Source organism: Panthera pardus, unplaced genomic scaffold (genome assembly GCF_024362965.1).
Source record: "Panthera pardus isolate Hobbes unplaced genomic scaffold, ASM2436296v1 HiC_scaffold_13, whole genome shotgun sequence".
NCBI lineage: Eukaryota > Metazoa > Chordata > Mammalia > Carnivora > Felidae > Panthera > Panthera pardus.
In genome coordinates this window covers 60,353,390-60,497,568 of record NW_026526688.1, presented here as the reverse complement: position 1 = coordinate 60,497,568, position 144,179 = coordinate 60,353,390, and the positions used below count along the sequence as shown (strand labels likewise).

The following is a 144,179-nucleotide window of genomic DNA, read 5'->3' as shown; positions in this document are numbered from 1 at the left end:
TCAACTCTCAATTTTTCCCATATCAATTATTAGAAATTAAATCCATTCAGTTACTCAAGCCAAAAACTGACTCATCTTTTTTCTCATATCCTAAATTTATTAGATTCACAGAATCTGAAGCAGGAAATCAAGTTGGCTCTACCTTTGCATTCTGAGTATCTCTTACCACATTCATGCTATTTACCTGGCTTATATCATGACATGTTTTTACATTTGAGCCTCCTAAGTACTCTACTTGTTTGTTTCCTTATCCCCGTTGATCTATCATCAACCCAATAATCAGAGTTATTCATTTAAAACCTAAGTCAGATCACGTCATCTCTCAGGCCAACCTCCACTGTCTCCTGATCCCTCCTAAAATGATAGCCAAACATGCTATTCTTGCCTGCACGTCCCTGAATGAGTTCACCAATTGTTTCCCCTCACTTGCCTTATTACCTGCTACATTTCCCTGTCTCCCTTGACTGCATAAACACTAGCCTCTTGCTTTTTTCTTAAACATGCCAGAGACTTTTTAAGTTTGGAGACTTTGACCTTATTCTTTCCTAAGCCTGAAACACATTTCACACGATATGGTCCCTCACCTCCTCTAAGTCTTTTCCAAAAGCCATTTTCTCAGTGAGTTCACCTTCCACACTTAATAAGTCTACCCTATTTAGAATGGAAACTTCCACCAAGCATGGCACCCCTTATTTCCTTGCTCTGCTGTTTTTCTCAATGGCAAGTTCAGCCTCTAACATTCTTTATATTTTAAAATGTATTTTGTTGTTGCTCTTCCTCTTTCAGTGTTTAACCTTGCGATAGTAGTGAGGTAGTGATTGTTGTCTGTTTTGTTCATATCTGTAACCTTATCACTCAAAGCAGAGCCTGGCACAGAAGAAGTAGTCAATAGGGGCACCTGGGTGGCTCAGTCGGTTGAGCGGCCGACTTCGGCTCAGGTCATGATCTTGCAGTCTGTGAGTTCGAGCCCCACATCAGGCTCTGTGCTGATAGCTCGGAGCCTGGAGCCTGTTTCAGATTCTGTGTCTCCTTCTCTCTGACCCTCCCCCATTCACGCTCTGTCTCTCTCTGTCTCAAAAATAAATAAACGTTAAAAAAAATTTTTAAAAAGAAGTAGTCAATAAACACTTTTGAATTAATTATTGAATAAATTATCAAGATATTTTTGTAAAAGAATACTCTTCAGGCAGCTTGCCTTAGAAAGAACAAAGAAGGGAAAGTCCTTCTGCAGCTAGACTCAAAGATTTAGAGTAAGGTCACATGTCTGTGGTTTTCTTCTCATGCTACCACTCCATGTTACTTACTGTTTCAGCAACATAAGTATTTTGAAAACCACTATCAATGATTTCTTATCCTATGCAAAATTCATTTAAAATCCTTTCCATGTAGTTAGTTAATCACACCTGCAATATCATTTTAGTTTGTTTCCAATAATAACTAGTCAATGACTTTATGTCCACTGCTTGCTTGATACATGCTATATACAATATACACTCACTACTTTTAAAAAAAATTTTTTTGTAATGTTTTATTTACTTTTGAGAGAGAGAGAGAGAGAGAGAGAGAGCAAGCAGGGGAGGGGCAGAGAGAGAGGGAGACATGGAATCTAAGCAGGTTCCAGGCTCTGAGCTGTCAGCACAGACTGCGGGGCTGGAACCCAGGAACCATGAGATCATGAACCTGAGCTGAAGTGGGTCGCCTAACCAAGTGAGCCAACCAGGTGCCTCTATACTCACTACTTTTTATTCCTCCCTCTCTCTCTCTTTCTCACCTCCTCCATCCCTTCCTCTTTTTCTCTCTCTCATATTATTACATTTTTCCCACTCATGGCTCGGGCAACTTTGCAACAAGGTTAGACACACATATGTATTAATATATCTTTTCAATGATCCTTCTATTATGCAACAGTGTCTCACTTATCCCTAACTGCATTTAATCAAGATTACATTGTGATGATTTTTGCTATGAGGACTCCTGCTGTATTTTAACTTAAAGCAGCTGATATCTGTGACAGAATTATATCCCCATGTATAATTACTCTCAGCAGTCTCAAATAGCATCAGGCTTTCAGACGTCTGTGAGTGGGAATTCCTGAAGTCTCACTCCCATTTACTACTATTGCTTTGATTTGTAAGTGTAAACAATTCAAGATGAGCCATTTCTAGCAGGTGTCAGGATTTAGAGCTTTGAGTTGTATTTAAATCTCAACTGATTCTTCATGGGCTGGTCTTGGAAATAAAATGCACTGCTTTTTGTGGAGTTTGCAGAAGGATCCTTGTATTAGTCTGCTAGGGCTGTTATAACAAAATTCCTCAGACTGGGTGACTTAAACAACAGAAATTGATTTTTGCACTGATCTGGAAAGTAAAAGTCCAAGATCAAGGTATCAGCAGGTTTCCTTTCTTTTGAGGTCTTTCTCTTTGGCTTGCAGATGGCCTCGCACTGGGTCCTCACATGATCTTTCTTCTCTGTATGCGTCCATGGGGTCTCTCTGTGCATCCCAATCTCATCTTATGAAGACACCAGGCATATTGAAATAGCGTCCATCTAATGGTCTCATTTTAATTTAATCATCACTTTAAAGGCCCTATCTCCAAATGCAGTCACATTCTGAGGTAATGGGGTTAGGACTTCAACGCATGAATTTTGTAGAGACAGAATTCAGTCCATAACAATCCTTCAGAACTCAGTGTCCTTGGTTTGAACTAATCTTTTAGCTCCACTCCCTCTACTCTGTCTCATACTTTCTGTCATATGCAAAGTAAGAAACGTTTTTTCTTCAAATTAGAATCATGCTAATCATTAACATAAACATAGAGTTCACTACTTAGATGTTGATGTATCAATCTTTCTCTTTCACCCTAAAAGTAGTAGTATATACTCAGGAAACAGGAATCACATACTGAAAACTAAATTAACACATATCACATTCACATATTCATTTGAAAATATTTATTCATTAATATGAGAATATCTACAGAATGGCTATTATTTTTGTAAAGATTATAAAACATATAAGCTAAAGATGATAAAATGTATGAAGCTCTAGTGAGAAAAATTAAACTTACCTGGAGAGACATCTGGATTTGCCTCAACTACCTGGAGCTGGTCTTTATGCCTTTGGAATGTTCTGCCTGATGACAGTACCTGGAGGCCTTGGCCACTGAACAACCTAACAGTGTCACTTGTGACAGGAGCTTTGTTCCACACAGTCTATCCTCTACCCCTGTAAGGGCCAGCAGGCTACTATCAGCTACACAATATCTGTTCTACCTCTGGAGGGGCTGGAGATTGAAGGTCAGCTTTGCAGATAGTCCACGACAGAGCTCCATGAAAGTTTCTAGACAGCAAGGCTCAGGTGAGCTTTTCTGGTTGGCGGTACTCCATGTGTACTGTTACCCACTGATACCAGAAAAATAAGGCTGTCCGTGACTCCACAGGGAGAGGACAACCCTAATCTCCACATTCAGATATTTCCTGTACTCTGTCCTGTGCACCTTTTCCTTTGGCTGGTTTCAATATGTATCCTTTAGCTCTAATAAACTATTCTTGAGAATATAACAGTTTCAATGAATTCTGCGAGTCCTCCCAGAAAATTATCAGATCTGAAACTAATCTTGTGGACTATGTTCTAATTTCACAATGGTGTGTATAAGTAATTGAAGGAATATAAAGGGTATTTACAAAAGATATACAAAAGATAAACACAGGGTGAGGATGTGCTATTTACCTAAGGGAATTAAAGTAGTGTTTCCCAGAAGAGATGAAAGCCAATTAGAAATTTGGTGAGGAGTGGCTAGGTGGCTCAGTCAGTTGAGCCTCTGACTTTGGCCAAGGTCATGATCTCACGGTTCATAGGTTCAAACCCTGTGTCAGGCTCTGCGCTGGCTGCTTGGAGCCTGGAGCCTGTTTCAGATTCTGTGTTTCCCTCTCTTTCTCTGCCCCGCTCATTGTCTCTCTCTCTCCCTCTCTCTTCCTCTCTCTCTCTTCCTCTCTCTCTCTCTCTCTCTTCCTCTCTCTCTTTAAAAAAAGAAATTTGGTGAACAATGGAAAGGTCATTTCAAGCACATGGAATCTATGCTAATAGGCAATGGAAAGAATGTAAGAATCTGCATTCTAAAGAATGGACAGTAGAGTGTTGCATGTGCTAAAAATCTGCCCATTTTTAGATGGCTATAACTGTCTTAAGTCTAGTGATACTAATTTTAGACTTCTAGCCTGCAGAACTATGAGAGAATAAATTTCTGTCATTTTAAGCCATTATGTCTGCAATAATCGTTACAGTCATAGGAAACTAAACAGAGTCTAAGACATGTATACAAGATTCTTCTTAAGTCCTTGTCTGAAAATTAAACTGCACCATATAGAATGAAAATCCAAAAAGTCAAGCAAACAAAAATTCCAGCGAATTATAAGCTGGAAAATTCCCAGAGGTCAAATAGGGATAGGACATGATCAATTTCCAACCTGCCAAAGCAGAGAGATCTGGGTGAATATCTCGGTCATTTAGTAGACTAATAGCCTACTCCTAGGATTGCCAAATTTGGCAAATAAAAATACAGGATACCTCGGCAATTTGAATTTCAGATAAACAACATTGCTTTATATAAGTATGTCTCAAATACTGCAACTGAAGTTTCAACGTCCCAATTTTTACTTATAGTATTGCATAGGACATACTTATCCTAAAAAAATGATTTGTTGATTATCTGGATTTCATAATGACAGGGTTTCCTATATTTTAATCTGGCAGCTCTTCAGACCCATCCTAATAGGCTTCAGAAAAAGTCAGAAATAGTCAAAAATGTCTGCCAACTCAAGGCCAAAAATTCCACAGAGAAAGACAAGAAAATATAAATATTTGACAATGTAATAAATACAATGCCAGTGTCTAATAAAAATAGTCATATAATCTTTCTTTCCCCTTGCAAATATACAGACAATGTGATCTGTAAACTGGGTAAAAATCAGTTAATAAAAACAGACCAAAAATTACAGAAATATTAGAATTTACAGTCAAGTTCCTTAAAACAGTTATTGCAAAAATATCCAGGAAATTGAAACTAATAATAAAAATAAAAAGGAAAAAGACAGGGACAAAATACAAGACACATATACACAAACATACAAACAAACTTGAAAATTATGAAACAAAAAACTCACTGGTTGAGATGAAAAGCAAATTAAACACTGTAGAAAGAAAGATTACTGAACTTGAGGATATACTAATATCAACTATGCAAATTGAAGCACACGAAGAAAAAATGGCAGTTAACACACAGAGTCTGAAGAGTTTACAGGATATCAACCTGTCTAACAGACATGTAATTGAAGATCCAAAAAACAGGAGTAAAAAGCCAAGAACTAAAACAGGTATTTGAAGAAAAGTGGCCAAATTTTTACAAATAATGTAAAAACTATAACCCTACAGGTCACCTAGGTGGCTCAGTCAGTTAAGCGTCCAACTTCTTCTCAGGTCATAATCTTGTGGGTTTGAGCCACGTGTCAGGCTCTGTGTTGACAGCTCAGTGCCTGGAGCCTACTTCAGATTCTGTGTCTCCCTCTCTCTCTGCCCCTCCCCCACTCACACACTGTCTCTCTCTGTCTCTCTCTCTCTCTGTCTCTCTCTCTCTCTGTCAAAAATAAATAAACATTAAACATTTTCTTTTAAAGTCTAAGCGTACAGATTCAAAATGTTCAACAAACCCCAAACAAAACAAATACAAAGAAAACATCAAGACATCAACAAATTGTGTCAATAATAGCATATTTTATAAAAATATATTGCAAATACAATATCTACTATATATTTAAATATTTTAGATCTATGGCAGTTTAAAAAATGAAAGAAATCCAAAAATCTATCTACAAGAAAAAATTAAATAAAAATTATGTATGAAGAAATCTTCTCCCTTTTGATGAAAGCATATCATGACTCAAGTGCTATTCTTCATTATTTGTTCTTTCCTATTTGTTCTAGAATAGGTACTGATCAATAAACAACAAGAATGTCTTTTCCCATTGGCAAAGTCAGTCTACTGCAATTGCAAATCATCAATTTCTAATATCACATATTTTATCACAACTAAAATATGTATGAGTCATAACCACAAATGTCCTTTTGGGAAATATTCAGCATTCAGAGTAATTCAAGAGCAACATAAGAGACTTTCATGAAGAGTCTGTGTAGAGAAATATACTGCATTTTATCAAAATTGTGTTCTTGTTTTATTGATGTGTCTACTTAATTTCAACTAAATTAGTAAACAGTGAATGCTTGATATGTTTTGTGCATTTTCTCTGAAGTTCTGAATTTAACGTGATTAAAAGGACCATTTTCACATTTTAAATCTATATTTTAATAAATGAAGATGATTTAATAGGTGATGGGGGAAATGATTAAATGGATACTTAAATAATGGAAATTCATGTTCCTAAAGATTTGCCAGAAGAAAGGGCAAATCAAGATGCAAATTAATAAGCAAAATGTCAATTTAGGTTAATTAGAGTTCAAAGTGGCAGCCACATTATTTTCATGGGCAGAAAGATTGCTGTTTATTTCTTCCCTCAAGTCAAAAAAAATAGAATCCAAACTACACAAAATTGCTTCTTTCACTTTCTTAAAAATGGCTGCCCTTTATTTAATAGTGATAATGATTTTATTTTTTTTTATTTTTTTATGTTCATTTATTTTTGAGACAAAGGGAGACAGAGTGTGAGTGGGGGAGGGGCAGAGAGCGAGGGAGACACAGAATCCAAAACAGGCTCCAGGCTCTGAGTTGTCAGCACAGAGCCCTATGTGGGGCTCAAACTCACATGCTGTGAGATGATGACCTGAGCTGAAGTCGGACGTCTAACCGACTGAGCCACCCAGGTGCCCCAAACAGTGATAATGATTTTAAAACCCATGAGATTATCTTCAACACAACCACACAGATTAACTATGTGAAGAGAGCTGCCAGCATGCAGTTGGCTCTGTGTTTACATCACTGCAGTTTTCATATGGATACCCTTCAGTTTAACACACTCTTGTTCCGTGGCCCCGTGAAGAAAGACACATGGGCAAATGTGTTGCATGTGATAAGGTGCCATGTGAAAATACACGTGGTAATAAAACATAATATATTAAAATCTAGCAGCTTTATCTTTTAAATTGGCTCCACAATTTATGACACATTAAATAAAGGTATATGATTATTTAAATAAAGCTAAAGAGCCCACAATAAATAAGCTAGATTGATGTTCAGTAATACATCATAAAAAGTTAGATCATATAAATTGAGAGACGTTATATTACTTGGACAAAAATATGCCACCAGTAAGTGACTGGAATCACACAGGGCTCAGCGACAGGATTTTGATGAATGATAGTCCTGCTATTTATCACATCAAAGCCCTTCATGAAATGGCTGGGATGGCTGGGTGAAACTGCAAATTATATGAATAATGTAAACTTACACCTCCTGTGATTTATTTGCCCTCTTTTTACAGGTCTTGGCTTGAGAGCCAAAGCAACTTTGTGAAAGCATAGCCAATTTCAAGCCTTCACTCTATGTCGTCCTTTTCAGTTTTATGGTACAATTGACATATCAAATTATAAGATGCTTAAAGTGAATAGTGTGGTGATTTGACATATGTATATATTGTAGACAGATTTCCCCCCCACCGTTTAGTTAACATATCCATCACTTCACATATTTATCTTTGTGTGTGTGTGTGTGTGTGTGTGTGTGTGTGTGTGTGATTTAAATTCTACCCTTTTGGCAAATTTCAGTAATACAATACAGTGTTATCAACTAAAGTCACCATGTTACATTAGATCCACAGACCTTACTCATCTCATAGCTAAAAGTTTGTATCTTTTGCTGGCCTCTCCCTATTTTGCCTTACTCTCAGACCCTGGCAACCACTTTTCTCTGTTTCTGTGAGTTTGACTTATTATTTATTTAACCTTTTTCATTTGTTTCCTTATATAAATGATATCATGTAGTATTTGTCTTTCTCCGTCTGGCTTATTTCACTTAGCATAATGCCCTCCAGTCCCATTCATGTTGTCTCAAATGGAAGGATTTTCTTCTTTCTCATGGTTGAATACATCACTGTTTATATATAACACATCTTCATTTGTTTATCTATTGAAAGACATTTAGATTGTTTCCATATCCTGGCTATTTTCAATAATGTTGCAATGAACATATGAGTGGAGACACCTCTTCAAGATCTTGCTTTCATAATTTTCTTTGGGTATATACACAGAAGGGCAATTGCTGAATCCTATGGTATTTCTATTTTTAATATTGGGGGAAACCTGTACACTGTTTTCCATAATGGGTACACCTGTTTACATTCCCCAAGCAGTGCACAAGGATTCTCTTTTCTCCACATTCTCACTATACCTGTTCTTCACTCTTAGTTTATAACACTACACCCACCCCTCTTCATTCATCCCCAGACGAATTTGCCCTTGGCCCAACCTCTAGTTCTGAGAGCCATAACACAACTTTGGTACCATCCTGTCATGGCCAAGTTCAAGATGAGAAGAAGGCTATGAGGAAAGATTAATATTTGGAGAAGAGTAGAAATTGGAAACAAAGAGCAGATTTCCTTGAATTATAAATCCTACTTCTTGACAATTTGTGGGAAGAACAATTACCCTTGAAAGCTGCGGTTTTCATGCTAGTGTTCAGCAGAATCATTTGATTAAAACAAAAACTGCAGATTTCTTCCCCCAGAACTTCTGATTCAGTAGGTCTGAGGTAGGACCAAAAAATTTGCATTTCCTACAATTTTCCAAGTGAAATATCACTATTGATCTAACAGCCACATTTAGGGAACCATTCCTTCACAGTGATATTTACCTGTTAGTAATTTGTGTGCCTATGATGTATTTTTTTAACAGAACTGAGGTGTACAGTGGGCTAGAAATAAATGAACTATTGTTACTTTTACGTGGCTCCTATACATTTCCCATATTTTCATAAGAAGTTAGCTTCCAATAGAGCTAGAAATTATTGAGGAAATAGACTTGACCATACATTCATATTAATAAAACTATTAATATTGTCCCTGTTGATGTACTTTAATATAGCTTAATATCTTGACATCATTGGCATTGTTTTAAAAAGATAAAAGAAAATTGCATTAAGATAAACTTGCATCATAATGGATATAGCCTCAAGAAATTAATCAAATTATACTCATTAATATCATACATTTATATCTCATCATTTTAAAATAAATACATGAGAAAGTAATAATTTTATTGAGAAATAAAAGAAAAAACTCTATTTGTTTTCACAATTTACATAAACTAGGAGTTAGTTACAGGACTAAGCCTATACACATGTGAAGGTAGAAAATTAAGTAGTTAACAGCAAAGCTTTACATAAAATAAAAATATGACTAAAACTGAAACATAATTGAGGTCTGGCTTATTGGGAGACTTGAATTGCCTGAGCCACTTTCCTTATGAGTCCCTGTGAAGCACAGACATCCACTTGCTGCTTCTGATGTATTCACACCCTGCAAGCAGCTGCAGGTGATAGTTCTAAGTGATCTACTTCAAGGACCAGGTTAGCTTCACTGTGTCCTGTGCTGGGATTAACCCATAAATCTGGTGCCAAGTTAAATAGCAGTGAGGATCAATGGAGCTTTGCAAGACCCCACATCTTCCTGACTCTCCTGTCCTATGAGTTCATTGAAAGTTGAAATCTCCATTTGGTGTTTTAGAGTCTGTATCCAGTATTAAACCTCATTAATACACTTGTAATAATTCAATAATCATAGAGAGTGATTCAATTGTGTACTAGCAGTGCCAGTTTTTGTCTTCTGAGACTCTAAATGACTCTATAATAATTACAAAAATACTACAGAAATGCTTCCAAGGACTTAGGGCTTAGTGTAGGCCCACAGAGCCAGAATGTTGAGTTCAAAATCTTGTTCTACTGCCGGGTCACCTGGGTGGCTCAGTTGGTTAAGCGTCCGACTTCAGCTCAGGTCATGATCTCCCAGTTCATGAGCTCAAGCCACGCATCAGGCTCTGTGCTGACAGCTAGAAGTCTGCTTTGGATTCTGTGTCTCCCCTTCTCTCTGCCCCTCTCCTGCTCACACTCAGTCTGTCTCTCTCTCTCTCTCTCTCTCTCTCAAAAATAAACATTAAAAAAATTCTTTAAAAAATCTTGTTCTACTACCTATTAACTGTGCAAACTTTGGCCAGGCTTCCTGTGCCTTAGTATGTCTGGGTAAAAGAGTTATTTTACAGCAGAAGCAAGCCACCTCTATGCTTATCTCTGGAGTCAACTGGAAGTCTGGAATGGACTTTTTTTTTCTTTAAGTTTACTTATTTTTGAGAGAGAGAGAGAGAGAGAGAGAGAGCACAGGAGGGGCAAAAAGAGAGGGAGAGAGAATCCCAAACAGGCTCCATGTTGGTAGCACAGAGACCTGCTATCCCATGAACCATGAGATCATGACCCAAGCTTAAATGAAAAGTTGAATGCTTAACCAACTGAGCCACCCAAGCTCATGAACAGACTCTAGGTCAAAATAAGGGAAGCAAGTGTTATAACTAACAACTTACAACGTACTATTTAAAGTTCAAACTGGTAAAGTTATTCATGGCTTACACCTGGTATTTCCAGTTAGACACCTTTGATTGATTAGAGGCATTAAAAATCCCACTGGAAACTTTTAGGGATGTCTCCCAAAACTAAGATTTATCAGACACATCATGATCGTTCAATCTGGAGATGAAATGTGTTCTGTGCAAATGAGAAAGACTTTGAGAAGCTGCACCTGGAAATCTCTCCTGGATCTTGGTGCTTCCCCATCGTCTTTCTACTGCTCTCCCACCTTTATTTAAAAGTGGAATCTTTGGAGTACTTTCAATATATAATTGACCTGTTGCAATTTATGCAGATAGCATAGTTTATCATTTAAGTAATGGTGAAGGGCTCGGTTTAGAAGAATAAAAAATGGGGGCGCCTGGGTGGCGCAGTCGGTTAAGCGTCCAACTTCAGCCAGGTCACGATCTCGCGGTCCGTGAGTTCTGGGCTGATGGCTCCGAGCCTGGAGCCTGTTTCCGACTCTGTGTCTCCCTCTCTCTCTGCCCCTCCCCCGTTCATGCTCTGTCTCTCTCTGTCCCAAAAATAAATAAAAAACGTTGGAAAAAAAAAAAAAAGAAGAATAAAAAATGAAGAGAGGGGAGGTCAGGAACCATCGCCACCAGATGACTTTCCCCCACTCCCATTCCTGGCATGAAGGTGCACAAATGCAACCATCTTTGTGCGGAATGCCTAGCAGTGGATGTTGGAGACACAGATCCTTGGCTACGGCAAAGCGCTAAATAAGTTTACAGAAAAAATTCAAAAAGACGGCAAGTCAACCAAGCATAATGCACTTTGGCTGCTTTTGTCTTTTCTGGAGAAAAATATAGTAACAGAAACAGCTGGTGGCTTCTATGGCCACAGACTTACTGCATGTGATTCAGCCTGTAATGCCAGTGAGAGTTTGGAAGTAATTGTTCTGGTTAACATATGGTCCTTATAAGAACAAAAACCACTAAAAGTTTACAAATTGGGGAGAACATCAAGAGACTACAAAAACACAAACATATTCAGTTCAGTCATTAAGCTACCTTGTAGATGATTCCAAAGTCATTCCTGAACCTCTACGGAAATCAACTGTTATGCTTAGGAAATCAAAGAGCTATTTCCCTTACATCAGATACTGTTGGAGAAGCATGTGCGTTTTACTCAGGACCTTCACTTACTGAAGCTTTTGCAGAAATGTAGAGAGGGGCAAACTCCAAATTTGTTAAGCTCTGTGGAAAGGAAGGTAAATAACACAAACCTACACAGGGCAATTGTTCAAATCTATCCTTAAATATTAAAGCATACTTCTGAGGCCACTGAGATGCAGAGAATATAAGTAACTTTGATTAGTTCTGGTAACTCTCAAATTTCTCCTAATTCTATAGCTACAGTTCTCTAACTCTATATGGTTGGTGCTTTGATAGAAGAGGCTCCATCTGCTTGAACTCCTGATAGAACTCAATTGTTCTAGGGACAAGATGAAGTGAGGGGAACTATGGGAGAACTCCTTGCCCAGTTACTGCAAATGGAAACTAATGATGGACAAATAATTATGATTATTCAAAAGAAAGAAAATGAGAATAAAAGGAGTTAAAAAAAAAACTCAAACTGAATGTTAAGTATTTGGAAGAGTCATTTAAAATAGCACTGGGGTGCCTGTGTGCCTCAGTTGGCTAAGTGTCTGCTTTTGACTTCAGCTCAGGTCATGATCCTAGGGTTGTGGGATGAAACCCCACGTCAGTCTCTGTGCTGAGTGTGGAGCCTGATTGAGATATTCTCTCCCTCTTTCTCTCTCTCTCTCTCTCTCACTCCCTCTGTCCCTCTTCCCCACTCATATGGTGCTCTCTCCTTAAAATAAAAAAATAATAAAACAGCACTAAAAAAGGAGACTGTAAATAGTATAAATAAAATTTTAATGAATCACTGTATAAAGATTAGGTGATCTGACTGCCCCACCAACTATGCAAAGACTGTGACAGATTTGCTCAATGTTTCCTAGCCTTAATAATTTTTTAAAACTCTGATTACCATTTAAAAAAGGAATTTATAATTCCTGAGTCAATGGGAATTAAAATTGGGTGGGAGAAAAGTAAAGAATATGACTCCCAATTGATAGTGGGGCCAAAGTCACGTAGCTCAAACCCCTAGCAAGGGATGCAAGGCTGCTAATATTAATAAGGGTAAAATGATCTGAGGGTGGTGAAGAAACTTTAGATTGCTGGACAGTGGTGCCCAATATAATGTCATATTAAATGGAATAATGAAAAGTTAACAGGCAATGTAATTCATCTGAAGAGATGTAATGAGCATTTGTACAGGATACAGGTAAAAGTATGGCTTACAATATAGGAATTTATTAACAAAGTTTCGTGTGATTGTCTTATCCTGCCAGAACGTATTATGGGAACAGATGTAATTTTCAAATGGAGACTCTTACCTTACCCAAATTATTGGGGAAATGTTGTCTTGAAAATCTGTTTTGCATTCTTTTTTTAATGGAGCATGGTAGATGGGAACTTTTAAAATGATCTAAGCCCAATCAAGTGGATAATTTAAAACCATTAGGAAAGACTAGGGTTGGATACCTGGGGTGCATAAAGAAATTCTGATTTTAATTAAAGTTCTTTTAGATGCAGGTATATCAATACCCACAAATTCCTTATTTAATGATCTGTGAGAAAAGCTGATAAATCCTGGAGAGATTCACTGTAGATTACAGAAATCTTAATAAATAACAGCCCACACCACAAGGAATACACAATATGATATTACATATTCAAACTGTGCAACAAGCTAAGGGAGACTGTAATTTTGTGATCAATTTGGCTAATGTTTTCTACTCATAAAGAAATTCAAGGCCAATTTACATTCATGTGAGATGGATGGAAAATTATGCTTTTATTGTGTTTTCACAAAGATATTTAAATTCTTCTGCTATTGCTATGCCTAATGAGGTAAAGGTATTTTTTCTTTACATTAAACCCTCAAAATTTATTCATCATGCTGCAAATGTATACCCTTTGAGCAATATCTTCCCATTTCCCCTACCTTACCCTAGCCCAGGTAATCACCATTCTACTCTCTGTTTCTGTGACTTCAGTTTTTGAATATTCCACATATAAGTGAGATCATAAAGGATAGAGTGTTTGCTTTTCTCCCACTTATTTCACTTAGCATGATGCCCTCAAGGACCATCCATGTTGCCACAATGGCATAATTTCCTTCCTTCTCACGGCCAAAAAAAATACCCCATTGTGTATATAAACCACATCTCCTATACCCATTCATACACTGACAGACACTTAGGTTGTTTCCATACTTTGGCTATTGTGAATAATGGTACAGTGAACATGTACCAATACATGTTCTTCAATATCTTGTTTCTATTTCCTTTGGATATATACCCAGAATCGGAATTGCTAGATCATATGACAGTTCCATTTTTAATTTTTTGAGAAACCTCCACACCATTTTCCATACTGGCTATACCAATTTACATTCCCACCAATAGTGAACAAGAATTCCCTTCCTCCACACCATCACCAAAATTTTTTTGGTGATAGCCAAAAAATCTCCTCTTTTTAATGATAGCCATTGGCAATGAGTGAGGTGATATCTCATGGTTTTGATTTGCATTTCCCTGATTAATAACAACATTGAGCACTTTTTCATGTGCCTCTTTGACATTCGTATACTAGGTTTTCTAATTTTAAAATTTTTTTTAAGTTAATTTATTTCTTTTGAGAGAGACAAAGACAGCCTAAGAGGAGGAGGGGCTGAAAGAGAGGGAGAGAGAGAGAGTCCCAAGCAGGTTCTGTACTGTCAGCACAGAGCCTGACACAGGGCTCGAACTCATAAAACCATGAGATCATGACCTGAGCCGAAACTGAATCTGACACTCAACTGACTGAGCCTCCCAAGCACCCCTGTATAATAAGTTTTCTTTGGAGAAATGTCTATTAAGTTCCAATCCCCATTTTTTGTTGTATATATTCTTTATATATTGTGAGTATTAGAGACAGACTTGATTCAACTGGAAAGTATGGTTACGTATTATATTAATGATATAATATTTATATATCAATCTGAACCTTATGCTAAAATTATAACTTCTTGTTAGTCGTATGACCCCAGAGGATGGCTGATTAACTCAACTAAAGAACAAGGCCTAACAAAAATGGTAAAGTGCCTAGACATCTTTTGGACAAGGGTGACTAGGACATTCCTCAGACAAACATAATTTATTATTCTTGTCAACTCCAAAATCAGAACAAAAGGCACTAAAATAAGTTTTTCAGTTTCTATACAAATCACACAAAACATTTGAGAAATCTCTTAGCCCCTATTCATAAAATTACCAAAAAAAAAAAAAGGAAAAAAAATAAAACCCTAAATTTGAGTAGAGCTTTGAGAGACAGTAAGTTTTTTTCTTTTTTGGAGGGTCTAAAAAACATAGCACGATCAAGCCCTTTATAACCTTACTTTCCCACGTTCATCTCAAGACAAGCCCCTCTCTCCCCATGCTCAAACGATTTGGGAAGTGTTCATTAAAAGTCCATTATTGCCACCCAGAGGCAGCTGCTAATACTCTGGACTAGAAAGTAACAAACTTGAAAGTGCATCATTTGAAAATAACACAGCTTATTATTGTTATTGGGGCTTTGATTGAAACTGTATTATAGAGAACTTAAATTTATTTTGAGACTTGAGATATCCATTTTTGTGGATTATGTCATATGGAAGAAAATGGAGAGAAAAATTTCCTCTTTAAATGAAAACAGTGTATTCAAGAACACATAATAGGAGCGCCTGGGTGGCTCAGTAGGTTAACTGTCAGATTCTTGAGTTCAGCTCAGCTCATGATCTCCTGGTTTGTGAATTCAGGCTCTGTGCTGACAGTGTAGAGCCTCCTTAGGATTCTGTCTCTCCCTCTCTCTCTGCCCCTCCCCTGCTCTTTCTCACTCTGTCTCTCAAAATAAACGGACTTTTTTAAAAAAGATTAAAAAAAGAACATACAATAATAATGACTACTAGGGTACTTATCACATATGTGAACAGGAAGCTACCATCCCTTTGGGTCCTACATCTCACTGTGGAGTTATATAAGGATTTAACAGAATGGTCCCCTCTCTATGACACATTATCAAAGGGCACCTAGAAAGCAGTATGGTTTGTAGATGGTCATCAAAGGTAGAAGGCCAGCCCAACCCGCATTCAATCTAGAAAGCAGCTACACTGTTGAGTGTTGATGGCAATACAGTAATTAAAGAGATAAAAGATAAATCTGGTCAAGGGGCAAAATTGAGTGTTCCTTGCAACATCAGAGGAACTAGATATCAGCAAAAGTGCCTTTTGCCAATTCCTGAGTAATAACCAACGGAGCTGCAAAATGGTCCAGAAAATGAGCCCAAGATAACTGAAAGACAGAGGAACACCAGTGTGGGGTGCTGTATGACATTTGTCATGGAATTAGAGGTGGGTGTCAAAATGCAGCATTTCTTTTTTTTTTTTTTTTTTTTTTTTTTATCATTCTTAGCATTTTTATTTTTTTATTTGCTGAAATTACTTTATTTTATTTTATTTTTTATTTTTTAAAATTTACATCAAAATTAGTTATCATATAGTGCAGCAATGATTTCAGGAGTAGATTCCTTAGTGCCCCTTACCCATTTAGCCCATCCCCCGTCCCACAACCCCTCCTGTAACCCTCAGTTTGTTCTCCATATTTGAGTCTCTTCTGTTTTGTTCCCCTCCCTGTTTTTATATTATTTTTGTTTCCCTTCCCTTATGTTCATCTGTTTTGTCTCTTAAAGTCCTCATATGAGTGAAGTCATATGATTTTTGTCTTTCTCTGACTGACTAATTTCACTTCGCATAATACCCTCCAGTTCCATCTATGTAGTTGCAAATGGCAAGATTTCATTCTTTTTGATTGCCAAGTAATACTCCATGGTATGTATATACCACATGTTCTTTATCCATTCATCCATCGATGGACATTTGGGCTCTTTCCATACTTTGGCTATTGTCGATAGTGCAAAATGCAGCATTTCTAAAATAACCCCCATTTAACTCCCACAATAACCCATAACTGCTATTACTAGCTATTAGCCTGGCTTAGCTACATAGCAGAGAGACATAAAAGATCTTAGCAGAAACTTTTAGCAAGGTCTCCCAAAGCGAGTTAGATTGCACAAATAATGGTTCAATGGTCCATTGAACCAATGGTTCAATGGAACCAATGGTTCAATGGTTCAAACTGCACAATAATGGTTCTTGCAAACAAGAATGACCCTGATAAGCAGGCCCCTACTGCTTCCCCGAAGTCTCTTTCTCCTTCCATATTGTGTCCTTACCTTTGTTAAAAACCTATACAAAGGTTATCTGAATCTAATTTTCAATCTATTCAATCTCCATCTATATTATGGACCAATAAGGCCTACTTCATAGGACTGTTTTGAGGAATAAATTAAATCATTTACAGTGTTCACAACAAAGCTGTAACATTAGGTACTTAACAATATTCTTTTATCACTGGAACAATGGCATCAGTGGTATAATCAGTGTATAATCTCCCAAGGTGAAGAGCCATACATACTTGGACATATGAATTCTACTGTTTATTTTTTAATTACTTCATACTCACACATCAAAACAGAATCTGTTATTTTACCAAAACTATATTTCTTATTTCAACGAAAAAGATTAGCATATGTATTTGTTGAAAACAGAATATTTTCATACTACGATATGAGCTTTATTTTCTGTTTTCAAGAAAACTTAAATCAAGTTTAAGGCTCTACTTTGGCCACATTTGCTCTATAAGAACACATGTTTCTATTACCAGGTTAACCATGTCCCAGATGAATGAGATGCATCATATGTTTTATTTCAAAACAAAAGGTATTTATAAACCAAAAGCTAAATATGATGCAGAAATATTTGATACTGGTTTTTAGTATATGTTGTTTTTGATATTAATTTCAAATGAGACCAATTTAACAGCATTATTTCTTCTCCATTAATGACAATGATTCTCTGACTTCTCTGTGAAATACATAAAAATTATTATTCTAGGAATATGAACTTTGTTTCAATTTAATATACATGACTAATGTGCTAGAATCTAATTTTCAAAGTGATGAAAATAATTTTATAGTATGTTACTTTTTTCCTTGGCTTTTAATTAAATTTCTTCTATAAGGATTTGGAGATCTGATTTGAAAAATAATTAAAAATGGGTTATTTTTATTCATGAATTCTATTGCTACAAAATGGAAAGGGTCAGTGCAAACTTCCAATTAGATTGAAACTTAAATGGGCTTTATAATATCAGAATATGTCCAAAGTGCAGAGATAAAGATAATTTTAAAATCACATTTTGTTCATTTATCCATGACATGGATATATGTTGTGACTTATATGTGAATCTGCTTGAAAAAGTACTTACATTTCAACATCAGTTATCATTGCCAATTTATAAAAATTGAAGTGTTCTTTTGAATAGGACACGTGGTACACTGAGTAAAAATCTATCATTATAAGCAATAAATAAGCAATATAATTTAGGAAAGATAATTTTTGCTATTTTGCTCAGAAAGAATCTTGAAGTATACAAAAAGTGAGACTATAGAGATTGCTAGCTAGGATCACCAATAATCATATTCTTAAAATTGCAGGACAATAAATGTTTTAAAAATATGGTACATGGATTTGGGTGACACATAATTTTGGTCTTTAAGCTAACTAATAATTTGTATGTACCTAAGAGTTTTCCTTGGTCACTAGGGAAAGTCTAATGGCCCCACCAACATGATAAATGATCTTGTCCTCAGTTCTAAGTTCTGAGAAAATCAAAAATAATTTATTCAAAAAATACTTTTGGGGTGCTTTTTACATCTTATACACTATTTTATGTTGAGTCTGATTGTAAGACTAAGAAATCATCTGTCTTCATAGGGCTTAATCAGTGGTAGAGACACATTTTTTTAATAAAAGAAAAATATCATTTTCATTACATAGAAGATGAAGAAAGAAAACAAAATAAAGGGAGAAATAGGGCTATAAGTGAAAGGGTCTATTAAAAACACAGTGGTCAGATAAGATATTTCTAAGGAGGCAATATTTAAGCAAAGGTCTAGATGAGAAGAAAGAGTCACCCTTGCCAAAACATGGAGATCAAGGGTCTACATAAATGAAAAGCAAGTAAAATGTTAACTGCTAAGGTTTTTAGTAAGAGGCAAGCTTGATGTCTCTAAGACATCAAGAAGATGACATTCAGTCTGTAGTAGAATGAGCCATGGGAGAAGAGGTTAGAGAAGAGGAAAGAAAGATAGGGCTAGATCATGGAGGGCCTTATACTGGGAAGAAGTTTGAGTTTTATTTGAAGGGTTTTCAGAAGTCACTGAAGGATTATGAAAAGATGAGTAACATATCTAATTTACTCTGGTTCCTGGGTAGAGAATGGACCCTATATAGTAAAACAAGTTGTCAAAGAAGCTCTCTGAGGAAGATTTTGTGGTACTCTCCACTTGGATTAAGACAGTAGTGGTGGAAGGGAGGAAAGTGATCATATTCAGGATATACGATAAAGATAGTATCGATAGGACTCGCTGATGCTTCAGGGTAGACCAAAGTAGTAAGACGAGACCTAGATGACAACTATTCCAGATAAGATGAAAACAGAGAATAAGCCACTAGATTTGCAAAGATGACCATCATTCATGAAAAAAAGCAGTTTCAGAGTAGTGGGCGAAAACTTGACTGAAATGACACAAAGCATGTATAAAGTAGAGAGTGACAGTATAGATATCAGTTTGAAGGAGGTTTTCCTATATAGAGGAAAAGAAAAATGGAGTTATAGCTGGCAAAGAATGGGGAATGAAGGGGGTGCCTGGGTGGCTCAGTCGGTTAAGCGTCCGACCTCGGCTCAGGTCATGATCTCACGGACCTCGGCTCAGGTCATGATCTCACGGTCCGTGGGTTCGAGCCCCGCGTCAGGCTCTGTGCTGACAGCTCAGAGCCTGGAGCCTGTTTCAGATTCTGTGTCTCCTTCTCTCTGTGGCCCTCCCCCGTTCATGCTCTGTCTCTGTCTCAAAAATAAATAAACGTTAAGGAAAAAAAATAAAAAAAAAAGAATGGGGAATCAAGGGAATTTGTTTTCTGCTTGGTTGGTTGCTTCCTTTATTTTTTTTTTAAGTTTATTTTGAGAGAGGAAGAGAGAAAATGCAGGTGGGGAAGGGGCAGAGAGACAGGGAGAGAGAGAGAGAATCCCAATCTGTCATTGCAGAGCCTGAAGCAGGACTTAAACTTACCAACCTAAAGCATGAGATCTTGACCTGAGCTGAAGTCAGTCGCTTAACCAACTGAGCCACCCAGGTGCCCCTTGTTGCTTGCTTTTTTAAATGACAGTTGCTATGACACATTTTGGAGCTAATGGAAATATTAAAAGAATAAAATGATGATGATGAGTAGAAATGGAATGATTTCAAGATTAAAGGCCTTGTATAAGTTAAGAGAGAATGCATAAATAAAGTACTTGGATACAGATAGGAAAAGGGCCTAAGTTAGGAAAAACAACCATCATTACAGGTGGTGAGGAAGAATATAAATGTACAGATGCACATGATGTACATAAACTCCATGAATTATACTAATGGATATTTCCTCAATGAAACAATAAGAGAGGCATCTGCTAAAAATTAAAATAATAAAAATTAGAAATGTGGAAGAGTGTAGGGGGTTGAGGTTTGATGAAGCTTGAAGTGACAGTCTTCAAGAGAGTGGAAAAGCTGAGCAGGATTTTCAGAATTGGTTATCACACACTTGATATTTTCAGTCACATGTTTAAATTGTACCCAATCTAGTGTTTTTATTGTGTATATGTTTTCCTTATTCTTTGTGATGTGATCATATATATTTCTCTCTGCACATAAACATTTTGCCACATATCTATTAGATTTAGATTGATCAAAATAACACAAGCATGCTAATTTTACAGTAAGCAACTGACTTAGCAAGAATTATTAGTGCGATTTGTAAGCTTTGTACTTTTTAATGGCTCAATAGTTACCCACTTCATTATTGTTAATATCTGTGAAGTACATAAATCTGCATTCTAAAAAGGACATCAACTTAACTATGGATATAGGACAAAATATCCTTCACTCCAGTCTGGGACATAGGACTTTGGAAAACAATCATCATTTAAAATAAGAGTAATTACTTTTTCTCAGATATTTATTGCTGTTCTAACTCTGTCAAAGTCAAAATTACAACCTTAATTATTACCTTTTTAAGATTTTTTTAATGTTTATTTATTTTTGAGCGAGAGAGAGAGAGAGACAGAGCGTGAGCAGAGGGCAGAGAGAGAGGGAGACACAGAATCCAAAGCAGGCTCCAGGCTCTGAGCTGTCAGCACAGAGCCCAACATGGGCCTCGAACTCACGAACTGCGAGATCATGACCTGAACCAAAGCTGGACGCTTAACTGACTGAGCCACCCAGGTGCCAGAAACTTAATTATGTTCAAACATGATATGAAATTATTAATATATCTATATAATATTTCTAAAATGTCTGTCTTCTGTCCATTTGCCAAGACTCTTCAAGGGACTAAAAGATAATGTAATTAACCATAAGAAATAAAATTAAACATTAGCATAAATATATAGGTCTTTGTTACCTAGTAACAGAAAGTTTGACCAAAAATCTTCCTGTTTATAGAGTTGCTTTTTTCCAGTTATGTTTAATTTTAACTCTGACAACAAGATGCATCTAAGAAAAGAATACGAGCAAATTTAAGAAAAGAATACGAGCAAATTCAATAGTCATTTAAGAGGTTTTGCTTTTTGGTAAATTTACTAGAAATTGAGATGAATGATTATTATGACTGGATAGCAAATCCTTCTGAACCAAATATATTTGTAAACTAATAAACTGATATTTTGATAATAAATTACAATGTTCATATCACTCAGAGCTTTATGGAATTGAGTTACATTCTTGTAACAAAAGTACCATTCTTACCAAAGTACTTATCTGAACACCTTCTCAGAGTTTACACCTATTAAAAGAGTAAAACTAAAATGTATGTTATACTGTCTCATCATGGCTGTTAGCCACATTCATCCCTGGATACATGTACTTATTGAGAAAGTAATTTATCTATTTCATTATATTACAATATATTTTAAAGATAATTTTTTTGGCAAAATGTGCACTGTTACTCCAAGGAAATCTCTCAAGAAGAAACAATTTTAACACTAAGAGTCTTATGTTGACAGGATTTGAAAAACAAATTAAAAAATTTTTTTCAAGTTTTAATTTAAATTCTAGTTAATTAACATACAATGTAATATTGGTTTCAATGGTAGAATTTAGTGACTCATCACTTACCTATAACACCCAGTGATCATCATAAGTGTCCTCTTTAATGCCCATCACCCATTTTAGCCCATCCCTCACCCAACTCCCCTCATCAACCCTCAGTTTGTTCTGTATAGTTAAGAGTCTCTTATAGTTTTCTTTGCTTCCCTCTTTTTTTCCCCTTCCCCTATGTTCATCTGTTTGGTTTCTTAAATTCCACATATGAGGAAAATCATGGTATTTGTCTTTCTCTGACTGACTTGTTTTGCATAACATAACACATCCTAGATCCATCTACATCATTGCAAATGGCAAGACTCATTACTTTTAATGGCTGAGTAATGTTCCTCTGTGTGTGTGTGTGTGTGTGTGTGTGTGTGTGCGCCGCATCTCCTTTATCCATTCATCAGTTGATGGACATTTGAGTTCTTTCCTTAATTTGACTATTGTTGATAATGCTGCTATAAACATCAGGTGCATATGTCCCTTCAAGTCAGTATTTTTGTATCATTTGGGTAAATACCTAGTAATGCAATTGCTGGGTTGTAGGGTAGTTTTATTTTTAACTTCTGAGGAAACTTCATACTGTTTTCCAGAGTGGCAGCACCAGTTTGCATTCTCACCACCAGTGTAAGAGGGTTCCCTTTTCTCTGCATCCTTGCCATCATCTGTCATTTCCTGTGTTGTTATTTTAGCCATTCTGACAAGTGGGAGGTGATACCTCATTGTAGTTCTGTTTGTATTTCCCTGATGATAAATGATGTTTAGCATCTTTTCATGTGTCTATTAGCCATCTGGATATCTTCTTTTGAAAAATGTCTATTCATGTCTTCTGCCCATTTCTTCACTGGACTATTTGTTTTTGGGCTGTTGAGTTGGATAAGTTCTTTATAGATTTTGGATACCAACGTTCTATCTAATATGCCATCTGCAAATATCTTCTCCCATTCCATATGCTGCTTTTTGGTTTTGTTGATTGTCTCTGTGTGCAGAAACCTTTTATCTTGATGAAGTCCCAATAGTTCATTTTTGCTTTTGTTTCCTTTGCCTCTGGCAATGTGTCCAGTAAGAAGTTTCTCCACCCTACGTCAAAGAGGTTACTGCCTGTGTTGTCCTCTATGATTTTAATGGTTTCCTGTCATACATTTAGTTCTTTCATAAATTTTGAGTTCATTTTTGTGTTGGTGTAAGAAAGTAGTGCAGTTTCATTCTTCTGCAGGTTTCTGTCCAGTTTTCTCAGCACCATTTGTTGAACAGATTTTTCTCCATTGGATACTCTTCCCTGCTTTGTGAAAGATTAACTGACCATATAGTTGTGGATCTATTTCTGGGTTTTCTGATCTGTTCCATTGATCTGTTTTTGTACAAGTACCATACTGTCTTGATGACTAGAGCCTCGTGACTGATATAGCTTGAAGTCTGGAATCATGGTGCCTTCAGATTTCTTTTTTTTTTTTTCAGGATTGCTTTGGGTATTTGGGGTCTTCTGTGGTTCCATACAAATTTTAGGATTGTTTGTTCTAGCTCTGTGAAAAATTTTGGTGGTATCTTGATAGGGATTACATTCAAAGTGTAGATTGCTTTGGGTAATATAAATATTTTAAGAGTGTTTTGTCTTCTAATCCATGAGTATAGAAGGTTTTTCCATTTCTTTTTGTCCTCTTCAATTTCTTTCATGAGTGTTCTATAGTTTTCAGAGTATAGATCTTTTACCTCTTTGGTTAGGTTTATTCCTAGGTATCTTATGGTTTTTGGTACACTTGTAAATGGGATTGATTCCTTGAATTCTCTTTTTGCTGCTTCATTATTACTGTATAGAAATGCAACAGATTTCTGTACATAGATTTTGTATCCTGTGACTTTGGTGAATTTGTGTATCAGTTCTAGCAAGTTTTTGGTGGGGGTACCTGCCTGGCTCAGTCAGTAGAGCATGCAACTCTGGATCTCAGAGTCATGAGTTCGAGCCCCATATTGGGTGTAGAGATTACTTAAAATAAGCAAATAAAATTTTTAAAGGATTTAAAAAAATTAAATTCCGATGTATAAAGGGAGAATTTCCAGTACTGATGTCCAAGTAATGTGGTTGTATAGACTCAATCATTATAGATAGATAATAATTATAATGGATGACAGTTATAATAACTGGATAAAACAAAAAGTCACCTATGTAAAGATACTAGAAATTGTCTAAAATCAGACAGAGCCATAGGAAATTTTACTTTCAAAAATCAGTTCTTAAACAATAAGAAATGTGAATTTGAGAGCCTAATTTAGGGTTTAGGGCCTAAGTTTGTGGCTTTTGGGTTATTAGCTCTCTCAAACCCCACAGCTACAATGATGCAAACAGACAGGAAAAAAAAAAAAAACCAAAAAACATGTTACATAGTCAAAATACCAGAAATGAGTTTAGGATTGGAAGAGCAGCTGGAAATTTAAAACAAAAATTACTAGACATTCAAAGAAGCAGCAAAATGTGACACATATTCAGTAGATAGTCAGTAGAAACTAATTCTAAGTGAGCCCACACATGAATTTAAGAGAAGACCTCAAAGCCTCTATTATAAATATTTGGATATAAGAAGAAATAGAAATATGAATAGCTGTTGACATTAAGTCCATAATAGAAATAAAATTTTCCAAGAAGAACTCCAGACAAGTTTGGTTTCACTAGTGAAATCAACCAAATACTAAAGAAAGACACAAAAATATTAATATTACATAAATTCTTTTAAAACTGGATGAAAAAGAAACACCTCACAACTGATTTTTATGAGGTTACTATTCTTCTGATAACAAAGCTAGACAAATCAATTATGAAAAAGAAAATACCAATATCATATTTTTATAAATATTAGTTGTAATTTTTATAGAAAATATTAGCAAATCAAATTCAATAATATATTAGAAATATAATGCATTATGGCCTAGCAGAGTTATTTTCTAGGAATACAGGTTAATTTAACATTCAAAATAAATTAGTATAACTCACCATATTGATAGAATAAAGGAAACAGTTTATTTGATTATTTTAATACCTTCAGAAAAAGAAAATTTAAAAATCCACAAATCATTCATAATGAAAAAAAGTTCCTCTTAGTCAACTATGGATAGAAGGAGACACCCTCAAACTGAAAAAGTATCTTTTAAGGACCATAGCTAATAATACACTTAAGATAAAAAATTAAATACTTCCCTCTAGGATCCATAAAGGCTAGAATGCCTGCTCTCCCATTTATTCAAAATTACACTAAGTTCCTAACCAAAAAAATAAAGAAAAATAAATTTTAAAAAATACAGTTCTGGGGCGCCTGGGTGGCTCAGTCGGTTAAGCGTCCGACTTTGGCTCAGGTCATGATCTCGCGGTTCGCGAGTTCAAGCCCCGCGTTGGGCTCTGTGCTGACAGCTCAGAGCCTGGAGCCTGTTTCAGATTCTGTGTCTCCCTCTCTCTCTCTCTGACCCTCCCTCGTTCATGCTCTGTCTCTCTCTGTCTCAAAAATAAATAAACGTTAAAAAAAAATAAAAAAAATACAGTTCAGAAAAGAAAGGGTAAAACTATCTTTTTTCTTCAAACTGGCCAGTTCAAACTGGCCTGTTCAAACTGGCCCTAAAAATTTACAAAAGAGCTGCAAAAACTAACAAATTAACTTAGCAAGTTCCACAGAATGCAATGTAAATATATAAATCAATGGCAGTCTCATTTGTTAATACTAAATAACTGTAAAATAAAATACCAAATACAATATGATTTTCAATGGAATCAGAAAATGCAAGGTATTTCAGATAAAATTAATGTACTGAAAACAAAAAATATTCATGAAAAAAGTAGACTTTAATAAATTGAGAAATACACTATATTCATGAATCAGGAAATTAAATCTTGTATAGAGATCATTTCCCCTCAAAATGAACCTATAAGTTCAGTAAAATCCCAATCAAAAGAAATTGATGAGCTGTTTTAAGATTCATAAAATAATGGAAATAATTCACAGGAGCCAAACCAATTAAAAAAGGAAGAGGAAGAGAAGAACATCAATAAAGTTAGAAAATTCACATTACTTCATTTTCACACTTACTATAAAGCTTAGTTATTAATTAAGAAAGTGTAATATTGGTGAAAGGAAAGACAATCAGGTCAATGGAGCATAATGTAAAGTCCACTAATAGACCCATACATATATGGTAAAACAATTTTTGACTCAAATGCCAGGACAAATTCATGGAGAAAAAAAATCATTTAAACAAATGGTGCTGTAAAACTGAGTTTTTGTGGGAAAAAAATAAAGCATGACTCTTACTTTATACCACACAAAATAGATCATATATCTTGTAAAAAATAACTATCAACTTCTAAAAGAAACATTGTGACATTGGAATAAGCAAAAATCTTTTAAAACACAAAGAGCATAAACTTAAAAACTATTAATTGGACTTTGTCCACTTATTAATTTAAAAATAAATAAAGAAATCTTCCGTATTCATAAGGCACCATTTCTTTTCTTTTAATGTTTATTTATTTTTGAGAGAGAGAGAGAGAAACAAAACACGAGGGGGAGAGGGCAGAGAGAGACAGGGAGACACAGACCCAAAGCAGGCTCCAGGCTCTGAGCTGTCAGCACAGAGCCCAATGCAGGGCTCAAACTCATGAACTGTGAGATCATGACCTGAACCGAAGTTGGATGCTTAGCTGACTGAGCCACGCATGTGCCCCCATAAGACACCATTTCAAAAATAAAAAGACAAGGCACACACTGAAAGCATGCATTTGTGAATCAAAGATGATAAGCAATATGTGTCTAGAATGTACAACGATCTCTTACTACTCAGTACTAACACCATCAACTCAGTTGGAAAATAGATAAAAGATTTGAACAATTTATGTAAGAAGATGTAAAAGTGGACATTTAGTATATGAAAAGATACTCTATATTCTTAGTTATAAGGGAATTGCGAATTAGAAGCACAATGTGATATAACTACACAATTATATAATTAAAATTTTTAAAGGTGATAATATGAAGTGTTGGCATAAAAGCATCCTTATTTATATAATAGCTAGGTGATCAACAGGTAAATGGGTAAACAATATGTAGTATATCCATACAACAGAATATTACTCAGCAATAAATAGGAATGAACTGCTTACATTATGAATATACATTATGGTATATACATTATGAATCAATCTCAAAAATAGTCTATTAAACACATCCAGACAAAAAAGAGTACATATAATATGAATCCATTTATAAGAAATCCTAGATAAAGCAAACTAATCTATAGTTGCATAAAACAGATCAGTGGTTTCCTAGAGCAAGAGATGGATGGAGGGAGAAACTACAAAGAGATTTGGGAACACCTTTGTGGGTGATGGTAATGTTTTGAATCTTGATAATGGTTTCAGTTTTACACCTTCAAAACTTAGCAAGTAATACACTTCTAACTGAATGCAGTTAATTGTAGACAATTTAAACTTGTGTATGAAAATAACAAAGAGGGGCGCCTGGGTGGCGCAGTCGGTTAAGCGTCCGACTTCAGCCAGGTCACGATCTCACGGTCCGTGAGTTCGAGCCCCGCGTCAGGCTCTGGGCTGATGGCTCAGAGCCTGGAGCCTGTTTCCGATTCTGTGTCTCCCTCTCTCTCTGTCCCGCCCCCGTTCATGCTCTGTCTCTCTCTGTCCCAAAAATAAATAAACGTTGAAAAAAAAAATTAAAAAAAAAAAATAACAAAGATTACTGGAAAAGAGCTATTGGCTTAAAGGAAAATGGAAAGCTTTACAAGCTAGCTCAGAAAAAAAAAAAAAGAATGTATACACGTATTTATTTATTTATTTGTTTGTTTGTTTATTTAAAATTTACTTATTTATTTTGAGAGAGACAGAGAGAGAATGCAAACAGGGGAGGGGCAGAGAGAGTGGGAAATAGAGGATCCGAAACAGGCTCCAGGCTCTGTGCTTACAGCAGAGAGCCCGGTGCAGGGCTCAAACTCACCAACCAGGAGATCATGACCTCAGCCCAAACTGGATGCTTAACTGACCGAGCCACCCAGGCACCCCAGTATACACATAATCTAATAAAATGACCTCTCCAAGAGACATTCAAACATAAATGACCTCGTGATAAACATCTAAAAGGGAAGTAGAATGGAAATCAGAGTTCAGAGTGGCAGAGGAAGGATGCTAAGTATTCAACTCTTGAATAAGAGCTGATTGTATGTTTTTTATATGATAATGGAAATGGAATTGCTATGGTATTTGGATTTCATTGGATGCTTTTAGATGAGTAAAAAGGTAAATTGCAACTAAAAGGAGATACAGTTTTTCAAAATTCATTAGGGAATATTGATATGAAACAGTTTGAAGGCCACTGTCTTACTGGAAAGAAATTTGTTCTATATAAAGCCACCTTGCCTCAACTGTTTTAGGCATTTTGCGGTGTTCAAGGAGGCAGTGTTATTATCATAAGTATATAAAAATGAATATTAAACAATTCACATTAATAGCACTTTTTTGGAATCATGTATAAAATAAGAATTCCAAATTATTAATTAATAAATATAAGCACCACAAGGCAAGAATCTTTGTCTCGTTCGGTGAAGTATCCCAAGCACCTAGTACTTCTAGGCATGTATTAGTTGCCTAATAAATATTTGCTAATAAATTGAATGAATGATGTAAATTTTGACCCAAGAAGGATTAAATGACTGTTTGGCATGGCATACTACACAGAAATTTAAATTTTATCTAGAAGATTCCCTGGTGAATAGTTTTCAAAAATAAAAAAAAATCATAGGGTTCATGTTGAAAGGCTTCCAGCCAGAATAACATGATAAATATTGCCAACATTGGGATTGCATTAGTTAGTTCATCCAAATCTAAGAGGTTGTGGATTACCTATGGTGCAAGAGAGCAGAAGCAACAGAAAAGAGCAGCAGAAAATCTCCATGTATCTAAAAGTCTGGCTCAGATATACCATACTACCACCTGCTCATTTTCCATTGGTTAAAGCAAGCCACATGGCTAAACCCCAAATCAAAGGTAGATAAAAGTATGCGCATATAACAGAAATGAAGAAAGTGAATGAGTGTGAACAATAATATAATCTACAACATACCTGGTATTCAGGCCGATGCACCTCTAACATAAGCAATTAGTGGGTACTACCAATACTTACCCAATTTTTCTATGCTTTTCTAACTAATCCACCTGCCTTTGGATTTATCCAAATATTTTTTTAATCATTAACTTTTAGAGGTTACAACCATGTCTTCTTGGCCTAGGAGTCATTCTGTCTTTTTAGACTGATTTAGCATATCTTCTTTCTGATCCAATATATACTGATTTATGACCAGGGGACAATATTAATTCCAAGATATTGAATGCTGTTAGTATTTCTCCTTTGTACCTATTAGGTTGAATTTTAGCTCAAATGTAGTGGAAAAAATGTTGATAAAGGCCATATATAACTACCTATTCAAAGTAAAATTTAGAATTAAGACAATTATAGTACACACTTGAGACCTCCTACCTCCCTTCTCTATCCCTGAGTGTTTGTTCCTTGGTTTCTCCAACGGAAGGCTTTTGCCTTCAATTTCTAAGCCACACTTGAAATGCTATGTCTTAATGTACTTGCTTATTGGGAAATTGCCCATACTATATTAGGTAACTTGCTTATGGCACTTAGCATTCTCATCTTGTATTCTATGAATTTTACCCATCTACCAAAATATAAATACCTTTGAATCAAGAAATATGCTTTTTAATTTTGTCCTATGTAATAGTTGTCTTGTTTTATTCCTTAACAGAATATGGGTATTAGCACAGAGACTGAGGTTATAGGTTCTGATGTTGAACTGCCTAGGCTCAAATTTCCACTGGACCACTTCTTAGGAGGTGTTCTGACTACACAGTACTTCAGTATCCTCCTCATGAAAATATACATAGTCCATAGATTTGTTGTAAGAATTAAATTCACGTGTAGAGGTAAATTTGCTTGAAACAGTTATTGTTAGCATTTATTACTTTGTATTTTTATATTTTTATTTTTTATATTTATATTTATATTTATATTTATATTTTATATTTATATTTATTTATATAAATTTAAGTTTAAATTTAAAATATAAATTATATATTATATTATATTATATATATATTATAATATAATATATAATTATATATAATATATAAATATATTTATATTTATTTATATTTATATATATTTATTTATATATTTATATATAAATATTTATTTATTATTTATTATAAATTTATAATTAAATTATATGATTAAATTATATAATTTATATAAATATAAATATAAACAAAATATAAAAAATAAAAATATAAAAATACAAAGTAATAAATGCTAACAATAACTGTTTCAAGCAAATATATATATAAATATATATATATTATATTTATATTTTAAATGTTTTTATATTAGGTACTCAAATTACATATAAATGAGTGAATAGGTCAAACTCAAACTATTATGAAAATTTTCAAAAATAATAAAGTAGAAGTACCTAATTATCTAATGGACTGCCATCTCCCCAACAACTTTCAAGATTTTGCCATACAGAATTAATATCTCCCACACCTTTTTTGCATGAACTGTTATAAAGCAAATCCCAGACATCATTGTTTTAATTGAAAACATTATTTATTTTTTTGAAAATTTTTTACATGTTCATTTATTTATTTATTTATTTAGAGAGAGAGAGAGAGAGAGAGAGAGAGAGAGAATCCCAAGCAGACTCCACGCTATCGGTGCAGAGCCCAATGTGGGGTTCAATTTCATGAACTATAAGATCATGACCTGAGCCAAAATCAAGAGTCAGATGCTTAATTGACTAAACCACCCAGGCACGCCTAATTGAATACATTTTTAAAAAGTTAAGTCATAAAGTAATGATGAGTACAAGTAAAATAATCATTATCTGAAAGGAAATTAAGAAATATTATCAAATCTGTTTTCTCTCAGTTATGTGATAATATTAGAGAAAATGTTTGCCTCAAGTATTTTCACAATTCACATTTCACACTGGCACACTTAATTAGTGTGTCACAAATCACACAGCTTTTAAAAATAATCAAAAGAAAACACTTTTAGTTGAAAAACTCATTTTCTTTTGTTTTAAATTTTGAATCCTATATGTACAAGTATAAACTTATTTAGTAATTACTATATGCTTTTTAAATACACACACAGAAAACACAACATGTACATAGAATTATTTACCAGATTACAACATCTTCAAAAGCAGGCATCATGCTTCTTTACATCTTAAATGGTACCAAGTATATTACTAAATTAATCAGACTTATGAATTGAATACTGCGGTATCAGATATTTCTCTGCTCATGGTATACATTACATTAAGAAATCCTGCTTAATGATCTTTAACCACATATAACATCAGATTGAAAGTAGTTATGGATGCTGCTTAGTTGATACTTATTGTAATTTTCTGTTCTTTCAACCAAAAATTATTTATCTGTAATTCATTTTTAAATTTTTTAAAAATCTTATAGCCTAAAGGAACACTATATTGTTCACTAAATGGCAGTAAAATGATATAATACACATTAGTTTTGTGATGTCTGGAATAATGGATGAAGCTTATAGGGACAGATATTTCCTAACAATATATTAGAATTTGAAGGTATTTTTTAAATTGTTTCCTTAAAATGTAATAAAATTAAATATTAAAATAAAAATATATGTGGAGTGTGAAAATAATGGTGAATATATATGGTTTCTCCAAAGACTTATTGCTGGGTATTCAATTCTGACCTAAATACATTTTTTTTTAAATTTAAGACCAGATATATAGTAGTTAAAGATACTTAAAGAATGGTATAGATGCACAAAGAACCTAGTAGCAGTTTGAAACATGAAGCTAGGGACCTGTGTACCTAAAACAATATCTAAAAATGATAACACAGAAAATAAATCATTAACTTTGTGGTTAATCAACTTACCTTTCCATAAGTCATCTGCTTTTTCTAAAGATTACACTTCTTTCATTGGTTGGCTAATGTATGTTTCTTAAATCAACACAGGACTGGGGTTCTATTTATTTTGTGCAATAATTCTGCCTACTCACTTATGACCGATAGTTCAGTGTAAATACTGTATCTTGAGACATGCTGTATCCAGAATTGACCCTACGTTTTCTTTCCTGAGAATCTGAGGTGAATGGTAGACATATAAATTTGATTGAACAGTGAACAATTCTTTCTAGCTACATAGGAAAGCAAGTCTATGCCATTGATCACTTAGTAAAACTCTTTTAATCCACTCTGAAGTTAACCACCATCATCAAAATGTTCTGCGGAGATTATGTAAGTATAATGGCTACTTCAATACTTCTTGAGTCTCCTGAGATTTGAACCTTATTTATAAAATTTCATATGTGGTTCTCGACATTTTCATCAGAAAATATTGGTATTATAATTTATTTTTCATTAAATTATTAATTAGTGCATGTTCAATATAACTATTAAATGAAGATAATATTATTAAATCTCAATCCTATTCTAATTTTGAAGTAATTATTCCATAAGGGCAATTTAGATGCTCTTGTTTCATAAGTAACCTGACTGAATTCTCACCGAAGTCTAAGATTTTTTCTCGATATGTACTTCTATAAGAAACTAAAAATTAACTAATTAATTTTTATTTTAAATCTATAATATCTTCAGAAAATAGTTTATTTTTGAATGACTGTTGAATTTAAGCAATGTATTTTGTTTTTGTGTTGGAAACATTTCAATCCAACTGCTCTAACAGTCCACAAACTTTTGAAGAGACTACAAAAACCCAGATTATCTAAATATTCATTTTTAAAAGATAGCCGTTTCACATGGTCTTAGATATTATATATAATTGTGTTCTGTGTTGATATTTTTTAAATCTATCTCATAGATAAAGTTTTTAGGAAGCTTTTTATTTTTTACTGAAAATTTTTTATGCAAAAAAAATAACAGCATAATTATTTGGTTAACTTTGGGACAAAAATAATATTATTTACTTATTTTAAAAGTATCAATTTCCAAGAAAATTCTATTTATTTTGTTTTTCAAATTAAATATTGAATGAGCATCTAAAATGTGTCCAGTTCCCATCACTGTTGCCTTAAGAAACCTTAATTTCATCATGAGATTTTAGGATCGCATTGGCAGTTGAGACTTATCATTACTGTTTTATTAATTATGCAGCAGTTACATTTCACTACAGAGAAATAGGAGTCCTTAGGTAATTTAGACCAGCATGGTAAATGATTTAATTCGTAAAAAGCTATTGTCCCTTTCCATTCATTCAAGTACAATTATTTGGAAATGGTATTATGTTCTATATATTGTGTGCAGTCTTATACGCCAATTTATCAAAGGAACATTAAGAGAATATTTAAGTCATATTTCAAGGAATATTAGAAGTTATGGTGATGACAAGATTTTAAGGAAATTCGATGATTTGCCATGGTTCTGGAGCAGATAAAAATATCAAAGAGTAAAGAGTTGGATTAAAGAGACTGAAATATTCATTTTAAGTATTTTTGAGCATTGAATGGTTTTTACATAATCAATCTCATTTTATTTTAAAGCAATTATTTCTTTTCTTAAGATATATGGCCCAGGCATTAGAATTCGGTCTCTTTACAGACCACCAGTTGAGGTTAAGTTCATCTGTTTAATCTCTACTTTGGCTCTGGGATTCTCAAGCAAAAGACAAGTTCTTCTATAGGCAATAAAGCAGAAGTTCTTATGGTGTGGATGAATTTTCACTGGGTTGCTTCTTAAAAACAGACTCTTAGGCCCTCCACTGAGCAATTTCTATTCAATATATGACATCTGAACTTATATGATTGATAAAAATATGTGACCAGTTTTTGAGAGCCACTGCAGTAACTCATTAATATCAATTAAAAATAAAGAAAATTTGGGTTGCCTGGGTGCCTCAGTTGGTTAAGCAGCTAACTTCAGCTCAGGTCATAATCTCGTGGTTCATGGGTTCAAGCCCCACATCAGGCTCTCTACTGACAGGGTGGAGCCTGGAATCTGTTTTGGATTCTGTGTCTCCCTCTCTCTCTGCCCCTTCCCTACTCATTCTCTGTTTCTCTCTGTCTCAAAAAATGAATAAAAACGTTAAAAAATTTTTAAAAATTTTTAATAGAGAAAATTTAAATGTAAGTCAAGCAACAGGCAAGAATCATAGAAAAGTAGTTACGTTTCTGTAAGAAATAATCATATGTAATCCTTTAAAATTACTTTCTAGAATTAAGGAGATAGATAACCCTTAATGGTTAAAGTAGTTTAAGTGGGTTAGCTACATTGAGAGGGTAAATTTACCTTTAATGCAATAAGTGTATTTTACTTATGTGTTTGACCATAAGGCTGTCTATTGAAAGCAAGATTTAATTAAATGATTATGGCAAGTCTGGAGGTATTTTATTAATTAGTCAGATATAAATCACCTTTCAGGAAGATGTTATTAAAATATCCTCCCTACATTGAGGGAAATTGCATTGTAGAGTACTAAAATACATATATTTGCCAAAGTCAGGATCTAAATCCAGTCATCCCTATGTCATTATAATTTGAGATTTTATCCACTATAATATACTGCCTCTTCCAAACATATTGGCCTGATTCTTCTAGTGAAACTGTTGGCTGCTTTTGTCCTGTTGTGTCATCAACTAATCCCCCTTTTTACACAGTAGCATTTAATTTACTATAGATAGATTTATTTGATTTATACTCTTCCTTTTTGACTCAAAGTAAACTTTAATCTTTATTCCTTTTCCTAGCCTTTTGACAATATTTTATTTCTACCATATTTATTGATTGATAGAAAAATATTAATTTTAGGAGCAGTACAAGAAATACAACATATTGATATCATAGTCCATATCTGAATTAACATTATGTATTATAACTAAAGTAGAAAAACAATTATTAAAATTATCTGAATCTCTACCATACATCAGGAGCTTTACATAACTTGTCTAATTTAGTTGTTCACAGCAAATCTTTCCATAAGAATACCATTTAACATGCAAAAATTTTGTCTTCTTGGAGACACCAGATATTCTGTTCAGTGGTTCTATAATACATTATTTTTAGTCTTCACAATCTTCAAGGAAAGTATCCCCATTTTCTACATGAATGTACTAAGGCTCAGAGAAGGTCAGTACTTTCCTCCAAGTGAAAAGCCAAGCAGTGGTGATATTGGATCTTGTCTAACTCCAAAACCATTTCTCACACACACAAAAAGTAAAACTGCATAAGTGTGATGATCCTACATACTTAGTGACTTCATGTTACAAGACAAAAAGTAGGTCCTTTGGGAACGCCATTAAGAGGTAGAAAATCAGCAGCAGTATTGTTACAAAGATGCTCTTACTCATAAATTTTTCCCAAAAGTGCTCACCAAAGAGCATCAAAGCCAAACAGCAATTTAGACAACGTCTAGTGTGGGCAACCTGACATTCTACATTTTAGCCCAACCAGTAGGGAGCAAATGCATTGGCACTTAGCAGTGAATTAGAGGTAGTGAAGGAAGAGCACTCAGTAAATCAGAAACAAATTCAGGGCATTCTATCCAGGAGTGATTGCAAGCTGAGAAGACCTCCCACGGGAGCAGGAGCTGTTGATTAGGCAAGATTATTTTTAAATCAGGCTTTTTCTATTGAAGGATATTCCTGAGAGAAAAGTTTCCATCCAAAAACTCTGACTTTGATTATTTATCTGCAATATGACTTACTGAACAAATATTAATGAAAGGTTATTCATACTTTAGATTGCTTTCTACTATCACAAGACTACATTGTCTGAACTTTACACACTTTGATTCAACAAAAGTTATGAATCATGCTAGTTATGCTTCAACTTTTTCTGAAGCCTCTGTTGAACTAATATGTATTGAACCGGAAAAATTAAATGTAGTAACTTTTTCCTTGAAGCAATATATAAGCATGCTGTTAAAATTTTTAAGCCCCCGGGGCGCCTGGGTGGCTCAGTCGGTTGAGCGGCTGACTTCGGCTCAGGTCATGATCTCGCGGTTCGTGAGTTCAAGCCCCGCGTCGGGCTCTGTGCTGACCGCTCAGAGCCTGGAGCCTGTTTCGGATTCTGTGTCTCCCTCTCTCTGACCCTCCCCCGTTCATGCTCTGTCTCTCTCTGTCTCAAAAATGAATAAACGTTAAAAAAAAAAAAATTAAAAAAAAATGTTTAAGCCCCCTTATAATAGCTATCGATTGCTTTTGAATATAAGGGCTGGGCAAATACAACTATAAAACACCTCAAAAAGGTGCTCTATTATTAGTGTTTATGTAGCAACAGTTCCAACGTTTTAAACCTACTCTAACTCAAAAGCCCTGCCCTTCAGTAGCCAATGCACTACTTCTAGAGATGAAGTTAAGTTTGTTAGCAAGTTAAGTTTACACATACACACATATATATGTGTATAATCATTCACTTGTATATAAACACAGACACAGGGGCGCCTGGGTGACTCAATCGGTTAACACATCTGACTTCAGCTCAGGTCATGATCTTGCAGTTTGTGAGTTCGAGCCCTGCATTGGGCTCTGTGCTGACAGCTCGGAGCTTGGAGCCTGCTTCAGATTCCCACCCCCCCCTCTCTCTTCCTCCCCTGATTGCACTAGGTCTCTCTCTCTCAAGAATAAATAAAAGATTTTTAAAAAATAAAAGTAAAATAAACACAAACACACATACATACACACAATATATGTGTGCATTAATAAAATTTATTAACAAATTTGAATAACATCAAAATTTCATGAATGGAAATATATAGTCTTTTAGATTCAGCATAATCTTTATTTTTAAATGGCTTCTACCATAGTAAAAATATTTTATAATCCAACTTCCCTCACCAGTTACTAGTAAATTCTTTTTTTATACAGTAAAATTCTTCAAAAGTTCATTGCATTCAATATATTCAATTCCTCTACTCCAATTCTCTCTGAATCTATTTTAAAAAGTTTATTTTGAGAGAGAGAGAGCGCACATGTGCTCCCGAGTGAGGGAAGGGAAGAGAGAGAGAGGGAGAGAGAGAGAGAGAGAGAGAGAGAGAGAGGGAGAGAGAGAGAGAGAGAGAATCCCAAGCAGGCTCCATGGTGTCAGCATGGAGCCCTAGGCGGCGGTGAATCCCACAATCCATGAGATCATCATGACCTGAGCTGAAACCAAGAGTCAGATGTTTAACCAGCTGAGTCACCCAGGTGCCCCTCTCTGAATCCATTTTAATTGGGTTTTCGCTCACTTCACCTAAACTGTCCTTAAGAATATAAACAGTGACTTGATTCCCTGATTCCCATACCCAGTTCTCATCCTCATCTTATTAGATATGTGAGTGCTGTTTGACAGTCTCCTTTGCCAGGAATATCCCAGGGTTCAATTCTTGAAACTTATCTTTTTCCTTTTTATAGTCACTCATTTTTTCCTTACATCCAAAATAATGTCTATAATGTAGACACTACAATGTATACACAGAGCCCTCTTTGAATTTATATGTCAACCTAACATCTATGCTAGAATCTCAGAATCATAACCAGGTGTCTGCTCAGTGAGTAGAAACTGCATTGACCTAGCACCTCAGGTCAAAAAGAAAGGCAAGGCAAGGGAAAAAAGGAAAAGGAAAAGGAAAAGGAAAAGGAAAAGGAAAAGGAAAAGGAAAAGGAAAGGAAAGGAAAGGAAAGGAAAGGAAAGGAAAGGAAAGGAAAGAAAAGGAAAGAAAAGAATAGAAGAAGAGTCTCTGACTCTTCTCTTTCCCTCATACCTTAGAATTAACCTATTAACAAAATCTTTTGGCTCTACATTAACAATATATTATCTGACCACCTCTTAGTACTTCCACTACAACTACCCTGGTCCAAGCTACCATCATCATCACTTGCCAACTTTATGCAATAGTTTCCTATCTGGTCTCTCTTATTTCCATCTCTGCTCTCACTTCTAGGTATTAGATATACCACAGTGAATAGGATTGTTAAAACCTCTGCATTCTTGAAATCTGTATTCCAGTGATGTATATTTATACCGTTATTCCAGAATTCAACAAAGTCGTGAAATAAGAGGTAACACATTAAAAGGGAGCAGGCACCTGTGGTGCCTGGGTGGTTCAGTCAGTTGAGCATCTGACTTCGGCTCAGGTCATGATCTTGCAGTTCATGAGTTCAAGCCCGGCATTAGAGCCTAGAGCCTGCTTTGGATTCTGTGTCTCCCTCTCTCTCTCTGCCCCTCCCCTGATCATGTTCTGTCTCTCTCTGTCTCAAAAATAAGTAAACATTAAAAAAAATTTTTTTAGAAAGAGCAGGGGGGCACCTAGACACTCGGTTGGGCATCCAACTCTTGGTTTTCAACTCAGGTCATGATCTCACAGTCTGTGAGCTTAAGCCCCACACTGGGCTCTGCACTAACAGCACAGAGCCTGCTTGAGATTCTCTCTCTGCCCCTCCTCTGCTGTCTTGCTCTCTCTTAAAATAAATAAATAAATAAATAAATAAATAAATAAATAAATAAATAATTTTTTTAAAAAAAACATTAAAGAGGAGACTGTGAGAAAAATTTTGTCCTGGTTTACACATTTTTAGAGTATTTATTATAATAGCAAGAACAATAATAAAACAAATTTGTAGAATCATTTCCATTTGCAAAAATGCTTATAGTATACAGATCATAGCACCTGTGGAAGATGATACTGCGCTGACATTCCTGTCTAGATTTGTTGATTTCTCTTAAATTCTAGAGTGTCCGTATGATTTTAAAGTTATTCGGGAAGTTATTTTGACATTATATTTCTGCTATTAACATTGATACAGTACACTCATTAAAATAAACATTAGGTTAAACCCAAACCCTCTTCAAGTTTAAAGAACACAAAGAGCTGTAAAAGTCACAGCAGAAAAAATATGGTTAACTATATTTTTAATTTTTGTAATTAATCAACCTATTTAACAGACACCACAGGAAAAAAAGTCATCAGATTACAGCAAATCACTTTTAAAACTATACTACTTTTCTTAAATCACAAGATTGAAGTCTTAAGAAATTATGTTTGAGTAACAAGACTCATAGTTATTTTAATGAGTCATGTATTTCTGGGACTAGGTGGAATGGAAAAAGCAAATAGAAAGACACCATTTAGAGGGCATTACTTGCTGATTTGTCCTTTTGTAGTACACCTCCAAGACCAACACCCAGCCCTCTATCTAGCATAGATTTCTTCTATCAGCAGAAACTCCTTGTAATCAGGAATATCCTGGCTTGATTCACCAAAAAAGAATGGATTGCAGGATTTTTTTTTTAAGTATTTCAGAGTTCATGCTATCAATCTCCCTGACTCAGCCTCTTTTGAAAAGTCTCCAAAGATTCTTAAAACTCTGCTTATAACCTGTGGACATGCTTTTCTCATTCAAAGAATTAAAAACACTGTTTCTTAAGACCCATTTTCTTTGCCAACATCCCACCTTATCACAACACATAATTATAAATATATTCTTTTCCCATTACTCTTCTATTTATGTCCTTCTTCAGACATTCTGGTAATTATGCTAGAAGGAACCAGAAAAACATGTTAACAGTATAATAAGTATCATGTAAAAACATAAAAATAATCATAGGTTATTTGTACATAAGATATAGGTTATGTATTATTATGGATAAAGTGGGAATCAGCTTTACTCAAGCTGCTTTGGACTGGCTTTTCTTCCTTATTTTGTGGCAATTTATAATAAAGCAATAAGCTGTCTTAATGTATTTTATCATCCTATTTCTTAATTGCAACATTTGTGCTATTTTATTTTTCAAGTTAAAAAACAACCACTTTAACCCCAGTAGACACATTGTTCTAAGTAATGTGTATTAGTAATGATTTTAAAAATATATGAACAATGGTATTTTACAACTGGAGATTCTTGTGTTGTTGTCATCACTACAATAGTAATCTTCTTGAATTATTGTTCAATTCTTTAGAGATGTTGAATATATGTACACATTCTTCTAGACTGTCATTTAGCTGTCAGGCTCAAAATATCAGTGTTTTAAAGGGTAAGTAAGAAACCAGACAAAGGTGCTGTAAGATAGAGGCATTGGTGCCTGGGGGCACACACACCCTCTGTGTACTTTTCATCACCTGTTGTGCTGACTACTGCGTGTTTAATCAAGCTTGCAGCTCATATATAAAAAAGTAAATATTTATAGTGAGCACAGTAGTCCCTTCAAAGCAAAAAGGGGTCAGATTTACGAACCCTCAAGATAGCTGAAATTATTGGTTTTGAAATGAAGATTGTTTTGTGCAACCAAGGTCACAACTGAACCTATCACAGCATAACGTCCACTAGAAGCTCTTCACTGTCTCACTCTCCTACAGTTCATATTTTGTTTCATCCTATGGTGAATAGTAGGATGATGGTGTGTGGATATGCCACTTCCTCCTTCAAGATATTAAATGTTCTCTAATTTTATGATTTAGTGGACTTGGTCTTCTTCTTATGTAAAATAATGATGTAGACTAATCTCAATGCTTCAGAGATGGAAATGGTTTCAGAAAATGTCATTTGACTTATTTGCAGAGGAAAGTAAGTATTAAATAATACCCCTTCTCAGAATCACAGGATTATGTATAACTTGTCTGCCAATAAAAACCAAGAAACAGGTGAGTCAGCCTCCCTCTCAAATATTATGCTTCATATGCTCTCTTAAAAAAAGATGCAGGAGTGCAGCTTTATGATCTATATTTATTTCCTTTCATTTCTTTTTTTTAATTCCCTTCATGTATTTAGAGAGGAAATGTATTCAAAAGGAAATTCACGTAATCTAAAATTTGATGTAGGAACTAATTGTTAGAATAGGTATAATGTACTCTAGTGCATTACATGGTCTACTGTACTTTCCCCCACCCCAGTCCTGGAATTAACCACTTCTCCAAGGAGCCCTGATGCCCTTCATTGAATAATAATACTTAAAAACCTAGATCTGGATGCTGGGTGTGCTCGTTGCTACAGGGGCATCACTGTTTATAAGCTCTTTAAGGTGACAGAGCAATGAAATATCTGAAAATGCTAACCTATATATCTGCACGCATCTATATTTATTTCTGTACATATGTGTTTGGATACATACACATATGTATGTTTACATCTACCGATCTACCTACATATCTATCTATCCATCTATCTACCTACCTACCTACCTTTCTGTGTGTGTGTGTGTGTGTGTGTGTGTGTGTGTCCAACCGTCTGTCTGTCTCTCTCTCTCTCTGGCTATTATCTCTTCCTATTGACAACTTCAGTCTAACCCAGCACCAAAATTTTAACCTCCTCTATTATTTAGAATTCCTCACAGTAAAAATCGTGAATGTCAATATCTAAAATATATGCTTATTTGCTGGACCCTAGCATACATACCTTAAAATGTACCAAGCCACAGCCCTGTGAGAAACAATTTTGCCAACAACACGACATTGGGTTCTTTTCATCTTTTGCTTCACAATATCCGGTTAAATGCTATTTGCCAAAGTTACTTGGGACGCGTCCCTTCTTCCAACCCACTTTACTGTGTTTATGAGATTCGTTGGTAATTTAGATTTGTTTCCTACAATCTGCATTCCTTGTTGGATTCTTCTATGTGTGACAGAATATGCTTTTTGCGGTATACAGTTGTTTCAGTTTTGAGTCATGTATCCAATACTACATTTCCTTATAGAAGACTCTCATCATCCAAAATATCCTCCACACTTCTCATTTATAGTCAACCACATCCCTAAACCCTCAAATCCTGGCAAATATTCATCTGTTTTCCATTCCTCTAGTGCTCCCTTTTCCAGATTGTCACATAAATAAATTCAAGACTGTGAAACCTTACGAATAAACCTTTTTACTTAGTAGAATGAATTTAACACTTATCCAAGTTGTTGCATGAATCAATAGTTGTATCTTTTTATTGCTGAATAGTAGTCTGTTGAATGAATGTACCATAATTTGTTTATTCATTCAGTTTGAAAGAGACCTGGGTTGTTTCCAGCTTTTACCAGTTGCAAATAAAACTTCTATGAAAACTCAAGGTTTTTGTGTGAAGATAAGTTTCCATTTCTTTTAGATAATGATCTAGGGGTGGAATTGCCAGGTTATATGGTAAGAGTATGTTTAACTTTATAAGAAACTGCCAAACTGTTTCTCCAAAATGGCTGTACAATTTTGCATACCACTGACAACATTTTGCAGCAGTATCTCATTGTAGTTTTACTTTGTATTTTTAATGTATTATGATATTAATAGTTTTTCATGTGCTTATTTACTATACCTTCATTGGGAATATGTCTTCCATAAGGCTTAACTATTTTTTACTTCAGGTTTTTTTGTTGATCTCTTATTGGCCTTTATATATTTTTAACAAAAGGTTTTTACGAAAAAGGTGATTTACAAATATTTACTCTGACTCTATGACTTACCTTCTCATTCTTTTAAGAGTGTTTTCCACAGATTACAAGTTTTCAATTTTGACAAAGCCCCATGTATTTTTTAAATTTTTTTTAACGTTTTGTTTATTTTTAAGAGACAGAGAGAGATAGAATATAAGCAGGGGAGGGGCAGAGAAAGGGGGGAGACAGAATCCAAAGCAGGTTTCAGGCTGTGACCTGTCAGCACAGAGCCCGATGTGGGGCTCAAACCCACAAACCATGAGATCATGACCTGAGCCAAGATCAGAGGCCCAACCAACTGAGACACCCAGGTACCCCCCCACACACAATGTATTTTTTTCTTTATAGATTATATTTCTGTTGTCGTGGCTAAAAATTGTTTTATTAACCCAAAGTCATGCAGATTTTCTCCTATTTTTATACAGATATTTTCTTCCAGATAATATTTTCTTCCAGATATTTTATACAATTTTCTTCCAGATATTTTATACAATTACATTAATATTTAGGGCTATGATCAATTTGGGGTTAATTTTTGTGTAAGGTGTGTAAGGTCAAACTTTATTTTTTTTCATATGGACATCAGCTTTTAAAGGACAATTTCTTGGAAAAACTATTCTTTCTCCATTGAATTACTTTACAACTTTGTCAAAAGCTATTTGTCTATATTTATGCAGCTCTATTGTCAGATTGCCTATTCTATCCCATTGATCTCTTTTTCTACAACATTAGCCAACACCACACTATCATTACTACTGTGGCTTTGTAACAATTCTTAAAATCAGCATTATTCTTCCATTTTTTTTTTTCAAATTTGTTTCAGTTGTTCTAGGTCCTTTGCATTTCCATGGGTAATTTAGAATCCAATTATTCAAATCTACATAAAATGCTGCTGGGATTTTTATTGGGATTGTATTAAATCCACAGGCCAATTTGGGGAGAATTGACATCTTAACAATATTAAGTTTTTCAGCCATGAAAATAGTATATATATCTCCATTAAGTTATGTCTTCTTTAATTATTGTCAAGTGTGTTTTGTTTCTTCTGTCCAATATATATGCCTTTTAAAAAATTTAATTCTAGTGTAGTTAACATACATTGTTATATTAGTTTCAAGTGTACAATATGGTGCTTTAACAATTCTATATATAACTCAATGTTCATCAAGATAAGTATACCCTTAATCTGCTTATCTATTTCACCCATCACCCATCCAACCTCTCCACTGGTAACTATCAGTTTGTTCTCTATAGGTAAGAGTCTGTTTCGTGGTTTCTTGGTTTGTCTCTCTCTCTCTTTTTTTTTCCTTTGTTCATTTATTTTGTTTCTTGGATTCCACAAATAAATGAAACCATATGGCATCTGTCTTTCTCTGACTGGCTTATTTTGCTTAGGGTTATATTCTCTAGATCCATCCATGTTGTTGCAAATGGCAACATTTCATTAATTTTTTTCTCTGTTTCTTCTTGCTTTTATTTTTTTTGTTTCAAGTTTTTATTTAATTCTACTTAGCTAACATATTGTGTAATATTGGTTTCAGGAGTACAATTTAGTGATTCATCACTTACATATAACACACAGTGCTCATCACAAGTGCCCTTCTTAATACCCAGCACCCATTTAGCCCATCCCCCACCCACCTCCCTTCCATCAACCTTCAGTTTGTTCTCTATAGTTACCAGTCCCTTATGGTTTCCCTCTCTCTCTCTTTTTTCTCCCACCTTCCCCTCTGTTCATCTGTTTTGTTCAACTGTTCTGTTTCTTAAATTCCACATATGAGTGAAATCATGAATTTCATCTTTTCTTATGGTTGAATAACGTTCCATTGTATATATACATATATATACATTGTATATACATTGTACATATACATATATACATATACATATATATATACATATATACATATATATATACATATATATATGTATATATGTATATATATATATATATCTCGCATCTTCTTTATCCATTCATCTATTGATGGGCACTTGGGCTGCTTCCATAGTCTGGCTATTGTTAAATAATGCTGTAATTAATTAATGCTGTAATTAATATAGGGGGTTCATATATTCCTTTCAACTAATGTCTTTGTATTCTTTGGGTAAATACCCACTAGTATGATTACTGGATCATTTGATAATTCTATTGTTAATTTTTTAATGAACCTTCATACTGTCTTACACAGTGGTGGTACCAGTTTACATTCCCACCAAAGTTGTACGAGGGTTCTATTTTCTCCACATCCTGACCAACACAAGTTTCTTGTATTGCTGATTTCAGCCATTCTGACAGGTGTGAGGTGGCATCTCACTGTGGTTTTGATTTGTATTTCCCTGATGATGAGTGATGGTGAGCACCCGTTCATATGTCTGTTGGCATTTGAATTTGTTCTTTGGAGAAATGTCTGTTCAGGTGTTCTGTCCATTGTTTAACTAGATTGTTTTTGGGGTGTTTAGTTGTGTACATTCTTTATATATTTTAGATAGTAACTTTTTATCAGATATGTCATTTGCAAATATCCTCTTGCATTCAGTAAGTTGTCTTTTAGTTTTGTTGGTTGTTTCCTTTGATGTGCAGAAACTTTTTATGTTGATATAATCCCAATACTTTAATTTTGTTTTGTTTCCCTTGTCTCAGGACACATATACAGAAAAATACTGTTATGGCCAATGTCAGAGAAATTACTGCCAATGCTCTTTTATGATTTTTATGGTTTCAGGTCTCACATTTAGGTCTTTAAACTAGTTTGAGTTTATTTTTGTGTACGGTGTCATGAAGTAGTCCAGTTTCATTCTTTCATCTGTATTTGTCTAGTTTTCCCAATACCATTTGTCAAAGAGACTGTCTTTTCCCCAGTGCACATCCTTACTTCTTTTGTCAAAGATTAATTGACTATGAAATCTTAGGTTTATTTCTGGGCTTTCCGTTCTGTTCTATTGATCAATGTGTCTATTTTTGTGCCAGTACCATATTGCTTTCATTACTATAGCTTTGTAATATTATTTGAAATCTGGAATTGTGATACCTCTAGCTTTGTTTTTCTTTCTTAAGATTGATTTGGCTATTTGGGGTGTTTTGTAGTTCCATACAAATTTTAGGATCATTTGTTCTAGTTCTGTGAAAAATGCTATTGGTATTTTGATATGGATTGCATTAAATCTGTAGATTGTTTTGGGTAGTATGGACATTTTGATAGTATTTATTCCTCTCATCAATGAAAATGGAATGTCTTTCCATATGCTTGTGTTGTCTTCAACTTCTTTCATTAATGTTTTATAATTTTCATAGTTTACATCATGAGTTTACATCTCTCTCTCTCAAAAAATGAATAAACGTCAAAAAAAATTTTAAAAATAAAACAAAGAAGTTGCTTTCTAAAAAGTAATAATTAAATTTCTAAAAAGTTGCTTTCTCTTTCAAGTTTGTTGGGATTTTACACATGAATGAATGTTATACTTGTTGAAAGTTTTTACAGCATGTTTTGATGATCATATGGGTTTTCTTCTTAGTTTATTAATGTGATTATATAAATTGATTAATTTTTGAATGTCAAATCAGCTATGCATACCTGGAATAAACATCACTTGGTCATGCTATGTTATTCTTTTTACACATTCTTTGCATTGAATTTTCTTACATTAGGTTGTGTATTTTTGCATCATTGTCCATAAGGATTACTGTTCTATAAGTTTTATTTCTTGTATGTTGGGGGCTTTTTGGTACTAGTGTAATTACAACTTCATACAATGAGTTAGAAAGTGTTATCTTCTGTTTACTATAAGATTCAGTAACATTGGTTACTATTTATTCCTTGAGTGGTTGGTAGAAATCACCAGTAAAATTATGTCCCTGAAGTTCTTTTCCTTGTCTAACTGAATTCAATTTCTTCAACAGATATCAGGCATTTTATATTATTTGTTTTTCTTGAGTGAGTTTTGATAGTTTTTGTCTGTCAAGGAATTCAAATTGTCATATTTATTGGCATAGAATTGCTCACAGCATTCCTTTTGATAGTGATTTCCTCAGATATTTTCATATTTATATTTTGTATCTTCTCTATTTTTCTTTGTTAGTCTGGCTAGAGTTTTATCAATTTTATTGTTGTTCAAAGAATAAACTTATGTTTTCATTTATTTTCTTTGTTTTTCTGCTTAAATTTTATGTATTTCTATTCTTGTCTTTGTTACTTCCTACTTTCTGCTTGCTTTGAGTATAATTTTCTATTATTTTTAAATTTCTTATAATAAAAGCTTAAAATTTTTATTTGAGAACTTTCTTTTGTTTTAACATATGCATTTAATGCTATTAATTTTTGTTTAAGTGCTGAAAAAAATTGACTTTTGTAGATGCCAAACTTGCATGTTGAATGTAGATCGATGACTTTGTTTCTCTAGTCTTTGATAGGGAAAAATTCCATATGGTCTTGAAAGCTGCTAAGATGTGTGATTATCTTCTGAATGTTTCACAATATAAACAGTTTTAGATCAATAATATTTTAAAGCATTTATTATGAATTTATAGATTTCTAAGATACATAAGAAATGGGAAAATATTATAAATATGTATGTGGGTACCTAAAAGACTACAAGTTTTAATATTTTACAACTCTAATTTTGTATCAAAATGATTCTTGAAAATGATAGTGTCCCATGACACTCTCATAAGAACAATTAAAACCTAGGTGGGATTATAGGTTGAAGTTAATGATGATAATGGAGAAGAGGTGGAAGAGGAATAAGATTAATAATAATGACTACTGACTGTAATATATCTCATTAATCTTCATAACAACTCAAGAGAAATCAAGCCAGCCTTACTCTAGTGAGATCTATGTGTTCATCAACAAGGGAAAGAAAGAGAAGGTCCTAACTTTTACTGGTTACCTTTTATATTTTACAATATCCAGAGACTATAATTATCAGATGCTTCCTAGTTATATATTAGAATGATATTTGTTTTAATTTTTCACTTACTTGATATATGTATGTTTCTTTTCATGCCCCCTTCCTCTACTCAGGAATATGATAATAGAGAACAAAGATGCATTAGATAGAGAGATGGAGGTGTTTAAATCAGTGGCATAAAGCAATGACTTCATGCAGTTTCTAGAAGAGTTAACACTCCACATTAGGTGGGGGACCTCATAACTTCTCTCTGGAGAGTCATCAAAAGACAGAGTATACTATGAAATCATTGCCATATCAGTATTCTTTCACATGGACCCCACTGGCAATGGCATAAGCAGGCCAATCAAAAAGAGAAGGTATGGATTTACTTGATTAATAATGAAAGATTGAAGGGGCAACCGAGTGGTTCAGTTGGTTGGTTAAGCGTCTAACTTTGGCTCAGGTCATGATCTCATAGTTCCTGAGTTCTAGTCCCACATTGGGCTCTGTGCTGACAGCTCAGAGCCTGGATCCTGCTTCAGATTCTGTGTCTCCTTCTCTCTCTCAGCCCCTCCCCTGCTCATGCTCTGTCTCTCTCTCACTCTCTCTCTCAAAAATAAAGAAACATTAAAAAAATTATTTTTAAATGAAAGATTGAATAAGCCAATTTGATGTAAAATAGAAAAGGAGGAACAAAGCTTTGTAATTGGTAGTCAAAATGGCTATTAATTTGTTTCACTTCTCATTATTAAATATTTCTTTGAGAATGAAATATAGACTGAGAAAGTCAATTAAGAGAGGTAATGGGGTGAAACAGAACAAAGAATTTCAGTGAAAAATACAAAGCAACTTAAGCTTTAGAGTTTTTTTTAAATGAATATCTCTGACACGTTATTAATATAAATTAATGCACTATTATATTATTCATCCTTTGTTGAACAGGTATTTTTGGAAAACAGCAGAATAATTTTTCAGGTAGTTCAATTAAGTTTGGGTTATTAATTAGAAACAATTATATATGTGGCTTTTTTTATTCTTACACTGTCCTTTTAAACTCTATAGGGTTAGTTTCCCATATAGGTCCTGTCTTAGCTTACTCAGAGTGCTATAAGAAAATGTAATGAATTGGGTACCTTAACAAAACAGACATTTATTTCTCACAGTTCTAAAGACTAGGAAGTTCAAGATCAAGGTGACAGCAGATTCATATCTGGTGAGAGCCCTCTTTCCTGGCTTGCAGAAGGCTATCTTTGAGTCTTCACAAGGTAGAGAGAAACTCTGTCTTGGTCTCTTTTTCTTCTTACAAGGATATTTAATCCCATCCTGGGGACCCCACACTTAGTGCCTTAACTAAATCTAATTATCTCTCAAAGCCTCTACCTCCAAATGTCATTAAGTTGGGGATTAGGGCTTCATCATATGAATTTGGGACAGGCAAAATTCAGTTCATAGGTGACATCATGACTTTATTACTCTTACCTAATTAAATATTAATAAGTCACTTCACTCACAAAAATTTATAGAAATTAAAAAATGTCTATGTGCAATGCAAAAATTTTGAATATTTCTTTTTGATTAAAGCTTCTCTCCCTCACCTGCTCCTGCCAGCTTCAGGACATTAGTAAAAATCCTCCATTAGTAAAAAGATCAAGATTGACTCTTTTATCCTTCTTTGGATCAGTCTTTCACACCTGAGAGCAGTCTAACGGGCTTTCAATATCTCCAGGATTAGGGAAGGGTGAGTATGTAGGGGAAATGTTCAGGAATATCTTTGGTTTTATTTAACAGGTATTTTAGTCACATAGCACTGATGCTCTCTGGCCATGGAAGATGTTTCTTTGGAATCACAGTAGGTTTTTAGGCTACCTCTCATTGCCAGGAATCTTCTCCTGATTTATCAGTCTGCTCTTAAGAGTTCCTAACAGTCCTTCTGAGGGAAGATTTGGAGCCAGATCCTTGAAAATGACTTACTGACTAACTCTTCCTATTTTGTGTCTCTCAATTGGCCCATGATAAACACTCAAGACATCCTATGTCCCAACAAACTCTGGGAGCATGACAAACTCTGAAAATACAATAAATTCTTGGAGTTCAGGCATTCATTGTGAAGCCACCCCTCCTCACTTAAAACAGCTAGTTAGTTATCCATGCAGTCTACCCTTAGCCTTTCCCAGTGTGAATCCACTGTGTTCCCCAAACTCCGTGAACATATATTAAGTTCTCTATGTGGTCTCCTTAATGATTACATTACCATCCAGCTTTCACCTCACTTCCCGTAGCATGACAGAAAGGCCTCACAGAGACTATCACTTCTACCCCAATAAATCCCATCTATAGTTTTAAATTGAGCCTATTCAATCCCTCAAGGTTGGTGAGTGGCTAAGTGTTACAAAACTAGTCTCTAGAATCTTCCTTGCAAAAGCCACCCAGCTGGTTTATCCTTCACTTTGGAATGTGGATGCACTTGGCAGCTAATGTTTAGCCAGCAGGTTAGAGCTTCAATGGAAACTGAATTATAAAGGGAGCAAAGTTAAAATCCTGCTATAGTGCTATATAAACTTTTTGCCATTTTTTTCTATTATTTGTCTATCAAATGAATATTTCTGTCAGCCCTCACTTTCCAAAAAGGAGATTAATATATGTCTTTGTGGAGCAACTCATAACTGATTCCTATTCAACACACCATATTTATTTGGCACAGAGTTTCCTTTTGATATAAGATACCATATGAGTGTTAATGAAGTTTAGTCCCTTTAGCATATGTTCTCAATATTTGTAAATTATCTAAATACTAGTACTGCTTTAGTTCTTACATTTAACTATTACATTTTTTTTTAATGAAGAGAAGTGATGTAAAACATTCCAAATGCAATTTAAAACAAAAAATGGAATTGTACTTGAATAGATATTACAAAAATTTTAGGTGCATTACCAATGCTTCAAAGTACAAAAATAAGTTGTGTATTATATTAAAAAGTAAAATAACAAGATTGGATTCCCCCTTTATGTGGATGGTAATCATTTCCTGAATCAATCCTGGTATCATTTTGGCAAATGATTGATAGATTACTTTAAAAATTAAAAAAAGTGGTGGGGCACCTTACCATATAATTTAATGACCATCAATATTTTCTGAATCATCTTTTACTTCCTAAACATTTGATGACTTCTGAGATATATAGTTCACCATGAAATCATTCATTGGTATTTATCAGAATATTGACGAACTTTTATGAGTAAAAGCATAATAAAATTTAAGTACAATGTCCTTATAAAACCAAGTACTAATAAGAAATTAAAAATTACATTAAAATACTTTACACACTTTGTAAGTATTTCAGCTATTAATAAAATTAGCTAGGATATCTCACTTATCTTGGATTCCTGACTCTAATGCCATCAATGCATTTCATTAACGAAGTAGAAAGCTGTGAACCAAATTGACATAAAACCAGTCAAGATACAATGTGCTTCCTTTGTCCCCTTCATCCCCAGAGCAAAACATGGCTAGATGTGCAACTATTGTCTATAAAGAAAACTTCTGATAATGAATGTCTTCCACCTTTATTATGATACCATTTTCTTCATTTTTTCTTTCTTTTTCTTGTTTGTAGATATTTGTACATCTTGACTCACACTAAACATAATAAAATGCCATGTAGGACATTGATTTAAAACAGTTCAAAGCAAATATTACCCTAAAGAATCTGGCTATTACTTTAATTCTGCATTAGATATTAGTCACTTACATGTATACACATATATGTGTGTATAAAGATTATTTCCAAAATTCTAAAACTTTTGTTTGGGTTAAATTTCTTTTAATACAGAAATATAAATGTTCCTTATTCTGTAGGTAACGACCTTACTTATGGATTACCCAGTCAAGATTTTATTTAGCAGCAAACTGGCTTTTCCTAAAATCATATTCTCTTCCTTTAGTTAATATTAACTCAGAGAAAGGAAAAAATGTAAAACCAGCTAGAACCAAGAATTAATACAAAGGTAAATTTGGTTGGCAATAGAACACCATATTTTCCAGAGTTGTCTTTCATTGTCCTAAAAGGAAATAAAATGGTAGGCAAAAGAGATGCCATTCTTTTCCTCATTACCATTTCAAAAACATATGGTTCACTTGATAACATTATCATTGATTTTTCTGTTAAAAGCTAAAGAAATTTTAATTACTGGGAGGCTGATTCCATTTGTGAAACAGATTACTGTGCTTTGAGAATACAGGTAACTAACCTCTCTAAAAATATCAAATTAAAGGCAAATTGTTGAAATTTTAGAATCACTACTCATATAAGAGCTGAAACATCATTTTGTAGAAGTTTTTTTTTTAATAAATCCATTTCTTGGGGTGCCTGGGTGGCTGAGTTGGTTAAGCAACCGACTTTGGCTCAGGTCATGATCTCGCAGTTTATGAGTTCAAGCCCCGCGTCGGGCTCTGTGCTGACAGCTCGGAGCCTGGAGCCTACTTCAGATTCCATGTCTCCCCCTCTCTCAACCCCTCCCCTGCTCACACTCTGTGTCTCTCTGTCTCTCAATAATAAATAAACGTTATAAATTTTTTTTTAATCCAGGTCTTCACACATTAAATATGAACATAATCTCTATTTTAAGAAGGAAATCCTGGACTGTATGTGTTCCATGAATATGAGCAATCACTTAGATCCTATACTGACTGTGCTTCTCCTTTAACCTTCCAAAAATGTTACTATGTTTTATGCCCTCTAGATTACACTATATGCATTAGAAATTTTTAACCATTTTTTAAAATTTTTCAGTTATTTTTTTTACATTTATTTATTTATTTTTATTTTTTTTAACGTTTATTTATTTTTGAGACAGAGAGAGACAAAGCATGAACGGAGGAGGGTCAGAGAGAGGGAGACACAGAATCTGAAACAGGCTCCAGGCTCTGAGCTGTCAGCACAGAGCCCGATGCGGGGCCCGAACTCACAGACCGCGAGATCATGACCTGGGCCGAAGCCGGCTGCTCAACCGACTGAGCCACCCAGGCGCCCCTACATTTATTTATTTTTGAGAGAAGGAGAAAGAGCAGGAGCAGGGGAGGGTCAGAGAGAGAAGGAGACACAGAATCTGAGGCAGGCTTCAGGCTCCAAGCTGTCAGCACAGAGCCCCACACAGGGCTCAAACCCACGAACCATGAGATCATTACCTAAGCCAAAGTGGGATGCCACCCATGCACCCCGATTTTTTTAACAATTTTGAGAAATAAATATGAAAGCAGCATTAATGTTTTGAAATAAGAGAATATAATCAACAAAAAATAAAAAATGAATAGAATTGAGAAATAAGATATACTGAAAAAGTTTAAAGTCAGAATTCTATTATTCTGAGTTGCCAATTACTAAGCCAAAGGCTTGTATAAATGCTGAGTCATTTTTATATGTTATATTGAAATAAAAAACTCTTAGCTTGCCAGATATACCCTTGTTGATAACTTCAAATTAAATAAAAAATATAAAAGTACTATTTAAATTACAAAGTAGCTATACAAATAATAAGAAGCAAAATGCCTCCTTCACCTCCAGAATACTATCGTTTGCAAAATACACTTACACATTATTTTATTTGGGGCATGGATATGTTCATTAGACTCAAATGTCATTTTAGTTCTCTTTAAATAATATATTATTAATAAAATTAAAAGATTGTTATGAGAACTTATTATTAATTAGACCATTCACAAGAAAGGTTAATAGTATATTTTAGATCTGCTCCATGATATTTTTTAAGTTTATTTATTTATTTTGAGAGAGAGAGAGCCAGGAAGGGGCAGAGAGACAGGGAGGGAAAATCCCAAGCAGGCTCCACACTGTCAGCACAGAGCCCAACATGGGGCTTGAACTCATGAACACCAAGATCATGACCCGAGCCAAAACCAAGAACAGGAAGCTCAACCTACTAAGCCTCTCAGGTGCCCCTGCTCCATGATATTTTTGTCTTCAAAGGTAATAAAACAGCAGAATAGACTTTAAGGTATTTCCTATGGAATGGCCTGGTATGGAAAGACAGATTACCACATAATATGTAATATATATTTCCATTTGGAAAATACAACTATATGTAAAGATATGAAAAGCACAAAAAGGATACTTGACAGGTGTTTCCTTTTAACATAACCATTAAAATATTTAACAATAATTTGTAGACAATAAGGTCATAAATTACTTTTTAACCTTTCTTGGTCAGAGACTTCCTTATTTGACAAATCTATTACATTAAGTGTATATTAATTATTTAATGATAAAAATTTTCCATTCGTATTTCTTCTATATATGGAGTCTAGCAATTAAGAACACAGGCTTTGGAATCAGATACATCTGGGTCAGAATCTGGGAACCATTATTTACTCACCATATAAACTAGAAACAGAAATTAACCTTTCTAAATCTCAATTTCTTTATCTGTGGCAATAGTACCAACCTCACTTGTTTGTATATTTGGTTGTTTATTTAATTACTGGGAGTTAAATAAGGTAATATAAACTATTTTACAACAATTCTTGGTATAAATTGAAAACTTAATGAGAGTTGACAATTTTTGGATTGTGGTACTAATAGTATTAAACTACTTCTTTCTTCACTTGACTATGTTACACTGATTCAGATTTCACTGGGTTGAAATCATTCTTAGGTATTAGGTTTTAGAAAGGATATGTAAATGCTAATTCTTCTTTTTGCCCTTTCTCTTAAATTATAGTTTGGCTGGCTTTAAAACTTGTAAATCCTAGATCTTTCCCTTTGAGTTCCAGAAAGACTGATCAAATGCCTTCTAACATTTACTTTGGGGAAGAGAATTCTGATCCCAATTTGATTATTCCTTTGTAAGCAAACTGAATATGTCTGTTTTGTCTTAACTGTTAACCTTGATTTCTTCATTAATATTCCCCAATTTGAGATGATCACTTTTCACAAAGATGTGATTCTTTCATTACCTGAATTTTTTTCTCTTTTCTTTGTTATTATCTTCCTTTATTCTGCTCTCTTCAGATGTATATACATTAAATGTAACATCCTGAATTATGTCTCCATGCTTTTCTCTTTCATAATTTATAATCTGATCACTATATCTTTTTCTGATTAAATATTCTAAAAGGCTATGAACAGAATTTTCAAGTAATAACAATCTTTTATAATCCTCATTGATATCAGTCACATGAAATTCTTCTATCATCTTTTACAATGCTATACCTATTCCATTTTAGTAACTTTGTGATATTCTTTATTTACTTATAGAACTATAATAGTCCTAAAACATTACCTTTTATTTATCCAGACAGAATGTTATTTCACATTTCCTCATCATACCTTATCAAATGCTAGCTCCCCAAAAATGCTATCAAAACACTCTGAAGATGAAGCAAATCTGAGGGGAAAGTCTACCTTGACAGTCTATAGCATCTCAGAGTAGACAGAGAAAGGCAGGATGTTTATGAAATTTGGAGATTTGGTTTAAGGTGTGTCTTTGGATGAGGGGATGGGGGCTTGATTCGGTAAATTTGTGACGTAAGAATTTAAAATTGGAGGACACAGAAGATAAGATTTCAGTGTGAATGTATTAACTACTTATTCTATTGACACAAATTACTGTAGTTAATGGTTTAAAACAATATAAATTTCCTCTCTTACAGTTCTGGAGACCAGAAATCCAGAATCAGTTTCACTAGGCAAAAATAAAGGTGTCTGTAGAGCTGGTTCCTCTGAAGGCTATATGGAAGAAATGATTTCTTGCCTTTTCTAGCCTCTAGAAGCTTCCCACATTCCTTGGGCCATGTCTCTTTCCTTCATTTTCAAAGCTAGCAATATAGCATCTTGTTTTCATCATCATGTTGCCCTTCTTCTTATCATCAAATCCCTCTTTACCTCCCACTTATAAGGACATTTAGGATGGTATTTATGGCCTACCTAGGTATTCTCTCCATCTCAATATCTTTAACTAAATTACACCCTCAAAGTCCCTTTTGCCAAAAAAGGTTAACATGCACAGACTCCAGGGAGTAGGAATTGGCTATCTTGAGCAAGTACTTACTCTTAAAGAGTAAGTAGTCATTCAATGCTATCAATTTTATTCTATTTAGCTTAACTTTAATAGTCTTCTATTACATATTATTAAGATAAACTTAATACCATCTGTTATTAAGATAAGTTATTTTCCATCATATCTTCCCAAGAAATTGTTTCATAAAAGAGTATAGTCATGTTATTAAAGACACTTTCAGATCTTAATTATAAGAGGCAGTGTGGGTGAATTCAATTCTCCTCTCTCTCTTAAACTCCTTGACATCTATTCACTAAATTGTAAATAAAAACTTCATAGTGACTAAATTAGCAATTGGTTCATTTTTATAAATACTTCTGCATCATTTGAAAAAATAATGTAACCAGGGTTATCTTAGTATCATTAGCTGTGTTAGCTGATTGTTTGATTTTATTTTTAATATATATACAATACGTACGTATTTTCTTTGCAAGCGTAGCCCAGATGTAAACTGAAGTCATACTGTCCTTTAAGATTCAAATTAAGCCACTAAAAATATTATCTCTGTGACTCTGTCTCCCTAAAGATGCTTGCCTGAGGCTAGAGGAACACAGGAAATAAAAATTAACAGATCTCTTCAAGTTATGTTTCCATTTCTTTTTAGTCTAGCCCATGTATGCCACTTCTTCTCTATGGTTATCATGGACACGACCCTGATTCATTCACTCTTTCAAAATACCATCAACAAAAAAGTCATCCCAACCAAACTTTATGGGGGGGGGGGGTGGTTCATGGTAAACAGGAAGGGTTTATATTGGGGTTCTGCAAATACTTTGAGGTTAAATATTAGACACTGTTCTTAAATGTCTTTTGGTGATCCAGACAATGGGACTGTATTTTTGGCTTTTTCGTATTCTCTCGATCCCTCCTTCTAACACAGACAGACAGACAGACAGACACACACACACGCACACACACACACATACACAATTTTTCTTTTTCTCTTAGAACTGACTTAAGAGTAAGAGCTTATTCTTTTAGAGTTTTGTTTTTACCTGCAAGATCCTTTTCAAATAGAAATTTCTTTCGCAAAAATGAAAAAAGGCCTCAATAATACATGCTATTTTATTTTACATCAATTACAGCTATAATGGAAAGGGCACTAGCCATGAAGTTAAATTTGGATTTGAGTGTTGGCTTCATGACACACTATCTGTGTGGCTTCAAACAACTTACTCAGCCTCATAGTCACATCATCTGTGAAATAAGATTAGTATTATCGGTCTCATAAGACTGCTGAGGTGATTACCAAGGAAGTGAAAGTGAAAATACATAGAGCATAGCTTGCTATATGAATAATGAATTTTAAAAACTACTGGGTAAACTAAAGATGTCACTGTGGCACATGTATTTTTGTACTTTGTAAACATTCCAAGAGCCCATATTCTACCTAAGGCACTAGCATAAAAGCTTTGAAAAGCAAGAAAAAAAATGTACCTGTCCTCCAGAGGTTTAAAATTTAGAGGAAAAGACAAATGCAAAAACTGTAAGGCCATGTATAATAGAGACGTAAATGATAAATAATAACTGATACAATCTGAAAAGACTTCACACAAGAGGCAGAATTTGAAGTGAGTCTAGTGTTGGGGCACCTGGGTGGGTCAGTCAGTTGAGCGCCGGACTTTAGCTCAGGTTGTGATCTCATGGTTCGTGGGTTCAAGCCCCACATTGCACTCTGCGCTGACAGCTCAGATCTTGGAGCCTGCTTCATATTTTGTCTTCCTCCCTCTCTCTCTGCCCCTCCCCCACTCACACTCTCTCTCTTTCACACAAAAATAAACATTAAAAATTTTTTTAATTAAAAAATAAATTAAAATAAATTAAAAAAATAAAGTGAGTTTAGTGTTTGAGTGGGATACAACCCCTGTAGATGGAACAAGTGGAGAAAGAATTTTGTGTTTTTAAGTCTCTAAGTATATAGTCAATGAGTGATGAACAGTCTACTGACAAGAATGAATGATACCTAAAGACTAAGACTAGAGGTTAAGTCACTTGGAGATTTTGCACAAATTCACTTATTCCAGCTTTCGTTCCCTACATCTCTCCCTCTGAGTACATTTGTAGTATCCCTCCAAGCCAGTTATGTTAACCTAGTAAAAGGTTAGTAACCATTTATTTTCACAAGAAGTGGAGGTGAGATGTTTACCACTGCCTTCTCTATCATCAGAACAATAGAGCAAAAAAAGAATTAGTGTCTTCAGATACCTACAAATAAAAGAAATTAAAATAAAATAAAATAAAATAAAATAAAATAAAATAAAATAAAATTAAATAAAATAAAAAGTAAAATTAAATAAACACCTTTCTGTGACTAAGCTACCAGATAAGATATATCTGAGAGTAACTGTAAATTAACAAAAGGAAATATTTTTACATTTCATATGTTTATTATTATAGAGGAAATTTTATTGATTTGCAACTATAAAATATTCTAAACACTAAGAAAAGATCCCATTATGGTACGATGGTGGTTTTAGAGATTTGTTTCATTCCTTCTATAGAATGACTACAGACCAGTGCTCAGTAAGACAAATATCTAGAAGTTGGGATAGGTTTAAGCCAAACCCATCCACATTTTTTAATCCATGCTTTTTGTGACCTATGAGCTAAGTGAAGTTCTGTTTATTGATACATAGGGTAATGAAACACTATATGCAATTTACTATCACATTTTTATTTTTTAACTTAATTTTAGTAATTGCCTCCAGATTCACTAATTTCACAGTGTATTTTTTCAACAAGGGAAAAAAAGGGAATTATCCAGCTGTATTAGTTTCATCTCATTAGTCCTGCCTATGGCTAATTAGAAACATCAAATCCATCATTAACTGATAAATATTCAAATAGCTCTAAAAGCAATACTGAAATGGTAGTCCCCAAAATGATACTTGAACAATTAGAGTCATAGTGTGTTCTCCAAAATAAGTTTTTTTAAAAATGCGCCAGACTATTAAATAATAAATGCATGTTTTAGTCTTCCAGTTTTTAGCAGGAATAAATCACATCACTCTACGTTTCTTATAATCTTTGTCTTACGAGCTAAGTACTAAGCTTCTTGTGAACAAGGGACTCACCTATGTGTATAGCTTTGCCATTGTATAAGGTTGGGCACTGTTGTAAAGCTGTACAAGAAAAGGGAAAATGCACATTTAGCCTTATTAGCATAGGACATTAAACAACAGAGCTTTCAAAAAGATCCTATAAAAACACAAGCTCCTCTATTTCAGCTGAAATAATTATGTAGAATATCATCTGATGATCAGTCTCACTGTGGTCCCAGCCGTGTGTTCTATTTTGGGGAAGAAGCTATTGTAACCCTGCAGGTTCTTCTTATTCACTTTGATTTATGCTGTGCTCTTATCTCCTGAAAAATCCTTTAGACCAATCTGAGGGTAAAGTGATTGTAATGTGATTGCTGTCTTGAAGCAGGAGGGATTGCACGATATTACAAGTATTCTGTCTATTCTAATAAGTCATACTAACTAATGGGGAGTTATTGCCTAAATTATTCAGAATCCTTCTAGTTTTTCACTCAAAGAAAGATGTTAAGCTTATAGATTATATTCTTTACTATAGAGAATTTCTCCCTCAAAACCATTTCATGATGTGGAAGGAGGTTTTCAGAGATTTGCTTAAAAATTTTTTTTAAATATGAGGTGAGAAGAAAATAATTCTGAAGATATTGTTGAAATGTGTAATGATACCTTTATGTCATATTCTATTATTTATTTGGAAAAAGAGATAACATCAAGAAATAAAAATGATTATTCATAGTTTTTTGTATTCTATTTCATACCATTAGTTCTAAACTATCTGGCTAATACAGAATATTTGTGCAAATGATCAGTGATAATAAAAACTCTACTAGTTGAAAGCATTTAGTATCTATAATGCTTGTTTTTCTATTTCACTATAAGTAGCTTTATTTTTATCTAATATTTTCCTTAGAACCATTATATACAATAATATAAATGTATGGTAAGATATATATTTCTCTATGATGTGTAGGACTCTCTCTCATAGGTCTTATGTTCTCTTAGCTCCAAGAATTTAATACTATTTGTAATTGTGATGAGGAAATTAGCCTAGAAATAATATGAAATAGCAAAACAGGAATAATGTTAACTCATAAAACTATCTCAGGAAATGAGGTAGAGCCTCCCGAAAAAAAACATGAGACTTCCAAGCAACACATTTCCACTTGTTGAAATCTAATTAAACATGAGATTATTGCCTCAAAACTTCTTCAGGAAAACTTCCCTTAAACTCTCTTATTTTATGCTAGACTATTTCTTTCCTCCAAATTCTACAGTATTTTATTAGATTTTTGTGATATAAGTTTTCATCTGCCTTAAATCAGTTATGTGTATGCATTTAATTTACAGTAGTAAAATTAATGATAGTATATAGCACAATCTATTACACATACTGTTTATTTCCATTTTCTGATTAAATCAAATAATTGAATAAATTGACAGGGGATATGATAACCTATTATATGTAACCTATATGTAAAGGTAAAATAAATTAGTGTTTAGGGTGCCTTAAATTATGCACTAAATATCTGCATAAAAATAAGAAATTATTTCAAGTGTGACCACAAAATAATTTATCTAATTATTCAATACAAGACCTACAATATTTAAATCCTATAAGACTACAATAAGTAAGAGCTACATTTATGTATATCTACATATATATTTCGTCAAGCTAATTGTCTCATTCTATATTATGATAATATTAAAGTTAATTCCAAACTTTGACTAAAAATACATTAGTGATGTACTAAGTACTTAGAGTTAAAAGTTGAGAACGTTTCCTATACTACTGTACTAAATTCCAAGTTTAAGTCTTTTAGGATAGTAAAGATCACATTCTTGTATTCTAGAGTGCACGCTAAAAATATTTTTATTTCCCCTATAATCTCAATTTTTCTCCTTGAATTTTTTTTATACAGATTCATTCTCTTTTAGTTACTCAACTTTTTTATCCTCCATTTTCAGCTTCCACTAATAAGACCCAGTCTCCAAAGTCCATGTCAATTGCAGTCTCTTTGGATCAGTGACATCTTCACCTTGTTTCCAAGCCTCCTAATCTCATTAGAAATATAAGGATAATAAAAGAAGGGAGAGGGTGTTTCTGAATGAGATAAGGTGATTAGGAAATAATTACCTTTTTATTGCATTGCCTACTAAGTAATTTAACTGGGAATTTGCACATAAACTTTAAGCCCAGTCATAACATTACATAGTGTAGAACTCAATTCCAGCTGTGAATTTTAAACACTAAAAGTCAGCACTTAGAACTAATGTGAACATGTCATATTTAACCAAACTTCAAGCCAATTTGGTGAAATCAAAATTCTTACAATCTATTGAAAACTCTGCAAAGGCTAAATCAGCAATGCTGTCAAATCATATACAGCGTATACCTCTAATAAAATACCACCACACAATCTATGTCTTTGGGGAGTTCAAGTCTTGAAGGACCAGGAGGACACATAAGCCAGAGTCTGTGTGGAGGGTGTACACATGAGACTGCGTTAAATACTCTGGTTATGTAACGTAAAGTCTGAAGCCTTCCCTAGACTTTAAATTTGTAACATCTTATGTTGTCAACATCTTTTCTCCATATGAGCCTACACAGCAACGCATTATTTTTTTTCACCCAGACTCACCCAGATAACTCCTCCTTTTCCCCAGTCTGAAAAAAAATTCCATGTACAATACCTTTTAACAAATATTAATGAAAAAATTGTGAATAGCAGGGAGAAATCACAGAAAGTAATTCTACCTCACTATCCATTCTTGTTATTTATCACATCTCTTCCCAAATTGTTTCCTGGAAATCCAAATATTCTTCCTTTATTCATAAGGACAGTTCAATCTCCAAATTTGCACAACTACTCACATTAAGGTTCATTCTCAACAAAACAAAGGAAGATTTATTATTCTTAGAAACTTGGTACGGTTAGAAATGAATATGTTTGGCTGATACATCACTGGTGCTCTAACAGGATATACTACAATTCTGGCCTAGGAAAATTGTAGACACCAGGGAAAGAGCAGACAGTTCTACTGGAAGCATCAGGAAGGGTTCCCTGTGAGAGGTGACACTGGAGCTAAAGCCTAAAAGTTAAATCTTGAATAGATGTTTACAAAAATCATAAGATGAATCAGAGATGAATGTGTATGTTGCAAGGAGAAGGGGAATATTCCCAATTTATGGAACAGAACAAATAAGATACAGCTGTCTCTTTTGGCTGGAGTGTGTGGCTATATGCCATGGTATGGGAGTTGAGAGTTTCGGGAGAGAGAAAATAAGACATAAACCCACAAAGACAGTAAAGGACGAGGTCATGAAGAACACTGTTCACTCTGTTAGAACATCTGAACTAAACCTCACAAGTCATCTACTCTCAGTCACAGGAATGAGTTGCACCATGCACCGAAAATAATAAATACTGCCATTAATGCTAATAATCCAAAGTATGGATCCTTTGCTTACAATTTCCATTACTTACAATTCATGTTTTGCTCTCTAATATGAGATTTTCACTCAACAGTACAATATACTCTGTTGAGCAGGCAAAAATAAAATGTCAATAAGGCCAGCATCCCGGTATGTGTTCATAACCCTAGATGTTCCCAGGGATGTTTCTTTTATGTGAAAATCATCCATTCTGTGCACCACAGTAGAAAACAAATATTGAGAAGCATTGCTTTGAGTATTAAGAATCTTAGGTATGGAGGGGCGCCTTGGTGGCTTAGTCGTTTCAGCATCTGGCACTTGGTTTTCGCTCAGGTCATGATCTCACAGTTTGTGGGTTCAAGCCCTGTGTCAGGCTCTGCTTGGGTATTTCTCTTTCTCTCTCTCTCTCTCTCTCTCTCTCTCTCTCTCTCTCTCTCTCTCTCTCCCCAAAATTAATAAATAAACTTTAAAAAAAGAAGAATTTTTAGTCATGGACAAATGATGTGTTTGATCTTTTTAGAAGGATCACCCTGGCAGTGAAGGCAAATTGGACCTACTTAGCAGCATATTGAAATAAAACCAAAAGAAAGTGGTAAAGTCTTGTACTAAAGCAGTAGTGACAGAAATTTTAAAAAGGAGAATCACATGAATAATGTTGTAAGGATGGGGCTGACAGGACTGGACTGAAGGGCACAATAGTTGTGGGAGGGCAAGAGAGGGGAACAATGCTTGTCAACCCACCTTTCAGTGTTGTGTTTAAAGCCACTGAAACCCCATCAGAAAACTCTTGTCAGATAGAAGTCAGAGATTAGGTGGCTGAATACCTTCAGGAGAGTTTAATGCATTTGGGCCTGAGCCAAGGACCAATGCCCCAAAGATGAATAAATGTCTGGTTCAAGGGAAGTGCTCTATGGAAAGGGAATCCCAAGATTTCTGTAGATTTTCTCTTAGAGTTCTAAAAATCCTAAAGTAATGGGGCACCTGGGTGGCTCCATTGGTTAAGTATCAGACTTTAGCTCAGGTCATGATCTCACACTTTGTGAGTTTGAGACCCGCATCAGGCTCTGTACTAACAGCTCCGAGTCTGGAGCCTGCTTTGGATTCTGTATCTCCCTCTCTCTCTACCCTTTCTAGCTCACTCTCTGTCTCTCTCTCTCTCTCTCAAAAATAAATTTAAAATATTTATAAAAAAATTTTTCAACACTAAATTAACTGGAGATACTGTCATCTCCACTACACCAAAACCAAGGTATTTTGATGATGCTGAACTATTCACTGAAACCTATATTCTAACAAGCATCCAGTCCATGAAATCGTCAACATGCACGGCTAATATTTCAGCCTAAAAGTCTTAAGGCATTCAGATTCTCAATATGAGTATAACTCAAAAGACACATGAGAAAAAGGATTAAACTGTAGGTAGCTTATGAGTGCTGACTTTGGAGGGATATGGTTTTACGGACCCTGGCCCTTGGGGTAGCTGTGAATAAGTGAAATATGATATACTTATTGATGTACCTATTGATCTGAGATGATGCAAATAATTTTATCAACCTCATGAGCAAAATATATGTGTTTTTTCTCAGTTTTTATTCAGTTCCAGGAAATAATTTAAAAATTTTTCTGTCAGTTAAAGAAATCTATTCATTATTTACTCAGAGGAGATTCTAGAGCTAACTTTAAATCTACAAATTACTCATGCTCTTCTGCTTAGTGAGTTTATGAGGCAGTTTATTCTGTTTTTTAAAAAGGGAGTATTTTGTATTCCTCTGTCAAAACCTAAATTCACAAATGACTAGAAGCAAAGATTATATTTTGATTACCTTGTGGTAAGAATTTAAATGGAAATGACAGGCATTAGAATTTATTTTGCCTTAGACAAGTGATACTATTTCTAAATCTGTCAATTTTCAAAGCAAGATAAATAAGATAATTTTACCGTATGCACATTTTTCATGTCACATCTGAAAGTGTCCGATTTTTTGAAATTCCCAATTTGCTCTAACACGAGTATAAAATAGAACATCACTTTAAGAGGTATATATGCTCAAAACACCCCAAACAACAGCCTCTGACCATTCCAAAAGACTAAATACTATTACTGCATTCAGTTAAAATACATCTCAACAATTAGTAAGTTAAATCACATTCAGCTAACCAAGCAATCTGTATTAAGAACATGCTGTTTATCTGTGTTCAGGAGTGCATTATATCTCAACTGGGTTTCTAAATTACCTACCTCTGCTACCTACCTCACTTCTTTTTGTGTCATCCTTTTACTCTCATGCTTAAAAATCTTTATGCCCCTCCCCCGCTCGTGCGTGTGTGTGTGTGTGTGTGTGTGTGTGTGTGTGTGTGCGCGCGCGCGCCCTCTCTCAAAAATAAACATTAAAAAAAAACATTTAAAAATAAAAATCTTTAGATGTCCCTTTTCAGTGACTGTGAAGCTGGGAAGATTCTGGCCTGACAGAGGACGTAGGGTCACCTTCTGCTCCTCCCCTTTGACCTTCCCTCAAAGCTGCTCAATAAAATCGTTTGACAGGCACCTGGGTGGCTCAGTTGGTTAAGCCTCTGACTTCGCTCAGGTCATGATCTCACAGTTCATGAGTTCCAGCCCCATGTCGGGCTCTGTGCTGACAGCAGCTTCGTGCCTGCTTCAGATTCTATGTCTCCCCCTCTCTCTCTCTGCCTCTCTCGTGCTCATTCTCTTCCTCTCTCTCTCTCTCAAAAATCAATAAATATTTAAATTATAAAAAAGATTTGATCCCCTCCCCCCAAAAAAGACTTTAGATGTCCTTTAGTAATCCTGCCTTTGCCACTCCTTGCCTCTATCCTCTGTTTCTCACTTGAATCAGTTTTCAAGACTTACTGTTCTCCCTCTTCCCAGATCACTTACTTGCTCATACATGTGGTTGGAAAAATTTTTTGCCCTAGCAAACTAGGAACATCTCCCTCTCCTACACCTCTTCTCCAGGGTAATTCTTATTTGTCTGTCTCCTTTATTTGTCTCTGTTCAATTTTCCTAATACAAAACAATAAATATGATAAATATAATGACTAAAAGAATCTGCTTAATTCATATATGGTCTGTATTTGTAAAAAAATAAAAAAGTTTTATTATATTAATTGTGTATAAAGCCAGGTCATTCAGCCAAATATTTTATTTTTTAAGAAATCATTTAACTTAAGTAACATCACCAGTAGATGAGAATATTTTAAAAAGAGATCTCACTACATAGAAAATCATGACATAGAATTAATATGCCTTCTGTGGTCAAGGGACATAAAATATAATTAGAAGGATAAGAAATGAAGACAAAGAATAAATACTTAGGGCAATATGTTATAAAACGATGTGTACTCTATACGACACAGTGAAATTCCCCATTTTAAGAATAGATAGCAAATAGGAAAACATAAAGTGCAGATTTTAAATAAAAATGCAGTAAATGCTAGGGAGTTAGTAAAAGAAATGGTCAGCATAAATTTCATCAGAGAGACTGATATTGTGTATTAAGGAATGTATAGAATACGGTTGAGCACAGATTTTGGGGAAAATATCCAAAGGAAAGATCAAATTACCTTAAAATAGATGAGTATCTACCTATAGTTATATCATAGTCATTTGAAAAAGTTTTATGGCCCCAAACCATTAATCAATCTTTTTTGTTTCAAATTATTTAATTCAGGGAAGAAAATTAAAAACTTATAATTGACTGTTTCAATAGACTTAACTGGTCAGTTTAGTTCAAATGATCATTAAAAGATTGGTGATTGCCAGGGGCTGGCAGGGGTATGTGTCAGGGGGGTGCAGAGTGTGGAATTGGGAGATGTTGGTCAAAGAGTCCAAGCTTCCAGTTTCTATAAGGAGAAAAAGTCTGGGGTCTAACATAGAGCCTGGTGATTTTAGTTAACAATATTAGATCATATACTTGAAAGTTGTTAAGAGTAGCTCTTAAATGTTCCTATCAGAATGAAAATGAAACTGTGAGGTGATAAATGTGTTAATCAGCCTTACTGTGGCAATCATTTTGCATTATATACATATATCAAAACATCATGTTATACAGCTTAAAGTTACACAATGTTATATATCAATTACAGCTTAATAAAACTGGAAAAATACTATCATTAAAAGACAAAATCAGGGGGCACCTGGGTGTCTCAGTCAGTTAAGACTCCCAACTCTTCATTTCAGTTCAGGTCATGATCTCAGTTTGTGAATTCGAGCCCTGCATCAGGCGCCCCACTGACAGTGTGGAGCCTGCTTGGGACTCTCAGTCTCTCCCTCTCTTTCTGTCCCTTCCTCACTCTCACTAAATAAATAAATAAATAAATGACAAAACTAGTATACAATGACAAAGTAAGTAAAAGGAACATTAAGTGTGTGCCTTATATGGAATAATATTGCTCACTTTAGCTTAATTAAAACATAATAATTGGCATAAAAAGAAATATAATGGGGGTGCCTGGGTGGTTCAGTCAGTTGAGTGTCCTACTTTCGATTTTAACTCAGGTCATGATCTCACAGCTCATGGGTTTGAGTCATGCATCAGGCTCCGTACTGAGTCTGCTCTGGCTTCTCTCTCTGTCATCTCTCTCTCTGCCCCCTCCACACCGTGCATTCTCTCTCTCTCTCAAAATAAGTAAATAAATTTTTAAAATAGTAAATAAATAAATAAATAAATAAATAAATAAATAAATAAAATGTTCTACTATGCACTCTGTCTCAAAATAAATAAACTTTAAAAATAAATAAAAAAATGTTCTGCTATGATATATAAATGGGCATAAATGACAAATACATACTAGAAAAATTGTGCTTTGTGAATTACTAAGCTTTTACAATTTTCCTTTACTTCGTGTTGAATTTTTTTCCAGAAGAGTTTTAGCATATTAACAATGCCAGCTGACAAGAAAATAATGAGTTTAAATGGCAAACAATATGAGAACCATAAAGAAAAAAGAAGAAAGTAATTTTTACATTATATTGCAAAAGTATGTTGCACTATTAATCTGTACAAGGATTAACACAAGAAAAAATACCTCTTTCACCTACAGATTGTGTCTGATAAGTCATTATAAACATTTACAACTTCCTTTACCTATAAATTTTAGAGTTTTTTTTTTCTTCCCTATAAAGGTATATGCTTTTATTTTATAGCACTTATTTTATAGCACTCCAATAGAAATTCTGAAAGATCCTAGTCTAGCCAGTAATGAGATGTTTTGTAGTGAAAATTTGCATACTCTGTGCTTAAAATTGCCTAGATTAATTTACCCCATTTAAGAATATGTCTTATTGTTTTCAAATACATTTTGTCTTTTATACTTTAAAACAGCCCATTAGCTAATAGCAGACAGCAAAATTAAGGTCTCCAAGGCAAAAAAAAAAAAAAAAAAAAAAAAAAAGGTATTGTCCACACAAGACTTATCCAAACAAATCTTCCAACTCCTAAAATAGGGGAAATACAGTATCTCTTTTCCATGCCTCAAAAAAACACTTTATTTTCCCAATGGGGGAAAAAAACTGAGAAAGAACTACGTGGACAAAAAAGGCAATGACAAATAGCAGAAAACAATTTTCACATTCAATAGATGGCTGTTCTCTCAAAAGTTTAAAGCTTTCATTTTTCTAGGATAACAAGATTAAAAAAAAAATGCTTCAGGTGAGGAGAACTCAACCTAGGAATTTACATTAGAATCTGCTATTTAAACTGCATTTAATAAGTAAAAGAAGAATCAAAGTCTATCTTCTTAATAGAGACCAACGGAACAGGTTAGTGGATAAAGGAGGTAACATTCATATTGTCTCCTAATAAATAGCTCCCAGAATTGAGGATTGGCTCAAGAGAAATTAGTCTCTGGATCATTTCCACTAAACTTGAATATCAGAAGCAAATTGCATGCACTTTAGCAATGTAAGATGCATACCATATTTTCATTTTAATTATGTACATCTGCCATATATGTAATTAAGAAGGATGTCTTCCTAACATGGCTGTACTTATGAAAATATGGCCATAGCACAATTGATTCCCAGTCTCCTTCAAATAGACAGCCTCATGATCATTAATATTAGTCAAATGAAATCCAAACAGAATTTAAATTTTAGTTTTAATTCAAGTGAACAATGCTCTTAACCCCCCAAAATCTTTTCATAAATATTTTGGTATTTGTATATGTATATTTCTTGGACTAGAAATGATGGTGCAGTCTTCTCATTAATTAATTTTCTACTGTTGGAAAATGGGCACTAGAAAACTTCATCTTCATCTAAGATATTATTCTTGCAGAAGAGCTTGGTGAAAGCTTGAGTTCTCAAGGCCTAGTAGACCCATTTGCTAGGGGAAGGCTTTTTCTCCCGATGTTTCTGGCCACACTGACAACAAACGGAGGGGAGGGGCGGAGTTCCCATTCTTAATAAATTTTGATTGACAATTCTTTTGTACTGAGTATGATGTTACAGTGCCTAGTCCTGGCTGGCTCTGTCTGAAATAATAGACTGTGTATTCAAAGCCCAACACAAATGTTCTGCCATTTTATTATTAGCAAGAGAGAGAATTTAAATGGAATGTCAGTCACATTTTTATGTTTTCCTCTGCAGCTGCAAGTTTCAGCTAAAAAATCTCTGCCCTATCTATATCACCTAGATTTTTATGAATCCCATAGTCCAAATTCAAATATTTCTGTTTTCTCTAACATGATTTTAAGGTCCCTGATGCATAAAAAACCTATGGTGGCAAGTGCCACTTCTATTTCATATGAATGTCATGAATCCCCCCCAATAGAGTTCTCTCTTCAGTTTCTCTAAAACAGCCATCAACTCCTGAGAAAATGTTTACTGTTTATTACAAAGATTTATATTTATTTGGCTTTCACATTTTCTACTATTGGTTCTAGTGTCTCAATTTCCTAGATGAATGATAGATGTCAATATAATAAGGCCAGTGGATTAAAAAACAACAACCAAATTTGCTCCATGCAATTAATATACAATTAACACATCTGTCTAATAGATGTATGTGTATGTCTTAGAGTAATTTAAATATATGGAATGTATTTTTATTTCCATTTATCTGCAAAAAGAACTGTTGAAATCTTTCTGGTAAAACAGTGCAATCTCTTTTTCATTCACCCTTCCCACCAGGTGCAAGGAACCATCTTCCCAGCTCCCAATTTCAACCCCATAATGGACGCCCAAATGCTAGAGGGAGCACTCCAAGGATTTGGTAAGCCAGATCATTTCTATCATCTTTTACTGTAATTTTTTCATTTTACCTTGCTTTAATATTATAATATGGGTGTAAATAGCTGATGTCTAGTGGAAGGCAAATGTGGATTAAAACAAAAAGCTGGGCAATGAACTAGAATAAGAAGAAAAATAATAGAAAAGGACAATAATGGATAAATTAATTTGTGCTCTCAATTACAAATCTGATCTTCACATGTTGTTATCTTAAATCCTTAAATGTCTCACCACTAACTACTAAATGAAACCCCAAACCAAAAAACCTTAATCTGGGGAAAAACATCTTTCTTTGCCTTTGTTTGTTTTCTAGCCTTTTTTTTTTTTTTTTTTTTTTTTTTTTTTTTTGCTACTTCCATTTCCAGCTAAATCAGACTTTCTGCTATTCCCCAAATTGGATCTGCTTTTCCACATCTCTATAAACTAGTCCAATAATCCCCTGCCTGTAATGCTTTTTTCTTCTCCTGTTATTTTGTATCCAAATTCTATTCAAGATCCTCTTCAAATAGTTCCTCCTCTTTGAATTGTTCTTTGGGGACTCCAGACCCAACAAACCATGCCAACCTCTGGGGCACCCTCTCCTGCATTCCTATGTCACTGATCTCACTTTCTTTCTTTTTTTTTTAATTTTTTAATGTTTAATTATCACAGAGAGAGAGAGAGAGAGAGAGAGAGGGATGAGCAGAGGAGGGGCAGAGAGAGAGGGGGACAGAATCCAAAGCAGGCTCCAGGCTCTAAACTGTCAGCATAGAGCCCAAGGCGGGGGTCCAACCCATGAACTGTGAGATCATGACCTGAGCCAAAGTCAGATGCTTAAGGGACAGAGCCATCCAGTCACCCCCAATCTCATTTTCATTGTGTTTGTCCTTTTGTGTCACTACTGACTTCAGAGAGTTCCCAGAGCATAGAGTTTGGCATGCGGATTCTTAATTGGATATTCAATGAATTGAATCTAGAGTTTAGAAAAGGAATATAGAGATAAGGGAGGAAAACTGTTGAGTTATTTTTAGAAAGATTTAATTTTTAAGAAACGAAATGGAGGGGTGCCTGGGTGGCTCAGTCGGTTAAGCGTCTGACTTCAGCTCAGGTCACAATCTCCCGTCCGTGAGTTTGAGCCCCGCGTCAGGCTCTGGGCTGATGGCTCGGACCTGGAGCCTGTTTCCGATTCTGTGTCTCCCTCTCTCTCTGCCCCTCCCCCGTTCATGCTCTGTCTCTCTCTGTCCCAAAAATAAATAAACATTAAAAATTTTTTTTAAAAATTACAATACTGTAATATAATACAAAATAGTAAACAAAATACAAAATACAAAAAAATAAACAAATTAACCAGCACTTACCTTTAAAAACCTTTACGGGGGCGCCTGGGTGGCTCAGTCAGTTAAGCAGCCGACTTCAGCTCAGGTCATGATCTCGCGGTCCGTGAGTTCGAGCCCCGCGTCGGGCTCTGGGCTGATGGCAAGGAGCCTGGAGCCTGCTTCCGATTCTGTGTCTCCCTCTCTCTCTGCCCCTCCCCCATTCATGCTCTGTCTCTCTCTGTCTCAAAAATAAATAAAAACATTTTAAAAAAATTACAAAAAAAAGAAACGAAATGGAGCTGTTAAACATCCATATATTTTCCTTAACTAAAACCTGTTTTAAGACTTCAGGTGAGCATGAAGATAAATATCGAAATGTTTGCACAGAACATGCAAAGCCTTTCATAAGAAATTAAGCTCTTAACTTTAAAGATAAGGTCGCCTTTAAGAGAACGATGCTGTGTGTGTGTGTGTGTGTGTGTGTGTGTGTGTGTGTGTGTGTGTGTACATGCACAGGAACACATGCATGCATGCTCATTTTTGTGTTTTATTCACTAGCAGAATCTCAGAGGAAAACAATAAAGGACTTTAAATATGCTCTCTAAAGTTGACTTTAGGAGTTTGCAAGCTTTCATGCCTTTTAAAATATCAGTCATCATAGAAAAAATACAGAGACAAGTTAACAAAAAGTTATAGATTAACTTGGTCTACAGGAGAGTAATTTTTGCTTTAAAACTATAGATCAATCTATTCACTGAAAAAATTTTTCTTTGCTCCAATTTCAATTTTCCTGTCATAGCAACTGGAGGGTCAGAATATGGATTCATTTTGACCATTGTAATTTTTTGCTTGTCAGTGTTTTAGACTGAAGAATTTCAGGAGGTTTTGGTTTTGATTGCATACTGTCCACTCTGGCATGCCAGAGCAAGAACACAGATCAAAATGCTTTAAACATCTATCCATCCTGATGACTCTGAACCATGAGATCATGACCTGAGCCAAAGTTGGACACTTAACTGATTGAGCCACTATGGTGCCCCACAACTTAAGACAATTTTTGTTAATACTTCTCATTTTCATTTGCTTTAGAGTATTTTTTTTTGCTTTCTTGTTTTTCTAAATAAAACACAGCAGCCAGAAACTAGAAGCTTCTGAAGAGCAAAAGAAACAACAGCATGGAAAAGCAAACTACAGAAAGGGAGAAAAGATTTGCAAATCATATACTTGACAAGGGATTAATATCAATTACAGAAGAATCTCATACAACTCAATAGCAAAAAACAAATAATTCTATTAAAAATGGGCAAAGAACCTGAATAAACACTTTCCCAAAGAAGACATATAAATGGCCCATAAGTACATGAAAGGTGCTCAACATCACTAATCATCAGGTAAATGCAAATAAAAACTATGATGAAATATCACTTCACACCTGTTAGGATGACTACTATCAAAAAGACAAGTAATGTGGAGAAAAGGGAATTTCCACTGGTAGGAATGTAAACTGGTATAGCCACAATGGAAAACAGTATGGAGGTTCCCCAAAAAAGTAAACACAGAACTTCCATATGACCTAGCAATCCTACTTCTGGGTGTTTAAAGGAAATGAAGTAACTCTCTCATAAAGATATCTGCACCCCCATATTCACTGTAGTATTTTCACAATAGCCAAAACATGAAAGCCACTTAAGTGTCCATCAACAGATGAATGGATAAAGAAAACGGGATTCTCATTCTCTCTCGCTCTCTCTCTCTACACACACACACACACACACACACACACACACACACACACAGTGGAATATTATTCAGCCATAAAAAGAAGAAAATCTTGCTATTTGAGAAAACATGGATAAATCCTGAGGGCATTATGCTAAGCAAATGAATCAGAAAGACAAATACTGTATGATATAACTTATATGCAGAATTTAAAACAGCGGAACTCATGAAAACAACCAGGGGCTGAGGGGTGGGGAAATGGGGAGTTACTGGTCAAGCTTTCAATTATTAGAGGAATAAATTCTGGGAATCTAATATACAGCATTGTGATTACAGTTAAGAATACTGTGTTGTTTGTTGTGATGGTGAGAACATTTAATATTAACTCTCTTAGACACTTTCAAGTACACAACACAGTAATCCCTTATCAAGTATATGATTTGCAAATCTTTTCTCCCTTTCTTATAGTTTTTTTTGTTTGTTTGTTTTTTCATTCTGTTAATTGTTTCTTTTGCTCTTCAGAAGCTTTCGAGTTTAATGTAGTCTCACTTGCTGATTTTTGACCTGGCTACTGTGCTTTATTTAGAAAAACAAGAAAGAAAAAAAAAATACCCAAAAGCAAATGAAAATGAGCAGTTTTGACAAAAATTGTCTTAAGTTGTGGGGCACCAGGGTGGCTCAGTTGGTTACGCATCCAACTTCGGCTCAGGTCATAATCCCATGGCTCATGGGTTCAAGTGCCATGTCAGGTTCTGTGCTGACAGCTCAGAGCCTGGAGCCTGCTTCAAATTCTGTCTCTCTCTCTCTCTCTCTCTCTCTCTATCTCTCTTTCTCTGCTTCTCCCCCACTCATACTCTGTCTCTCTCTTTCAAAAATAAACTTAAAATTTTTTTTAATTGTCTTAAGTTGTATAAAAATTCACCAATCATACTAAAAAGGAATAACTCTCAGTTAACATTCCTTAATAGTGCAGTTCAGTATCCAGTTCCTTACCAGTCGAAACTATCTTTGTTATCCGTGTAATCTTAGAACAACTGTGTTTATTTTGTCTCAGTTAACAAATATAATTTCCAAATCATCCCTGTGAGATACTGGACAACCTGAACTATTTTTAAACTACATGCTTGAATTTTGACAAAGCTGCATACAAGTCAAAATTAATCTTTTTGAAACAGTCCATGCTATTTGCCTTGTTCAGTCTCCGTCCCCATTAAGTATAATGTTCCCTATAGGTTTTACTCAGAACTTTCATCTTGAATATGTGTTGGATTTTTTTCAAATGCTTTTTCTTCATCTGTTGATACAGTCAACAATTTTTTTTCTCTATTCAATTATACCAATTGATTTTCAAATACTGAGATAAGACCTGAATACCTGAAATAAACACCACTTGGTCATAATACACAATTCTTTTTTACAACATTGAATTCAATTTACCAGTTTTTTAAGGAAATTTTACTTCTGTGTTCATGACAGATACTGGTCTGTAGTTTTCATTTCTTGTAATATTTTCTCTAGTTTTGGTATTAGGGTAATGCTGACCTCATAGAATGATTTAGGAAGTATTTCCTCTACTACTATCTTCTGGAAGAGATTGTAAAAAAAAAAATCATATAATTTTATTCTTTCAAAGTTTGGTAGAGGGGCACCTGGGTGGTTCAGCTGGTTGAGCATACAGCTTTGATTTCAGCTCAGGCCATGATCCCAGGGTCATGGGATCGAGTCTCTCATTGGGCTCTATTCTGAACATGGAACCTGCTTAAGATTCTCTTTCTCTCCCTCTCTCTCTCTCTTTCTCTCTCTCTTTCTCTCTCTCTCTCTCTCTCAATTTCTCTCTCCTTCTGCTCCTCTTCCCTACTGATGCTCTCTTTCTAAAATAAAATTTAAAAAAAAAATTTGGTAGAGTTCACCAGTGAACCCATCAGGGCCAGGTGCTTTCTGTTTTGACAAGTTATTTAATATTTATTTAATTTCTTTAAAAGACATAGGCCTATTCATATTGTCTATTTTTCTTTGTGTGAGTTTAGGTAGACTATGTCTTTGAAGAAATTGTCTATTTCATCTACAGTATCAAATTTGAGGGCACAGAGTTGTTCTTAGTATTCCTTTACTATTCTTTTCATATCCATAGTATCTGTGATAACATATCTTCTTTCGTTTTTGATATTAGTAATTATATCTTTTCTCCTTTTTTTCTTAGTTAACCTGGCTAGCAGCTTACCAAATTTATTGATTTTTTTCAAAGAATGAGCTTTCAGGTTAAATGCTTTTCTCTATTAATTTTCTGTTTTCAGTTAAATTGATTTCTACTTTAATTTTCATTGTTTCTTTGCTTCTGCCCACTTTAGATTAAATTTGTTCTTTTTTTCTGATTTCTTAAGGTGGAAATTTAGGTTAGTGATTTTAGGTCTTTCTTAATTTCCCACATATTTATTCAATGCTACAAAATTTCCTCTAATCATTTCATTTGCTACATACCACAAATTTTAATAGCTTATATTTTCATTTTCATTTGGTTTGAATTTTTTAAATTTTCTTGAGTCTACTTTGACCCATGTGTTATTTACAAGTGTGTTGTTTAATCTCCAGGAATTTTAGAGTTGTCCAGCTATCTTTCTGTTACTTATTTCTAGTTTAATTCCACTGTCGTCTGAGAGAATATTTTGCATACTTTCTATTATTTTAAACCAGTTAAGGTGTATTTTATGTAGTCTTAGTGTTACACGTGAGCTATAGAAGAATAAATAATCCATTGCTTTCCTTGGATGCAGTTGGATGAAGTATTCTATAGATATCAGTTATATTGACTTGATTGATGATGTTGTTCATTTCAACCATGTTCTTACAAGTTTTCTGCCTGCTGAATCTATCCATTTATGATAAAGAGGCATTAAACTCCAGATAAAATAGTGGATTCATCTGTTTCTCCTAGCAATTCTATCAGTTTTTGACTCATGTATTTTGATGCTTTTTTATCAGGCTCACACACATTAAGATTTATAATATCATCTTGGAGAATTGGCCCCTTTATCATTATGGAGTGACCCTCTTTATCCCTAATAATTTTCCTTCTTCTGAAGTCTTTTGTGTTAAAAATAATATAGTTACTCCAGCTTTTTTTTCATTATGTTAGCATAGTATATCTTCCTCTATCTCATTACTTATAATCTATCTGTGTAGGCCACTCAGTGTTATTTAGATATAATTTGAAATTTTAGTAATAAGTATTTTCTTGCCTGGTAGGACACTTTACCTATTTGACCATATAGTCAATGCTCATTATTCATAGATTCCACATTTGCCCATTTGCCTACTGGCTAAAATTTACTTATAACACCAAAATCAATATTTGTAGTGTTTTCATGGTCATTAACAGACATGTGCAGAGACATGAAAACTTTGAGTCACCAGAGTACCTACTACCAGCTAAGATTAGACAAAATGATGCTTTGCCTCCTTGCCACAGCTCTCATACTGTTAACAAATATTCTTTTTGTAGTCTATTTAATGCTACATTTTTTGCATCTTTATGCTTTTGGTTGGTGATTGTATTCTTTAAAATGCCCCCAACAAATGTTGTGCTGAAGTGCTGGTGAGTGTTCCCAAGCACAAGAAGAAATATTATGGAGGAAACATGTGCATCGGATAAGCCTCATTCAGACATGAGTTCTAATGCTGTTGGCCATGAGATCAATGTGAATAAATCACTAATATAGTACATTCCGAAAAAAAGATAAAATTCACTGATCAATGCATGAAGCTGTCCAGAAAAATGCTAAAGTAACATCTGTTCTATGTTATGAAGCTATGGAAAAGCAGTTAAATTTGTGAGTTCATGAGATGACAAGCTAATAATAGTATAAAAAAGTGTAACTATCAGCTTTTTTCTGAAAGTGCTAGATGGCTTGCATGTTTCAAAAGGTGATAGAGCATAAAACTGTTAAACTTTCAGCTGAACAAGTTCTGTAGATTAGTAGGCTGTAGAAGAATACCTCCTTAAGATATTCTTTAAAAATACCTCTTAAATTTTATACAGAAAAATTTTATACAAAAAATATAAATTTTATACATGAGGAAATGAAGGCTTTCAATGCTGATGAGACAGGCATGTTTTACCAGGACATTGGCTAACAAATATATGTAACGTAAATGGCATTTCTGTTGACAAAAATGTTGTGACCAGAGGTTGTAGAAACACAACTGTATATTTCCCCTCAGAGAAATAGTTCAGTATCTGTTAATTCAGTGTTCATGACAACTATGTAGAAAACTACCACAAATAACAAGAATCAACTGTATATTGTAAAAGCTTACAAAACTGCTATGGTTCATGATGCCATGCTTTTCTGTTAAACCAGAAAATAAGAATTATCTAGAAATCCTTGTCATAATGTAATAAGGTAAGAAAGAAAAACTTACAGTTACTGTAAAGAAGAAATCAAAATTCTTATTATGTGCAGAGTATATTATTTGTATCTCAAACTCTAAGCTAATCAACTAAAAAGTTACTAAAAATTATGAGTTCAATAATTTTTCTGAATACAAGGCAATGTTATGTTTACAAAAATTCAATATCATTTATTTAATTATGCAATTATGTGTTAAGAAACAAAATACAAATGATGTAACTTTAAATGTCAACGGACATGCAAACATGATTTTTTTTTAATTTTTTTAATGTTTACTTATTTTTGAGAGAGAGAAAGAGACAGTGAGCAGGGAAGGGGCAGAGAGAGGGAGCACAGAATCAGAAGGAGGCTTCAGGCTCTGAGCTGTCAGCACAGAACCCGACATAGGACTCTAACTCGTGAACCATGAGATCATGACCTGAGATGAACTCGGATGCTTAACTGACTGAATCACCCAGGAGCCCCGCAAATATGAATATTTTTAACAAAATAAAGTTTCTTGTCATTTTCAAAAACTCTACAAACCTTTACTAAGTCTTTTAGAAAAGAAAAACACTGAAATAACTTAGCAAATACAGTGACAAAAACACAACTTTCCACATGGATTCCTAAATTTAGCTATTTTAATTAAAAATGTTTAATACATTTTTGAGGTCCATATTAAGTTAATCTGAAATATCCTGGAAAAATAAATGAGCAAGAATTGGTATGAGCACTTTGAAAAATGAAGATTCAGTCAGAGGTAGGTTGTAGATAATCTCAATGGAACAACAAAAAGCAGAAGAATATAATAACTATATAAGTGTGATCATAGTAAAAATGACAATAGATATAATTTAAAAATCTTCTATTTATTATTAAAAATTTGTTCGCTTTGGAATTCCAATCATGAAGTTAACAGATTCCTACAGAACTACTTAACATCCTTTGAGTCCAACGCATTAACCAGCTAAGCCCAGGGGAATATGATGCTCTCTGCCTCTCACAAACCATAAATTTCAGTTTTTGGAGCTGATTCTTTGCCTCTCTCCTTCCATTTTACACCTTCAGATCATTTCTCTCACCTGCATAAAACATCCTCCTCTTCCTTTTGTTTCACTGGGCGTAGTTATCTATGTAAATCCTAGTCACTAGCCCTCATTCACTGGATATTTCAGCACCTGACTCAGCTTTCCTAAGAACCTAAGGGCATCCAGAATGGCTTTAATTTCCCAAAAGATGATCTGCTTAACATTCTAGCCTTTCAATTCATTTTTCTCCTCATCTCCATTAAATATCTCCTTTTGTCAAAGAAAAGTTGTACCACACAGAATTAAACAGGCAAGGAAGACTTTATTCAAGACTATTGCAACAGAAATCAAGACTTTACCAACAGAGGAGAAAGACTGAACTCCGTTCCTCTGAAACAAATGGCAAGAGTTTTTAAGCAGAGTGGTAGGAGGGCAGTGAACCAGTTGAAAAGTATTGGAGAACCCTGGGAGTCGGGGGTGTTTGTCAATGTGATTAGGCCATCTGTGTTTGCTAACTAGTACTTAAGAAAGTTAGGTTCTTAACCCTCCCACGGAGACTGGGAGATAGGAATTCTTATCTTTCTTGATGATTATATTTCAAAGGGATGGCTCCCAAGTTTTTGGGAAAGACATTTCTGGATTGTAAACTGGCAAGTGATTTGACAGAAGATTTATATCTCAAAGGAAAACGAAATTACAGTTGCAAGTTTCCAAAGTAAATGCTCTCAGAAGGGGAGATCAAGCAAGGGCTTATAGTCAGAAAGAAACCTGTCTAAATTTTAGTCAAGCTGAGGCAAATGTTAAGGCCTTCTTGGTCACTCTGCTATGACTGTAATTAGAACTAAATTTATCTAAACTAGTTGTGCATTCGGGTGTTATATCAGTATAATGAATTGGCGTATAAGGAAATGGAGGCCTCATACAGCCCAGAAACAGCCTCGGTTGCAGGAGAGAGAGACCATATTCTGTGCAAACCATGAGAGGTTCACACAGTCCCTCACAAGGGTACACATCCCTTGTACTTTCATAATTTCTTTCTCCACAAGGAAGGACCTTTTAAATGAGAAAGATGTACTCCTTTAAACACCAATCAGCCTAAAGTCAAGGAAGCCTTTTTCAGTGGGGTAGAGAGATGGCTGAAGAAAAGACCATATTTTTTATTCCTCTGTATTTTTTAATTGGATCCTTTTAAAGGAAAGTCTGTAGTAATAGCACCAAATTGAGAGATAGGAAGAACCAAGCCTTCATCAAGTGTTGCTCTGTGATTTCCAATTTTAGTTAAAAATTGCTCACTGCTTTAAAGTACCATCAGGGAAAATGCTCGCACAATGGTTTTTGATCCTTAGATAATGGGTTCTTCCAAACTACAAAGTAGCAACTTTACTAACCTTCAAATATTATTCTTTTCCAGGCTGTGACAAAGACATGCTGATCGACATTCTAACTCAACGTTGTAACGCACAAAGGGTGATGATTGCAGAGGCATATCAGAGCATGTATGGCCGGGTAGGGTCTCTTCATCTTGACCTATTTCTAGGACAAACTCCTGGGAAATGACAACACTCTCAGAAAACAGATACTGTTATTCTTTTCAGTCTTGCAGATTACAAAGATCTCAGACTCCACTGTATGTCAGACACAGAGTTCCTATGCCTCTAACATGTTTCAAGAATGTAAGAAAGACGTATCTATGTGTGAGGCATGTTCACAATGACTCCATCAGTCCTTTCTCAAAACTCACTCAGCTTCATAAAATCAAAGTTCTGGTGGCCTTACACTGCTGGTTGGTCCAATTAGGCTAAAAATGTTGCGCTGGAAACACCCCTGTGTCAAGCTTTAGGGAAGGCATGGAAAGGGCTAATGATCACTAGGTCAAAAAAATAAGATCTTTCCTGCAATTCCCCACAGGTCTTCACCTAACTCTCAACCAAAGTGAATTCTGTACTAGCTTTTCTTCTCACAGCATGCAGTTATAGAGACCATTAAAAAAGAATGGCAGTTAAAAATAGTTTAAGGCAATAAAACTATCCTTAGTGCTTTAAAGTAATCACATTCTAATTTCAAAGCAAGTACCATTAAAGATTCCTTTCTTTTGTTATGCATTTAAACCACAGATTCAGAACAAAAACTCTTCAGGCCAAAAGGGCCTGAAATAGCAATTACTTTGTCAACTGAGCATTATTGATGAAACACTATCATAAAACTTTCTCGATAGAGTTAGCTCTTATAAATTCACTCCATCTCTAAACCTCAGTCTTTGAACAGCTATAATACAGGAATAAAGGATAGCCCTCTCTTGTAGAATAAACTAATAATCGAAGAAGCTACCACTACTAGTGAAATTAGTTGAATTATGCCACGGAAGCAAACCAGTTATGCTTTTTCCCAACCCCCCCCCCCCCCCCAAGTAAAACTGCTACCTTAGCTTATGTTCCAGTAACACCAGTGCTCGTTTTCTTTTGAAAGAGAATGCAAAAAACCATAAAAGTTGTAGCATTGCAAATCTAATATTGTTTTAATATGCGTACCGCTAGAACAGTGGTCATTTTTCAGTATTTTTTTAACCCAAAGGTTTACATACATTTTATACATCAGGTTAGTTTAGGTTGAAGCATTATTTCATCACATTCTACAAAATTACACTAGAACAGATTAAAACGATTAAGAAATGTAGTAGTTCCACTCAAGGAATGTAAAATCTATTAAGCAATTTATACTTTCAACAGTTGTAAAGTTTGTTAAACCCTACCTTTTGCTGAATAATCCGTAACGCGTGGAAAAGCTTGGCTAATCACCCAATTGCACCAACGGATGAAAAGGAGTCATGCAGGCCCCTTTCCTCCAAAATATCTTTGTCATACAATCAGTTACCATGTCTTGAAAATTAGTTTTCCTCTCGTATTTCTCTTTTTCCTCACTAACACAGTCTTGATTCATTTGGCACCCAGGCTAATGTGAAACTCCTAACTGATACCTGCTACCCTCGTGCCTTCCTACTCCTAACTATCCTCCATACTGAAGCCAGAATGATTCCAACTCTAGTTTTCTGCTTTCTGGCTTTAGCTCCTGAATATTTATCTTGTTTCTCCCTTACATATATATCCACAGGTCCGCGGAATAAACCAAGGCCTTCCCCGGGCCAACAAAGCCTTGCTTTTTATTCTCTATTTTAAGCCCTCTCCCCCTTCTTCACACGCCATCAAATGCAGACAAACTGATCTACTTATATTTCTACAATTTATCTGTGCCTGCTCCCTTACCTTCGTTCAGGGTGTTTCATCTACTCCAGTGGCCTGACTCCCCCCCTCCCCAAGCTGCACACCTGTTCATCTCCCCAGATACTGGGCATTTCCTCACACCAGTAACCCCAAACACAGTGGAACAGACTTGTGCTGCTATCGCATTCTTTTTTTTTTTTTTTTTTTTTTTTTTTTTTTTTTTGTATCGCATTCTTTATATAACTTCCCCCTCGGTACCTAATGACACGCTAGTGAACTTGTCTGTACGTGTTTCCCTTTACCAGAGTCCAAATCTTCTAAAGTTGGAATGCATTTCATCCATCCCTTGAGTTGAGCACAAATGTCTGTCTATCATGCCGAGATTGCTGAATTATCTTTGTTGAATGACAGTGTGAAGGCCTAGTTTTGGCTGCTCCAATAAATCTTCCCCACCTGTCTCACTCACCCTCTGCCCCGGGCTAGGTGCTGCCTTCCAGGGCCCCAGAGTTCCCTGTACATAATGGGGCCTTGTCTCGCTGGGTCGTGTGGGTTTACTGTCATGTCTTGATGACTAGACTGTAATCCTCTAGAAAATCAGGGACTAGGTTATTTGCTACTACTCTCCAGAGCTTAGTCCAGGGTCTAACAAAGAAGGTGCATTTCATTTATAGAATAAGGGAATCTAAGGAATTATATTCTGCCTATTTACACTTTGTTTAAAAAAGAAGAGGGGACATCCCTGTATTATCCACTTTATACTTAATGAATAGTCATAGATTGCCTAAATTTCTCTTTTCCCTCATTCCCTGCTCTAGCTGCTCCCAGGTCAATTGGCCTGATCTTCAGTTAGGGCTTCCTGATCTCCTCTGCTGCTCCCTTTGAGAATTACTTCTTCCATTTGGCCAAGGTGTCTCTTTTTGCTACCTTTCCCTTTCTGTGGCAAGATTTCCTGTATGTTAGTCTTTGATATTTTTATTTTTTATTGGTATGGATAATCAAGATTTCACAGAATTATTTTCCTAGCTGCTGAGCAAAGTGCAATTCTAGGCGTGACCCATAAATTCTTGATATTTTACATTAGTGAAGAACAGCTGAATTTCATCAACAACTTTTCCTTGCCCAAGCCACACTAATCCCTACAGTCAAATGAAAAGCCTTTTGGAATGCCTCTGATTGACATATTTATCAATATAATTAATGAGGTCATTCTTGATCTTCCACACCAAAGCAAGTACTATGCTACAGCCAGTGTAGTGAAACCAAGGGAGCAATGAAAGGCCTCTGGGGCTTAGCAGATAAACTACGCATACCTGATAAGTTTAGCAATTAGACAGTGATCCCCGAATAGGGTTCCAATGCATCACTGAAGTAATTTGTTCTTTCAGTTTTCATCTGAAACAGGGATGATCAGCTCTGGAATGTCCTGGCATCTGGAATTCCTTAAAAGTGTGGTGTTGGTTATGTAATTTAGTGCAGAGGCTAACTTGCCCTGAATCACACAAAGTTAGAACTTAAACCAAGGTATTCTGACTCTGAATCATGTCTTTCAAAGCTTCTCACTAAGTGCCTCTTGTTCTCAACTGAATGAACACCAGATTTAACAAGAGGAGATATCTATATTGCTGACTGCCTGATGTTCTTCAAGGCTTTGCTCAATGTCAGCTACTCAAAAGGGCCTAATCTGATTGCCCTGTTTAAAACTGTCACCTCCCCTGGGGCGCCTGGGTGGCTCAGTTGGTTAGGTGGAGGACTTGGGCTCAGATCTTGCAGTTTGTGAGTTTGAGCTCCTGCCTTGGGGCTCTGTGGTGACAGCTCAGAACCTGGAGCCTGCTTCAGATTCTGTGTTTCTGCCTCTCTCTCTCTCTGCCCCTCCCCCACTCATGCGCGCAGCGCGCGCGCGCGCTGCGCGCGCGCTCTCTCTCTCTCAAAAGTAAATAAACATTTTTTAAAAGATTAAGAAAAAAACTGTCACCTACCCCAAAGCCTATGCCAGCACTCCGGATCCCTTTCACCTTCTCTGCTTTTTTCTATAACAGTTACTGCCCTCTAACAAGCTACATAATTTATTAACATACTATAATTATTATTTATTGTACTCCACCTCTCCCTAGCTCAGGACCCACAAGGAGAGGCATCTTTGTTTTGTTCACTACAGTGGCAGGTACATAGCTGGTGTTACAGACTCAAGTGCATCCCCTCAAAGTTTAAATGTTGAAGCCCTACCCCCCAAAGTGGCTGTGCTTGAAGACAGGGCCTTTAAAGAGATGATCAAGGTTAAATGAGGTGATCATGGTGGGGACCTAATCCTGTAGGACTGGTGTTCTTATAAGAAGGGGAAGAGATACCAGGAGTGCACGCACAGAGGAAAGGCCATGCAAGGATATAACAGGAAGGCAGCCACCTGTAAGCCAAAAAAACAAAAAACAAAAAAAAAAAAGATGCCTCTCTAGAAACCAGCCCTGCTGGTACCTTGATCTGGGACTTCCAGACTGTGAGAAAATAAATTTCTATTGTTTAAGCCACCTAGTCTATGGTAAGCCTGAGTAGACTAATGCAGTTGATACTCAACACAGAGATGTGAATGTATGAAGAGTTCAAGTTCACTCTTCAGATCCATCTTGTTCTCATAACAATTTTTTTTCCTATTAGGTCTCAGGTTCATGGTAAAAAATATTGATCTTGAATTGTCAACATACCTAGGAAGTAGCCAGCTAGAAAATTACCTTAGCTACTTCAGAGGTAGAATTATCATGTCACTCGTGCCAGTATAAGTATGGTATCTTTTCCTCTATCCTCACTTTTACTGTAGAAGTGAGGGGGTGGATGTAGTTTTAGCCTCAAAAGGCTATTAAATTCATTACATAATTTATCACAGACCAATTTTATAAGCATGAATTAAGTAATTTGAAATAGTATAACTACTTTAACTTTCAAATATATAATGAGTTACATACAGCCCTTTTGATGAAACTTAACTACCAGGAAAATAATTTATAATTTCAAGAAGCTTTTCTATAGAATCAGTAAAAATTTTGTCAGTTTAGAAAAACCTCTGTATATGCTTGTTACAGCCTGAACAATTATTTCTCTTGAAAATAGCATACAATCTCTGCCAGGAAGGGAGGGAAGAAGAGAAGAAAGGAGGGAAGGAGGGCGGGAAGTAAGAAGAAAGGAGAAAGAAAATTAGATACTGCTAAATCCAGGCCTAATTAGGCTTCAAAACACTCTCTAAAACAGTTCTGTAAATTTGCACTCTCACCTGCAATAAATATATAATGGCTCCCATTTCCCTCAAATCTTCATAAAACTTAAGAAGTTTGGGCCAATTTTATGGATGTAAATGGGATCTCTCCATGGTTTTAACTTGCATTTTTCCTTGATAATATATAATGTTGAGCATCTTTTCATGTTTCTTTACATCCTGGTTTCTTCTCCTTTTAAGTTAATTCTATATTCTCTGTATTTTTCTTTCAGTAGCTTGCCATTTATTGATTTGTAGCTATTTACATAATTTGGACATTAGTTATTTTTTGTGTATGTAGACTAAAAACATTTTCTCCGAATATGTGGATTAATTTCACACTATATTGTACAATCTTGTGTCCAAAACTGTGAAAGGTATGAGACTTTAACCTACAAGATAGCAAGCTAACCAACCAAGTTAACACAGATACTGGAGACTCCTGGATCAAAGACAAAATACAGTTTATCACTCAGAGTAATAGCAGTTGCCAGAGTGTCAGAATTTTTGCAACAGTTCCCTGAGCTTTAATCCCAAAGGTCTAAGCAAAGATGACCAGATAATGCTTGCATATGCAGTGAGTTGCACTGCAGAAGAGAAGCCATGAGATTAGAAACTTCAATCAGTTTTAATGGGCAGAATGCATGGCTGCCCATTGCTCATAAGGGAAACACTATATCTCTCATGATGCTATTCACTGTATAAACATCCTTGGAAAGTTAGTCTAGAACAAAGGGCTGTCAGTGCCTCACTCTGCATAACATTTAGAAACACGAGGCCTACAGAAAATTGTCTCCCAACCTCACCCCTGATTTCTATGCCATCTTCACTATTGACTTTCTTTTCTATGAACACACCAATCCCTAAACCACTCCTATTATTCTGACTAACAAAGGCTGAGACTAAATCCATCAATTTGTCTCATACAACATTTAATTATCAAAGGATTTCAAGCAACAAGGGGAGGTCAATTGGCAGTATTGATTCCAACAATGCCGCCATGGGGGTTTGAACACAATGAACTCAACCAATTCCATAAATCATCAGGACTTATCTTAAAAAGCTGAGCGGATTTTTCTTAAGTTTTAGTAATGACTTTTCCACTTGGTTTGAAATTTTTACTTAGATACAGCAGGATGTATTAGCAATGGCACAGACTTCACCTTTGCCCACAAGAAGGAAGTTTAGAGCAAGTCCATCATCCATAACAATCTTGGCCAGTGAGTTGGGGCTGTCTTCAATACCGTGTAAAGACAAAGTGGTGTGATTAGGTAGTCCCTCCCCAGATGCAAGGTTGTTGTTCTTGCTCCACCATTAGAAAAATGTCACTTTTCTTGGGGTGGCTGGGTGGCTCAGTTGGTTAAGGTCCCACTTCAGCTCAGGTCATGATCTCTCAGCTCATGGGTTCAGGCCTGGCATTGGGCTCTGTGCTGACAGCTCAGAGCCTGGAGCCTCCTTCAGATTCTGTCTCAGTCTCTTTCTGGCCCTCCCCGCTCATGCTCGCTCTCTCTCTCTCTCTCAAATATAAACATTAAAAATTTAAAAAAAAACCAAAATTGTCACTTTTCTTGTAGTTGTAACTTCAGCATTTTTATTATTATTTCCAACTCACATCCCAAACTTTCTTTTGGGAGGGTCAGGTGTGGGAGGGACAAAGGCATTTTTATAAAACTTTAAAAAACACACTATGTCACACAAGCAGTGTTCTCAACTTATCCTTATGATCCAAGGCTCTAAAGAGTCCAGAGATATTCTGGTGGCTGAGCTAGAATTCTTTGAAATTCTTCACCCACTTTTGCTTAGGCTACCACCCACAGTATAGACCAACCAGCACACCTTGAGGTTGACAATGTTAAGAGGAAAAAAATCATCATGCCCAGAGAACGGTCAGGGTAGAATCCCAAATTTTCAAAATTTATCTGCGTAATTATAGGAAAACTCCTGTTTCTTTCTACGCAATTCAACACTTCACTTCTGACACCAAATGTGTGGATTCTTTTCCTCGAACTAAACAATTCTAATACTAACTACCCAGGGTTACCACACACCCTACAGGGCAAGGACTGTCTCACAAAATTATCCCCCACCTCAGATGCCAACCATAAGTCCTAGATTGTCATCTATACTCTGACTGACTGGCTGTAAAGTGTAAGTTCCCACAGCCCCTCCTCAAGTTTGATGATTTGCTAGAATGGCTCACAGAACTCAGGAAAGTGCTGTGCTCATGATTACTGGTTTATTTCAAAGGACACAACTCAGGAATGGCAAAATGGAAGAGATATATAGGGCAAAGTACATGGAAAGGATGCAGAATTTCCATGCCCTCCTTGGGCATGTCACTTTCCCAGCACCTTGATGTGGTTGTCAACCTGAAAGCACCTCAAACCTCTTTAGTTAGAGTTCTTATGGAGCCTTCTTTATACAAGCACGATTGATCGAATCATTCATTGATCATTGTTGAATAAATCAGTCTCCAGACCTTCTCTAGTCCCTAGAGATCAGGAGTAGGGCTGAGGGTTACAACCCAATAATCACATGGTTGGTTCCTCTGGCAACTAGCCCCATTCTTCTAAGATCATCTCATTAGCATAAACTCAATTGTGGTTGAAAAGGGGTTACTATGAATAACAAAAGATGCTCCTCTCACTCCAATCAGGAAATTACAATGTTTTAGGAGCTCTGTGCCAGGAATGGGGGACGTAAGATAGATGATAGATGATAGATAGATAGATAGATAGATAGATCATGATATCATAACATCCCAATAACCCTCTCCCCCCATTTCATTATGATTATTATTCAGGAGGGAAAACTGTATTCAGTGACCAACTGCCTTACTAAACTATGTACATCAGAAAGAGGTAAGGAAAACAGACTCAGAAATCTCATTGAATCAATCAGTTATCACCAATACCAGAAGCCTATGGATGGTGGAGACTATGGAAGATCCATCAAATACCTTGATTATCAGTCTACTGTTGAGTGGCTTTTGTAATAAAAACTATACCATGGTTAGACCAGGTAGTCTGGAAAGTCAAACACATGACACAGATTAGTTTCAAGGACCATAATTGTGTCCAGAGTCAGCTGATTGAACAGGGACAGCAGCGCTATCACTTGAAAAAGTGACAATAGATAAAAGGACTTCTAATAACCTCAAGAGGGGACCAAGTCAGAAGAAATACATCAGCCAAGCCCTGTGAATGATAGTTTCCTTCACAATGAATAAGGCAAATCAAGTTTGACTAGACTCACAACAGTGGCAAGCAATGGTAACTTTGGTGTCAGATACACAAAATACTACATGCCTGCTTTAGATGGTATATGTATTGTCATATCCAGTATGATGATGGATCCAGGTAGGAACAGCATAATCTGGGCAACACAGGCTTGATTAGTAGCTGGATTCTAGTTGGTCTCATCAAGGAAAAAGCCCTTAGTGTGCAAATCTATGCAAGTGACACAAAAGTTCCTACCAGCAACCACAGTTTATTTTGACAGACTACAGCCACAAAGAAACCTTTGAGGCTTTTTCATGTGGGATCTGTACTTTCCCAAGTGTTAAACCAAAGAGATAGGCCTAACAGCCCAAGAGTGAGTAAAAATATAAAATGTTTATCACAAATGATACTGGTCAGAACTATGAAAAAAATCTTCTTGATTTCTGCCCATGGAACACAAATTGTCCATTTTTGGTTCTGCACAGCTATTGCTGAACCATCAATAAACCAGGTCAGGACACTTAGGGCAACTGATTGAAGTCCGCATTGATTCAGCATCTTGTTTCAAGCAGCAGAGTAGGGTTAAAGTTTCCCCAAAGGAATAGCTGCCATTTTTTCATGTAAACTCATGATGCTCCTGGAGCCAGGCGGGCTGTTTTCTTCAGTATGCCATTTCCGTTCGATGAGACTTGCTGATTTCTTCCCACTTTGCTAGTCATTGAGTCCCAGTTGACCCATCAAAATGAGACTACCAGGCACAAAAGTCACAAGCCTCCATACATCAGGCATTCAATTTCTACAAGAATCCAGTAGCAAGTCAGCAAGCAACAACTGCTGCTTTCTAAAAGTGATACCCAGAAGTTGTATGAAGAAGGTGACAAGTTTAAAATGCCAAGAGGCACCTCTGGGATGCTGCCTTTTCTTGCCAGAGGTTCCCATCGGCAGACCATCTGTCACAGAGTTGTGTAGCAGATAGGAATTATTGGGGTTATAAGACCTTCCCTATATTTGCTATAGGTAGAGCACTATATGTGGCTCATTTCTTATCAAGAGCATTCTCTTTGGTACTTATCAGCATTTCCAAGAGAAACAAATAAACATAAATTCCAGCCATATTCAACAATAGATTATGGTACAGTGACATTAGCCCAAAGGACCTCAATAATAAGTTGTTTTAGTTTCCCTTTTTCCACTGCAAACCTTGCCCACACCCATCAACTGAATTTGGAGGAGACCCAAATTCAACCAATGGGTCCACATAGAATGGTTACCTTGGCAGCTATAGCCAACAAACTCATAAAAAGTTCAGTCCAGTCCTTCCATTCCCCAAAGTCCCCCAACATACTCAGACAGTCATGAACCCTTTAGTCCACAGTGGGACAGGAAGACCTTGGTCCCACTCCTAATTATTACTCTCCTGAAAGTAACAGAAGCTACGGTAGAAGGGAAGGAAAGACAAGGCACATGAGGGGATAAAGATCTGCAACAATAAGTGAGGTGTTCATTTTCGGTATGTCACCTGTGTCCACCTTGATCAAAGGAACTTCAATGTTTTTGGCCTACACAAGCTTTACATCAGGTGGGGAATTCATCACTGCTGAAACCATGTTTCAACTTTGTGCGCTCTGGACTCAGTAGCCAGAGCCACATTTCTTTCTGGCCGCAGGCACAGAACTTGGTCCTTTTGACTGGTTTGGAGTTGGCTAATCTTTGAAATGGTTTTTAATGAGTCCATCTTTGAAATGGATTCTGTAGTACATGAAGAATGGATTCTTCATGGTAACAACTCTTAAGTCTTTGCCTGTCATTAACATAAGAGCTAGGGGAATTTTTCAGGGAATTATTGTTGAGTATTTTTATTCCACCTTGCTTTATACTCCCCCAAATTAATCATCATTATGCTTTTGACGAGTTAATGCTTCTTCAGTTATATTCACAATTTTTTATTTCTTTTTTCATTTTTCATTTTTTTAGGTATTAGTACCTAACTCCATGTTTCTGGCCTCAATGTCATTTTTCCAAAGGACACTTTTTAGCAGTTTTTTTTTTCTAAAATCATAAATAATTATTAAATTATTTCAGTTCTTTTCCTTAGGAAGAGCTTTATTTATTTTTTTCTTCATGGTTGAATATTAACTTAGATAGCTATAGAATTCTAGGCTGAATGCTAGTCACTTTTTCTTTGGTCTTTGTAGATATAATTTTAAATTTTTTCCTAGCCTTCACTGATAACTTTTGAGAAATCCATTCTCTCATTAAGAGTTTTCCTTTATAGATTACCTTTAATTCTCTGTTTGCTTTAACAATTTTTAAAAAATCCTAATATTTTGCAGTTTCACGGTATTAGTAAATAGGTTTTATCTAAATAACTGAAGATTCACATATTATATGATATTTTAAGTAGTGTTTTCCCGGTATTGTCCACATTCTCTCCTGCTATAAATCCTATTAAACAAAAGCTTGTTCTTGCCATTCAGTCTTCCAAGTCTCTTAACTTTGTATTCATATCATCTACTTATTGCCTGTCTCTGTGGAATTTTTTAGATTTTTCCAATTCATTAATTCCAAGTCAGTTGTTTATTAGATACTCCTCATATATATTGTGTTTTTAAATTCTAAAAGCTTTTCATTTCTAGAATTTTATTTGCCATTTTTTAGTGTGATTTTTTTTCATAGTGTTCTTTCTGATTGTTATCAATCGTCTCAAATTGACAGGGTTTTAATTCTGCCATTTGTAGAGTCCACTGTCTGTCCTCCTGGAAAATTGCTTCTAAGTACATACCAGATATTTTTGTTGTGAGAACTTTTAAAGTGATGCTCATCTTTTGCAGTGAGGTTTTTTTTTTTTTTCTCCCCCCTGAAGAGTCAGAGAATCTCTCTAGATTTGTCTGGCATTTGCTTCTTCCTGGCGTCCCAGGAGAATCACCAGCCCTGGATCAACTTTCATGATGATTTCTCTTCATGGAGTTCTCAGCCCATCGGGTACAGTAGAATAAATTTAAAAGTCATGCCCAAGGGAGACACAGCTCTATTATTTTGGATTCTCAAGGAAAATATCCTTCTTCTTAACCCAGACAATGAAAGGTGAGCTTTCTGCTCATCTTCCAATGTTGAGTGCTGTTTTTTTTTTCCTAGTTCATAGTTTAACTGAAGGTATAATCCTTTGAGGTTCCCAACCTCATAGAGGTTTCAGACTTACTTAGTTCCTTGTATTACACTGGCCCCATAAATGCTCTCCTGTCCTCATATAATGTTCCACACTGAGCACTGAAATCCAAAACAAATAGTTCTCAAAAACAATCTCTATTCTCCCAAGTCACCTGCAAAATCATCTCCAAGGGTCAGCTGATTTGCTTATCCTCTGGTTTTCATTTTATCCCCCGGATTTTACACCCAGAGGTTTCTTTATTCTGAAATCAAGCATACTTAAAATAGTGTGTGTTATTTTTTTATTGTGGTATTTAGAGGGGAGGGTTTTAGCTTTAATATACTATGTTTCTCCAGAAGACCAAAGCATTATCATCATTAACAGATAAAAATTAGCTCAAATTTCCAATGAAAATTGAATCATTAAGTAACTATGAAAACATCTATAAAAGAATATTCACTTACTATTAGGATGATGCAGCTTGCATAAATGTTTTTATAATATAATATAAAACCATGTGAATATTTACACAATGAATATTGGGGTAGGTAGAATTGAATATTGGGCACACTTTATATAGGCTTACATCACTGAGTGTTTAAAGAGCAAGTATCCTTTTTTACGATAAGAGTAAAAGGCATATAAGTTAAAAGCATATAAAAATGTTCCCCTGAGCATATTCAGACAAGCAAAATGTTAGTCATCTGTCTACTTCTTGCCCCTGATTACACATAATTATGTAAAGGCGTGAAGAACAAGGAAGAGGAAACTGCCATTTCACTTCTAGTTTAAATGGAGTGGTCAGAAGAGCTGCACCATGGGTAATCTACAGTTTCATCAGTAGCACAGAACAGCTCAATTTGAAAAGCAAGTAGTCATTAGCTTAATGCAAGGCCAAGCTGTGATTCCCACAGAGTCCCTTTAGGGCAAATCTTTGGCAAACACGAAAGCAGAGGCAGTCAGGCTGAGGAAAGTAACACTCCAAAGGTTGCATCCACAAAGTTATTTATATAACTCCAAGCCAGAATTTAAGGCTTTAATTAGAGCACCTATTTGAAGGCTCCTCTTTGAACACGCAAAGTTTAACTATTTAAACATATTATTCAATATTTATTTTCCCCACGGAAAGTAATCTCTCCTTCCAGATGTCCTGATGATATCATACAATTTCTACTACGATAGCACTTAGCACATTTTGCATAGCAAAGTAATTGTAATTTCTGTGTTTCTGCCCCTCCACTAAATAAAACTGCTTGAGGAGAGGGACTTTGGCTTGTTCATCTTTGAATGGCCAAGAATGACTCCAAACAAATAATTCTTGAATTATAAGTGGTCCTCATTCATTTATCCATTTTATAACAATTTGTGTAAGTTCTTAGTCTGTAGCAGGCACATTCTTAGGGGCTGGTGAAGTAGCCATGAATAAAAAAGACCAAAAGCCCTGCCATAATGGAGCTTATATTCTACCTGGGTGAGACAGATTAAAAAAAAAAAAGGTAGTAAAATGTGTCATGTTAGAAAGTAACAGTGCTATGGAAAAAAAAAAAAAAAACTAAAGCCTGGTAAGAAATATAGCAAGTGCTGGGGAAACCAGGTTTAATTTAAAACAGTGTGACAAAGGCAAGCTTCATTAAGAAGTCAGGGAAGGGTGAGCCACATGAAAGAACATTCAAGGAAGAGTGAAGGGCAAAAGCAAAGGCCCTGAGGCGGAAATAGATCTGTTATTAATCTGAGATCAACTACACAAAAGCAGTTGTAGTTTATCCTGGAGTATAGAGTGGGAAAGGGCATTTCCAGCAGAGGAGTGACTGATCTGATTTGTATTTTTACAGGATCACACTGTCCTGTGTGTTGAGGGGAGACTGCAGGGGCAAAGACAGAAGGGAAACTCATTTGGAGGTTATTACATTAACACAGGGCAGTGGGGATTGTGGTCTGGATGAGGTCTGTAGCAGTGAGGGGTGGTAAGAAATCCTCCATTTCGAGACAATAGAATTTACTGACAATTGGATATTATTAAAAGTTGTGGGAAATACAATATAACAGATAAAATCTGATGTGGAAAGAGAGAGACAGAAAGAAAGGAAGAGGAAAGAGTGGGAGACAGTCTGGTATTAGCCATTTTGATCCACAGCAAATTATTTAATAATTTTTGAAGAAAAGACATTTTTTTCAGTACCTAATACGTGCCAGAAAAAAATTTAACGATTTCACTTGAGTTAAATATTTTTATACTTGGATCTACCCGTGAGTAGATGCTGTTATTTTCACTTTACATATAGGGAAGCAGACACAATGACGTTAAGTAACCTACTTGCAATCTCACAGCTGCTACTTTCCACAGCCAGGATTCAAACCTAAATACTTTACCTCCAGAGCTGGTAGACTCTAATGGCATTATATGATGTCTGATACTGTTTCTTTCACTGAAATTATATAATTTCATTGACATCTTTTATACAATCCGTTTCGATAGCCATGTCACGCACGTGCTCGCTTGTATGCACACCTGAGTTACGCAACAAAGATATGCCAGCGCCATCTAGTGGCCCTACTAATCTCAGTTTGCAGTGGAATGCGTACATCTGGGTTCAGTATTACCATAGGATGGCATAATATGTAAAGTAACCGAAGATGTTGTTATAAATATTTGGGAAGGATGGTGATCAAAGAAATGTAACTAAAGATTAAATAAAGTACTTGCCTGCAATACCCAAGTGATTATCAGCTTGAACATTGACTTTATCCTTTACAAATAATCAGTAGGATAGGGTCTTCTCTAAATGAATGAGCATTCATTCATTTATTCTTGCACTTGTTTATATATTCGTTTATAAATTATATATACCATATACTCTGAACATCATATACTCATTACTGTGAGATAGATAGATAGATAGATAGATATAGAGATAGATAAATGAATTTAGTAAAATTTATGTGAAAGTCCATGTCCTGACAGACTTTGGCGAGAAATGAATGCATATAATATAGTCATGAAAATCTGGTATAATAAATGAAAAGCTAGAGAAGTTTTGGCAAAGAAATAATCAGCTTCACTTAGAGTTATAGAAAGGCTCATAAAAGAGATAATGCTAATGTTTCTACCTTTCCATCAACTGCCAAGTACCAATATCTTCTCACAATAAAAGTATATTACATTGACCCGTTTGCATTTAAACCTTCAATGCACTGCCGCTACATTTAAAAGTTCATAAATACTACATTTACCACCTATATGATATGTTCATCACCTTGCTGATATATCACTAGTGGCTTTCTATGGCCTACATAACATGGAAAAGGAGACAAGAAGGCCAGAATGGCTGATATCAAATCCTGGCTCCATCACTTACTTGTTTAGCTACGTGAAACTTGCTACTTAAACTCTATGTGCCATGATTGTCTCACCTATATCATGGGATGTTTATACTTCCTATTTCATAGGGTTGTTGCAATGAGTTATTACAATTATTCTAATACTCAGAATCCTGACAGAGAGTAAACATTAAATCTTAGTGGTTAATACAATCACCACACTCCTCTGTTTAAATCTCCATTCTTAGGACCTTTTCTCTCTGAACTAGAAGGCATATTGGAATAACTGACATCCAAAGTGTCTTTTAAAACATTGAGATTTCAAATCAGTTCAGTGTTTGTTGAGAGCTAGAGTTAACTGCATTATGTCCTGTTTTTCTCCATTTCAGTAATGTTCAGTTGGAATAAAAGAACAAGCATCCTACCTTCAGGCAGGTTGTTACATTACTCATCCAAAGAGCTTTTCAAACTCTTCCTCTCACCTAGGATTCTCATATGGCCCCCAACCCCAGCCCAGTTAAAGAATCATTGTTTTATGGCACCAGCATTAATGATGGGTGTATAATTCTAGTGTGGAAAACAATGCTAAAAACTATTAAATAAGATGACAATTTGAAACTGGGTATTAACTAGTATGACACACAAATAGATTAGAGGATGTATTTGAAAGAGTTAAATAAATGGGAGCTTTAGAAAACATTCTTTTTGTAGATGCCAAAATAACATGTTAAGATAAAATTTAAAATCCACAATATTGAGGCACAAGTTATATAAAATACTCATTTCAGTACACTTTGATGAGTTCTCACTCACGTCCCCACAAGCACTATCAAAATATAGAGCATGTCTCACACCCCAAAATTTTGTTTCCCCCGCTTTGCAGGCCATCTTCTGCTAACTTCTTGCTCACAGCACCAGCTGTGATCTCTTCTGATTTCTTCTCTTTTCTTGTATTTGTAGATTAACTTTGTCTTTCTAGAACTTTTATAAGTAGGATCATGTAATATGTGCTCTTTTGTGTCCAGATTCATTTTCTCAGCACATAGTTCTTAACATCCATAGATGTTGTAAGACTCTTGGTTCATTTCCTTTTTATTGCTGAGTATTATTCCACATATGTATATGCCAATATTTGTTTATCCATTCACCTGTTGAAGGACATTTGGGTGATTTCCAATTGGGGTTGTCATGAATAAAGCTGCCATAAACATTCATGTTCTGAACTCATAAACTTTAAATTTATTTGTTAATGCTTCGAGTGGATTTCATGCAGTTTATATTTATTAGAAATTACAAGAGTTCTAAAGTGGTATACTCCTACCAGTATTAATATGATAGTTCCAAATGATCCACATCCTTGCTAATACCTGATATCATCAATCTTTGTAATATTAGCCACTGAAGAGAATGTGTAGTGTTATCTCATTGTGGCTTTAATTCCTATTAGTCTAATGACTAATGTTAAGCATCATTTTATGGGTTTATTCCCCAATTGTTTATTTTTTCTGGTTAAGTATCAGTCCAAATCCCTTGTGAGTATTTTTATCAGATTGTCTTCTTATTATTGAGTTTTAAGAAATTTTTATACCTGCTGGGCACAAGTCTTTCGTCAAATATGTGAGTGACACCTGTGATCTTCTTAGAAGAATTGAAGTTTTTATTTCTACAAAGTCAAATTTATCATGTTTTGTTTTGTTTTGTTTTGTTTTCATTTATGTGTTGTTACTTTTATGTACTGTCCAAGAATTCCTTGCTACACCGACTCAAAGATTTGTTCCTATGCTTTCTCCTACAAGCATTAGAGTTTTAGCTTTTCTTTTTAGGTATATACCTCTTGCATAACATACACGTAGTAAGAGCAGGTATCTTTGCCTTGTTCTCAGTCCTAGGATATGAGCATTCATTTTTCATTACTAGGCATCATCTCATTTTCGTAAATGCCCTCTATCAATTTAAAATCCCCTCTATTCATTCTTCCCTAAGAGTTTCTCTTATGTTTATGTGTTAACCTTTTTCAAATGCCTTTGCTACACCCATTGATACCATCATGCAGCTTTTCTCCTTATACTGCTAAAATGAGGAATTGTATTTATTGATTTTCAAGTGTAAACTGAGCTTGCATTCCTTGGACAAATCCTACTTGGTCATTACATATCATTCCTTTGACATATTATACATACTGATGGATTTAATTTATAAAATTTGGATATACCACATTTTTTTTTGCATCTGTGTTCATAAGGGATATCAACATGCAATTTTCTTTGCATGTGAAGTTTTTGGATTTCGGGATTAGAGCAATACTGGCCACATAAAATAAATTGAGAAGTCATCTTTCATCTATTATTGCTACAAGATTTTGTGTAGAGTTGATTTGATTTCTACCTTAAATGTCTGATGGATTTTATTAGTGATTGCACCGGGGTCTAAAGATTGGCAAGGTGGGATTAATTATGAACTTAATTTCTTTAATTAATATAAAGAAATTCAGATTGAGTACAAAGTTCTGCTTGAGTTTTCTTTGATAATTTGTATATTTCAAGAAATTGGCACATTTCAACTAGTTTTAAAATTTAGTGGCATTCAAATGTCCATCGACTGATGAGTGGAAAAAGAAGATGTGGTATATATATACAATGGAATATTACTCAGCAATCAAAAAGAATGAAATCCTGCCATTTGCAACAACATGGATGGAACTAGAGTATATTATGCTAAGTGAAATAAGTCAGAGAAAGACAGATATCACATGATTTCATTCTTATGTGGAATTTAAGAAGCCAAACAGATGAACATAGGAGAAGAGAAGCAAAAATAAGATAAAAACAGAAAGGTAGATGAACCATAAGAGACTCTTAAATACAGAGAATAACCTGAGGGTTACTGGAGGGGTGTTGGATGGAGGGATCGACTAAATGAACAAGGGACATTAAGGAGGATGTTAGGATGAGCACGGATGTTGTATGTAAGTGATGAATCACTAATTACTATTCCCGAAGACAAATAAATTAATTAATACAATTTAATGTTATTAAATTGTTCATAATATTTCTCTTTTTTTCCTTTGTCTGTAGTATTTGTACAAGCCACTCTTACAGGGGCGACTGGGTGGCTCAGTCGGTTAAGTGTCCGACTTTGGCTCAGGTCATGATCTCGCGGTCCGTGAGTTCAAGCCCTGCGTCGGGCTCTGTGCTGACAGCTCAGAGCCTGGAGCCTGTTTCAGATTCTGTGTCTCCCTCTTTCTCTGACCCTCCCCTGTTCATGCTCTCTCTCTCTGTCTCAAAAATAAATAAACGTTAAAAAAAGTTTAAAAAAAAAAAAAAAACAAGCCACTCTTACATTCCCAATATTGATATTTTGTATTTTCTTTTTTCTCTTTTTAAAAAAAGTTTTAATGTTTATTTTTGTGTGTATGTGTGTGAGAAAGAGAGAGAGACAGAGCATGAGCAGGGGAGGGGCAGCGAGAGAGGAGACACAGAAGGCAAAGCAGGCTCCAGACTCTGAGCTGTCAGCACAGAGCCCAACATGGGGCTCGAACTCAAGAACCGTGAGATCATGACCTGAGACAAAGTCAAACACTTAATCAACTGAGCTATCCAGGCACCCCTCTCTTTTCTTAATCAACCCAATTAAAATTTTATTAGCATTACTGATCTTTTTAGAGAATCAGATTTTGATTTTATTAACAGTTTCTAGTATTTAGCAATTTTTTGTTTTATTGGGTTCTAATCCTGTTATTATTTTCTTTGTTCTTATTCTGAATTTAATTTACCCTTTCTAGTTTTTGTTTTTTTGATGTGGAATCTTGGATCATTCATTTCATATGTTTTTCTTCTAATGTAAATATTTAAAGCTAGAAATTTACTGTCAAACACTATCTTAGCTGCATTCCACAAATTATAACATGTGCATTTTCACCTTCATCAAATTGAAAGTATTTTCTAACTTCCTTGTGATGTATTATTTGATCCTTACATCGTGTCGAAGTATATTTTTTAATTTCCAAATATTTCAGATTCTCTAGATATATTTTTATTGTTAGTTTTGAAGTTAATTGTGTTGTAATGAGAGAACAAATTCTTGAAGAGGTACATCACAAGCCACATTGAAGGAAACATCTCAATCATGTGCTAGTCCAACTAGCCAGGACTTGATTACTGGGAAGGAGCTACAGGTGGGCATGGGAGAGGGCGAACAGGCAGAGGATTGAGAAAGCAAAGAAAGCCTGGCCAGGACAGTATAGTCAGGGAGTTAAACTCTCTATTTCCATGTCTAGGACAGAAAGCATGATCTTAAGGGCAAAGTTGAAGTTTGAATGTAGCTTGTCCAGACCCTAGTCCCACTCCTACTTGACTTCACCCTTAAAACACTTGTGCAAGGTAGACTTGACTTGAAGGTGAGGAAGAGGAAGAGTGATTAAAATTACTTAGTAATTTTTAAATAAAAAAAGTTATTCGATCTGTTGCAGACTCTCATAGATCCCCTACATGAATATTTGATTCCTTTTTTAAAAGTTTTTTTTTTTTTTAAATCTGGAAGAGACCATTAAGAAAAGAAGTATTGTATCCTAGATTTTTAAAATAACAAAATGATGGGAAATTATTTATGGAAATAATTTTAAGGGCACAGGCCTCTTTATATAAAATATACTACATTTTAAATTTGTAAGGGGTTGAAATTAAAGTTTAGATAGCTAGTTTTTTTTAATCCAAAATCTGTTTATTGGGATAGTTCCCCACTCATGTTGACTCAGGGTGCATTTAGTGCTACTTCAATCTGAAGGAGCATCCTTCTATGAGCCTTGCTTTTCCTCCTGTCGGCTGGCACAGGACGGTGGAGCGGTCCACACATAGCACCACCGTCTGCGTGTGGCTGAACACGGTGGTGATTTTGTAGCACCCTGGGCACTTCGCGTCCATGAAGTAGGAGTTGGGGCTCTGCACCAGGCGCTTCTTCTTGTGCTTTCTTCTCCTCTTCCGGGGACGGGTGCAGGAGGTCCTTCGCGAGGGGCATGTTCTCGTGGGCAGGTCGTCACCGCCGGAAAGGATAAAATAGCTAATATTTTAATCAAGATTTGTATCTCTTGATGATGCACATTGAGAAAAAAAAAATCTTCATTTTAAGAAGCCATAATTATTTGTTGCATTAATGGGACACAGGTTTAGAGTTCCTTGGTCACCAAAAGCTTCCATGGTTCCTGAGTTCCCACAGGAGCCAAGATCCAGTTATCACGTAATTCTGTGCTATAAAGTCTAGTTTAATACCCATCTTCTCCTCAAGTGGATCTTTCAGTCTCTACAGATTGACTTATTCACGCCCCATAGGAAAACACCGATATACAGGTACAAGGATTTCCCCCGCAGGCTCTGCATTTTTCTTTTACTGACTGACTTACCTTCCTGAATGTGGATTAGTCAGGGTTCTGGAGAGAAACAGAACCAACAGCATATGCATATATGCACATACCTGCTTGATAGGTGGCATTAGTAAGACTCCCTACCGGACAAGTCTGGGAAGAGCATCTGCCACACCTGGGGCACCAGGTGTTTATCCTCTCAGGAATCTCCGATTGGCTCTTGGCTCTTTTAGAACTCTGAGCTCCCGGGATGGGGCTCTCTCTCTGGGAAGAGTGGTATGGCCATAGCGCCGCAGGCCTCTCTCTGCCATTCTCCCAGCCACCCCTGACACTCAGCAAATCCCAGCGCATCCTGGCCCCGCCCCTCCATCAGGATCCACACTTCCTCCTCCCACCTATCAAAGAAAGAAAGAAAGAAAGAAAGAAAGAAAGAAAGAAAGAAAGAAAGAAAGAAAGAAAGAAAAAAAGTGTATCTCTCTGTCCCTCAGTCCCTCTCCCACACTCACTCTCTCGCTGTCCAAATCATGTAGGACCTTATAGCAATGTCATGGAGCTCAATATTTCTTGTAACAGTAATGGAAAACTGTTCAAAGAGAGCAAGGTAATCTCTGTCAATCTAAAGAGAGATTTTTTTTAAGGAATTAGCTTACATGATTGTGGTGACTGGCAAGCTCAAAATCTGTCCGGTAGGCCACCAAGCTGGGGACTCAGGGAAGAGTTGGCAGTTCAATTTCAAAGGCAGTCTGCAGGCAGAATTCTCTCTTCTTTGGGGAATGTTAGCCTTTTTCTATTAAAGCCTTTAACTAACTGGATGAGGGCCACCCATATTTTGGAGACTAATGCTTTACTCATCTACCAGATATGTTCACACAAAACCTCTAGAATAATGTACGACCTAAAATCTGGGCACTGTGGGCCAACCAAGGTGACACATAAAGTTAACTTTACAAATGGCTTCTCCATCTCCTGTCACAGTGCTACATGTCCTTCCTTGTCTAAACGTAACTTGGTTCTGTAATCCTATAAATCCATTCTGATCTGTTACCTGAATTCATCTAATTGTTTTGTACTACTGCTTTAGGATCTTATAATGTGAAAAATGATATTGAAAGCCTTAGAAAATGTATTAGCTCACATTTTTACTTATGTTACCTCTGGGTTTGTGGAATATCAATCTCCTTGAAAACAGAGACTGTGTTGCAATTCTCCAGCACCTACCACTATGTCTGGGAAATGGTATTAAATCAAACAGTATTGAATAACTGCAATCTTTCACTCAAAAAAATTTATTGAGCTCTTGTGTGCATAAGAATATAAGTTTCACAAGCTCATATGTTTATATATATTCTATTCTTTGATGTAGCCCCAATACCTAGAAGAAAGCTTGGCTCACATCACCTTAACAACTATTTGGTAAAGAAATTAGAAATAGTCACTGGTGCATAATGAGGGAATTAAATAGAATATAAGTTTCATGGAAGGGGAGATCTTATGCTTCTTGTATATACTCCAAGCATCTGACACAACTCTGGGCATTTATTAATTGCTCATTAAATGAATTGCATTGACCCTAGCAAAAATTCAACAGATTCTCTGCATTACTGGTTACCAACTTATGGATAAATGCTTTATTTGCTAAATAAGAAAATCCACAATCTAGGAATGATGTTGTCAGATTATACTAAATAAAATGAAAATTATGACTATTTTGTTTTTATTGTAACAAAGCTTATTATGTCTTATTGGCAGCTTTTGCTTGAATCTATTATTGAATCACTCAAAACTAAAATATTGCATATTTTTAAAGTACAACTGAATATACTCTATATATTTTAGCAAGAAATGTTAAGTTTTAAACATCTTTCAGATATCTTTGTAACCCTACAAAAAATGCATTTAACATTCACATTTTTAAACAGCCAGTCTACACTAATAAAATAAAAGTGAAAATTAAAATGATCAATTTTATACTTCTATAATCTGTATTCCAAGAACTAAAATTCAGCATGCTTGTTTTTCTCCTGAAGTGTTTAACTTTCAATATTTTAAACAAATGTATTACCGTGGCTATTTGATGAAAGTTCTTAGATCAATTCATTTACACAGCTTTTTGGCAATAGTATAACCATGAACTCCTGCTAATAGATACTGCTTCAATGATAAAATAAAATGTATATTTTATTTAAGGACTAATGTTTCATTAATTCCATATAAGAAAACTAAGAACTCTCAACTATAATGTTTTTAGGTTTCAAATTTTACTTATTTTCATAATGAGATCAACACAGAAGTTGGGGCTGGGATTAGGGAAAGATGATCATTTTGTATTTACATGACTAGAATGTCCATGTATATGACCTCTCATGCAGAGATATGATTACATAAGACACTTTCAAACCCATCAAGTCCATCCACTCCTGTAATGCAAAACCAGGCTTCTTACTATGTGAAATGACATAGGAAAGGACATCTTAGTAGACTTTCTGCAATTATCCCATTTCTCTTGTAAAGTTAGTACCTGATATAATAAAAGTATTTACTTTTCCACCCATAGGACCTAATTGGTGACCTGAAGGAGAAACTTTCAGATCACTTCAAAGATGTCATGGTTGGCCTCATGTACCCGCCACCTTCTTATGATGCTCATGAACTCTGGCATGCCATGAAGGTACTATTCTGATACAAAAATATACCTGTAACAAGTGCAGGGCAATATTTCAGTAGAGAGGGAACTGCCCTGTGATGTTCCTGTATGTGATCAGGGGTGGGGGAGAGAATATCTGAGCAAAAACAAAACAGTGAGGGGCGCCTGGGTGGCTTAGTTAAGTGGCTGGACTTCGGCTCAGGTCATGATCTCTGAGTTCGCGAGTTCGAGTCCCGCAACCGGCACTGTGCGGACGGCTCAGAGCCTGGAACCTGCTTCGGATTCTGTGTCTCCCTCTTTCTCTGTGTGTCTGTCCCTCCCCAGCTTGCACTGTGTCTGTGTCTCTCAAAAATAAATATACGTTAAAAAATAAGTAAGTAAGTAAATAAATAAATAAATAAATAAATAAAACAGTGACGATGCTGTGCTCAGGTGAAGTGACCCTGTTAGGAAGAGAGGGCTTCTAGAGCCCAGGAGCTTGGATCAGCCTATTCTTTTGCTGCACAAACTCAGATTCACTGACCCAGCTCTATGCTGAACAACGAAAAAAACCCAAAAAAACAAAATAAGCCTCCAGGGCTGTCCATATTTATCTCTCCCTAGTATACATTCATATATTAAGCAAAAATGTTATAAAACATGTGAACCTCTTCAAACTATTTGTAAAAATTGGACTAAGTAAAAGTGGGATACTGAGTCAGAGACAAAATATAGATGATATCTTTGTTTATTTTTGTAACCTCAAGTTACTCCTTTCCAAAAACTATTGCTCAAAAGTATAAAACTTTTTGGGGCACCTGGGTGGCTCAGTCAGTTGAGCGTCTGACTTAGCCCAGGTCATGATCCCGCACTTGGTGGGTTCAAGCCCCACACGGGGCCCTGTGCTGACCAGCTCAGAGCCTGGAGCCTGCTTCAGATTCTGTCTCCCTCTCTCTGCCTCTCCCCCACTCTGTCTCTCTGTCTCCCAAAAATAAATAAATATTAAATTTTTTTTTAATTTAAAGTATAAAACTTTTACTTCTGAAGAATTATAATAATTCTTTACAGAAAAGTCATTTCCGTGAAATAAATTGACTACAGATTTGATAGAGACTTTGTTGGCTAGGGATTGGGTACAAAAGGCTTTTTAACATCTTCCAACTGCTGATATTAAACACCTGCAGAACCATTGCAGTCATTCCAATACGATTCCTGCCAATGACCAGATTATGCAGTCTGCAAACAATGTGTGACAAGAGACAGGAAAGGGGAAAAATTAAGGGAACTTGGATTTTGGCCATCATATTTGCAGATGAGAATAGACATTGTATAAAATTCCTATGAATTTCAACTAATCGCTTTTTTGAAGTTGCATATGGCAATTCCCACCTCTTGCAAAATGATGTGACCACAACTATAAGAAGGAAGTCATATGTTACTGTTTAGATAAACTGTTACATTTTATCAATATTACATGGAATGGTAAGGATTTCTAACATTTTCTGGAATATGTGTTGTTTTTATGACAACAGAGAAAAATCAGAGAAAAAATCTGTCCATATAGCTGTAAGAGACCATAAAAAGCACCCAGCCTAATGTTTAGACCAATAGTACAAAATTTCACATTTAGGGAGAGGCAGGGAGTGGTCCCTGAAGCATCTTTAGGAAACTAGGAGACCCAGGTTCTAATTTCAGCTCTCCAAAGAATGATATTCTAGCAGCAAAAATATCAGTGCCATGAGCCTTGTTCAAACATCTTTTTCCACATTATTTAGAAAGTCCCATGTTGTTTTATTCTAAATGAAGGAATAGGATTTCAGATAATAATATCTCCTCAGGGTCAAGCAGCTAGTGAATAGCAGAGCCAGAACTGAATAGGACCTATCTTTATCCCAAACATCCTTTCTTTCCTCTCTGCCATCTCTCAGAATATCAGGAATGTTGTAAATCTTTATTATACATAAGATGCACTATTATTCCCAATACAAATGCCTTTATATTTCTCTCTTTCTCTGTATGACAGGGAGCAGGCACTGAAGAGAATTGCCTCATTGATATTTTAGCTTCAAGAACAAATGGAGAAATTTTCCAGATGCGAGAAGCCTACTATTTGCGTAAGGAAATATACATATGTGCATATATTTTACACACACGTAAACTTCATATTTTTCAAATAACACACAAAATATTTCAGTTTATGTGTTTTAAAGTTTTTTTGTAAGACACTCTTAAATTTGATATATCACTTACTCAAGACCAATCAACTCACTGAGTAAAACTGATGATTATATTACCAAAAATGAAACAATTCTCTGCACAATCAAGTTAAGCAAAGTTTCCAGGAAAAGAATTACAAGTTTCTATGAGGTGAGTGTTTACATTAATACAGGTAAATGCCAGCACTGTGGTTCAGGAGCATTTTATTGCTTACCCTGAAGAGACCAGGTATATAGACGAAATAAGGCTAAGTTCAATGAGCACTTAGCAAATTCTACAAATATGGGTAACTAGTTCACTTTGCATAAATCTCATCATCACTGTGATCTATCACAAAATCAAATTTCTACACATTTTAAGAGCAGATAAGCTAATTATTTTTTTAAAAAGATCTAATGCTTTAAATTGCATTGCTTCATGTATTGCCTCACATTGAATATCAAGAAAATATTCTAGACAGTCAGCTCTGTTGCATTTGAACAAAAACAAGGGGTATTTCCCAGTGGGAATGAAGTAAGAACCTTCACTTAAAATACTAAAATGAGGGGCATTTGCGTAGCTCAGTTGGTTAAGCGTCCAATTCTTTTTAATTTTTTAATGCTTATTTATTTTTGAGAGAGAGAGAGAAAAAGACAGAACGTGCGCAGGGGAGGGGCAGAGAGGGAGGGAGACACAGAATCGGAAGCAGGCTCCAGGCTCCAAGCAGTTGGAACAGAGCCCAACATGGGACTTGAACCCACAAGCTGTGAGATCATGACCTGAGCCAAAGTCAGAAGTTTAACCAAAGCATATGATTCTTGATTTCAGCTCAGTTCATGATCTCACCAGGTGAGCTCTAGGTTCATGAGTTGGAGCCCTGCGTTGGGGCTCTGAGCTGACAGTATGGAGCCTCCTTAGGATTATCTCTGTCCCACTCTCTCTGCCTGTCCCTCCTCCTCCCCCGCTTGTACTCTCTCAAAAATAAATAAACATTTTTTTACATATTAAAACGAGACAGAGCACCTGGGGAAAGTGCTGGGCTGGGTAGCAGTTTATGGAAATAGAATGCATAAGAGCAAAATTTTGAGAATTAGAGAATGTGAAATGACTTTCAATGGTGTTTTTCAATTTTGGAATAAAGATAATCGTTTTTTTAAGAAAACAGACCTGTGCCTATGCTACTGTTAGTTACCACATTTCTTTGGAGAACTGTTTAGAAAATTGGCTTCAAGACAAAGAGATGTCAACAGATCGATTGTATTTCCTGTGCTTTCCATCCACAACTGGGGCAATAGCATTAACTTATACAAAGCACATTGTTATGCGGTTCTATAATAAATCATACCTTTAACATGGAAGTTTTTTTCCCCAGAATACAACAGCAACCTTCAAGAGGACATTTACTCAGAGACCTCAGGACACTTCAGGGATACTCTCATGAACCTGGTCCAGGTATGAAATTCAAAAATTCACACCATTTTGCATTATTAAAAAATATATATGTTTCCTTTTCAAAAAATAGAACAGAAAACTCCAGTTTAACAGTAAATTCTGTATAATAATGTTTCCTTAATGCCAGCTAAATTCCAACCACTATAATAGAAACTTGATTTGGATATAGAAATAAACAAATATGAATAATATACCATTTCTATTCTCAAAAAAATCTACTACATGTAAGATGTTATGATTATAGAAATATACATAAGTAATTATACCTTATAAGGTAGTTAAAAGATTTAAAATATTACAGTTACAATTATAATTCTAATGAGAAATTATAATTCTATTTCTATTTTTTTATTTTTAAAAAAAAAAATTTTTTTTAACGTTTATTTATTTTTGAGACAGAGAGAGACAGAGCATGAACGGGGGAGGGTCACAGAGAGAGGGAGACACAGAATCTGAAACAGGCTCCAGGCTCTGAGCTGTCGGCACAGAGCCCGATGTGGGGCTCGAACCCACGGACCGTGAGATCATGACCTGAGCTGAAGTCGGACGCTTAACCGACCCAGCCACCCAGGCGCCCCTATTTCTACTTTTTTTAAAGCTACTAAACAGGTTGGGTGCATACTAACTTCTGAGGTCCTAGTATAGCCTAGTAGTAGCATGTTTCTCACTTAATAACTACAAAATACTGTAATATAAATATTCTTATAAGCATTTTATAAATAAAAAATGTCAAACAAAACCTACTAGGTTCTAGCTCTCTGTCTAAAGAGCTAATAAGTAGAAATCCAGAATTTGAATTGATTTCTATAGACTCACACATGCCAGCATCTGATCCTCAGCTCTACCTCAGAAAATTCCATGCTATTATACATGAACACAAAGGAATACTGTTTCAAATTAAAATTTGACACATTTTATTTTTATCTACTGACTAAAGGGTATTATTTCTACCCAATTAATATTTCTTAAAAACATCCCACACATTAGCATTGTAACAATAATAATATTTTTAGATATAATTAACCTTTGTCTTATATAATCTGTCATCCAATTCAGCAAAGGCACTCAGGAATGTAAAGAGAATCAATATTCAGTTCTTTACTAACAAAAGAAGACCTATATGTCCAAACTGGAAAAAGTGTCTTAGGAACCAGTATTTTGGCTTGGTTTTACGTCATATGAGTGTGTGTGTGTGTGTGTATGTGTGTGTGTGTGTGTGTGTGTGTGTGTGTGTAATGAAGCAAGCATTTCTAAAATCCCGAAACTTCTCTCTTTATGTCAAGAACATAACTGAGTAGTCAGTAGCTAGCATAAAATTTCACCAAGAACTGTAGGTAGATAGGCTTTTTTACATGGGGATGTAAAATTAAGAAAAAATTCCATTGTCTTTAATGATAAAAGAATAAATGATAGCCCTTCTAGGGAATAAAGGTGAAAGAATGATATGTAGAAAGATGGAGAAAGACCCAAGAGGGAGAAGAGTAGGGTAAGAATCCTGCCTGAGGTCCTTCAGGAGTCCAAGGCCCCACACACTCAGGAGGGGAGTCAGAATCATCAGATGAAAATATGGGATGGACCATGGAATGTCCTTTCTTCCTTTTCTCTGAGCCACTCAGGTTTTAATTGCTTCTATGAGTTCCTGGAAATTTTTTTAGCCTCAACATTTTATGGCCACTATTGCCAAACTCTGAGATGTTCTTCCTTGCCCTTTGTCCTGTTCAGGTTTATCTGAAGTGGTGCTGTGGAGTATATCCTCCGTGAGGCTTATATCTCTTTCACAGCTCAGTTTTGGCAAATGTAGACATCTAACAGTTTGTTTGCAGCTTGAGTAGCACACTTTTCTTTAATCTGGATTTACGATATTTTGGGAAATGTAAATCTCTAAGAAACTTGGAAGAAGTCTAATGTAATTGATTCCAGTGAATACTGTATACCACTTAGCCATACCAGAACTTCTTTCCTAGACCTATTTCTTTGCATCCTTGCACTCTCCCTGACCATGCCTCTTGTTTTTCACAACTAAAAGCCAGTTCCTTGCAAGTCCTCTCAGATAACATATTTAGTCAGATACATGCTGCAGGGCTGAGTCTTAACAGGTGTTTGCTTTTCAAATCGTCTTCAGGTCCCAGCTTACATTTGCTTGGAATCAGTGGTTCCCCCTTTTAACTGTTAGGGACACCAAATATCTGGACTTTCTCTCTACCTCTTTTATTTCAGCTTGCAAACCAGGCAATTATTTGCTGAGCTCATCTCTTTCTTGTAATACATGGCCAAAAGCATACAGTAAATGACAGTTATCAAACTCACATGAAGACCAGAACGGGCTCTCTTGATCAGCTTACAGCTCTCCTCCAAAAAGTGATTCAGAGGCTCATTCTTTTTCCATCTAGCGGCTAATCCATCTTCACATCTTGCTTCTAATTTCATCATTCCAATCCACAATCTACAGAAGCAGAAAGAGGGTGGAGGATTGTTCATGGGAACTGTTATGGACCTCACTGTGATATCTATCACTTTTGCTCACATTTCATTGGCTAGACCTCCATCAGCTAATTCCCCTTATAGTCTGTTTTTTTGTCCTCAAAGAAGATGAAATAAGTTTGGTGATCACCTATCAGTGTGAAAATGAGACTTGAAAACTGAAACCAAGACAGGCCAGTGAGCAACAGAAGATGGAAGGATGAAGATATACTTGGCAATAAGCAGGAAGTCTATGAGGATGACTATATTGGGCACAAAGAGAATTTTCAAAAGGAGAGCAATATATAAACAAAAAACAAACAAATAAAAATGTTCTGCATTATTTCTTATAAGTACTTTAAAAGTAAATGTCTTTACATTTTTATCCAAGCTTTATGTTTTTTGACATATCACCATTTTAAGTGATCTTTTGAAAGATCACTGTGTGAAAGTTTCTTGGCCCTACTTCTAATCTAACTCGTAGAATGATGACGTTCATCACACTATATACTATATACATATTATACAATGTTAATCTGAACATATTAGCTGTATTTTTAATTTCTATATAACTAATCTTAACATGTGTAATTAATTCATATGAGAAAAACAAAAACCCAGCTCTATTTTAATCTTTTATTCCTTCTCTTTTGTTTTTGGCATACATAAAGCATGTGTGTGTTAAAAAATATTGTCCAACATTTACCTGTGTTTCATTGATTGATTGATTGTTTTCCAACAAAGCAAATTTCAAAAATGCTGGTGTGAAAACTAGTGTGGGAATAATCATTTCCCATCAGGCCTCTGATTGAACATACCCTTCAAAGTCTTCTTCTACTTCACAGGAATTGCTCTCCTTTAAGCCTGTCTTATGTATTTTTATTCAGTGTTACCACATAATGTGAGATGTGTTTGCATATCCGCCTTTCCCAGTAGTTTCCCAATCATGAGTTTACAGTTTACAGTTTTAGAACTAGGCTTGGTATATGGTACATAAAAAGCAAGTCAGACTTTTTGGAAATAAATGCTACAAAGAACAAATTCTTTTAAAAGTCTGAGTGAATAAAGTTCAATGCTTGCTGCAGTAAAAAATGAGGCTTAATATACAATAGGTCTATGAGAATTCTAGAAAAGGAACATCATTTGCACCTGGGGAAGAGGAAGGAGGTGGTTCAGGGTAAGTAGAAACGTCTTGCTTGAGCATGCTGGCTCACTCGAAGGACTCCTGCTAAATAGGAAAAATTGTCTGATTAAATTGCTGGCCGGCATTGCCAGGTTGACGAGGTTCCTGTAAGCAATAGAGAGCCACAGGGAAATTTCTGGCAGAATGAGAGATGACTGGGAAGACTTTATCTATTATCATCTCCATGTAAGTAGGAAAAAATTAAGTTGCACGTGTCATGCTAATTTACCACAACAAGTGGAAAGAAACATAGTGAGAGCCTCGCTTGTGACTTAAATTAAGAGAATCTAACTTATTAAGAATAAAAACTAGTTTTCCCTTCTTATCATCTCTTTAATTTTTTAATTCCATTCTCATTGAGTTTGTACTGATCAAATCAATCAGATGTACCCTGAATATACGCTGAAGTGAGACAAGAAACCATGAGAAAACCCAGCAGGAGGCAAGGGACATGTATTTAGGCAAGAAAAAGCTATCAACAATCCCTCTCTTTTATTATTCAGATTGTCTTATGGGCATCTTCCAACAGAGAAAGCAGTTAGAATTCTTGATGTCCCAGCTAAGTTTAAAAAAATAAAAGGAAACAAGGAAACTTCAGGTTAGGAAAAAAAGACAGAGTATTCCCCAGCTCTTCAGGAAAATAGACCCATAGTCATATGCTGAATTTTTTCCCCAAAAATTACAAATTCAAATATTTACCTTACAGAGATTTCTATTTTTTTTTACTTCTACAAAGCTTTGTTTTTTAAAAAATGGACAGCTTTGTCTCTGTTTCTGAAATTAAAGTATTGTATTACATCACCCAAGATAAGCATTAAGAATTATCTCTACCCTGTCTAGAACTAGTCTGTATGCAAAAATAGTTAAAGTGAGGAAATGACTATTAATAATAACTTTTTCCTCTAAAATATCAATAGCAGTGTGCAAATTTAAATTACTTCATTTTCCTTCCTTTCTTATTATGTCCTTTTGCTGTCTTCCTTATTTGGGGTGGGTTAACAGATCCAATCAAACACAGGAGGTGTAGTTTCCCCTAATATGTGTTTACTGTGTTTAAAACCTTCATATTGTGCTTCACACACATTTTATATGATTGGATTAAAGAATGAATAAAAGTACTAGATAGGAACACTAACTATCCAGTCATTGCCAGGCAACGTGGATTTTAATTCTTTTTTGTCCTTTTATGTGGGTGTGTGTGTCCAAGTTACTATCAGTTTTGAATTAGGAATAAAAAAAATCCGAAGGAAAACACTGCTGAGGAAGCCAGATATTAACTGCCCCGAATTGAGGAGAGATGGCTGTTTTGGACTGATTGGATTTCTTCAAACTGTTCACATGAGAAAGGTGGTATGTACCAGTCATATCCACTGACTTTTCAATTAAATTAAAATTTTCAATTTTTAAAGATAAAGTCACAAATTTGCTTCATTGTATGTGGTTTTCCCTTGGTGTGATTTGGATTTGCATGGTTTTGCTGCACAGTCATAAAACTGCCCGTATCACCAACCTCAGTTAATCAAGTCCTGGTTTGAGGTTCAGATCTCTAGGATTATAACATCAATGGATAGTGACAGTTTGTCTTTTCATAGTTCAGCTATATACTTCTGTGTAAACTGTTGAAGAAATAAACTTATTTTAACCTGTGAGAGAGGTTGAAGTCGTTATGGGGAAAAGTGTTCATAATAATGATTAATTTAAAAAATGATCTCTGTTGACAGCATGTCAATTGAATATTTCCTAACTCTTAAATGTCATAAGACTAATTTTAATTAAAACATTCTCTCTGTAGTTAAGAGTCTGTAACTTGGGGCGCGTGGGTGTCTCAGTCAGTTAAGCGTCTGACTCTTCGTTTGCCTCAGGACATGATCGCATGGTTTGTGAGTTTGAGCCCCACCTCAGGCTCCATGCTGACGGTGTGGAGCCTGCTTGAGGTTCTCTCTCTCCCTCTCTTTCTCTGCCCCTCCCCCTTCACTCTCTCTGTCTCTCTCTCAAAAATAAATAAACAGGGGCTCCTGGGTGGCGCAGTCGGTTAAGCGTCCGACTTCAGCCAGGTCACGATCTTGCGGTCCGTGAGTTCCAGCCCCGCGTCAGGCTCTGGGCTGATGGCTCGGAGCCTGGAGCCTGTTTCCGATTCTGTGTCTCCCTCTCTCTCTGCCCCTCCCCCCTTCATGCTCTGTCTCTCTCTGTCCCAAAAATAAATAAAAAACGTTGAAAAAAAAAATTTAAAAAAATAAATAAATAAACAAACAAACTTAAAAAAAATTTTTTTTAAGTCTGTAACTTGGTTTGCCTGACAGTTACCAGAGGGGAGGTGGGTGGAGGGATGGGTTGGATAGGTGATGGGGATTAAGGACGGCACTTGTGATGACCACGGGTGTCAAATGGAGGTATTAAATCGTTGTGTTTTGGGGCACCTGGGTGGCTCAGTCGGTTGGGCGTCCGACTTCGGCTCAGGTCATGATCTCACGGTTTGTGGGTTCGAGCCCCGCATCGGGCTCTGTGCTGACAGCTCAGAGCCTGGAGCCTGCTTCAGATTCTGTGTCTCCCTCTCTCTCTGACACCTCCCCCGTTCATGCTCTGTCTCTCTCTGCCTCAAAAATAAATAAACATTAACAAAAATTAAAAAATAAATAAACCGTTGTGTTTTGCACCTAAAGCTAATGTTACACTGTGTCTTAACTAACTGGAATTTAAATAAAAACTAAACACCTAAAGAACAAAAACAGAACAAAACAAAACATTCTCTCAGTTTAAAAGGATCATCATTTTTTTAAATTTTCAACTAATGAGGGGCACCTGGGTGGCTCAGTCGGTTAAGCATCTGACTTCAGCTCAGGTCATGATCTCACAGTCTGTGGGTTCAAGCCCCATGTCAGGCTCTGTGCTGACAGCTCGGAGCCTGGAGCCTGCTTAGGATTCTGTATGTCCCTCTCTCTCTGCCCTCCCCTGCTCATACTCTGTCTCTCTCTGTCTCTCAAAAATAAATAAATGTTAAAAAAAAAAAACAGTTTAAACTTTCAACTAGTGAGGCTGCAAAATATAAATTAAAACAACAGTTTCCAGTCAGAAATTCATATTGGCATAGCCATTGCCCCTAATAGAGGAAAGCTAAGAGTTCCATTGTAAACCGATGAGTTCCATCTTAATATCAAACAAGTGTTTATTTTCTTAACATCCAAATAGAAATTTATTTCAATTTATTAAAGAAAAATATACATTCTTTGGGTGCCTAGGTAGTTCAGTACGTTAAGTGTCCAACTGCGGGTCAGGTCATGATCTCACAGTCTCTGAGTTTGAGCCCCACATTGGGCTCTGCACTGACAGCCTGGAGCCTGGAACCTGCTTCAGATTCTATGTCTCCCCCTCTCTCTCTCTCTCCCTTCCCCTCACCTGCCAATCTCCCTCTCTCTGTCTCTCTCAAAAATAAATAAAAAACATTTAAAAAAATTTAAAAACCTTGTTAAAGAAAAATATACATTCTCTAGTAAGAAACAAATGTATTTTATTAGGATAACGTTGCATTCCATTAGAGCTATATCACAGTCGAGCTTCTGCTGCTGAATCCTGCTTCTTTCTTCTCCCTTCCATGAGTGTTGCTCCCAAGCACACTCCATAATAAGCACGATGTGCTGATCTCCATCTCAGAGTCAGCTTTCCAAGGAACCCAATCAATGGCTATAACCCCTCCTTGCAGGGATGAGCAAACTGCGGCTCAGAGAGATTACCATTACACATATACTGAATGAGAAGGCCAATATGGAAATAGGACTAAGTGCACGATCCCTGCCTTGTTTAAATCTAATTTCTCCTAACTCCAACCCCATCTGACTCCACTCCAGTTCTACTTCTACTTGACAAAATGTCAGTGACCGATATGCAAATGACCTCTTAAAATTTCTGTACCTCTTCAGTGGTTGAACTGTAAGCCACTTAAAAGTACCGACATCTCATAATCAAGATTGCAGTGTATATTGTTTTAAAGCAAAGATTCTTATATTCCAGGAAAAAATAAAACACACCATTCTGAAAATTTAGCATGACAGAAAATAAGTCATGGAGGAAAAAGTCAGTGAACAGTGTTTTCTCATTGTAATAGGGCAATCAATCTTATTCATAATCACACTTCCTTTTTCCTGAAATTAAACAATAATGCTTTATTATTGATAAAGTATATATGTGTACTTGTATGTATAATAATATTATCTACATAGACACACATATTTTAAAACAACACACTGATTTATGTCACCATGGGATTTTACCTAATTTGGATTATGACTTTATAGTATAAAGTATTACTTCCTAATTTCATTTTCCAGAGTTCAAACATGAAATTATGTGTGTGTGTTTAACTTTGAAATAGCTTTTCTGTGTAGTAGTTTTCCTTCCAACAGACAATATCAAAAAATGAGGGTGAATAGAGACTTAAATATTATAAGCCAAGGAAAATTAGTTTACTTAAAGATTATATACTTATAAGGTTTCACAGTATATTTCTCTTAAAATGTAAAACACACTTTATAGGTATAAAATAATATAGATTTCATAAAATTACTTACATTACATTACATAGAAAATGGAAGTAATAAACATAAAGATATATCTTAGTACAATCTTCTTTAATAATAGCTTTTTTGAAGGCCAGAAGTCTCATGGCAATTCACACTGTTTAATAAAATATATAATTTCTCTTAGATTTTTAAATACTTTGAAGATTTTCCATTGACTCCTGACTTCTACATCAGTGGCTGTTCAGTCGGGAGCTTCTGATTTAGCATTTGGATCAGTAATGTAGAAGGTTGGGAAAGGATAAAAAGTGAATTAGGGAACTGAAAAAGTTTATCACTTCTGACCATTATCTGGGATGTACACCACTTCAGAGAGAATTTGTCCAGACATTTTACAAAAAAGAAATGGAATTTCTTCCTAAAGAGTTGTGCAATTTAGAGCTGGTGAGTTTTGACCAGATAACTGACGGCTGTTTCAGTGTAAACAAATATCTTTCACCCTGTAGTCAGGACCATTATTCTCTCTCTCACTCTGTGTGTGTGTGTGTGTGTGTGTATGTGTGTGTGTCTGTCTGTCGGTCAGTCTGTCTCTGTCTTTCTCTTTCTCTTTCTCAATCTCCCTTTCTCGGTGTATATATAAATGACAGACAGATGATAGGTAGATGATAGGCGATAGATGATAGATGATAGATAGATAGATAGATAGATAGATAGATATACTCTGTGCAACACTCTATATTTCTTTTCCACTTGGCTCTATCATAAATCAGTTCTATGTCCTTATATTTATTATTTAACCTTCTTGAGATTCAGATTAGAGAGATTTACTTTGTAATTTAAGGAATGTGAACCCATTCTTCTTTTAACTCCCTCCCAATACATGTACTTTAAAATTCTTCAATTGTTGAAATTACAACCACTACTTCCCTCTACATTTTTATTTTCAGAATCAAACTAAAGACTGTCCATAGCTTTCATCTTTTAACATCATGAAAATTAAGCACACCTCTTTTTGTGAATTAATAGAGATTGAGGGAATTGGAGCATAGGAGCCTTAAGGTATTCATGAAATGAAAGTGTTGAAAATTATTGTCATATTTCCTGGGAGAGATTTTTTACTTAATCTTTAAAGTATTTTCCAAAAGGGATATTTCTAATAAGGAAACAACTCAGCCAGAACATCTTGTTGAAAACGAATGCCAATCATTAAATGGACTTTCAACACTTCGTGCATGCTTTTATTAAACTAGATTTACAGGAGATCTAATTATCTGTCAAATAATTTAAAAAAAAAATAATCACTTGGAGATTAATTAATCAGCATGTGCAAATCACACTGGAGATGATAAATGTTTTCACAGAAAGAATGGAAACTACCCAATTGGATGCTTGGCTGTCTGGATTTTCCTTACAATGGTTTCTCAAACTAGTACAGTGAGACCGACCACAGGGGATGTATTGCCATGAGTTTTCAGTGATCATCTGTATTCAAATTACCTTGTCCAAATATTTTCAGCTAGATTTTAAGTCCCTTAATTTCTTCTTTTCACAGTTTTACTCTGCCCCTAACCCAAATTCTATACTCACTGATGCCATTTCTTTGACATTTCCATCAATTACACACACCATGCTGCTGTCTTAGGCTTTTTACATGATGAAATCAGCTTGACTCTGCCTTGGTGGAAAAAACTAAATCACAAACTTACTGTATTCATATTTTTTTTAATCTACCAGTCTGTTTAAAGTGCTTTGGGTAATTAACGGCACGAAGAAGTAAACAGACAAGCACCATTTCAAGTTTAATGTCAAAAATCCTATGTTTCAAAAAATATTTCATATACCCAGAACTGCAGAAAATTCTTAAATATTTACCACAAACTTTGTAAGCGTAGGTGTTTACTTAGCTATATAGTTTGATTGGAAATCACTAAGAACACTTCAGTGATCTGGAAAGTCTTCCTACATCTTCTAACTGATCTTTTTTTATTCTTTATTTTAATTCCAGTGTAGTTAACACACAGTGTTATGCTAGCTTCAGCTGTACAATATGGTGATTCAACAATTTCATATGTTGACTCAGTGCTCATCAAGATATGTATCCTCGTAATCCCTTCACCTAATTCACCCATTACCCCAACATACCTTCTGGTAACTGTTTTTTGGTTTGTCTCTTTATTTTTTTTTTTTTTTGTTCATTTGTTTTGTCTCTTAAATTCCACATATGAGTGAAATCATAATGGTATTTGTTTTTCTCTGACTGGCTTATTTCTCTTAGCATAATACTCCCTAGATCCATCCATGTTGTTGCAAATGGTAAGATATCATTCTTTTTTATGCCTAGATAATATTCTATTATATATATACCACACCTTCAGGATCCATTCACCTATTGATGGACGCTTGGGCTGCTTCTGTATCTTGGCTATTGTAGATAATGCTGCAGTAAACATAGGGGTGCATATATCCCTTTGAATTAGTGTCTTCATATTCTTTGGGTAAATTGTCAGTAATGTGATTACTGGATCATAGGATAGCCCTATTTTTAAATTTTTGAGGAACCACTATGTCTTCCACAGTTGCTGCACCCGTTTGCACTCCCAAAAACAGTGCACAAGGTTTCCTTTTTCTCCACATCCTGACCAACACTGGTTGTTTCTTGTGTTGTTCAATTTAATCATTCTGACTGGTGTGAGGTGATATCTCATTGTGGTTTTGATTTGTATTTCCCTGATGATCAGTGATGGTGAGCATCTTTTCATTTGTCTATTGGCTAACAGGATTTGTTCTTTGGAGAAATGTCTGTGCAGGTCTTCTGCCCATTTTTTAATTTGGTTATTTGTGTTTTTTGGTGTTGAGTTGTTTAAGTTCTTTACATATTTTGGATACTAACCATTTATTGGATATATCATTTGCAAATATCTTCTCCCATTCAGTAGGTGATCTTTTAGTTGTGGTGGTTATTTCCTTTGCTGTGCAGAAGCTTTTTATTTTGATGTAGTCCCAAAATTTTAGTTTTGCTTTTCTTTCCATTTTCTCAGGAATATATATTTATAATAATATATTTTAGATATATTATAATACAATTGTGGGTTTATTTCTGGGCTTTCTATTCTGTTCCACTGATCTACAGAAATCTGTTGCATTTCCACACAACTAACAATGAAGCATCAGAAAGAGAAATTAAGAAAATAATCTTATTTACAACTACACCAAAAATAATAAAACACTTAGGAATAAATTTAACCAAAGAGGTGAAAGACCTATACTCTGAAAAGTATAATACATTGATGAAATTGAAGATGACACAAACAAATGGAAAGACGTTGCATGCTTATGGGTTGGAAGAACAAATGTTGTTAAAATGTCTATACAACCCAAAGCAGTCTACAGATTTAATTCAATACCTATTAAAATACCAACAGCTTTTCCACAAAGCTAGAATAAATAATCCTAAAATTTGTATGCAACCACGAAAGACCCCGAATAGTCAAAGCAATCTTGAGAAAGAAAAATAAAAGTGGAGATATCACAATTCCAGACTTCAAGTTATATTACAAAGCTATAGTAATATAACTGATCTTTGAATTGTGCTATCTAAAAGCTACTTCTTTATCTTTCCTCCACTCATTTAGTATTGATTCAGTTAGCATTTGTCAAGTACCTACAATGTGCCAAGCATGGTTCTAAACAATTGGGAATTGTCAATGAACAATAGAGACAAAGACCACATCAGTCCTTAAGAAGCTTACATTGTAGTGGGGGAATAGGAACAATTAAAGAGAAATCTAGTGAACATAATGAACAGGTACATTATATAGAATGTTAGAAAGTGATGAAAGATATGACAGAGTAGGATAATGGGGATAGAAACTGTTGGGCTGGGCATAGTAGGTAGGCTGCAATATTATATAGGTTGGTCAGGGTAAATGTCCTCGAGAAGATGAGATATGAGCAAACATTTGAAAAGAATGAGTTAGCAAATGAATGGCTATAATAGGGCAATACAGGCAAAGGGAAAAAGTTAGAGAAAAGTTCTAAGGCAAGGGAATGGCTGATGGTTGTAAAGAATAGCAAGGAGCCAGCTGGTGCTATCTGAGCAAGCAAAGTAATATACTATAGCAGTGGTAGGTAATGTCAGACAAGTAACAGGTGATGAAATTAGGTCAAACCTGTAGCCACTCTAAGGACTTTGGCTTTTGCTCTGAATGAAATGGGGAAAGGTAAATCATTTCTGGGTTTTGAGAAAAGGAATATTATGATCTTATGCTTTAAAATATTCACACCAGATGCTGTGTTGAGAAAAAAAAGTAGGGAGACAGAATAGAAACAAGCCTGTAAGGATACTGTATGATCAACAAAGTCGAGATATAATGTTAACTTGGGCTCATAGGAGAACACTGGCAGTGATGAAAAGTGCCCAGATTCTGCATGTGTTTTGAAGGTAGTGTCCATATTACTTCCTCAGGAATTGGGTAGAGGATTTAAAAGTAAAACAGAAAGAATAAGGGGTGCCTAGGTGGCTCAGTTGGTTAAGCATCCAACTTTAGCACAGGTCATGATCTCAGAGTTTGTGGGTTTGAGCCCCATGTCAGGCTCAGCATGACAGCTCAGAGCCTGGAGGCTGATTCAGACTGTGTTTCCCTCTCTCTCTGCCTCCCCCACTTGTGTTTTCTCTCTCTCTCTTTCTCTCTCTCAAAAATAAATAAACTTTATAAAAAAAAAAGAAGGAATAAAATATTGCTCAGTTTTTTAGTCTTAGCAAGAGGAATTATGAAATTATGAAGTTTTATAAAATGAGATGTGGAAGATCTCGTGGATGTAAGAGGTCTTTGAGTTAGAGGGAGACCAGAAGATAGATTTGAACATGTTGAGTCTAATATGTATATTAGAAAACCAAGTGAAGATGTTCACTTGGCATTTAGAATATATGCATCTGACATTTGGGTGATAGATCTGAGCTAGAGATGTAAAATTGGGTATCACTACAAAGCAGATAGCATACAAACCACATGAATGGTTAAGATTAACAAGGGAAGGATTATAGACACAGACAAAGACCAAAAACTGTGTACTACAACTTTCCAGTATTAAGAGACTGAAAAGTAAAAGGGGATTAATATGTAAAATTGAGAAGGAGTAACCAATGAAATAGAACAGAAGGAAAAAGAGAGGGCAGGATCCTGCAAGTCCAGTGATGAAAACATAGCAAGGAAAGAGAGTAAGTGCATCAAATCCTACTGATAGGTCATATAAGATGAGGACTATGAATTGCCATGATAAGTTTATATTGTTAAAGAAGCAACATATGTTCATAGAAGATATAGCACATTTATTGCTTTCAGTCATTTATTGCTTGGGTAAATTAAAGCCATAAGAGACTGGCCAGAGGATATTATCTAAAAATAATGAGTTCTTTCGGCTAAGGGAAGAGTATAGTAACCAAATCTCAGGCCAGAAATGGCACTGAAATCAAATAATCATATTTTTCTTAATAATAAGACCTTGAGGAATTCATTTAGTACCTGTAAGCCTATTTATTTTTTATCTTTAAGATAAGAGACAAAACTATACAACCCCAAGATCCCTGCACCTTAAAACTTCTGCAATATGAAGGCAAAATAACTCCCATAATTCTACCACTTAATAAAATTATGTTCACACTCAAGCATTGTCTTATATTCCTTGTCCATATGTACACACTTGCTTACAAAAATACACAGATTTTTGGGGTGCTTGGGTGACTCGGGCTCAGGTCATGATCCCAGGGTCATGGGATCAAGCCCCAGAATGGATCCCAAAATTCTCTCTCTCTCCCTCTACCCCTGTCCCCTGCTTGCGTTCTTTCTCTAAAAATAATAATAATAATAATAATAATAATAATACACAGATTTTTTAAGTAAGAGTTACACATATGCAGTCTTAGTCACCTAATATTTTAGGCAAATGAAATGAGGCAGAAGAAATGTGTATGATAAGTTTGTAGTTGATACAACTTCTAAGTTGTGATAAAACATATTAAATTTTCCAGGGTTACACATTGACTCACTAAAGTGTATAGTGTATTTATTTACGAATAAATTGATCTTTCTCATATACCTCCAGCTTTTGGTTAGCAAGGAAACCTAATATTTAATTATATTAACATAGCAAATTTAATCCATACAATACTTTGAACAGTTAATGTGAGTCCATGTTCAATATTATTTACACAGTTATTAAGTTAAATACTCAACTGTCAGATTTCTGGCCATCCCTTCTCCTTCTCACCAAGAGAGCATTTGGTGGAGAAGCATGTGTGTGTGTTTTATGAGATATCTTTATGAGAGTGATAGTGTCCTCAGATCATGAAGATACTTCCTCCATCCTTGCTCATCTTGGCTATGGAATGGTGGTTCCGGGCAACTTTGGACATGTAGCCTATGAGATGTAGATGTCCAGGATACGAGCATTTCTCAACATTAGCTGCCAAACCATGCAGCTGGTCAATTTATGATCCTTTTTCTGTCTCAGTTTGATCAGAGCCAAATAACCTTCTATGATGGTTTAGCCTCATCTTTGTTCTCACTGGAGCTGAATAATCCCCCTAAATTCTAGGTCCCACACAATCCACCAGTATAGTTCACCTTATAGCTCTTGGCTACTAGAACAATCTGTCTCTGCCATGGTTATAAAACAACTGTATCTGTCAGCCTCCCCAGCCAGGTTCTCAACTAGCATACAAGTTCCTCCATCAAGAACAGGTAAGAAATTTGATCCAGATGAGAAATTTTCTCCATCAGGAGCAGATAAGTAGTCCATTAATCCTATTTAGGGATTGATATTAATTCAAGAGAGTTGTATTTTGATTTTCCTCTGCCCCATCTTGTTATATCCCTGAGTTCGTTACAATGTGGCCATTTCCAAAGTTCAAACAGAAGATAGGAGCAAAAGCCACCCTATTTTCACTGTTCTCTCAGCATAGTTGAAAAAAAAAAATTTTTTTAATTAAAAAAAAAGAAAAAGAAAAAGAAAAAGAAAGCCTTCCCTTCAGATCTCAAACCAAGGGAAATTTTAAATGAACTGTCTCATAACATATCTCTCCTAATTCTTTCTCCCTTCTTTCCATCATAATTCTTGGGGACCAGAGGCTGCTGCACTGGCTAGCCATCTTTCCTGCCTGTTTGTGATGGACATCTCTTCAATCACCTTGGTCATAAAGGGGTGGTAGTGCTGGGCATGAAACAAATTTGCAAAACATTCTTACTACACAAAATTTGGATTTAATGATTATTTTATTGTCATATATATCCTATTTTACAGGTCAGGGACTGAATATTCACTCATTCTTTCACTCTAATAATGTTAAATCCACCTGTACTGCCCACTGCCAGACCTTGGATGCCCAGTTTGATGGGAAGAAGACTCTGCACAGAGAGCTGGAAGAGTGAAAAGCATTTTAACATCTTTTAAGGATTACCACCAGTGCAAAGACAAAATGAAACCTACATTTTTAGGGGTGCCTGAGTGGCTCAGTCAGTTAAGCATCCAACTCTTGATTTCAGCTCAGGTCATGGTCTCATGGTTCATGAGATGGAGCCCTGTGTAGGTCTCTGTGCTGACAGTGTGGAGCCTGCTTGGGATTTTCTCTCCCTCTCTCTCTACCCCTCCTCAAAATAAATAAATAAACATTTAAAAACGCCACATTTTTTTAAAAAAGACCGATATTTCATATAGCGTTCAACAAATGTAGACTCCAAATAATGATAGAATTTTCTCAGGAATTATCAAAGATTTTTGTCCTAATAATCCTATATGGACCGTTAATTAAGAAAATTTACAAAGGAAAACCTGTGCTTATTTTGCAGGGAAACAGAGAAGAAGGATACACAGATCCTGCAATGGCTGCTCAGGATGCAATGGTAACTAGAACCAGATCTCAAAATGACTATGGAAAACCTTTGTTAAAATGTCTGAGGTGGTTGTGGTGCTATTTCCTAGCTGTATGTTTCAGGTCCTGTGGGAAGCCTGTCAACAGAAGACAGGGGAACACAAAACCATGCTGCAAATGATCCTGTGCAACAAAAGTTATCAACAACTATGGCTGGGTAATTGTTAATCAAGTTCCTTTTCAGCTACTTAACTGACTGTGTAATAAAAAGCAAGTTGTTAACTGGCAGAAAGAAAAGGGAAATGTTTCATATAGCTATGACAAAAGTGCTTATTTTGAATTATGTTTATACAGATCTGTCTCATCTAATGACATTACTAAGGAATTAAGTTCTCTTATAATTTTATTTTTTCTAATAACTGAATTATATAATCTTTAAGTACTGAATCTTTTAAAATAATCTCTGTTTTTGATGGAGAATTTACTCAAATATATTAGCTATTTCCTATTAGGCATTTTATGTGTTGTCCTGGAGAGACTATAGTGAACATAGTTTAGTGCATTACAAGTCAAGGAGATTATTATTAATGTCATGATCTATGCAAAGCTGCCATATGGGTCTTAAAGGTGCATTAATATTAGCTGGCACTTTATTTGACTTCTATACCTTTCTGTTCCTTTTATTTAGTAATTTGTTTCTACTTGTATAAAACACTCTGAAAATTTGTAAAAGACAGCCTACTCCCACTCAACCTGCACCTTTATATTTTATTTACTTTCACTATTTATAGCAATCTAATCAATATGTATGTTGTAAATTTATAATATGTATAAACTCTCCTTTGAATTTTATCAATTTGTTGAAGTTTTCCAGGAATTTCAAAATATTTCTGGGCAAGACCTAGTAGATGCCATTAATGAATGTTATGATGGATACTTCCAAGAGTTGCTAGTTGCAATTGGTAAGTAATAATTTATTTGGTGTACAGCAGACCTTTTATCCCAGAATAAATGCTAATTAGCTCTGATTGAATTAAAGATGCATGAATATGCTCTTCATTGAGTCACTTTCCCCTGAATTTAATTATTTAGTAAGGATGTTAATTCCATACAGGAAAGGTACATTAGCTATTGACGCAATGCACTAACATGGCAAGTTGATAACTTAATGAACTAATACCCTTCCCTAGTAACTGGTTCAACTTTCATACTAGGAAACACCGAATTCTCAGATATTCTCTCAGGTAATTGGGATCTCACACCTTTCAATTCATTACTGACTTCCATTCCCTTTTTAAGGAGCAGATAAATCCTAGCAATATGGCTTTCTTTTTTCCAAGAGGAAAATAATTTTTTGTCACTGTCTCTAATATTTTGCCTTTAGGGGTAAGTTCTACCATAAAAAAAAAAAAAAAGATTTACCAAGTTGTTACTTAGTAGTGACTTCTGCAGGCTATTGTGAGAGAGACATACCTCCAGCTCTTTCCAAAGAAAAGATATCTTCCCACAGAGAGGTAAACAGTAGTAGCTGTTCCTAACAACTACTATTAAATTACCCATGTTGTACCTTGTGCTGTGCTGTGACTTGACAACACACATTGCAGGACCTACAAATGGAGGGTGTTTGTAAAATATCCTCATAAAGAACACATCAAGTAATCACTTGTATTTGTTGAATAAATGGACAGTCTGATTTTCCATTCCTAGAACGGCACAGATATTCATGGGCATTGAAGATGATAGGTAACAGAATGTGTATAGCTTAGCTTGGAAAGGAGTTTGAAGCTAGGGTTCCATGAAAAGACTTGGTGGGTTCTATGAAATCCTTGAAATAGTATACAATATATGAATATTTGTATGTGTTTCTGGGGATAGGGTGCTTTTATTTTGGCTAAGTCTCAACATAATTTAATTACCGTGTATCTTATTACAATTCATGGAACAAACAAGGCCCAAGGACGTTAGTATGGTCTCAAAGTCTGCCAACTAATGAGCAACAAAGTTATGACTAGGACTTCATGTCATCTGAGTTTCAGGATAGCTCTTTTTCCACTGTAGACCACACCACAAACACAGCAGTGAGTGAGAAGAAATACTGGACATGAGAAATACCAGAAAACAATGTAACTGATTCATTCATTTATTCAATAAACATTTACTGAGTTATCTACCACTCTGGCCATTGATTTAGGCACTGCAAATGGAACAGTGAAATAACAAAAGCCACAACAAAAGTCCCTGTCTTTAAAGTGCCCACATTCTAGCAGTGACTCGGGAGTGCTAGGAGGTTCACAGTTATAAATAAAGGTAAAAGATGAAGGCATGGTCTCACAACCTAAAATTAGCGTTTGAATTATAGAGAAAACACTGTTGTGATTATCTTATTTTGCCTAAAAGTTAAAGCCTCACATACGCTACTTATTCATTAATTTATTCACTTATTCAAATAGACATTATTGACTGTCAATGATCATCAACTGACTTCTATCAAGGACAATTGTTCACTAGGCTCTTGGTAGTTCTAATGCCATAATGCTTTGATTAGATGACTCCTAACACTGGTATAGGTCCCTTATGGCCCATACAGTTTTTCTTTAAGAGACTTCAGGCCTACTCACAGGTCTACCAAGGATTAAAAATAGTGTTTGGGAAGGGGCACCTGGGTAGCTCAGTTGGTTCAGCATCCCACTCTTGATTTCAGTGCAGATCATGATCTCAAGGTCGTGAGATTGAACCCTGCATTAGGCTCTGTGCTAACAGTGCAGAGCCTGCTTGGAATTCTCTCTCTCCCTCTCTCCCTGCCCCTCCCCTGCTCACTCTCTCCTCTGTCTCTCTCTCTCTCTCTCTCTCTCTCTCTCTATCTCAAAACAAATAAATAAACATTTAAAAAAAATAGTGTTTGGGAAAATGAGCCAACTGCACATTGAATTATACAATAATAAAAATCTGTAATAGTGATCTATTTAATCTTCAAATAAAGAGCACACATTTTTCTTCTCTAGGCTATGCAAAGGAACTACAGATCTTCAAGAGGTAGAGATAGACTAAATGAAAATCTGAATGAATCATTATAATATTGTTGGTTTGTATTTTTCTATGTGTTATGGTTTTACCAGTATTCTAAATGTGGAAATTTTACTGCAACGTACAATGAGGGATCCCACAGAGAATTCAAAAAGTATCACTCTTCCAGGATTTTAACAGAAAAAAAAAGAAGTATTCTCATTGTTTCCCAAATTCTGAAGAAAATACATATTGTCACTCTCAAACTTTCTTTTTTTCTCTCTGATTTTTTCTAGTTCTATGTGTTCGAGACAAACCATCCTACTTTGCTTATAGGCTATATAATGCAATCCATGTAAGTATGACCCATGTATTTTTAAAAATTTCTCCAGAAACCATGTTTACCTTCTCAAATCACTAACTAAAGCACATGGGGGAGATAGGCCCCAAGGAGTCATACTTCTCAGGTAACTCAATTTGTATAGAAAGCAGAGCATTATATCTTCGGTGGGTCTCATTCTGGTGTATAATACATTTTTTCACTTGAGCATTTCTTGTTTGAAATGAATATATTTGCATACAGGTTCAAAAATAGAATTCAGTGTTTTAATAAAACACAAAATAATGTTAGTAATTATTTTTAAACATAAAGTGCTATCTTAAAAAACACTTAAAAAGAGACGGCTAGACAATAATAAACTCTAAATCTATTTTATAATTAAATGAGAATGGTTTTCATAGTTTAGTGTGATAGTCAATCACACATCTTCTGGTGCATTTGTTTTTAAAGAAACAAACACTTAAATGCATGAGACAATGCACACTTTATTCATAACGTGTGTGACCCATATTTTGAAAAAGAAAAGTTCTGATACGAATCATTGCATATATATCATGGCTTCAAAAATTCAGTGAAAATTATTTTTTAAGTCAGTAATACAACAATTTTAATAGTGTTTTATCACCAAAGTAATTTTTACAGACAAGTTCATTAAAAGTAGCTAGCATGTTGGGATAATATAATATTCAAGGATATTTCTATTATATATCTTGTGTAAAGAGTATTTTTTATTTACGTACAAGAACCTATGTATCCTCAGAACACAGAAGGAAGATTAATGTTCACGGCCTTCCCCTATTTTATTCTGTTTCCAAGCAGAAAAAGTTTATTTGATTTTTAAAAAATTAAATAATGTATCGGGCAATGCTATTGAACAATTTCAATAGTGTCCTTCCCCAAAACCAGAATGAAGTTTCACTTGTGAATGACCATGGGAAAAGAAGCACAATTACTCTGATTCCAAATTTGCCCAAGAAGAGGGCTACTTATTCTCATAATGAATAAAAATCCTATTCCTTCTGTGTGTCTTTCAATGCAAAAATAAAGATATGTGTACTCACAACTGGTTTGGCGGTAAAGAAGAAGATTGTATATTCAAATAATTGAGTTGTTGATATATGATAACCTCGAGTGTAAAATATTGGCCAAAGCTGTTTATACTACTGTTAATCAAAGAACATCTACAGAGATTTTTCTCCAGTACACTCTAATGAATGATATACAACTGAAATATGGAAACTTGGGTAAAATCACTTAATTGAATCACATCAAATTATGAAAATTTATTCGGCAGGTCTATTCCCAAAACATTCAGACATTAAAAATTTTATTATGCTCAAAAAAATTATGCTCACTGGCCACTGGATGTCCCCATTACTCCATTTGAAAAGACAAATCGAAATTGGTTTGTCAAGCAATATTCCTTCTGGAGCTAGTATACAGAAGTTGATTTTTGTATTTTTCAGTATTTGAGTTAAATTCGGCAAATATTTCAAATATCTGGTATTTTTATTTTTACGATTTTTAATAATAGACTATAAAATAAAGATGCAACTGCTGTCTTACTCAGAACATACCAATGATGAACATACCAATGTTCATCTAACAGAATTCAAAACCCACCTGCCTCCCTGGCCTAGAAGAATTTTTACCTAGAAAGAGTACATGATCAGATTTGCATTTCATAATGCGGTGTGAGGGAGACAGTGTAAAAGTTGGCTGTTAAAGAAAGGAACTATTGCAGAATCAGGGTGAAATGATAAGGGCCAGCATCAAGGGAGTGGCAATGGAAATAGAAATCACAAGGCATTTAAGAAGCAAAATAGAAAGGGGTCCCAAGATGGTGATGTAGGAAGACCCTGAACTCACCTCCTCCCACCAACACACCAAATCTACACCTACACAGAGAGCAGTTCCTCTTGAAGAACTGAAAGCTGAACAGCTTCTGCACAACAAACGATAATGTTTCTCACAACATAGAGAAAGATGGGAGAGTTGGAAACATAGTAATCCTGACACAAAGACCTTAGTAGGAAGGGAAATCACTGAGGGGCCCATGCACAGACTGACCTGCCCTCGGCACAGTGAAGAAACAGCAGTTTAAAGGGCAACTAGACTATAAGTAAAGGAAATTCATCCATTAACCTTAAAGTAGTCACCAAATAGGCAAGGAACTGCTGGAACTTTCTCCAGGGTCAGAGGTGTGAACGAGCACCAGGTTTCATCTTCCCCCTCCACCTTGACAACAGAGACATGAACAGGGTGCAGGTGCTCTACCCAGCCTGCTAGAGCTGCCCAGCATGCCTTGGGCCTCTCACCCACACACCAGCTCCAGCAGTCCCACTGGAAGCAACATACAGATGGCCACCAGGCACATGAAAAGGTGCTCAGTATTACTAATCATTAGGGAAATGCAAATCAAAATCACAGGAGATATCACCTCACACCTGTCAAAAGACAAAAAATAACAAGTGATTGGCAAGGATGTAAAGAAAAGAGAATCCTCATACGCTGTTGGTAGGAATGTATATTGGCGCGGCCAATGTGGAAAATAGTACGGAGTTTCCTCAAAAAATTAAAAATAGAACTACTATACAATCTAGCGATTCCATTTCTTAGTATTTATTCAAAAGCAAACAAAAACACCAATTTGAAGAGATATATGCACCCCTATGTTCATTGTAATATTATGTACAATAGCCAAGAAACAACCTATGTGTCCATCAATAAAGAATGTGTCACACACACACACACACACACACACACACTGGAATATTACTCAGCCATAAAAAAAAATGAAATCTTGCCATTTGCAACAACATGGGTGGACCTAGAGGGTATTATGCTAAATAAGTCAGACAGAGAAAGACAAATACCATATTATTTCATTTATGTGTAGAATCTAAAAAACAAGACAAATGAATAAACAAAACAGAAACAGACAGGTACAGGAAACAAACTTGGTCACAGAAGGAGGGGGGTGGGGGAATAGGCAAAAGAGCTGAAGAGGATTAAGAGACACAAACTTCCAGTTATAAGATAAATAAATCATGGTGATGTAACACACAGCATAGGGAATATAGTCAGTAATATTGTAATAACTATATGGCAAAAAACTGTATGGTAAAAAATTAGATTTGGGGGATCATCTTGTAATGTATAAAATACTGAATCACTATGATGTACATCTGGAACCTATAGGCAATAGTATGTCAAGTATACCTCAACAAAATAAATTAGTAAAGCAAATGAAAGAAGTGTTCGAGGATCACAGGAGGAATAAATAGTCACAGAAAAGAGGATGAGTCTATATTAGACAGATTAACTTTTACCATTTTCTAATTTTTTCCCTCCTTTTCTCTATCTTCTAGGACTTTGGTTTCCATAATAAAACCGTAATCAGGATTCTAATTGCCAGAAGTGAAATAGACCTGATGACCATCAGGAAACGATACAAAGAGAGATACGGAAAATCCCTATTTCATGACATTAAGGTAAATCTACACATGATTTATTTTGACCCATATTTTGTCCCTTTTGAAACTGAAATAAGAGCTTTAATATAAACAACTTCATTAGAATCTAAAAATTTAATAAGGCACATGGGTGGATCAGTTGGTTAAGTGTCTGATTTCAGCCCAGGTCATGATCTCATGGTTCCGGAGTTCGAGCCCTACATAGGGCTCTCTGCCATCAGCACAGAGCCTGCTTTAGATCTTCTGTCTCCCTCTCTTTCTGCCCCTTCCCCCACTTGCACTTCTCTCTAAAAAATAAATAAATATTAAAAAAAATAATAATAAAATAAAAATTTAACTATTCTAACAAAGATAATCTACTTTTGTACATCAGACAGCCTTTAGTACACCAACAGTTGCTGAATGAGAAAATCCTTTTACCTCAGTAACAGAATTTATTTCTCTTTGATGTGTTTTGAACAAAAATTGTTGATAGAGTCATGTAAAATATTCATCCCTACTTGTGTAATTGTGCTTTATCAGTTAAGTTTTGAAGCATGATCAGTATCAGGAAAAATACATTTTACAAAAAGACCACACTAATTGTGAAGAGGTTTCTTAGGTCAATTCAGCTCTCTTCCCATATTGTTATAGAAGGCAGGGCAGACAGTCCAATCCCATAAACTGGTAATTTGGAGGAATTTAATGTTGATAGTAACATAAAATTCTTTGTGTACACACCCATCTCTTTACCCCTTAAGGGGCAAAGCAGCAATGATTCAGAAGCGAACAAGTCCATTTCTTCATCCTGATATGTCTAAACTTTAGTCTGGATTTTGATAAAACCTAGCAAAGAATTATTAGACTATATAGGGCTCTAGATAGGTACTTTGGGGCACCCAATCTGCAATTCAAGTGTCTGACTCCTCTTTCAAAAACTTATAAAGAATTTGAGGATGGCACCAGGAGAGCATTAAACCAGGCACAGGGCCCTGAGCATGTATCTTCACTTCTGCTTTGCACACAGCTAGATGTTGTTACTTATACAAATTGTTTTACACTGAAATGTTCAATTGCATAAAATAGCTTTTTAGTTTATTAAAAGAGTGATCCAGAAGCAACATAACAGCCCAAGGACCAAAGGACCACAAAAACCCAGATGGCCCTCTAGGCCTTTTGTGGCCAAATTGGTTTCCAAATGGAGGACTTGATGCAACAGTTAAGAGGAATTTTATTCCTTGGTTCTGATAAAACTCTCCTTGCCCCTACCTTCAATATCCTAAACTTTGAGAACTGCCTGTCCTAATACATTTTCTAAACAAATAAACTACTGCAATTAGCCACAGCCACCTCAAAGTCTACTGTTATTTACATATAATTAATGTAACACTACTACGTGCACTTAAAGCAGTGAATTATTATTACATGACTTTGTGTGAGAGAATGTTAATATGATAGTTGATTTTTAACTTAGTTTTTATGATTCCATTTATTTATTGCTATTATTGTTTTGAAACACTTAGAAACTATAGAAGACCATAAAAAGAAGATAAAAATTGCCTTATTCTCTACCACAGATAACCAGTAATGAAATGTTGTAGGTTCTGTCTTTTTAAAAATATATGTAAAAATTAATATGCTTTACTACATAAAGGAATACTTTCATTGAATTATGGTATCCCACTGTATAAGTTATAAAATACATAAACTACCCCACATTATTAAATATTGCTTTTTACTTTTTCACTATCATACATAAAGTTGTCTATATTTTTGAATGTAAATTTTTGTGTTCATCAATAATTAATCATTATTTCCTTAGAATATATTTCTTGAAGTGGAATTACTGCATTAATGAGTATAAACATTTTTAAGTCTTTGGAAACATATTGCCAGTTTACCCTCCAAGACTCTAAACTGATTTATAACAATAATATTAGGACACCTCTTCCTAAAGTTGAGGAGATTTAATTCTACTGTAAGTTATTCTTTTTATAAATACACATCAGGGTTAAATCAACTTTATAGAAACCTTGTTCTATTGCCTATAACCATGGTATTATTTTTCGATAACTTCCACTGGGAATAGTTCTCAGGACATATTAAATCTTTAGATGAAAAAAGACAACAATTTTGGAAACACTAATGGCCCATGGATCTTTCTGACTATAGTTCAGAGGACTGACGCTTCTTTTTTAGAAATACTAAGACATTTTCTTTCAAATACATTGTTTGTTTGTTTTCAGAACTTTGCTTCAGGGCATTATGAGAAAGCTCTGCTCGCCATCTGTGCTGGTGATGCTGAAGATTACTAAATCAAGAGATGGATTTGCAGGACTGCACACTCCTCTCTACAGACTTGTCAAAATATAGAGTTTGTGATAAATTTGTATTGTTAGAAGCATTGTAGCAAAACTGTAGAATCATATTTTCTCTGCTATCTTTAAAATCATTCTGAGCCAAAGAAGAATCTATTGATAAAAGTATAGGAGGCTAGATTTGTACTTATTATCCAAATCAGTGATTTATTAAATTGTGTATAATGGAATAATAAAAATTTTTTTCGTTGAAATATATTTTATTTAAATGTGAACTTTCAATTCCCTAGAGCAAGAGTCTGCTTACAACTGTCCTTTAGCATTCTTAGGGAAAAGAAAACACAGTGTGTGGCCATCCCCCTCAGAGAAATTTTCAAGACTTCTGTACAAATGCAATAAACCCAGAGTAAACATCTAAAGCTGCCTTTATGTAAAAGAAAATGAAGATATGAAACAGCAAAATGCAACCCGATAGATGTTTGTCAGGCTTAGATACATAAGAGACTTGGATGTAAATTGGGTGTATGCTTGTATGTGTGTGTGAGTACGTGTGTTTCTGTGTATTTGACAATCATTCTGGTACAGGCAGTTTAGCTAATTTTTTTTAATATTAGTCCCTAAGAAACCTATTATTTGCCCATGCAACATCAGAAAAGCCATTGCTCATTGTTTTTATCATCCCTTCTTCACATCTGCACCAAAGTCATTTGGAAGTTATGTGCTTTGTACCATCAGTAAAGCCTGGCCTCTCATGTGTCTGAAAACTCAGTAAATTAGGAGCAGCAAAGGAGAAATACTCACTGAGATCACATCTGGGAGAGAATCTAGATTGATGCCACAATATAGCCAAGAATAAAAGCAGAAACAGAGATGGGTGAGTCCATAACGGAGGGCTCCCATTATACACAACAGAAAACACAAATCCAAGATCACAGGAAGCTGCAGTTAATGAAGTCAAACAAGGAGAATGAGGACACATGCAGTAAATCTAGATGAACTGGTGAAATTGATAGGAGTGCTTTACTCCACATGGAATTTGTTTTGCAATACCCTGTAACCCAGTTCCTATATATCTGTCTCTACCAGTCTCAGGAGAAATGAAAAATGTTCTCAGAACCTGTTTTCTTACAAGCAAAATGATATAGGACGTTTAGAACCCAGTAACTGGGCACAACATAAAACATTTAAGAATAATTAGACTTCTGAAACCATTTTCAAGATTTAAACTTACTGCTACGGTGTATGACGTTATATCATTTTAAATTGGCTTTGATTTTTATCTTTAAAAAATATCATTAACATTTCCATCAAAGGTAGTCATTGTTTGAGACATTTAGTATAGCTATTCTTCCAGATAAAATGTTTTTCACATACAATTTTTAATAAGAAAAATGTTAGAATTCTTACTGAGAATTTAGATATTTAAATACAAATTTTCCTTGCTAGGATAGATTTCTGTAATTAGTTCAATAAATTGTGGAATTTACACTTCAGCTAGGTAATACCTTTTATTTCTCTAGTACAGCATTGTGTTGCCAAATCAAATACAAATCTAGACTTAGATAGGGAGGGATTTTATCAAAAGGACTAGTGCAATAATTGGAAAGAGGAGCTGCAGTAGCGAAAGAGACTGCAATAGAGAGAATGCTCTGACCACGAGATTTACAGGAGTCTCAAGGGTAGCCAGAAAAAGGATTTTTAATTTCTAAGGGTGAATAAACAAGGCTAGAAAGAATCAGGTATGGGGGGATGGGATGAATTTGTGGTGTGGCTGGACAATTCATCTGGGAATGTCTTTGGTAACATTGCCCGTCATTGATCTGAGATTAGACAGTTGATTTGGAACAGTGAATGCTTCCAGTAAATTTTCAACAGGAGACAAAGGGCGGATTAAAGTCGGGGACCTGTGGGAAGGCAGAAACCTGAGTAAAGTTTAGTCAAGTTAGTATGTATCTTGTCCAGATTGGTCAGTAGAGGAAAACAGTTCAGTTAACCATTTATGAGGCAAGGAAAGGAATTTGATGGGTGGGTGGGTGGGTGTAGGATTGTTATAGGTAAACAGGAGGTCATCTGTAAGTCTTAGCTAAGTGGGATGAGGAAGAATGGTTCTATTAGAAAGCCATTTTCTGAAACTCAAAATGGTGGTAAAATTTCTTGACCATCTCTGTTTTCCAGCATCCCAGTACTTAGGTAAAGATTAACATTGCCAATGTCTTTTTTGTCTTGATTGCTACACTTAGTTGTTTACATGCCAAGATGACATTGTCATCTTCGTCATCACATAATTCACTTAGTGAAGTCCTATAAAAGAAATTGTTTCAATTATCATCGTTGTTATTTGTTCTTAATGATGTTTAGCTGTTTATATCATCTTCTAATGCACAAATGTTTACCTGATGGACTGAGTAACAAGTGAAAAATCTCTGGTTAAATTAAAAACATCTCCCATATTTAACTTATAGGGGAAAAAAAGACAAACATTTAAAGGAATAAATTTGCTTTTGGTGTGTTACCCATCTACAGTAAAGGAAATAGTAAATTACCTGAATTACTGGCTATTCCAGAAAAAAATAAAACCAGATATGGAAAGACTGCAGAAAGGTATTTGTGTCCTTTGCATTCAGTATTTTACTATCCTTGGTTTAGGCCCAAATAGATTAAACATGTAAAGAGGCTAATCATTTGCTAAAAAAATAAAATGAGTGTTCTGATTTAGTAGCATATTATTATTATCAAAGTTAAATATTTCACGTATGTTAAAAACAATGCCAAATATGTGATGACACTGAAAACAGCAGAGTAGGCTGCTCTAAGGGCCCATCCCTCCAAAGAAGCATCAAAAAAATCATGCAAAAGCTGTCAGAATTAACTTTGTCAGAACTCTGAAAAATAGTAATTAACTCTGAATCAAGAAAACAGTCACATGAGGTAGGAAAGCTTTGTGACATTTTTATTTCTTCTTTTTCCATCTTCCTCCCAACTCAATGGCAGTTGTGAAGACACCAGCCACTGTGGACCTCTGAGGAGCATATCTGGCTTATTAACACAGAATATGTTTAACTCTGTCTGGGAGCTCACTAAAGGACCAAGGTGAGGCACTTGTCTTTGTTTTGTCCAAACCAGACCTCACTCGGGGAGGAAAAATCCTAAGACAAATGAACCACTGGCAGCTGCCTAGGGCAAAAGATTACAATTGAGGCAGTACAACTGAGTGATGAAAGCCTGTGAAGAAAATATGGGAAATCTATATATTCCCCCTATATATGGGGATTTATAAAATCATGCACATGCCTGAGGCAGGACACACACTGAAAAGACTTGAGAAGACTCTAAGCTGTCAACTTATTGGTCTCTAGGATTAGTCCAAGCAGAAAGTGAAGGGCAATGCAGAGTTCTAAATGGTCTAAGTGTTGAAAGGCATATCTCAGTATACAGCCAATCTACAAAATATGGGAGAAATTTTTTTCTTAATTCCTTCTCCTCCTCCTTCACCTCCACCTCCTCCTCCTCTTCACTCTTTCTTGTCCATTCTTGTGTTCAAAGAAATCTCTGTCAAAACAGTGACTAAAGAAACAAAGACTTCAGAGACCACACATGATGAAGAACAGAGACATTATAAAAAGTGTTTAGAAAAGTCACTAAACAAAACTACAGCTACTGTGAACAGATGGAAACAAAAACAAACACTTAAGAAGAAAAAAAAATTCTAGAATTACCACATCATAATATCCAAAACATACAGTTCTCAAAAAACATGAAAAAAACATTAAAGTATACTCATTAATGGATAAAATTACTAGAAACTATCCTTAAGAAACAAACAACACAAAGGCATAACACTTATTAAAAACAAGTACCGGGGCACCTGGGTGGCTCCATCAGTTAAGTGTCCGGCTTTGGCTCAGGTCATGATCTCGTGGTCCATGAGTTCGAGCCCCCCGTCGGGCTCTGTGCTGACAGCTCAGAGCGTGGACACTGCTTTGGATTCTGTCTCCCTCTCTCTTTGCCCCTCCCCCACTCATGCTCTGTCTTTCTCTGTCTCAAAAATGAATAAACATTAACAAAAAAAATTTTTAAAAACAAGTACCAAAATGAGAAAAGTAAGTTCTTCATTATCAGTAATTATTTTAAATGTAAAATGGATTAAATGTAAGTGGATCAAAAAATAAAGATTGGCAGAATGGATTAAAAAAAAACAAACAAACATGATTTAACTATATACTGTCTGTAAGAGACTCCCTTTAGATCCAAAAACCCAAAGATGTTAAAAGTGAAATGATAGAAAAAGATATTCCATACAAATAGCAAAAAAAAAAAAAAAAAAAAAAAAGAGAGAGAGAGAGCTAGTAGCTTTTACTAATATCAGGCAACATACACTTTAACTCAAAAACTGTTACAAGAAATAAAAAAGACATTATCTACTCAGAAAAGGCATAATTCATCTAAAAGATATAACAATTAAAAATATGTAAACGCCAAACAAAAGAGCCCTCAAATGTATGAAATGAACACTAACAAAATGGAAGGACACAGAACTGACAGTTCTAAAATAATAGTTGACGATTTCAATACCCTACTTCCAATAATAGATAGAACTTCTGGACAGAAGATCAATAAGGAAAGAACTAACTTAACACCATAAGCCAATTAGACCTAATGAACATATTTAGAAGACTATACCCAACAACATCAGAACATACATTCTTCTCATGTACATATCAAACATTATCCAGAAGAGACCATATGCTGGTCTACAAAACAAGTTTCAATATACTGAAAAATACCGAAGTCATAGAAAGTATCTTTTCAGTCATAGAAAGTATCTTCATTTTTAACAGAGTGAAGTTAAAAATCATTAACAAATATATGGAAATTAAACAAATTAACAATTAACAAATATATGGAGATTAAACAAATATATGGAAATTAACAAATATATGGAAATTAAACAGCACGCACAATGAGTCAGAGAAAAAAAATCACAGGAAAATCAGAAAATGCTTAGAAAGAAATGACAGTAAAAGCACAACATACCAAAACTTATGGGACACAGAGAAAGCAGTCCTCAAAGGAAATTTATACCAGTTAATACCGTTTTCATTGAAAAAGATTAAAGATCTCAGATCAACAACCTAATTTTATACCCTAAAGAAGTAGAAAGAAAAGAACAATCTAAAACCTAAGCTAACGGAAGGAAAGACAGAAGATCAGTGTGAGGATAAATAAAATAGATAATAGAAAAATAACAGAAAGAGCAATAAAACAAAAGTTGGATCTCAGAAAAGATCAACAAAATTGACAAACATTTAGCTAGGTTGACAGAGAAAATAAGAAAGAAGATGCAAATAAATAAAATCAGGAATGAACATGAGGATATTAGTAGTGATGCTACAGAAATACAAAGGATTATACAGAAGTACTATGAACAACTAATTACACACCAAAAAAAATTATATAATCTAGGTTAAATGGTCAAATTCCCAGTAACACATAAATCATCAAAACCAACTCAAAAGAAATAGAAAATCGAACAACATCTGTAATAAGTAAAGAAATTGAATCAGTTATCAAAAACCTCTCAACAAAAAGTCCAGCCTAGCTGGCTTCACGGGTTAATTCTACTAAACATTTACTAAGCTTTTTTTTTTTTTTTCCAAGTTTTTGTTTTGAGAGACAGAGAGAGACAGAGAGACAGAGAGACAGAGAGACAGAGAGACAGAGAGCGTGTGCACAAATGGGGCAGGGGGCAGTGAGAGAGGGAGAGAGGGAATCCCATGCAGGCTCCATGCTGTCAGCACAGAGCCCAATGTGGGAATCGATCTCACCAACCATGAGATCATGACCTGAATGGAAATCAAGAATTGAATGCCTAACTGATTGAGCCACCCAGGAGCCCTGTAATTCTACTAAACATTTAAAGAAGAATTAGAACCTATCTTTTTCAACTTTTCCAGAAAACAGACGAGGTAGAAACATTTCCTAACTTGCATCCTATGAGTACTGTATTGCCTGATACTAAAATCAGACTAAGACATCATAAGAAGAGAAAACTACACACCAATATCCCTTATGAATATGATACAAAAAATCCAAATATAGATACAAAATACCAGCAAACTGAGTTCAACAGCATTTTTAAAATATTATACACTATGACTCAGTGGGATTTACCCCAGGAATGTATGAGTGATTCAACATAAGAAAACCAATCGTGTAATATACTATATTAAGAGAGTGAAGTAAAAAGACATATGATCACTTCAGTTAATGCAGTATGAGCATTCAAAAAAAGTATTTTTCACAATAAAAATACTTGGCAAACTAGGAAGACAAGATAACTTCCTCAACATGATAAAGCACATTTATGGTAAACACAGCTAACATTATGATAAAAGACCAAAATGTTTTTCCTAAAATCATCAACAGAACAAGGATGTCTGCTTTCACCACTGCTATTCAACATTTTACTGGAAGGACTAGTCAGAGCAATTATGTAAGAAAAATAACAAAGAAGGCATCTACATCGGAAAGGAGAAAGCAAAACTCTATTCACAGATGACATGATCCCATATACAGAAATTCCTGAAGGGGCACTTAGGTGGCTGCGTCCATTAACCATCCAACTTCAGCTCAGGTCATGATCTCACATTTCATGAGTTCGAGCCCCACGTCAGGCTCTGTGCTGGCAGCTCAGAACCTGGAGTCTGCTTCGGATTCTGTATATCCCTCTCTCTCTACTTCTCTCTCTCTCTCTCTCTCTCTCTCTCTCTCTCTCCCTCCCTCAAAAATAAATTAAAACATTAAAGAAAGATAAATTCCTGAAGAATCCACAAAATAAATATTGGAGACAATAAATTTTACAGTTATAGAGTTCAATATCAACATTCAAAAATCAGTTGTGTTTTTATACACAAGCAAGGTACTTAAAAATATCCAATCACAATAGCATCCAAAATAATAAAATACCTAAGAATGAATTTATTCAAGGTTAAAGACTTGCACACTGAAAACTACAACATTGCTGAAAGAAATCAAAGAAGAGCTAAAAAATGGAAGTACACATTTGTTTATGGATTGGAAGAATTATTACTGATAAGATGACAATTCTACACAAAGTGATCTATAGATTCGTTGGAATCCCTATCAGAATTCCCTTATCCCTTTTTATAAAAGTGGAAAAGGAATCCTTGAATTAATATGGAACAGCAAAGGACTTTGAATACCCAAAACAATATTGAATACAAACAGCAAAGTTGGAAGAATCATTTCCCTGTTTTAAAAGCTAATCGAAATAGTAATCAAAAAAGTTCAGTACCAGCACAAGCACAGACGTATAGAATAATAGAACAGAAATGAGAGTTCAGAAATAAACCCATACATCTATGGCCAACTGGTCTTTGAGAAGGTGCCAAGACTATTGAATGAAAACAGAATTCAAAGAATGATGCTGGGAAACTGTATATCCATATGTTAATGAATTAATTGGACCCTTATGTCACAACATATACCAAAATTTATTTTTAAATGTACCAATGATATATATCAAAATTTATTCAAATGGATTCAACAGCTAAACCTTAACATTTTTATAAGAAAACACAGGGATAATTCTTCATTAACTTTGATTTGCAAATGGATTCTTAGCTATAACACCAAAAGCATGAAAACAAAAGGAAAAATAGATTGGACTCCATCAGAAAAAACTTTTAGGGCACCTGTGTGGCTCACTTGGTTAAGCATCCAGCTCTTGACTTCGGCTCAGGTCATGATCTCACGGTTTGTGGGTTCAAGCCTCATATTGGTCTCTGCACTAGCAGTGCAAAGCCTGCTTGGGATTCTGTCTCTCTCCCCCCTCTCTCTCTGCCCCTCCCCTACCTGTGTGCTCTCTCTCTCTCTCTCTCTCTCAATAAATAAACTTAAAAAAATTAAAAAACTTTTGTGTACCAAAGAACATTATCAAGTAAAGGAAACGACTTATAGGAGAAAATATTTGCAAATCATATATTTTGAAAGGGTTTACATCTAAAATTTATAAAGAATATCTACAAATCAAGAACAAAAAGAAGTACAACACAATTAAACTTGGATAAAGGTCTCCAATAGACATTTTTCCAAAGAGAATATACATATTGTGCCATAACATGAAAAGATGCTCAACATCGTAAGTTATTAGGGAAATGCAAATCAAAACCACAATAAGATAGGTATCACTTCACCCCTAGAATGGTTATAATTTAAAAAAAAAAAAAATGAAAATTATGGGGAGGAGCCAAGATGGCAGAACAGCATGGAAGATTTTTGTGTGTCTCGTGTCCATGAAATACAGCCAGACCAACACTAAACCATCTTACACACCTAGAAAACTGGAGGATTAACACAACAATCTGCACAAACTGAACCACAGAATTCAGCAGGTACGCGGCGCGGAGAAGTGAACTTGGGGAGCAAGAGGCGCAGGAAGGAAGGTGCTTTTGTGAGTGGAGAGAGGAGAGAGACTGGGGTGGGGTGGAGAATATGCGAAAAGCACCCCTCCCCAAGAGGACCTGGAGAGAAAGTGGAAAATTGGTAACAGCTGCAGAGACTAAACTAAAAAGGGAGAAAGAAGAAAGGAGAAAGGAGAGGGTTTAAATTCCATTAAGACTGTAAACAAAGGGAGCACAGTCTGCAACTCCACAGCTCCATACCTGGCAGTGCTCTGGTGGGAAGGGCGAATCCCCAGGATCAGAGTGAAAAGCGGGGAAAAGCGGTTCCACTGCTGGAAGGACATTTGGTAGAGACTGTTGAAGCCACCTGGTCCCACCAGACCCCAGAGGGTGGTCACATTCGCTGGTGCTGAAACAAGGTCATTAAGAGTGAAGCCTGCCAGATGCATGTTGTGATTTTCAGATGCGTGCTGAAAAGCTGCTGCTACACTATGTCGCGAACTTTTTCTGGGGCGGGCTGGCACCTGGCCGCAGTCTCAGGGCACCGGCAGCAGCAGGGTCCCACAAGCGTTCCTGGGTGCAGCTGACGTTCAGCCATTGCTCACTGAGACCCTCCCCCAGAGGGGCAGAACCGGTCAAAGCCTCAGTCCTTCAGAAGAGGCTGGGGAAAGCAGCCGCATCTCAGCCAATCTCGGGAGAGAGGTACTGCCTGGGGCCTGGTCACAGACAGTGAAAAAGCTGGGAGTGGACGAAAGCTGAAGACAGAGGATGGGTGTGCGATTGCTGATCCAGGAGAACAGACCGGATAGCTGGGTGACACCATTTTTACCACTCCCGCGCATGCACATACGCACCTACGAGCGCCACAACACTCCACCAAAGTAGGCTAGCAGCGCCATCTAGTGGAAAGCGGAGCCATTACACTGAGCCCCGCCCAACTGGACCAACCTCATTCTTCAAGAATACAAGTCTCACTGCCGGCTTAGTTTATGGACTATAAAGCACCACTTAGACTGACTTATAGAGGAAAACGAAGTAATTTCAGTCCTAATTCAATCTGTTAGCAGGTCCATCATTCAATTTTCTTTCTTTGTTTTCTCTTTTACACTTATTTTTCTTGAATACAGAAAGAGAAAAAATTCATTTTTATTTTCAATTTTTATTAAAAATATTTTTCTTTAATTTTTATTACTATATTTCTTAATTTTGTGTAAATTTATTCAAATTCTATTTTACTTCCATCATTTTATTTTAGTCTACTTCAGTGTATTCACCTTTTCAAATTTTCAATCGTCTTTTTCTTTCTTTTCTTTTTTCTCTTTTTCATTTCTTTTTTCTTGAATGCAAAAAGAGAAAAACTTCATTTTTACCTTCAATTTCTATTAAAAATATTTTTCTTTAATTTTTTTACTACATTTTTTCTTTTATGTAAATTTTTTTCAAATTCTATTTGACTTCCACCATTTTATTTTAGTCTACTACAGTGTATTCACTTTTTCAAATTTTCAAACGATTTCCTTTTTTTTCTCTTTTCTCCTTTTTTCTCTTTTTCGTTTCTTTTCTTTTTCTTGAATATAGAAAAAGAAAAATTCATTTTTATTTTTAATTTTTGATAAAAATATTTTTCTTCAATTTTTTTCTACCATATTCTTTACTTCTGTGTATATTTTTTCAAATTCTATTTTACCTCGATGATCTCATTTTACTCTAATTCAGTGTATTCATTTTTTCAAATTCTCAAACGATTTCCTTTTTTTTTTCTTTCCCCCGCTTTTTTTTCTCTAATCTGTGAAACCACTTTCAACACCCAGAAAAAAACATACCTAGGATCTGGCATCATTTATTCTATTTGTGTGTGGGTGTGTGTGTGTTTAATTTTATAATTTTAATATTTTTTAATTTTAATTTTTCTACCTCATTAATTCCTTTTCTCCCTTCAAAATGACAAAACAAAGGAACTCACCCCAAAAGAAAGAGCACTAAGAAACTACAGCCAGAGATTGAACCATCACAGATACAAGCAAGATGTCTGAACCAGAATTTAGAATCACGACAATAAGAATACTAGCTGGAGTTGAAAATACTTTAGAATCCTTTTCTGCAGAGATAAAAGATTCAAAAAATAGCCAGAATGAAATTAAAAATGTTATAACTGAGCTGTAATCACAGATGGATGTGGCTGCAGCAAAAACGGATGATGCAGAACAGAGAATCAGCGATATAGAGGACAAACTTATAGAGAATAATGAAGCAGAAAAAGAGAAGGAGATTAAGGCAAAAGAGCATGATTTAAGAATTAGAGAAATCAGTGACTCATTAAAAAGGAACAACATCAAATATAGGGGTCCGAGAAGAGGAAGAGAGAGAAATAGGGGTAGAAGGGTTATGTGAGCAAATCATAGTGGAAAACGTTCTCAACCTGGGGAAAGACACAGACATCAAAATCCAGGAAGCACAGAGGACTCCCATTAGATTCAACAAAAACCGACCATCAACAAGGCATATCATAGTCAAATTCACAAAATGTTTAGGCAAGGAGAGAATCATAAAAGCAGCAAGGAAAAAAAAGTCCCTAACCTACAAGGAAAGACAGATCAGGTTTGCAGAAGACCTATCCACAGAAATTTGGCAGGCCAGAAAGAAGAGGCAAGATATATTCAGTGTGCTGAATCAAAAAAATATTCAGCCAGGAATTCTTTTCCAGCAAGCTGTCATTCAGAATAGAAGGAGAGATAAAAAGTTTCCCAGACAAACAAAAATTAAAGGAGTTTGTGACCACTAAACCATCCCTGCAAGAAATTTTAAGGGGGACTCTCTGAGGGGAGAAAAGATGAAAATATAAATAAATAAATAAATAAATAAATAAATAAATAAATAAATAAATAAATAAAAACGAAAAGCAACAAAGATTAGAAAGGACCAGAGATCACCACCAGAAATTCCAACTCTACAAGCATCATAATAATAGATTCATATCTTTCAGTACTCACTCAAATCATCAATGGACTCAATGCTCCAATCAAAAGACATAGGATAACAGAATGGATAAGAAAACAAGATCCATGTATATGCTGTTTACAAGAGTCCCACTTTAGACCTAAAGACACCTTCAGATTGAAAATAAGGGGATGGAGAACCATCTGTCATGCTAATGGTCAACAAAAGAAAGCTGGTGTAGCCATACTTATATCAGACAATCTAGACTTTAAAATAAAGACTATCAAGGGATGCAGAAGGGCATTATATCAAAACCAAGGGGTCAATCCACCAAGAAGCCTAACAATTGTAAACATTTATGTGCCAAATGTGAAAGCACCCAAATATATAAATCAATTAATCACAAACATAAAGAAACTCATCGATAGTAACACCATAATAGTAAGAGACTTCAACACCTCATTCACAGTAATGGACAGATCACCTAATCAAAAAATCAACAAGGAAACAATGGCTTTGAATGACACACTGGACCAGATGGACTTAACAGATATATTCAGAACATTTCATCCTAAAGCAGCAGAATATGCATTCTTCTCCAGTGCACATGGACTGTTCTCCAGAATAGACCATATACTGGGACACAAAGCAGCCTCTAAGTAAGTACAAAAAGGTCGAGAGCATACTGGGCATATTTTCAGACCACAATGCTATGAAACCCGAAATCAACCCACAAGAAAAAATTTGGAAAGGTTACAAATACTTGGAGACTGAAGAACATCCTACTAAAGAATGAATGGGCTAACCAAGCAGTTAAAGAGGAAATTAAAAAGTATATGGAAATCAATGAAAATGATAATACCACAACCCCAAACCTCTGGGACACAGCAAAGGCAGTCATAAAAGGAAAGTATATAGCAATCCAGGCCTTCCTAAAGAAGGAAGAAAGATCTCACATACACAACCTAACCTTATGCCTTAAGGAGCTGGAAAAAGAACAGCAAATAAAACCCAAAACCAGCAGAAAACAGGAAATAATAAAGATTAGAGGAGAAATTAATGCTATCGAAACCAAAAAAAACAGTAGAACAGATCAATGAATTCAGAAGCTGGTTTTTTGAAAGAATTAACAAAATTGATAAACCACTAGCCAGTTTGATCAAAAAGAAAGAGGAAAGGACCCAAGTAAATAAAATCAAGAATGAAAGAGGAGAGATCACAACCAACACAGCAGAAACAAAAACAATAAGAGAATATTATGAGCAATTATATGCCAATAAAATGGGCAATGTGGAAGAAATGGACAAATTCCTAGAAACATATACACTACCAAAACTGAAACAGGAGGAAACAGAAAATTTGAACAGACCCATAACCAGTAAGGAAATCGATTTATTAATCAAAAGTCTCCTAAAAGACAAGAGTCCAGGGCCAGATGGCTTTCCAGGTGAATTCTACCAAACATTTAAGGAAGAGTGAACACCTATTCTCTTGAAGCTGTTCCAAAACTAGAAATGGAAGGAAAACTTCCAAACTCTTTCTGTTAAGCCAGCATTACCTTGATTCCAAAACCAGACAGAGATCACACTAAAAAGGAAACTATAGACCAATTTCCCTGATGAACATGGATGCAAAAATCCTCAACAAGATATTAGCCAACTGGTCCCAACAATACATTAAAAAAATTATTCACCATGACCAAGTGGGATTTATACCTGGGATGCAGGGCTGGTTCAATACCTGCAAAACAATTAACGTGATTCATCATATCAATAAAAGAAAGGACAAGAACCATATGATCCTCTCAATAGATGCAGAGAAAGCATTTGACCAAATACAGCATCCTTTCTTGATAAAAATCTTCAAGAAAGTAGGGATAGAAGGAGCATACCTCGAGATAATAAAAGCCATATAGGAACAAACCAACGCTAATATCATCCTCAATGTGGAAAAACTAAGATCTTTCCCCCTAAGGTCAAGAACAAAACAGGGATGTCCACTCTCGTCACTGTTATTCAACATAGTATTGGAAATCTTAGCCTCTGCAATCAGACAACACAAAGAAATAAAAGGCATCCAAATTGGCCAGGAGGAGGTCAAACTTTCACTCTTTGCAGGTGACATGATACTCTATATGGAAAACCCGAAAGATTCTACGAAGAAACTGCTAGAATTGATTCTTGAATTCAGCAAAGTTTCAGGATATAAAATCAATGCACAGAAATTGGTTGCATTCCTAAACACCAACAAGGAAGTGATAGAAAGAGAAATCAAGGAATTGATCCCATTTACAATTGCACAAAAAAACATAAAATACCTAGGAATAAATTTAACCAAAGAGGTGAAAAATCTATACACTGAAAACTATAGAAAGCTTATGAAAGAAATTGAAGAAGA

General features: G+C 35.3%; 1 protein-coding gene and 1 pseudogene across 1 annotated transcript; one reads left to right on the top strand and one right to left on the bottom strand.

Annotated features, from left to right (window-relative positions):
• The first annotated feature begins 32,060 nt into the window (after positions 1-32,060).
• Positions 32,061-130,680, top strand: ANXA10 (annexin A10). The gene is made up of 12 exons (XM_019441049.2): positions 32,061-32,300; positions 68,981-69,062; positions 78,924-79,018; positions 101,569-101,682; positions 103,661-103,751; positions 105,206-105,285; positions 121,284-121,337; positions 121,430-121,523; positions 122,173-122,268; positions 124,606-124,664; positions 128,021-128,143; positions 130,351-130,680. Exons 1-12 carry the CDS (start codon positions 32,283-32,285, stop codon positions 130,417-130,419), a joined length of 975 nt encoding a protein of 324 aa, XP_019296594.1. The 5' UTR covers positions 32,061-32,282; the 3' UTR covers positions 130,420-130,680.
• On the bottom strand, positions 98,356-98,686 carry LOC109262440 (40S ribosomal protein S27-like; annotated as a pseudogene).
• Positions 130,681-144,179: the final 13,499 nt, after the last annotated feature.

What these genes read in the sequence shown, in the direction of transcription:
- ANXA10 (XM_019441049.2), top strand. An exon ending in AACTCTGGCATGCCATGAAG is followed by an intron (nt 101,683 to 103,660) that starts GTACTATTCTGA and finishes TCTGTATGACAG; the next exon opens with GGAGCAGGCACTGAAGAGAA. An exon ending in TGGCTGCTCAGGATGCAATG is followed by an intron (nt 121,338 to 121,429) that starts GTAACTAGAACC and finishes TGTATGTTTCAG; the next exon opens with GTCCTGTGGGAAGCCTGTCA.